The 144,179-nt window shown below is 35.9% G+C and overlaps 2 protein-coding genes across 11 annotated transcripts; one reads left to right on the forward strand and one right to left on the reverse strand.

Annotated features, from left to right (window-relative positions):
• Positions 1–36,947: 36,947 nt before the first annotated feature.
• DNAJC19 (DnaJ heat shock protein family (Hsp40) member C19) lies at positions 36,948–54,818 on the forward strand. 6 transcript variants are annotated; one of them, XM_061194454.1, is made up of 7 exons: positions 36,958–37,033; positions 37,804–37,855; positions 37,935–38,008; positions 39,019–39,098; positions 39,836–39,906; positions 41,195–41,272; positions 54,610–54,653. In XM_061194454.1, the coding sequence occupies exons 1-6, from the start codon at positions 37,031–37,033 to the stop codon at positions 41,263–41,265; spliced, it is 351 nt and encodes a 116-aa protein (XP_061050437.1). In that variant the 5' UTR covers positions 36,958–37,030; the 3' UTR covers positions 41,266–41,272; positions 54,610–54,653. The 6 variants fall into 6 exon arrangements, with proteins under 6 accessions (XP_061050440.1, XP_061050437.1, XP_061050438.1 ...); XM_061194455.1 differs by lacking the exon at positions 54,610–54,653 and adding an exon at positions 42,420–42,818; XM_061194456.1 differs by lacking the exon at positions 41,195–41,272 and having other exon boundaries at positions 54,610–54,818.
• Positions 49,681–105,792, reverse strand: FXR1 (FMR1 autosomal homolog 1). Of its 5 annotated transcripts, XM_061194453.1 has the most exons (18): positions 105,482–105,767; positions 88,983–89,035; positions 87,456–87,549; positions 77,448–77,519; positions 76,883–77,031; positions 76,560–76,653; positions 75,990–76,106; positions 74,507–74,677; positions 72,714–72,792; positions 68,951–69,060; positions 64,318–64,404; positions 63,070–63,127; positions 62,920–62,982; positions 57,029–57,232; positions 55,404–55,604; positions 54,625–54,705; positions 50,884–50,975; positions 49,681–50,142 (listed from the first exon to the last, which is right to left on the reverse strand). In XM_061194453.1, the coding sequence occupies exons 1-18, from the start codon at positions 105,530–105,532 to the stop codon at positions 49,972–49,974; spliced, it is 1,947 nt and encodes a 648-aa protein (XP_061050436.1). In that variant the 5' UTR covers positions 105,533–105,767; the 3' UTR covers positions 49,681–49,971. The 5 variants fall into 5 exon arrangements, with proteins under 5 accessions (XP_061050436.1, XP_061050433.1, XP_061050431.1 ...); XM_061194450.1 differs by lacking the exon at positions 54,625–54,705 and having other exon boundaries at positions 62,920–63,127; positions 105,482–105,571; positions 105,724–105,792; XM_061194448.1 differs by lacking the exon at positions 54,625–54,705 and having other exon boundaries at positions 62,920–63,127; positions 105,482–105,571; positions 105,681–105,768.
• Positions 105,793–144,179: the final 38,387 nt, after the last annotated feature.

Here is a 144,179-nt window from a genome sequence, read left to right on the forward strand (position 1 = left end):
TGTGGTATCCTTCCCCCAAACCCATAACCCCAGTCTAATAATGAGAAAATATCGGACAAATCCAAAGTGAAGGACTATCTACAAAATACCAGACCAGTAATCTTCAAAACTGTCAAGGTCATGAAAACAAGGAAAGACTGAGAAACCACTACAGATCAGAGGAAACTAAGGAACTATATTGTCTAAATGAATTGTGGTATCCTGTATTGGATCCTAGAAAAACTTGTGAAAGGCAAATAAAGTCTCTAATTTAGTTAACAGCAATGTTCCAACGTTAGTGTCTTAGTTCTGACAATTATATTAATGTAAGATGCTAACATTAGGGGAAACTGGGTGAGGAGTATACAGGAACTCTCTCTCTACTATCTTTGCAATTTTTCTGTATATCTAAATTATTCCAAAGTTAAAAGTTTATTTTAACAAAGACTGACAATAACAAAGAACTATAATACATTTAAGAAAACAGGAATGCAAGAGTACATACTGATAGTAAACATAAATGAATGAATGAATGAATGAATAAGAAAGAAGGAAAAGCTCATTCTAACTGCAGAATGTCAGTTGATAAATGTAAAAGGAATGATAGAGTTAGAAAATTCCATTTTACAACTATCACAGATATAATTCAAGCAATAATCAGAAAAAGATGTTATAACTATTGGGTGTTACTTTAAGGAGAAAAGGATACTCACACAGTGTCAGAGAATCTTCCCACATATTACTAATTTCCAAGGGAAAATGGTTAATGTCACCAATAATGGGACAATTGACATCACATACCCTCTAATATGATGCACTGAGAAGGACACAACATCACTTATATAATTTTCCTATCAAAAATTCCTAGCCTGGATTTACTCATAAGGAAACAGGCAAACCCAACTGAGAGACATTCTGTAAAACAACTGGCAGATATTTTCCAAAAGTATCTATGGCATGAAAGAAAAAAAAAAGATCAAGGAACTACTACAAGTTAAAGGAGACTACAGAAGCATAACTACTAAGTGCAATGCATAATCGTGGATTGAATACTGGTTTGGAAAGAAAAAATATTATATTACCATTGGTTCACGCTAATAAACTATTCAATCTACATACATTTGTAACTGAATGAGTTCTGCCATACATGATGCAGAAAACAGAGCCAGACAATCATGTTCAAGAATTCTAGGAATTAACACTGAAGAAATAATTAAAGATAGTCCAAAGAGTTAACAGTGTGAGGATATTCATTGTAACTATTTATAATAGCCAAAATTTCGAAAGTAACCTAAGTGCCTATATTTAGGGTTCTTTAGGTTGCAAGTGACCAAGAACTCAATTTATAAGGGTTTAAACAAAAAGAAAATGTGTTGGCTCTTGTAACTAAAAAAAAAAAAAAAAAAAAAAGCCAAAAAAACAAAACCAAGAGAGGCAGGCTTTAAGGCTGTATTCAGGTTCCAACAATGTCACCGGAATGAATCTTTTGAGTCTGCTTATTCTGAGGATCAGCTTCATCTTCTAACTGGTCCACTTAATGGTCATCATTTGAACACCACCAAATCCAGAGCATGAAAATCTTCTTTTTCCCAGAAGTTCTGTCAAATGTGTTCTTGCATCATGCTAGCTCTAACTTGGTTACATATCCACCCTGATCCTGATCATACAGGTTTGCTAAAGCACTCTCACCCAAAACATACGGCTAAAATTTGGGTAGTAGGAATTTACAAAAGAAATGTGGGATACAATAACCACTAACAGGGAGAATTGACACTACGCAAAAGACAGGGATTTACTATGATGTCTAGTGATAAGCCAATGCTTAAATATATTACAATACATCCATTAAAATTATGTTGAAGGAGAATATTTTTCCATGGAAACATTGCCACAATGTATTAAGACAGACAACAAGCACTAACTAAAAGAATAGAAAACATTTACAACAAAATATTAATAGTGGTTATCTCTGAGTAGTGGGAGTTCATAAATCATCTGAACTCATAAGCAAAATTTTGTGTGTAAAAGCCATTTAGTATGGATAGGCTTCATAGGATTCATCTGGTTCTCAAAGAGTTATATAGTTCCCCAAAAAAGGATAAGAATAAATGATTAGGGCACCCTTGCAATTTTGAAGATGAGAAAACTGGGGTTCAGAGAGATTAAATGCCCTCCTCAAGGTCACAACAGTCTGCTAAATGACGGACCAAGGTAAGAGTCCCAGTCTTCAAATCCCTGAACAGATGCTCTTTCCATTTTGCCATGATGCCTTAACTTAGCTCACTGGGCAATATGGCCCAGGTTGCAACTCCTTGCAAATTAAAATTCTACTGAAAGTTGTGAACTAGATAAACTATTCTATTTTTAAATGTATTGCAAAAGTTAGGAAGTTCATAATGCAAAAGAAAGAAAATAAAGAGAGTAAGCTTTCTCAAATTTGGATCCATGGATCTCTTAGAATGTGCCATGGACTTATTCCCAAGGGTCAACAAGTTCCTTATAGGAATATTTTTATTTCTATTTTCATTTTATAATAATCTAAAATTAATATTCTAAATCATCTGATGATTCCTAGTAGAATATAAGCTCTGTAAGGGCAGAGCCTTTTTCATTTTTAATCACTGCTGTATCCACAGTGCCTAGAACAGGGCCTGGCACATAGAAGTATCTGGTATATGAATTACTAATGAACAAATAAATAACTAATTTCTGCCACGTAACTTCAGTGCTCATGTCTGTGTTACATTTACACTGGCACTAAATTGTACTGCTTTAATTATTAAAAGCTAAAAAGGAAAGGGAAAGATAGATTAAGTAAGTAAATGATATGGCTGCACTTAGTCGAGGCCAGATAACATCCCAGTTTACTGTGCAAATAAATAAAGGAAACTGGTTAAACAGTTGAGTCATGACATGGCACTATTAATTAAGTGTGCCAAAGTCAAAGAAACCCATCGCATAAGACAGGATCAAGTAATAGATGATTAGGTTTCAGTAAAACAACATCTTCCAGCTTATTAAGTTAAATTAAATTTTTAGGTCTTTTATGTTTAATTTATTGATGTCCTTCTATTTTGTAGAAACTACAAGCATAAGACATGTATGCTTAATTTTATGTTCTTAAATATTTACATAATTCACAATAAATAATTTAACCACATCAGGAGTCTAAAATGTCTTTTGCTCTAAAAGTTGTCTTTGTATTATTCAAGCTTTTTAAAAAACATTTATTTATTTTGACTGCACCGGGTCTTAGTTGTGGCACACGGGATCTTCTCTGGGACATGCAGGATCTTAGCTGCAGCATGCAGACACTTAGTTGCAGCATGCATGCGGGATCTAGTTCCCCAGCCAGGGATTGAAGCCAGGCCCCCAGCATTGGGCGCATGGAGTCTTACTCACTGGACCACCAGGGAAGTCCCTGTATTGTTCAAGTTTTAAAACCAATAAAGTAGTGTTAGCGTGAATCAAGAATTAGGAATTCAGGGCTTTCCTGGTGGCGCAGTGGTTGAGAATCCGCCTGCCAATGCAGGGGACACGGGTTCGAGCCCTGGTCTGGGAAGATCCCACATGCTGCGGAGCAACTAGGCCCGTGCGCCACAACTACTGAAGCCCGTGAGCCTAGAGCCCGTGCTCCGCAACAGGAGAAGCCACCGTAATGAGAGGCCTGCACACCGCAACAAAGAGCCCCTGCTCGCTGCAACTAGAGAAAGCCTGTGTGCAGTAACGAAGACTCAATGCAGCCAAAAATAAAATAAATAAATAAATAAATTTATAAGAAGAATTAGGAATTCAAATCAGTTTTATAACACTTACTGTATAACCCAGAGTTTCAATACCACTGTGGTTCCATTTTTATTCATAAAAGTGGGATTAACTTGAAAAGTATTCAGCGGAGTAGTTTTATTAATCATAGTTAAGAATCTGAAATAACCTGGAAAAACATCAAATCCAACCTGTCATTTTACAAATGAGGAAACTCAGAGGCATTAGGGTGACTTGCCCAAGGTCATCTAATAAGCCATGGTAGGAGTGGGCTGAGAACATAGATCTAATCATTGCATCCACTGAAAAATGCCAAGCATTGTAAAAATACCTCTTAATGATAATGATACTTTAACTCAACAGCCTATTGTTCTTAAATTGATTCCTGGGCACTGTTCTTGTTACATTCTTTAAGTACAAAGAAAAGCAGCCTACTGTTCTGGATTTACACAATCAGATTTGAGGGCTGACATTATTGTAATTGCTTGGTCCTTGAGTCAACTGGCAATGCATCAACGATTAAAATCAAAAGCATGTAAGGAAGCAGGAAGATCTTGGCAATGCATAAATGCACTTAGGAAGAAAAGTCAAATTTGAACCTATCAACCTTGGCAGTTTTCCTTTAAGAGAACACAGAAAAGCCACGGTGGCCATGGAAATTAAAACCGTGTTCTAAATGAATGAGAGATGCTGCAAAAATGAGGAGCTGAGGAAAGAATAATAAGCAGCTGAAGCCTCTATATACCAATCAGGGTTTTTAAGATACATTTGGGATTCCATGTAATAGATGAAGCATTGGAGTGAATAATAAGACCAAACTATAAGAATAGTTCTCTTCTCCTTATCTTAGACCAATCAGTGTGATAGTGCACAATTTATATTTAAATGTAAATTTCAAAACTAATTATGATTTCCAAATAGCAGATGGTAATTCAGTTAGAAACACAGTCAAAAGAAAGATTCATTTAGTTTGCTTAAAATGTTTTAGCAAACAGGTTGAAAAACAAAGTTCATACTGGTCATGGGTTTCGAAAAGTACACTGGAAGCTGTGGGCTTCCCATGGATATTCTAATCAATTCAATTTAATTAAGGTCCCAATTGAACCAGAATCTTCTGGTTTCTTGCTGAAGTTACTCTGAAGACTTACAGAATACCCATGTCAACCCATTCCCATAGGAGTTCCTCTCCAGAAACAGTTCAGCCAGTAGACGATACAATGGCTTTCTTTGCCAAGCATCTTAGGCCTGTCTTTATAGGTACCGTACACTATATCGTATACCCTAGATGTGCTGGAATGGTCTCAATCTCAGTTTTTCTATCTCATTATCAGAATCATGAGTCCCAATATTTTGGCTAGGGAAACATGATCTCTACGACATGGAACAAAAGTGAACCAACAAGGCCCCCTTAGGGGGCTCCCAAATATTTGAAGCAGGCCTAGAATTTGGCATTAAAGATGAGTTCCTGGTTAACATCATGTAGAAGCCAGTTTCATAGAAAGAGGACCAATGGGCAGTGAGATAGCATGTTACTACTAATTTAGCAACCAGCAACTGGTGAGTCATGAGTACACTCCCATTCTGAAGACATTGCACTTAGCTAGCTTTACCATAACTGTATGTATCTGCTACCAATGTCTGCAATATTTGTGTTCAAAGAACATTCTCTAACTGAGGCACTATGTGCATCCAGCAACACCATCTAAAATGAAATTATGATATTTATAGAACAATTTCATTTCTCCCTGTAAAATAACTCTGGCATTCTGGATTTCTCATTGCTAACAGCACCTATATTTAGGGAGAGAGAAAATATATCTATAAACTTTTACTTTTGTTATCACTTCTTTGCCTTTAAAGGGAACTAACAATTAGTTGGAAATATTCAGCTGATTGCTTCCATATGACAAATTTTGTTTTCACTACCAGAAAAGCAAAACCAAGGAGAGCTCTGGTATACAACTGTCACTCAGCCAGCTAGGGATGGCCTTGACACTCATAATTCAGGTATTTTCTTTGGGAAGCTGATTTTGAATTTTTCTTTCTTTTTTATTTTTAAACTTTACATCCCTGCCTAGGAGGAATAAGCACAGCTCTCCTAGATCTCAGTTATGTCATGAGACTAAAAAGATGCTGTTCTGGGCTGAATTGTGTCCCCCCCAGATTCATATGTTATAGTCCTAACCCCCAAATTAACTGCATTTGGAGACAGGGCCTTTAAAGAGGTAAGTAAGGATAAATGAGATCATAAGGGTGGGGTCCTAATCCAATATGACTGGTGTCCTTATAAGAAGAGGAAGAAACACCAGGGGTCTGCTATGCACGAACAGAGAAAAGGCCATGTGAGGATACAGCAAGAAGGTGTCCATTTGCAATCCAAGGAGCGAGGCCTCAGGAGAAGTCAAACATGCCAACATCCTGCTCTTGGACTTCCAGACTTCAGAACTGTGAGAAATAAATTTCTGTTGTTTAAGCCACCCATTCTGTGGTATTTTGTTATGGCAGATCTAGAAGATTTATATAGATGCCAAATACTCAATACCAACTAGATGATGCCTGAAACCTCTCTTTAAGTACTCCTCTTAAATTTTTTTAAAAAGCAAAGAACTGAGGCCCAAGTACATGACATTTGGGACATTAAAAACTAGATAGAAGCACACAGTCTTACTGGCTTGACGTGTTAAGTAAAGGCTCCAGGTTAACCACAACATCTAGAAAGAAGGACATCCCAGAAAGAAGAGAACCAGAAATGAGTGTCCAAAATTCTGTGTATAAACTCTGCCCAAATCTCTGGCCAACTCTTGAACAATGTTTGCACAGGACAAATTCCAATCAGTCTAGATAAGGCTAGAAGAACTGAACTTAAATTTTAGCTATTGCTTTCTACAGAAAAGACTAAATTTTCAGTCAGAGCTGAGCCAAACTGATAAAACAAAAGACATAAATATATTCAAAAAATAAATAACAGGAGTGATATTACCAAAAATGGCAGAGTAGAGAACTCCAAAATGCCACCCCACCATTAAAGCAATGATTAAGCTTTAAAAAATGTCAGAATCAACTTTTTCAAAACTCTGGAATCTAATCAAAACCTTGCAACATCCAAGAGAACACTTATGAGGAAAGAAACTACTGAATTCTGTTAAGAGAGGGTTGTGGCATTTTTAACCTAAAATCTCCCACCTGCTAGCTCAGGTGGCAACCATGAAGATGGTGGCCCAGACTCTTGACAGTGCCAGAGGGAACAATATGGACATTGTTCTCAAAGGATTGTGGTTGTGTGTTTTGACCTATCTGGTGGCTCCTGGAGAGATCAGCTCAGGAGTTTATCTACTCCCTCTCTACCCCTGTACATTTTGGAGCTCTCTCAGTGCTAAAGAGTGGTGGGAATATAAAATTGTGCATCTCCTTTGGAAAACAGTTTAGGAGTTGCTCGAAAAATTAAATAAAGAATTAACATGTAACAAAACAATTGTACTCCTAGGTACATATCCCCCCAAAACTGAAAACAGTTATTCAAACAAATACTTATATATGAATGTCTCTAGCACCACTATTCATAGTACCCAAAGGTAGAAACAATCCAAACATCCACCAACTAATGAAGGGATAAACAAAATGTGGTATATCAATATAGTGGAATATTATTCAGACACAAAAAGCAATGAAGTACTCATACATGCTACAACATGGATTAACCTTAAAAACATAATGCTAAGTGAAAGAAGGCAGACACAAAAGGCCACATATTGTACTATTCATATATTTATATAAAACATCCATGGAGAAAGAATGCAGATTAGTGATTTCCAGGGGATGAAGGCAGGGAGGAATGGGAAGTGAGTGATCAACTAGTGCTGGTTTTCTTTTGGGGCAGTGAAAATGTTCTGGAACAAGATAGTGGTGATAGGGACTTCCCTGGCGGTACAGTGGTTGAGACTCCCTGCTTCCACTGCAGGGGGTGCGGGTTCGATCCCTGGTCAGGGGAACTAGGATCCTGCATGCCACGCGGTGGGGCCAAAAAAAAAAAAAAAATAGTGGTGATAATTACACAGTATTGTGAATGTACTATATGCCAATGAATTGTATACTTTAAAATGGTTAAAATGGTGAATTTTATGTTTTATGAATTTTACCACAATTTGTTTATTAGAACTAATAAATGAATTAAGTAATGTTGCAGGATATAAAATCAATACACAAAAATCTGTTGTGTTTCTATACACTAATAACAAACTATCAGAAAGAGAACTTTTCAAAAATCCCACTTACAATTGCATCAAAAAGAATAAATATCTAGAAATAAATTTAACCAAGGAACTGAAAGATCTATACACTGAAAACTAGTAGACCTTAAGGAAAGAAATTGAGGAAGACACAAATAAAACTTAAAATATCCCATGTTCATGGATCAGAAGAATTAATATTGTTAAAATTTCCACACTACTCAAAGCAACCCACAGATTCAATACAACACCTATCAAAATTCCAATGGCATTTTTAACAGAAATAGAACAAACAATCTTAAAATTTGTATGAAATCACAAAAGATCATGAATGGCCCAAAGCAATCTTGAGAAGAACAAAGTTGGAAGCATCACATTCACTGATATGATTTCAAGCTATATTACAAAGCTATAATAATTAAAACAGTATACTATTGGCATAAAAACAGACATAGATCAATGGAACAGAATAGAGAGCCCAGAAATAAACCCACACATGTATGGTCAATTAATTTACAACAAAGGAGCCAAGAATATACAATGAGGAAAGAACAGTCTATTCAATAAGTGGTGTTAGGAAACCTGGACAACCACTTGCAAAAGAATGAAATTGTAGCACTATCTTACACCATACACAAAAACTAATTCGAAATGTATTAAGAATTTGAACTTAAGGCCTGAAACCATAAAAATCCCTAGAAGAAAACATAGGCAGTAAACTCCTTTACACAGTTCTTGGCAATGATTTTTTTAATCTGACACCGAAAGTAAAGGGAACAAAAACAAAAATAAACAAGTGGGACCACATAACACTAAAAAGCTTCTGCACAGGGCTTCCCTGGTGGCGCAATGGTTGAGAGTCTGCCTGCCAATGCAGGGGACACAGGTTCGAGCCCTGGTCTGGGAAGATCCCACATGCCTTAGAGCAGCTGGGCCCATGAGCCACAGTTACTGAGCCTGCGTGTCTGGAGCCTGTGGTCCGCAACAAGAGAGGCCGCGGTGGTGAGAGGCCCGAGCACCGCGATGAAGAGTGGCCCCCGCTTGCCACAACTAGAGAAAGCCCTCGCACAGAAACGAAGACCCAACACAGCCAAAAATAAATAAATAAAATCAATTAAAAAAAAAAAAAAAAAGCTTCTGCACAGTAAAGGAAACAATCAACAAAATGAAAAAACAACCTACCAAATGGAAGAAGATATTATATCTGCAAACGGTATATCCAATAAGGGTTTAATATCCAAAATATACAAAGAACTCATACAACTCAATAGAAAATAATAATAATCTGATTTTAAAATGGGTACTTCTACACATTTTTTAATTATTTAATAATTTCTGAACTGATTATTTTGCCAAAGAAGACATACAGATGGCCAACAGGCTCATGAAAAGATGCTCACCATCGCTAATTATTAGAGAAATGCAAATCAAAACTACAATGAGGTATCACCTCACACCGGTCAGAATGGTCATCATCAAAAAGTCTAAAATAGGGAATTCCCTGGAGGTCCAGTGGTCAGGACTCAGTGCTTTCACTGCCGGGGCCCAGGTTCAATCTCTGGTTGGGGAACTAATATCCCAAAGCCGTGCAGTGTGGCAAAATAAAAAGAAGTCTACAAATAATAAATGTTGGAGAGGGTATGGAGAAAAGGGAACCCTCTTACACTGTTGGTGGGAATGTAAATTGGTACAGCCACTATGGAAAACAGCATGAAGGTTCCTCAAAAAACTAAAAATAGAGTTGCTGTATGATCCAGCAGTCCCACTCATGGGCATGTATCCAGACAAAACTATAATTTGAAAAGACACATGCACTCCTATGTTCATAGCAGCACTATTTACAATAGCCAAGACATGGAAACAACATAAATGTCCATCGACAGATGAATGGATGAAAAAGATGTGATATGTGTGTGTGTATGTGTATATGTATGTATATATATATATATATATATATATATATATATATATATATATATATACACACACACAATGAAATATTACTCAGCCATAAAAAGGGATGAAATAATGCCACCTGCAGCAACATGGATGGACCTAGAGATTACCATACTAAGCGAAGTAAGTCAGAAAGAGAAAGACAAATACCACATGATATCACTTATATGTGGAATCTAAAATATGACACAAATGAACATATCTATGAAACGGAAACAGACTCACAGATATAGAGAACAGACTGTGGTTGCCAAGGGGGAGGCAGTGGGGGAGGGAAGGATTGGGGGTTTGGGATTAGCAGATGGAAACTATTATATACAGGATTGATAAACAACATGGTCCTACTGTATAGCACAGGGAACTATATCCAGTATCTTGTGATAAACCATAATGGAAAAGACTATGAAAAAGAATGTGTGTGTGTGTATATATATATATATATATATATATATATATATATATATATATAAATGAATCACTTTGCTGTACACCAGAAACTAACACAACATTATAAATCAACTAGGCTTCAATAAAAAAAATTTTTTAATAAAATAAAACCCTGGCCCAGAGCAACACACATTCCTTATACCCGCATACCACTAGAGAGATGTAACTCACAGCCAGTTTACACAAGTGAAGTCAAAAAATATAGTCCCAGGCTTCCCTGGTGATGTGGTGGTTAAGAATCCACCTGTCAATGCAGGGAACATGGGTTCAAGCCCTGGTCCAGTAAGATCCCACATGCCACGGAGCAACTAAGCCCGTTTGCCACAACTACTGAGCCTGCGCTATAGAGCCCGCAAGCCACAACTAGTGAGCCCACGTGCCACATCTACTGAAGCCCATGCTCCTAGAGCCTGTGCTCTGTAACAAGAGAAGCCACCGCAATGAGAAGCCCGCGCACCACAAGGAAGAGTAGCCCCCGCTCACCACAACTAGAGAAAGCCTGTGCACAGCAACGAAGACCCAACACAGCCAAAAATAAATTAATTTAATTTAATTTAAAAAATATATATATATATAGTCCCTGGTGGAACAACTGCCTCCCAACAACAACTCCACATTATAGAAGGGAAAATATTCCTTTCTGGTAGACTCTGCCATTCCCCACTTATGCCTAAACTCCCAAGGAAGAATGGAACTTATCATCCATTCCAGGAACTGTATTATATTCTTCCCATACGTTATCTCACTTAATCTTTCCAAAAGCTCTGTGAATTATTATCCTGACTTATCAGAAAAAGAAGTTGAGACTCCAAGGTAGCAAATGAGTAGCCCAATATGATGTAGTTGGTAAATGATAGAACATGAATTTAAATCTAGTAGTCTGATTCCAAAGCATATTCTCTGTCCACTGAACCAAGGGAGGATTCATATTACCAAGGATTTGCCTATTTCTTCAAAAGAATCTGAGTTTTAGCTGCACTGATGCTTTATATTATTGTATTGGACTAATCTTTAAAATATATTTAACAGTTTTTTCCTCTTGATTAGTGGGTGAGAGTCTAGGGAAGATATGTGAATTACTTATGGACAAAATAAGTTAAATGAGTTAATCTTTTGCTCTCTCCCTCCCTTTGTCCCTGTCTCTCTCTTTCTTTTCTATGTGTCAGCTTTAGTCACTTCTACTAAAGAATGGCTTCCTCATATGATTCCATTTATATAAAATGTCTAGAATGGGCTAAATCATAGAGATAGAAAGAGTGGTATACAGGGGCTGGAGGAAATGGAAGGGACTGCTAATGAGTACAAGATTTCATTTTGGGGTGATAGAAATATTCTAGAATTAGTGGTAATGGGTGTATAACTCTGAATATACTAAAAATCACTGAATTGTGGACTTTAAAATTGTGAAATTTATGGTATGTGAATTATATCTCAATAAAGCTGTTATTAGAAAACAAGCAAAAAAAAGAATGAAATCTTGCAATTTGTGACAACATGGATGGAGCTCAAGTGCATCATGCTAAATGAAATAGACAGAGAAAGGCAAATACTGTATGATCCCTCTTACACATGGAATCCATAAATTAATTAATTAATTCAAGCTCATAGATACCGAGAACAGATTGGTGGTTACCAGAGGCGGGAGTTTGGGGGTGAGAGAAACGAGTGAAGGAGTCAAAAGGTAAAAAATATTTTTAAAACATAATGGAATCCAGAGTCTTGACAACATATTTTTCACAATGTCCAAGATATAATCCAAAGTTAGTTAACATATGAAGAAAGAGAAATCTGTTTTCTCAAGAGAAAAGACAGTAAATGAAGTGACCTCAGGATGACCCAGATGTTGGAATTAGTTGACAATGATTTTAAAGGAGTTATAAAACTATACTTAAGGATATAAAGGAAAATATGTTTGTAATAAATGCAAATATATATCACAGTACAGAAATAAAAACTACACAAAAGAAACAAATGGAAAACATTGAGCTGAAAACTAAAATATCTGGATAGATATTACATGTTCACAAATAGGAAAATTCAATATGAATAAGGTGTTAACTCTTCCAAATTTGATCTATAACTCCAATGCTATCACAATCAAACTACCAGAAAATTATTTTGTGGATATTGACAAACTGATTTGAAAGTTCACATGGAAACACAAAAGACCAAGAATACCCTTACACAGTACTGAAATAGAAAAGCAAAGTCAGAGAACTGACACTACCTGACTTCAAGACTTACTATGAAGTTACAGTAATTAAGACTGCATTGTATTGGTGAGAGAATAGACAAGTAGATTAAAGAAACAGATTAAAGAGCCCATTAATAGATCCACCCTTATACAGTCAATTGATCTTTAACAAAGGAGCAAAGGCCATTAAATGGAGAAAGGATAGTCTTTTCAACAAATGGTGTTAGAATAATTATACATCCATATGCAAACAAAAAATTAGACACATATCTTACACCTTTCAAAAATTAATTCAAAATGGATCATAGACAAAAATGTAAAACACAAAGCTATATATAAAATACAATATAGGAGAATATATTATAGGTAAAGTTTAGGTGACCATGGGTTTGACTGAGTTTTTAGATATGAAACCAAAAGGACAATTCATGAAAGAAAAAAATGATGTCATTAAAGTTTAAAACTTCTGCTCTGTGAAAGACACTGTTAAGAGAGTGAAAAGACAAGCCCCAGACTCAGAGAAAATATTAGCAAAACACATATCTAAGACTTTTATCCAATGTATACAAAGAACTCTTAAAACTCAACAATAAGAAAACAAACATCTGATTAAAAATGGGCAAACTATCTGACCACTTTACCAAAGAAGATATACAGATGTCAACTAAGCATATGAAAAGATGGTTTACATAATAAGTCATCAGGGAAATGCAAATTAAAACAACAATGAGATACCACTACACACCTATTAGAATGGCCAAAATCCAGAATACTGACAAGACCAAATACTGGCTAGGATGTGGAGCAACAGGAACTCACTAATTGCTGATGGAAATGTAAGAGACACTTTGGAAGACAATTTGGAAGCCAGTTTGGCAGTTTCTTACAGAACTAAACATACTCTTATCAAATGATCCAACAAGCATGCTTCTTGGTATTTATCCAGATGAATAAAAAACTTCTGTCCACACAAAAACCTGCACACAGATGTTCATAGCAACTTTTTTATAGCTGCCAAAACTTGGAAGCAACCAAGATGTCCTTCAGTGAGTGAATGGATTAGTAAACATTCAAACAATGGAATATTATTCAGTCCTTAAAAGAAACGGACTATCAAGACATGAAAAGACATTGAGGAACCTTAAATGCATATTACTAAGTGAAAGAATTCAATATGAAAAGGTTACACACTGTGCCATTCCAATATTTGACATTCTGGAGAAGGAAAACTATGGAGACAGTAAAAAGGGCAGTGGTTGCCAGAGGTCGGTGGGGTTGGCAGAATGGGATTAATACATGGAGCGCAGAGAATTTTTTAGAGCAGTAAAAAATACTCTGTATGATACCATAATGATGGACACATATCACTAAACATTTGACCAAACCCATACAATGTATAACACCAAGAGTGAGCCATTATATAAATTATGGACTTTGGGTGATTATGATGTGTCATTTGTAGGTTCAGCAATTGTAACAAATGTACCACTCTGGTAGGGGATGTTAATAATAGGGGAGGCTATGCATGTGTGGGGACACAGGGTATATGGAAAATCTCTTGGCTATTGTAAATAATGCTATAATAAACATGGGCATTCAGATACCTATTCAAGATCTTGATTTCATTTCCTTTGGATGTATACCCAGAAGTGGAATTACTGGATCACATGATAGTTCAATTTTTAATTTTTTGAGGAACTTTCACACTGTTTTTCATAATGCTTATTCCAATTTACATTCCCACCAACATGGTACAGGGGTTCCCTTTTCTCCACATTCTCACCAACATTTGTTATCTCTTTTCTTTTTAATAATAGACAACCTAACAGGTGTGAAGTGATATCTCATTGTGATTTTGATTTTCATTTCCCTGATGATTAGTGATGTTAAGCACTTTTTCATATACCTGTTGGACATCTGTATGTCTTCTTCGGAAAAATGTCTTTTCAGATCCTTTGCACTTTTAAAAAAAGTTTTATTTAATTAATTAATTTTTTTGGCCACACTACATGACATGTGGGATATTAGTTCCCTGACTAGGAATCAAACCTGCACCCCCTGCATTGGAAGCTCAGAGTCTTAACCACTGGACCACCAGGGAAGTCCCCCTTTGCACACTTTAAATAGGATTATTTGTTCCTTGTTTTTGTTTTTGCTACTGAGTTGTATGAGTTCTTTATATATTTTAGATATTAATCCCTTATCAGATATACAGATTAAAAATATCTTCTCCCACAGGTTGCCTTTTCATTTCTTGACTGTTTCCTTTGCTGTGTAGAAGCTTTTTATGGTCTCAGGTCTTATATTGAAGTTTTTAATCCATGTCAAGTTAATTTTGTAAGTGGTGTAAGATAGGGGTCCAATTTCATTCCAATTTTCCCAACACCATTTATTGAAGAGACTCCCCTCATTGTGTGTTCTTGGCACCTTTGTCAAAGATTAGTTGGCAGTATACATGCAGCTTTATTTCTGGGCTCTCTATTTTTTTCCAGTGATACATGTGCCTGTTTTTAATGTCAGTGCCATACTGTTTTGATTACTATAGCCTTGTAATACAGCTTGAAATCAGCTTGTTCTTCTTCCTCAAGATTGCCTTAGCTATCTGGGGTCTTTTGTGGTTCCATATGAATTTTTGGATTGTTTTTTCTGTTTCTGTGAAAAATAACATTGGAATTTTGATAAAGATTGTGCTGAATTGGTAGATTGCTTTGGATAATATGGACATTTTAACAATATTAATTCTTCTGATCCATGAACACAAGGTATCTTTTCATTTATTTGTGTCTTCGTCAATTTCTTTTATCAATATCTTACAGTTTTCAGTGTACAGATCTTTCACCTCTTTGGTTAAATTTTCTTTTCTTAAAGTGTCCTTGTCTGGCTTTGGTATGTTAACCTCATCATGAGTTTGGGAGTGTTCCCACCTCTTCAATTTTCTATAAGAGTTTCAGAAGAATTGGCATTAATTCTTCTTTAAATGTTCAGAAGAATTCATTAGTGAAGCCATCTGGTCCTGGGCATTTCTTTGCTGGGAGATTTGTGATTACTGATTCAATCTCCTTCCTAATTATACATCTATTCAGATATTTTATTTCTTCATGATTCAGTCTTGGTACACTGTATGTTTCTAGGAATTATCCATTTTTTCTAGGTTATCCAATTTGTTGGCATATAATTGTTTATAGTAATCTCCTATGATCTTTTGAATTTCTGTGCTATCAGTTGTAATATCTCATCTTTCATTTCTGATTTTGTCTTCTCTCTTTTTTTCATAGCCTAGCTAAAGTTTTGTCAATTTTGTTTAGTTTTTCAAAAAATAGTTCTAAATTTTATCGATTTTTCTATTGTTTTTCTAGTCTCTATTTCATTTCTCTCTGCTCTGATCTTTACTATTTCCTTCCTTCTACTAACTTTGGGCTTGTTTGTTCTTCTTTTTCTAGTTCCTTGAGGTGTAAAGCAAGATTTTTTTACTTGAGGTCTTTCATTTTTCCTAATGTAAGTGTTTATTACCAAGAATTTCCCTCTTAGAACTGCTTTTGCTGCATCCCATAAGTTTTGGTATATTTCCATTTTCATTTGTCTCAAGATTTTTTTTTTTTTTATGGCTGTGTTGGGTCTTCATTGCTGCACGCGGGCTTTCTCTAGTTGCGGCGAGTGGGGCTACTTTTCATTTCAGTGTGCGGGCTTCTCATTGTGGCAGCTTCTCTTGTTGCGGAGCCTGGGCTCTAGGTGCAGGCTTCAGTAGTTGTGGCGCACGAGCTTAGTTGCTCCGCAGCATGTGGGATCTTCCCGGACCAGGGCTTGAACCCATGTCCCCTGCATTGGCAGGCGGATTCTTAACCACTGCGCCACCAGGGAAGTCCCGCTCAAGATACTTTTAAATTTCCTTTTTGATTTCTTCTTTGACTCATTAATTGTTCAGGAGGGTGTTGTTTAATTTTCACATATTTGTGAATTTTCCAGCTTTCCTCCTGTTATTGATTTCTAGTTGCATATCCTTATGGTTTGGAATGATACTTGATATGATTTCAATCTTCTTAAATTTCTTGAGACTTGTGACCAAAAATATACCAATCCTGGAGAATGTTATGTGTGCATTTGAGAAAAATGTATATTCTCACATTTTTCTACTGTTGGATGGATGTTCTGTATATGTCTGTTATGTCTATTGGGTCTAAAGTATAGTTCAAGTCCAATCTTCCCCTATTGATTTTCTATCTGGATGATCTATCCATTGTTGAAAGTGGGTTACTGAAGTCCCTTAGTATTATTGCATTGTTACCTATTTCTGCCTTCAGATCTGGTAATATTTGCTTAATATATTTAGGTGCTCTGATGTTGGGTGTATATATATTTACAATTGTTTTATCCTCTTGATTAATTGACTCTTTTATCATTATATAATGACCTATTTGTCTCTTGTTACAGATTTTTACTAAATGTCTATTTTGTCTGTTATGCACATAGCTACCCTTGGTCTCTTTTGGGTTCCATTTTCATGGACTATCTTTTTCCATCCCTTCACTTTCAACCTATGTATACGTCTTTAAAGCTGAAGTGAGGCTCTTGCAGGCAGCATATATACACACCTTGATTTTTGTCCATTCAGCCACTCTGTCTTTTCAATGGAGAATTTAATCCATGTACACTTAAAGTAATTATTGATAGGTATGGACTTACTATTAGCATTTTTTAAATTGTTTTCTGGCTTTTTTGTAGTTCCTTTGTTCCTGTCTTCCTCTTTTGCTGTCTTCTTCTGTGATTTGATGATTTACCATATTGATAGTCTTTGATTCCTTTCTCTTTATGTTTTGTGTATCTACTATATGCTTTTGCTTTGTGGTTACCATGAGGCTTACAAAAAAAAACTTATAACAGCCTATTTTAAGCTGATAACAACTTAACTTTAGTCACATACAAAAACTCTACCCTTTTACTCCCCCCCTTTATGATTTTGATATCACATTTTACATTTTTTTAAATTATGTATCCATTAAAAAATTATTTTAGCTATATTTTTCATTTTTTGATCTTTGTACTAGAGTTAAGTGATTTACACACCATCAATATAATATTAAAGTATTGTGAATTTGACAGTACACTTACCTTTACCAATGTGTTTTATACTTTAATATATTTTCATGTTACTAATTAGTGTCCTTTCATTTCAACTTGAAGAACTCCCTAAAGGAGTATTTCTTCTAAGTCAAAACAGTCTGCTGATTCAGGAGTGTGAGGTGGGGCCCAGGAACCTGTATGTTTTCTCCCCAGGTGCTGATGATCAACCAGTTATAGGAAATACAATGGTGTACAATGGTGAAACTCTCAGAGCCTTCTGAGCAATATAGAACTGTATTTCTTCTACATCTTAGGCTTGGACAGTTTGCACATCTGATTATGAGCCATAGTGAATCTACAACCATTTTTAAGAGATCCAGAGTAATTCCAAATTATTCACTAAAGAAGAACCCGTAAGTCACCAGCCTGTGCATACCATCAGAAATGACTTTGTTATTACTCAAGTTATTATTATATGATCCCCACTGGCCTACTACCTGGAAGTTAAAAGTGTTTCTCTTGGTCCTGTCACCCCCAGAATAGTTTCTGGGAGTTCCCTAGTGAGTTGCCACAAGCATGCTCCCGAATAATTTCCTCTGTATCTTCTGCTATGCCCTCTCATCTCATCACTATAGTACACGGCCTCTTCCAGGACTGCTCCTTTGGAGACTGCTGCTCTGCTGAGGATAATTTCACTAGAAAGCCTGTTGATGTCCCCGCCCTAACCTTGGAGAGGAAAAGATGCTTCCCCTAAATTCCACAGTAGAGTAACACTTTTAAAAGACTTTATGGAAGACCTGAAGATAGGAAGTTCAACACAGAATGTGGCTTATACTAGAATAGCTCTTAGAGGTCTTAAGGTACCATCTGACTTTGAATCCATGCTTGGCTCCTGCAAGAACAGCTTGTGAAGCAAAAGCCATTCAACTCACATCAGTGGAATCTCCATGTAATCCTGTACCTCTGACTTTGTGTTTAATACCCCTTTACTCCTAATAAAAGGAGAAAAGGAAAATAGGAAAAAAATTGTCCTTTCTCCCCTTCAAGTGGAAAAAGTCTATTTCCTTCAGGAATATCCCATTTACTCCACCATATCATTTCCATAGGTCACGTACTTTTTTAGCTAGTACCCACGTATCCTACTTCCATCCCAATACTCTTTCCACTGCTGTGTTGAGTGTGTATCATTCAAACACTAGCCCAGAGAATTGTGATTTTTTTTCAAACACAATACACACAAACACACAGATTGGCCTAACTGACCAATTAGGAAGCTACCCTAATAATCCACCCAAGAGTTGATGAGAGTCTAAACTAAGGCAGTACCAGCAAAGAAGAAGAAAAGGGAAGAGAATTCAAACCTACAGTTAGCAAAATGTAGCGACCAATTCAATGTGAGAACTGAGGGCAAAGATAACAAGACAGAGAAGACCAGGAGCTGAGTAGCACTGAGACTCTGTTTAGACCAGAGAGACTAGGTATCAAAAAATTAACACCATAAAGTCAAAATAGGGATGAGGTAAAAGTACCATGTGTTCAAATGAGAATATGAAGTTCAAAACTCATGGTAGGTAGATAGGAGGGGGCACAGTTCTCATTAAACCACCTACTCATACATGTGTTCTTCTGGCAGAGCTGACAATAGAAGCTCTTAGAAAAAAGAAGATGAACCTAGGATGCTTCTTTATTAACACATTAAATAAGAAGAGTTATTTCAAAATACTCTAATTTGAAGTACAGTAAATATAAATGATATCTTAAGATTTATTATAAATTGAATGTGCTATAAAAATATCTGATTTCTATTGATTACAAAGTTACAGGTACTACTAATATCATGATGTTTTGTTGCCTACATTCATAATTGAAGGAAATGATAAATTTCAATTAGAAGTTAGTGAAAATTAAAATGGAAGTTTTAATTCCCTTTTCTCCACATCCTCACCAACACTTTTTATTTCTTGTCCTTTAGATAATACCATTCTGACAGGTGTGAGGTGGTACCTCATTGTAGTTTTGATTTTCATTTCCATAATGATAAGTGATGTTGAACATCTTTTCATGTGCTTATTGGCCATCCGTATGTCTTCTTTGGAAGAATGTCTATTCAGCTCCTCTGCTCATTTTTAAATTGCATTGTTTGGTTTCCTGGGTTGAGTTGTATGAGTTCTTTATATATTTTGGATATTAACCCCTTATCAGATGTATTATTTGCAAATTTCTTCTTCCATTTGGTAGGTTGTCTTTTCGTATTGTTTCGATGGTTTCCTTTACTGTGCAGAAGCTTTTTAATTTGATGTAGTCCCATTTGTTTATCTTTGCTTTTGTTTCCCTTGCCTGAGGAGACATATCTATAAAATATTGCTAAGAACAATGTCAAAGAGCATGTTGCCTATGTTTTCTTCTAGGAGTCTTATGGTTTCAGGTCTTACATGTATGTCTTTAATCCATTTCAGTTGATTTTTGCGTTTGGTATCATATAGTGGTGATCCATTTCTTTTCTTTTCTTTTTTTCTTTTTTTGCTTGTGGCTCTCCAGTTTTCCCAATATCATTTATTGAAGAGACTATCCTTTCTCCACTGTATGTTCTTTACTGCTCTGTTGTTTATTAACTGTCCATATATGGGTGGGTTAATTTCTGGGCTCTCAATTCTATTTCATTGATCCATGTATCTGTTTTTCTGCCAATACCATGCTGTTTTTATTACTATGGCTCTGCAGAATTCTTTGAAATCAGGAAGTGTTATACCTCCAGCTTTGTTTTTTTTCTTAGATCTTGCTAGTTTTTTTTTTTTTATTGCTATAAAGAAGAGAGAGACTTTGGATTTCAGTCATCATTGATTAAGTAATTCAGATCATCCTACCAACAAAGGATGGATAACATATATAAAACATTGACCTGAATGGGTTGGAGAGCTAACAAGTTTAAAGAATAACTTGTCTAAGATACTGGAGAAGTCAGAAATCCAGAAAGGTTAGCTGAACATTGGCCTCTTCTGCCCTAATGGCATTTGTCAATTTTGGGTGAAGTGACTGAGATACTAAAGAACACTTTTTTGACAGGCTTATGTAGCAAAAATAACAAAATTGAGTCCAGACCTCCTAATGATAAGGGCTCTAGTAAGCCCTCCATCTTTGCATTGGCACTCCCAAAGGGCTGTACCTTATGAGTTGGGAGATCCAGAATGAAATCTCAGCTTCAAGTCATCTGAACAGTCCAGAAAATATCAGTCTCTAAGTTGGATTAATGTGATGCCAAAGGTTAGTGCTTGCAGACACTTGAAGGAAGAGAAAAAAATCCACTCTGGAAGAAGGTAATGTCTTGCAAGTTCCCAAATAATTTCTACAAATAGTTTTTCAAATAAAATATCCACAGAAAATCAACTAGAAGACATAAGAGAAGGCAAGACAACATAAAGCAGAATAAGTATAAACAACAGGAGAAACAGAGCCATAAAAGCTCCAGATATTAAACTGATCAGATATGAACTTAAAATAGCTATGTTCCTTTTTTTCATTGAAAAGATTGAAATTTTCATCAGCTAGAAACTATATACAGTGACTGGAAAATTTATAAAGAGCCAAACAGAAATTCTAGAATTGAAAAAGATAAGAGCCAAAATTAAGAACTCAATCAATGTGTTTAATAACATTAAACTCAGCTTAAAAAGACAATCTGTAAAATGAAAGGAAGAAAAAAATATTTTAAGAATAAAGTACAAAAATAGAAAAGGATGGACAAAACAGAATTCAAAATGTGGTTGTTTTAAAATATATCCAAAAATTATCTAACACTTGTCCTCTCAAAAGGTAGAACCTAATTACTCTCCCATTGCGTGAGCTGGACTTACTAACTCACTTCAAGCAAACAGAATATGGCAGAAGTAACAGTGTATGACTAACAAGACTAGGTCACAGAAGGCAATGCAGTCTCTTCCTTGCATTCTCTCTCATTTCACTTAATCTGGGGAAAGCCAGATGTCATATCATGAGACACTCAAGCAGCCTTTTTGAGCAATCCATGTGCTGAGGAAATAAGGCCTCCTTTCAACAGCCATGTGAGTGAACCGTCTTGAAAGAGTTCACTTCAGCCCCTTCAAACCTTTAGATGACTACAGCTCTGGGCAACATCTCGACTGCAACCTCATGAGAGAGCTTAAGGCAGAATGACGGTTGCTCCTTAATTCCTGATCTAGAGAAACTGTGAGATAACTAATGTTTGTTTTATGCCATAAATTTTGGGGTAATTTGTTACTCAGTCACAGTCAACTAATTCACAGAGTAAAATAAAGCAGATACAGTAAGAAGTTTTCACATGCATCTAATTGAGGTTTCAGAAAGAGAGAAAAAAGAAAATGGGGTAAAAATAATACTGAGAATTTGTCAAAATGAAAAAAATCCATAGGTTTATGAAGAAAAACAGTCCCCAAGAAGTGTAAATTTTTAAAAATCCACATGTAGGTACCTTATATTAAAATTACTGAAAAATAAAGATAAAGATAAAAAAACTTAAAAGCACCCAAAGAAAAATAATAAAGGTGAAAAATTAGACTGAGATCTTACTTCTCACCAGAATACAATGGGAGCCAGAGACAATGAAATGATCTATCTAATGTGGTGAAAGAAATTAGCTATTAATCTACAATTGTATATATAGTGAATATATCCTTTAAAAAACAAAATAAAATAAAGATATTTCCAAGCAAACAAAAACTGCAGGTCACTAACAGACCCACAATTAAGGAAATACTAAAAGTATTTCTTCAGGTGGAGGGAATATGATCACAGACAGAGGCATGGAAATGAAGAAAAGAAAAAAGAAGAATAAATAGCAATAGAAAGGTAAATATTTGAGTAAATCTCAATGAATATTGACTGTATAAAATAAAAATAAATTTTCTGGTATTTAAAATACATGTATAATTGAAATGCATAACAACAAAAACACAAAAGGCAGAAAAGGGAAAAGTCTTTTAGGAAATAGCAAAAGTATTAATTTATATTAGATTTTAATAAGTCAAAGATTCATGCTGTACTATCAGAGTTGACACTAGAAGAATTGTAAAAGAGTGTGTAACCAACAAGTAATGGAGGAGCAGAAATGGAATTTTAAAAACAAAACACTTGACTAATATAAAAGAAGACAAGAAAAGAGGACGATAATATAGAATAGGAGGGTCAAGTAGAAAACAAATGATATACCATTAATTATATTAAATATAAATAGGCTAAATAGACAAATTAAAAGACCAAAATTATCAGATTGGAATTTTTTAAATCTTCAATTATATGCTGCTTACAAGACTACATTAAAGAAATAGGGATGACAGAAATAGGCGAGGGAGATTAAGAGGTATAAACTTCCAGTTAATGAGTTACGAGTATGAAATGTACAGTGTGGGGAATTTAGTCAATAATAATGTAATATCTTTGTATGGTGACATGGTAAGTAGACCTATTGTGGTGATCATTTTGTAATGTACAGACATATCAAATCACTATGTTGTGCACCAGGAACTGACATAGTGTTGCATATCAATTATACTTCAAAAACAAACAAACAAACAAATTCATAGAAAAAGAGATCAGATTTGAGATTCCTGAGGTGGAGTTGGGGAGATGGGGAATTGGATGAAGGCAGTCAAAAGGTACAAACTTCCAGTTATAAGATAAATAAGTACTAGGGATATGTTATACAACATGATAAATATAATGAACACTGCTGTACGTTATATATGAAAGCTGTTAAGAGAGTAAATCCTAAGAGTTCTCATCACAATGAAAAAAAAAATTTTGCCTTTCTTTTATTTTTTATCTATATGAGATGATGGATGCTCACTAAGCTTATTGTGGTAATCATTTCATGAGGTACATAAATCAAATCATTACACTGTATACCTTAAACTTATACAGTGCTGTATGTCAATTATATCTCAATAAAACTGGAAGAAAGAAAAAATAGGGTTGCAAGTGAAATTATATGAAAAGATACAGCATGCAAAGGGTAACCAAAAGAAAATTGGTATAGCCACACTAAAATTAGAAAATAAAACTTTAAAGCAAGAAATATTACTGGAGATAAAAAATATATTTCATAAGGATAAAAGGTCAATCCAACAGGAAGATATAATAATTCTGAATTTCTATGCATGCTAACATAGCCTCCAAACACATAAAGCAAAAATCAAAAAAACTAAAAGCTGAAATGGAAAAATACCTAACTACAGTAGAATATTTTAATCTACCTCTTTCAGAATGTGCTAGAACAAACAGACAAATAATAAATAAGATATAGAAGATTTGAACATTATTAGCGAACAAATTAATGATATATATTGAACAATGGCAGAATATATATCTCTTTCAAATACACATGAAATATTTATTAAAAGTGACCATATCCTGGTCCATAAAGCAGGAAAGTCTCAGGAAATTTCAAACAAATCAACAATATAGAATATTTTCTGACCCACTGCAATTAAGCAAGAAGTCAAATTTTAAAGTAACTTAAAGAACCCATAAGTTTGAAAATGAATAAATCCACTTCTATACAACCAATGGATCAAAGAAGACAAAATCTCAATAGAAACTAGGAAAATTTGGAATTGAATGATAATAAAAATACTACATATCAAAATTTGTGGGATATAGCTAAAGCACTGTTTAGAGGGGAATTTATAGTCTTAAATGCATGCATTAGAAAAGAGGAAAGGCTGAAAAGTAATTATTTAAGCAAACATCACAAGAAGTTAGAATATGAAGAGCAAAATAAACTCAAATAAAAGAAAGGAAATACCAAAAATATGAGCAGAAATTAATAAAATCAAAACCAAAAATATAACAGTGATGATAAAGCCAAATTTGGGTTCTCTACAAAACTATTTAATTTGATAAATGTCTAACAAGACCGATCAAGAAATAAGAAAGACGGCATAGCTATCCCAAGAAGACATCATTATGGATAATTCAGATACTATAAGAGAATATTTTAAATAACTTTATGCCATAAAATTTGGAAATTTAGATTAAAGGGGAAAATTCCTAAAAACTACATAACTTACCAAGGAGAAACAGAAAATGTCAACATTTCTATAACTATAAAAGGAATTAAATCTATAATTAAAACCTTCCCAAAAAGAAAACCTCAATTCAGAAGTATTTACTGGTGACTTCTACCAAACATTTTAGGAAGAAATTATATCAATTTTTCACATTCTTCTAGAGAATTTTAAAATATAATAAATAAAGAACCCTGCATATATTAGTTTCCTATGGCTGCTGTAACAGATTACCACAAACTGGCCTGAAACAACAGAAATTTATTCTCTCACAGTTCTGGAGGCCAGAATTTTAACAAAAGTTTCACTGGATCAAGGTGTCAGCAGGGTCACACTCCCTCTGGAGCTTCTAGGAGAGAATTCCTTCTTTGCCTATTCCAGCTTCTGGAGGCTGTTGATATTCCTTGGCTTGTCCAATCTCTGTCTCCATCTTACACTGCCTTCTCCTCCTCTGTGTGTAATCTCCCTCTGCCTCTCTCTTGTGGGGATAATCTCTTCACAAGATCCTTAACTTTATCATATCTGCAAAGACTCTTTTTCCAAATAAGGTATTACTAGATTCCAGGGATTAGGTCATGAATGTCATTTGGGGGGTCATTTTTCTAGCCTACCACCCATCCCAATTCATTTTATGAGGCCAGCTGAACTTTGACATCAATACCTGAAATGACATTACAAGAAAGGCAAATTATAGGCCAATATCTTGAGTAAACGTATGTGCAAACCTTAAATAAAATATTAGCAAACCCAATCCAGGAATACATAAAAAGAATAAATATACCATGATCCAGCTGAGGAATGCAAAACTGTCTTAACTTTAAGAAATCAATTTAATTCTCCGCATGAACACTGACCGAAAAAAAGGGAGAAAAAATAGGGAGAAACACAGCTCTTTACATCCTCAACCAGAAAGAGGAGTTGTTGTATGTCACTTTAATCTACAATGAACAAACTGAATGAAAGGAGCCATAATGCCTTCACCACTTCCACCAGCATCTCTCTCAAATAGGAGACCATTGGGTCTGTGGATGCTTGCAGGTATCCCCCCTACCAGCTACCTATAATTACCAAGAGAGCCATAACAACTTTCCTGGAAGCCCAGAACTGATTTGATGATTGAAGAATACCTTCTTGAGGTAGGGAGCAGGAGAAAGGCAGATTATATCTAGGTAATGTCTAGCACTTTGTTTTATCATGAAGATGGGGCATGTGAAAATTTTCTCACTGGTCTCTGACTTTGATAACTTAAAATTGCCAGCTCATTGAAATCAAATAAAGTCAATGTATGATCTAGTCCAGAGATGGGTAGCAGACCCAGTTTTAGCAGTCCCTAAAATATTATAGTGCAGTAGTTTTCAACCCAAAGCATATCCCAGCCACCAGGGGACTTTGACAAACTACACAAGCCTTAGCTCCACCCTTGGAGATTTACAGGTATAGGGAGCCACTATTGTGATGGAAAGGTATCACATTCTTCAGGTGTATTGTTTGTGTATTATAGTGGGGAAAACAGAGTAGAACCACTGGAATAATGATAACAAACATAAAAATAGAAATGTATGAAACATAAATACACTCCTTTCCCTTTCCCCTGATATTTTTGGACTTTATCACACAAACCAAATTAATGTACATGTATTCATTTTCTATTGTTGTATAATAAATTACCACAAATGTATTGGCTTACAATAACATTTATTATCTCACTAGGTCAGAAGTCTAGGCATATTGTATCTAAATTCTCTGCTCAGGGCCTTACAAGGCTGAAATCAAGGCGCCAGCTAGGGCTGCCATTTCATCTGAGGGTTGGAGGTGTCTTCCAAGCTCACTGAAATTGTTGGCAGAATTCAGTTCTTGCAGTCATAGCTGTTACTGCTAACAGCTCGTAGAGGTTGATCTCAGCTCCTAGAGGCCACCTTCAGGTCCTGCCCATAAGGCCTTTTAAAACATGATAGCTTACTTCCTCAAAGCAAGCAGGAGAATCTCACTCCAGTCTGCTACAATGGTCTTACATAAAGTGAAATTACAGAAGTGAACTATCACATCACCTTTGCCACTTTGATGTAATCAATCAAGGGGGCCATGTTCCCACCATATTCACAGGTCTAGCCCACACCCAAGGGTACAGGATCATACAGGGGGTGTACACCAGTGGCTGGGAATCCTGGCGGCTATCTTAGCTTCTGACCTACCACAGTGTGCACTGCAGAAAGGGAAAGAATATAAAAGAATGGGAAAACCTTGGATGGGCAGAGAGTAACTGGAGAGGAGAATCAGATTGATTGAGGAGTGGTGGCAAGAGGAGAAAGAGCTGGGCAAACAGCCTTGGGGGAGAATCGGGAGAGTTAAGAGTTTTGTCTGGCAATGGACTTTACATGAGGCAGACAGAAAGATACAATAAGGAAGGAGGACTTTAAGGAAATTCTTCTGACTACTGAGAACTTACTCCTTTTTTGATATTTTCTTTAGAGACTGCCATAAAATATCTTAATTTCTTTCAGCTAATTGTATGTGTAGTTGTTTATCTTTCTTATTTTTATTTTTTGCTTCACTGTCATTCATTTCAGTGTAAATCTGTGCTCAGAATGAAACTCAATGTGATCCAACAATATTTTGATTACATTGTAAAGATGAGGCTTAGGATTCAAACAGACCTTAAATCAAATCTCCACACCTTCATTTACTAAGTCCGTTATTTTTTTAAACCTCCACCAATTATTAAGCACAATATGCCTATTCTAAATGATGTTGCTTAATTTAGCTTGTGATCAAGATATTGCCTCCAGTTGACTGATTTATCTCCTGTTATCTGGTTAAGCGACAGCTGTGATCACCAGTTTATCCAGATTGACAACAAAATAAATAAATGCAATGAATTGCTTCATTAAATTCCTTAAGTGGTGGTACATATTAAAAAGAATATCGGGCTTCCCTGGTGGCGCAGTGGTTGAGAGTCTGCCTGCTAATGCAGGGGACACGGGTTCGAGCCCTGGTCTGGGAAGATCCCACATGCTGCGGAGCAACTAGGCCCGTGAGCCAACTACTGAGCCTGCGCGTCTGGAGCCTGTGCTCCGCAACGAGAGGCCGCGACAGTGAGAGGCCCGCGCACCGCGATGAAAAGTGGCCCCCGCTCGCCACAACTAGAGAAAGCCCTCGCACAGAAACGAAGACCCAACACAGCCAAAACTAAATAAATTAATTAATTTTTTAAAAAAAGAAAACTTAAAAAAAATAAAGACTATCTATAACTATCTAAGGTGTGCAATAAATGTCAGCTTCTACTATTATAGTTTTATTATTTCCTGCACCCTGGCAAACCAACTGGCAAAATGTATTATTATTATGTAAATGACATGAAAAACTAGGAAAGTGAAATTGAGACATATCGGGAGGAGAGCTAATATTAAGCTCATGCTTCTCAGCCTAGACTGTAAAGCACCACAGCAGCTGAAGTTTCTGTCTATCCATTGATGTTTTCTCAGAGATTTGCATGTAATAAGTGTTGAATGAATACAACATTTAATAAATGAAAACAATATTCTGTGTCTAATTACCAGTTCCATTTATGGTGCTCATAGCCTTATTAAGGGGTCCAGGATCAGGATAGAGGTGGAAGACCTACCTATCAGAAAATTAAGGGCTTGGAAGAGTTGGGAAATAAATTATGTTCTTGCTGGAAGATATTATAAGTAATTTATGCATTCATTTAAAAATATCCTTTGAGCACTTTCTGTGTTCAGATACCATAATAGATGTTGTAGGGGTTAAATAAAGTATACAAGATTTAATTTCTACTCTCAAAGATCTTCAGTCCAATAGAGAAAATACTTGTATACTAATAATTTATATACAAGGCTAGATGTGATAAGTGGCACGTATAACACAAACAAAATTGTATAGGACTTCAGAGAAAGAAGAGATCACCTTAGACCATGGATTGGCTAACTATGGTCCATGAGCCAAATTCACTGTGGCCTGTTTTTGAATGGACCATGAGCTAAGGATAGTCTTTACATTTTGAGAAAACAAAGAAGAATATAGAGGCTGCATGTGGCAAAGCCTAAAATTTTACTGTTACTTTACATAAAAAGTTTGTGGACACCTGTTCCAGACAAATGAACAAAGAAGGCTTCATAGAAGGCAAATTTGATCTAGGCCTTCAACTGATGGACAGAGCTGGGGTTGGGGAAGGGCACTTGGAATGAAGGGAATTACTTTTACTCAAGCCCAGGGGCAGTGGACTTCAGGACACATCTGAGAATAATGGTGACAAATCCCATTTGGCATGACTAGGAGTTTTATGAAGGGAGAAGTGGAAGAGTCTGGAAGGGTTGTCTGTGGTAGGTGGGCTAAGGAAATGGACTATGCAGTAACTGAGGACATCACAGTTGCCAGAAAGAATTTCATGCAGTTTTTGCAATGGCCTCTCTTCAAGGATTCTAATGATGAGAATGAAGATGATTTTTCATAGTGAAGGACTATAGTAATGTAATTTTATGACAATTAGCCAGAGATGAATCCCATGCTTCACTCCAGCCACCAAAACACTCATGACAGCAATGCATATTCTCTTAACTTCAGCCTAGGTCAGACTGAAACTCCCAACCAGCTGCTTAAAGACACCTTGCTTTATTATTTCCCATCTCCTCCACCAGCTAGCTCCCTGGAAATGTGATTGAAAATGGGATTTCAGACAGACTCTCTAGTGTAGCTTTGTTTCACATGACACTATGTTATTAATGCATGACACTATATTATTAATAATATTCACCAACAAGTCTCAGACCCACTATTTCACCCTCATTTAGTGGCAATCTCCACCAATCAAATAATTGCACTTGTCTGTCTAGCCCAGCCACAAGACACACTTACACAGACTGTTCTGTTGGTCAGTTCCATTTGCTGACAGCTCAGCAGGGAAGGATCGATTTATTCAATGCATAAAGCTGCTGCATACAAGTGGAACTCGGGCTAGGGAAGGGGGGAAAAGACTGAGAAAGGCAACGGAAAAAGACATGCAATGCGGAATGAAATGGCGGGTTGGTTGGGAAATCTCCATTTGGGAAAAAACACATCTAGTCCACCCCAATTTCCAACTTTCCGCTGAAATCCTGAACGCCTCAGTTTTCCTCCCTCACAGGCTGAGAAGATAGCAGAGCCTTTATCCAGAAATACATGCCTTCTGGGTGCTGTCACTCTGGTCAGACACATTGCAATTCTCTGACTGGCCCTCCACTCACATGCTCTGGACTTTTATAAGGACAACAGTTCTTGTAATTAGAAAGGAAAGTAGGAAGTCAGACTAAAACAGACGCAGCAAGGAAAAAATAAAACAAGTTGAAGAAAAAGGAAAGAAAATCACAGGAGAAATAGTTATAAATTATTTTACAATAGCCACAAGGCAGGGTGGGATCACCTGACTTGGATGCAGATAAGGCCGACAGGAGGAAAGGGTGGCTGAACCTCAGCCTTCCCTTCTGACTTTCCAACATCCCCTCCACTTCTCCACTGCCCTAGGCCCTCATATTCCTACCCAGGCCTGTCCTCCATCCCACTTGCTCTAAATATCTCTTTTCTTCCTTCCATTCTGCACCAGAATTAGAGCATTCCTTTTACTAGCTATAATAGCGAAAGGATCTCTTAAAACACTTCATGAAGGAGTCTGTTGATCATAGCTCAGTATGATAATTTACTAAGAATATTCACTTCCAAACAGGGAACAATAGGATGAATTCCCATTGGTAGATTGTCAGGTCATGGTAGGATCACTGAAGGTAAGGAGGAAAAGAAGAAGATAAAGAGGGGTGGAATGAAGGAGAAGGGAAGGGAACTAAATATGTACTGAGTGACATTTAGTTTTACATATAGCATTGTGAGCAGCTGCCTACAACAGGTTCTATGGGCTAAATGGCTGCTAGTCAGGAACTTAGATTCCATTGACCCAGATGTGAGCAAATTCCTTAAGGGTGGTAAGGAAATATAGAGAAAGGCAATTCTATGACCCTCTCATGACCCAAACATTATATACATCTGGAAAGTGGACAATAAGGGTGAGCAATTACTGGACCCTGTCAGGGCTTTAGAAAAGTCAGCCAACCATTTTGAGGCTCAGTTTCCTCACTTATAAAACAAAGCTGTTGAGGGGGAAAGGGTCTCTACATTTCCTTCTCATTCTTAAATTATATAATTCAATGAATCTTGTCTAATTTTTCCCTCTGTAAGTTCATTCCTATAGCAGATAAACATGCTTTTATTTCTTCCATCTTAAAAAAAAAAAAAAGCAAAAAAACTCTCCTTATACTGCTTCTCTGTCTGATTTCTCTAATTTCTTATTTCTCTAATTCCCTTTTCAGCAAAATTCCTTGAAAGAGATGTCTTATAATCCATATCTCCACTCTTTCTCTTCCCATCCTCTCTTGAATCCACTCCAATCAGACTTTTGTCCCCATTGTGTTGCAGAAACTTTTCTCATAAATATCACCAAAGATCTCTAGTAGCCAATTCTCAGTTGTTCTTTTATTTGACTATTAGCAGTATTTTATACAATTCCTCCATTGAACACTTTCTTCATTTGGCTTCTAGGACACCACATTCACCTAGTTTCTGGTCATGCTTTTTCAGTCTAATTTTCTGGCTTTTCATCATTTCCCCAAATTCCAAATATGAACGATACAAAAACACAGCCCTTATTCCTCTTCTTCTCTCTCCACTCATACAATGGATGATTTCATCTGTTCCATGGCCTTAGAAGACTATCTATGGGCTGATGACTCTCAGACCTCTCTCCTGACACCAGACTTGAATATCCAAATGCCTATTTGAAACTCCTTAGATATGTAGTTGCTATTTCAAACTTAACACAACAAAAGCTCCCACCGCCAGCTTGCTCTTCCTGAAGTGTCTCCAGTCCCATTAAGTGGCAACTCCAGCCTTCCAGCTAATCAAGCCTACTGCTTGGGAGTCACTCTTGAATCCTTTCTCTCTCTCACACATACTATATCTCATCCATCAACAAATTCTATCAGTTCTTCCTTCAAAATATAAGCAGGAGTCCAGCCACTTCTTTCCACTTCCACCGCTACCATCATCTCCTACTTGATTGCAGTAGCCTCTTATAACAGTCACCATCCACGTTGGAAACAGATGGCATCCCCCAATAGAGTAACTGAAGAAATTTTAATTAAGGACCCTTTATGAAGGTGTGGACAGGATTAAGGGAAATTAGCAAATGATGGTCAAGTGCCCAGTGTCTAGCATGGCTTTGGATGCCAATGGAGTCATTACTATCCTTAGACATACATGAAAAAAAAAAAGGAGTGAGAGTAATTACCTGAAGACACACAACAGGAACTGCATTCTGCAGTGGAAAAACTCAGCCAGCCTTTGGCAACCATGAGAAAGGAAAATGGAGAAATGAAGACCATGAATTCACTGTCCTCCTGCCTTCCGATCTTCTGATCACAGACATAACTGAACCCCAAGCCAGAAGACAAGGGAGCCCATTGATGCAGTCCATTAAGGTCAGCCTCCTAGCCTCCTGTGCTCCTCTGGGACACAGAGCAGAATGGAAAACAGTAGAGAAGGGATCTGGAGGGGAAAACAAATGTATTTGGCAAAATATCCTCATCTGCAAAACAGAAATAAATATTACTGGCATGGAGTGAAGTGAAATAATCAACATAAAGCATTTAGCACAATGCCTGGCACATAGTTTTTAGGGGGAAAAACCCAACTTTTATATGCCTGGCATCATATTTCCAAAGGTGGATTTTTATGGAGTGATGTTTTCCAAACTTCAGATCATGACCAATTAGTGGGCTGTGAACGTAATGGGTTTCCCGGCATTTTTTTTAAGAAATAGAAAAGACCAGCACGCATCTCATGAAGCAAGTACAAGTATTGTCTCAAAAACATTAATTTCCTTTAAATTTACATTAAATTCAATGCATGTGTGTGTGTGTGTGTGTGTGTGTGTGTGTGTGTGTGTACGTGCGCGCACGCATTCAACTGTGTATTTGTTTCCTAGGGTCAGAAGGTAAAATATATTGGGTTGGCCAAAAAGTTCCCTCAGTTTTTAAGTAAAAATAAAAGACACATTTTTCATTTTCAACAAGAACTTTATTGAACAACGTATTCACCCTTTTGTTCCACTACCTTCTGCCATTTTTCAGGCAACTTCATAATTTCATCTTCCCAAAACTTTTTATCTTTTTGAGCAAAGGACTGTTCCAGGTGCCTTTTACAGTCTTCCAGGGAACTGAAATTTTTTCCATTAGGAGAATTTTGTAAAGACCGAAATAAATGGAAATCCGAAGCTGCAATGTCTGGTGAATACGGTGGATGAATAAGAACTTCCCAGCCAAGCTGTAACAGTTTTTGCCTGGTCATCAAAGAAACATGCAGTTTTGAGTTATCCTGATGGAAGATTATGCGTTTTCTGTTGACTAATTCTGGACGCTTTTCATCGAATGTTGCTTTCCGTTGGTCTAATTGGAACAGTACTTGTTGGAATTAATCATTTGGTTTTCCGGAAGGAGCTCATAATAGAGGACTCCCTTCCAATCCCACCATATACACAACATCACCTTCTTTGGTTGAAGACTGGCCTTTGGTGTGGTTGGTGGTGGTTCATTTCTCTTGCCCACAATCTCTTCTGTTCCACGTTATTGTACAGTATCCACTTTTCACCGCCCATCACAATTTGTTTTAAAAACGGAACATTTTCGTTACATTTAAGTAGAGAATCGCATGCGGAAATACAGTCAAGAAGGTCCCCCCCCCCGCCCCCGGCTTAACTTATGTGGAACCCATACATCAAAGCAATTAACATAACCAAGCTGGTGTAAATGATTTTCAATGCTTGATTTGGATATTTTGAGTGTTGGCTATCTCCCGCATGGTATAACATTCATTGCTCTCAATTAATGTTTCGATTTGATCGCTATCAACTTCAACTGGTCTACCCGAACGTGGAGCATCGTCCAGCGAGAAATCTCCTGCACAAAACGTCGCAAACCACTTTTGACATGTTCGATCAGTCACAGCACCTTCTCCATACACTGCACAAATCCTTTTTTGTGTTTCAGTTGTGTTTTTACCTTTCTTGAAATAATAAAGCATAATATGCCAAAAATGTTGCTTTTTTCTTCCATCTTCAATATTAAAATGGCTACACAAAAATTCACCAATTTTGATAAGTTTTTTTTTACAATGCATGCTGACATGACAGCTGTCACAATACAGTCTAAAAAAATTGTTTCAAATGAAGCTAAAGACAACTAAGCGGGGCCTCCCTGGTGGAGCAGTGGTTAAGAATCTGTCTGCCAAAGCAGGGCACACGGGTTCGAGCCCTGGTCCAGGAAGATCCCACATGCCGCGGAGCAACTAAGCCTGTGCGCTACAACTATTGAGCCTGTGCTCTAGAGCCCGCGAGCCACAACTGCTGAGCCTGCGTGCCACAACTACTGAAGCCCGCGCACCTAGAGCCCATGCTCCACAACAAGAGAAGCCACCGCAAGGAGAAGCCCACACACCGCAACGAGGAGTAGCCCCCACTCGCCACAACTAGAGAAAGCCCAAGCGCAGCAACGAAGACCCAATGCAGCCAAAAATAAATAAATAAATAATTTTTTTAAAAAAAGAAGACAACTAAGCACTACTAGAGCCATCTTACGGAAAAAAAACAAACGAACCTTTTGGCCAACCCAATATTTCTTACTAAGAATTATGGTCAGAAAGTGTTTGAAAGCCACAATTCAAGAGTACTTCTAGCTACTCCCTCTCATCTCTCACTTATTCCTCCCCAAGAAGTGATTTGCCTGGTTGACAAATGTGGGAGGAGAAATTGAGCATATGTGCTTGAGTCTTTTCTCATTCTCTTGTCCCTGCTAGTCCCCTCTTCTGTCTTCTCTTATTCTCTATGGTAGACGAAATAATAGCCCCCAAAGATACCAAGTCCTAAAACCTGGAACCCATGAATATTACCTTATATGACAAAGTCTTTGCAGCTATGATTAAGTTAAGGATCTTGAAATGGGGATATTATCCTGGATTATAGGGGTCTAAATGGAATTATATGTACCTTTTAAGAGGGAGGCAGTGGAGATTCTACACACAAAGGAGAAAGGCAACACGAAAACAGAGTAGAAAGGGATTTCAAGACACTGGCCCTCCTTGAAGATTGAAGTTATGCTGTCACAAGTCAAGGTCTGCTAGCAGACACCATAAGCTAGAAGAAACAAGGAGTGATTACTTATCCATTCATCAGTCAGTAGACATTTTTTTTAAAGATTTTAATTTTTTACTTATTTTTGGCTGCATTGGGTCTTCGTTGCTGCGCGCGGGCTTTTTCTAGTTGTGGCGAGCAGGGGCTACTCTTCGTTGCGGTGCACGGGCTTCTTCTTGCAGTGGCTTCTCTTGTTGTGGAGCACAGGCTCTAGGTGTGCGGACTTCAGTAGTTGTGACGCATGGGCTTAGTTGCTCTGCGGCATGTGGGATCTTCCCGGACCAGGGATCAAACCCGTGTCCCCTGCATTGGCAGGTGGATTCTTATCCACTGTGCCACCAGGGAAGTCCCAGTCAATAGATATTTTTAAAAATTGCTTTTAATGGTTCTTTCCATGCCCTTAGTGGGTAGGGAAGGGATTACCAGGCTTGCAACCATGAGTGAAGTGTCATGAGAATTGGGAAGGACTTTGCACACCAATTTGCACTCTGACTTCCCTCATAATAATAACAGCTACACTGAGTGATAATTATGTATAGAACACACAATGTACATCTCTATCCTTAAAAAAATTTAGCAAGGTAGCCATCATTACCCTTGTTTTACAAATGAGAAAACTCAGAGTCAGGAATAGTTATTCCTTTTGGACAAGTTTGTCCAAATTCACACAACTAGTCAGTGACAGAGACAGGTTGTGCATCTAGTTTGATTTGCTTCCCAAAACAGAGCCATCTCCACTTCAAATGTCTCCCTGTGTTGTCCACCACTGGTTTCCTGAGGCTAGGTTTGTGTTCCTCAAGCAAGCTGCATATCATAGTTTGTATACATCAAAACTATACATAACAGGAAATTTTGAACGTAGCAGTCTAGTTTTTTCTGGCCATTTTGGTCCCAAGGTCTTATGTCCCACTTGATTATTTCTTTTGTAGTTGTTGGGTTAAAAACTAGATAAAAGGGGGCAAAAGAGGAAGATGTACACTTAACACTAGGGTCTTAGTGTTGGATCGTTTGTTGACAATACATTTCATTACAAAAATCTCATGGCTATCTTGGAGATCCAAATGCAGAATCTTTTTATAGATGAGGAAAAGAAAGCCAACAAATTCACATATTTGTCTAATAACCAACGACCTCATCAAAGCAGAATTTCATTGCAATGTAAACAGACTCCTAATACTTTGTAAGTTCGAAGTGGGAATTAACTCCAAATTTATTTTGATCATCCAAACATCACATTGTAAAATTTCCATTACTGTCTCCATTATTTTTCTCTTCTCCTTTTATGTAGGGATATATGAAACATACTCTGTAAGGGCAAAACCAAACACTACTTTTTACTTTGAGAAGGGGAGAAATTTTAAATAGCATTTTTCAGTTGTGGTGATTTTGAGATCCCATGATCAGAATATTAACTGTCCTTTAAGTAGTAATTCCATTCCACAAAACCAAACGCCAAACTTTCACACAAGTTCCTGTCAAGTCACATATTTAAACAAAGTATTCTAAATAAATGAATGCTACAGAACCCCCGAAACAATGTGGTTTGCTCCTTTGATTTTCTGGAACATCTTTTTGCTATACTGTGCCGCTACATACTTATTTGCCTTCATGGTGGACTTGTTACGGCATGTTTAAGAATATTCATTACTCTTGGCAGTTATAAACAAAATAAATGCGAAATGGAGATGCTCAGATGCAGGCAAAAAAAAAAAAAAAACGTTCAGAGTGTAGCTACACCGTATTTGCTCACGCCCTTCTATACCAATACCCTTCCCCGAAAGAATTTCCAAATACTCTAGGCCCAGGCGCAAAGGACAAAACAAGGAAAAGCCCCACCTTTGAGCCCAGCAAGGAGGTGATCCGCCCACCCACCAACCAATCCGAAGTCGTGTTCTCCACCTGCCCACGGCTTGAGCGACCATTTCCTTCCCGTCCGCTGTCCCCTTTTACGACAGTTTTCCGGCCTAGTTTACGGCCGCCACTGCCGTATTTCCTGGGGCGCCAGTGTCTGGGCGGTTTGTACGCGCTGGTGGTGGCCGCGTCGCTTTGTGGTAGAGGCGTAGAGTTGGTGGGGTGGGATGAACCGCGCTCCCGGTGGAAGCAGAGGAGCCGAGCGGGAACCATGGTGAGTTCCGCCTTCGGGCCTCTTGGGCGATCTCAGGCCCAGGCCTTAACCTCTGCTCAAGGTCTGGGAGGAGAGGAGCCGCAGATGTCTCCCTAATGCGACTCAGAGCTGGGGGTGTAGCGCCCCGGAGAGTCACCCTCTAGGACACAGAGCTGTTGCCTCACCCCTCTCGGGCCTTTGTGCCTGCCGTCCGTGGGGCTCGGAGGTTAGTGGAAACGCATTTGATTATACCTGCTGTTCCCCTAACACATCCTCGCAGTCCTTTCTCTACATTGCTCTTTCCCCTTTTCTCTTGCTGACACACCTCTTCTCGATTCCTGAACGTATTTGGCCGAAGGTGCTATGAGAAGCTAGTCTCTTAGTTAAGCCTACGTTTAACGGTGAATCAGAATTTACAGGAAATCTCTGTAAACAGTTCTCCCTTCTCTGGCAGAAACTTTATTTCCGTTGCTCTTGATTGAATTTTAATGTGACTTCACTTGCCCGGAGGTGAAAGAGAAGTTTTCAAGGGGAGGGGAATTACCCTTTTCACTGTTGTATAAGTAAATAAGCAAATCGACTTGGCTTTTTTTTTCCTGAGTGAAAAATCCCATACCTTTTCAATGCATTGGATATAAAATTTGCAGGATCATTGGGCAGAATATTTTCATCCTAAAAGTTATTTCTCCCGTTGAAATAAAACTTGTAATAAGTTGGAATGGGAGAATGGGCATGATAGGGAAGGGTGAGAATGAGAGAAATGAATATTTTACTCTGCTTCCCCTTACCAGGCCAGTACAGTGGTAGCAGTTGGACTCACCATTGCTGCTGCAGGATTTGCAGGTTTGTTTATGGTTTGGGGGTGGAACCGAAGTAGAGGAGGTTGCGGACTTTTTAATTATTTTATTGCTTTTGTTTTTAGGCCGTTACGCTTTGCAAGCCATGAAGCATATGGAGCCTCAAGTAAAGCAAGTTTTTCAAAGTCTACCAAAATCTGTAAGACTTCTTATTCAAGATTTTTGCCAATTCTTTGCTGTCTGTGTATGAAGCCTAGAGCCAGACATCCATGAAGTTCTAAGTGATTGCTTTGGACCCCTTCTCTTGCTTCCCACAAAGAAGGTTTAGAAGTTCTGAGCTTTGTAATGGTGCTACCCTAAAGAATCAAATGTTACATGTGACAGATTTGGGGAAGAGGTGTTAACAGTTTTAGTATCATGAAAGTTAATATCACTTTATTGTTCATACACCATTACCTTCAGCATCATCTGCTCTGCATCACAAACACAGAGGGATCTAGGGGTCTGAAGTGATCCATTTTTACTGTGTGGTTCTGGCACTCCCTAACAGATATTACTTGGGTAACACTTCAGTTAATTGGGCTCTAGAGTATGACTGAATGTGATGATCATACCTTCTGTGGTCTAAATTCAGAATGAATATGATTTTGACAGCCTGTAGAGTATTGCTTTTTATTGTTATGATTGAATGTGACAGAGTAGGGTAATGGTAGGTTTTACCAATATAATTTCTGACATACCAAGGTCAGTGTATCTAATAGCCTGATTTTCTCAATATATATCTTAAAGTCTTGTTTTAGTAGTTGCCTTGAACCTCAAAATGTCCTTGAACCACTTGTCTCAAAAGATCTCTGAATCCTCTAAAGCACTTGTTCTAAAACATGTAGTCATATTCTGAGATCAAATTTTTATCTAGAACATGGCTAGCTTGGAATAATCTTCCCTTCACTCCCAGAAGAACTGGCTTTGAGGCACTGTTATTTTGTCTTGTATCTTCAAGACAGTTTAGATTGTCTGGGGGGGAAAAATATGGATGTTTAATGATCATTAAAATATTTGTTGCTATTTATAAAGTTAAAATACCATAGGAACTGCACTTAGTTTTCTGAAGTGTCTTAGTTTTTCTGCTGGTTCTGTGAACATTTATAGACATTTTTTAGCAGCTTTCAGTTTGATAATCTTTTCTTACAAATGTATTTCCACTTTCAGGCCTTCAGTGGTGGCTATTACAGAGGTGGGTTTGAACCCAAAATGACAAAACGGGAAGCAGCATTAATACTAGGTGTAAGGTAAAATAATTTCTCACATTTTTCATATTTTTCTTCCAAATTTAGAGCTATAAGCAAGTGTAAGAAAGACCTTCTCTCTTTTATTAGGAGAGAGTTATTCTATTATGTACACTTTTTTTAAATTTTTATTTTTTTTTTTGGCTGCACTGTGCGGCATGCGGGATCTTAGGTCCCTGACCAGGGATCTAATCCATGCCCCCTGCAGTAGAAGCATGGAGTTTTAACCACTGGACTGCCAGGGAAGTTCCACCTATTACATTTTTAAGATCTAAAGATTCCCTACAAAAGTCCAATGAGAAGGTCTAATGACGCATGAGTACTTTTTAACTCATTGAAGGTAGATTTTTCAACAGATAATCACAGTGCTCAATATTGTTCTCTGTAACGGAGTAACAAATTTTTTTGTGATGAAATTCTGCCTTCATTTCCAAATACTTAAACATATTTAAACATACTTTTCAATAAAAGGATTGTTGTAATGAATAGTTAAAAGTTCAACTAAATTTTTAAGAATGCCTTATTTTTCTAAGGAGCTCTGTTTAGTTCTGTGATTCAGAATATTAACTTCCTAGTGTGTTAGAGAAGAGGTTCCCAAATAGCTTTTCATACTGTTGTGTTGACTTACTCGTTTCACAATTTTTTTTCAGTTTCATAATTTTTAATTGACCTTTATATAGTTTTTTAATGTGACTCAGAACTACTCTGAAGTATACAATACCTTTTCCTTTTTAAATTAGCCCTACTGCCAATAAGGGAAAAATAAGAGATGCTCATCGAAGAATTATGCTTTTAAATCACCCAGACAAGGGTAAGTATCATTAAACTATTGTTAACACATTTTGTTGGAGTAACTAATTGTTATTAATAGGATAATTTTGTATCTAATTCTTGGCTATTATAAGGGAAATGCCTAGATCTGTTTGTGAGCAGTGTCTCCCAGGCTGGATCCATTTGTTTAGGTATCTTAAAAGAGTAAGTTCTGAGTGAAAAATTTATAGACTAATCAGCAGATCTAGTAACTACTATAATTTGGAAGTAGTGATAAGCATTAACCGTGTTTTGAGATCTGCAGTTGTGATGTGACTTACAATAGTGAGTCTCAAATACTGCTACTACTACTACTGTTTGGGGTGGGGGGTGTCTACATTCTTACCTAAGGAAAATGTTGAATTTCAGTTAATGAAACTAATAAAACTTCTAATTTTTTTCCTATCCATTTAGACCTTTTAACTAGTGGTTACCTAGTTAGAAACCTATAGGATGTATTTATTAGTTTCTGATACACTTCTAAGCAGCCTAGGCTGTGTTGAAAGATCAAGTGGAATACCAAAATGTAGACCACAAAATCCATGTTCCAGTGTTTAAGTCCTTTTACTTTACAGGAGAAGCCTGTCATTAAGAAAGAGGGTTTTGAGCTTAAACAGGGTTGTAATTGGTTGGTATCTGACTGCATAACCTTTTACAAAACTTAGCTTATACTAACTGGAAGGCTCTTGATTCTGTAGGTCTAGGGTGGAGCCCATAAATTTGCATCCTAACTAAGCTTTTTACTGATTGCTGGTGCTTGCTGGTCTGAGGGCCACACTTTTTTGAGAATCACTCAAATCACTGCTGCAGTTTAGTAGGAAAGCAGATGTAGGTGACATCCTGAAGGGACTGTTGATAACAGGAAAAGGATATAAAGCAAAGTGGGGTCTTCCCAACTAAGCTCAGCACCTCTGAAAATTTCATGGTTTTAAAATAACACAGTACGATAAATTGGTGTTTATGACTTGTGATCATCATGAAAAGTTAACTTACACTATTTCAAAGTCACATAAGTATGAGAATTTTTTTAAATCTTATTTCTATCAATTTAAGCTTTTTCAAAAGGTGCCATTTTTTGTGGAAATCTCCCTCCCATTGGTCAAATATATTAACCATGTTTTTGGTCATCCAGTTCCAGTGCCACAGTTATTTAAAAAAGTCAAAAGTTCATTTCTGCTCATTTCACCTCTTAGATAAGCATAGGAATTCTTGAAGCAAGAGAATAGCTTTTCACGAAGCAGAAATTGGAGAGTCCATATTATAACTATTCCTTTTTTTTCTTCCTGTAGGAGGATCTCCTTATATAGCAGCCAAAATCAATGAAGCTAAAGATTTACTAGAAGGTCAAGCTAAAAAATGAAGTAAATGTATGATGAATTTTAAGTTCTTACTCATTTATGTATATGAGTACCAGCTTTTTATAATAAAATGCCTCAAAGCTACACATTTTAAAAATTAGCATAAGCTAAATGAAAGCCTTGGTATAAATTTGAGGATTTAAAATCGGATTATAGAATATTTGTAGGTTAATACTCAATAATTATGGATAAATGCATGCCATTTGAAGTGTTCATTACTCATTTGTCAAATAATTTGGTACCTATTTCAAGACAAGGTGAACAAGATAGTCTCTCCCTGAAGGAATCCCCAATCTGATGGGAGACTGATAAACTGATAATTAAAATACAATGTGAAAATAATTAAAATACAGTGTAATAAATATGATGGAATTAGCACAGGTTGTTATAGTAGGGGCTCATCTCATTAAGACAGGCGGCTGTTCAAGGTACAGAGGACTCCCCGAACCACTTAGAACCTTGAACTTAAAAGTGAATTTAGCCACAACTTAACCTAAGAAATTGATCTAGGTATGTATTTATCACTTATATCAGTGATAAATCTGAATTGTTTCAGATTTCATACATTAAAAACTGTAACAGTATGATAAAGATTTGAGAATACAAGTCTTGTTTTTAATCAAGAAAGTACATACATTTTATTTAGCTAACCCCTTAAAAGAGACTGACCATTTATAAACTACTTTAATTGGTTATTTTTTTACATAATCAAGTTTCACATTTGTTAAAACACAATTAGTGAAACTGAAAAGCTCTCCGTTATCAAAATATAACTAAGGACTCGAGAATTCATACACTGATATATTTAAATGACAAATGGGTAAATGGCTATTGGTCTAACAAAAAATATGTAAGGATCATAACCAGAGGACCTATCTAAAACACCTGAGGTTAAAATAGCTATTTTGTGGTCAGCCAGAATACTTAATTTTCAGTTCTGAGATGATAAATACTACTACCTACAATCTGAACTTTCTTAAATCGTCCTAAAGTTATTAATGGGGAACACAAAGATTTTCAAGGTCAAAATAATGGAGGTGGTCATATTTAGCACTGGAATGTGTTTAGGGACATGTCAAAATGGAGGTATATCTGCTTTTATTTTCCATCCCATTTCCTCATTCAAAATCTGATCAAGTTCATTTGTCATATTTAGAGTATGACGAAGCACTTGGCTGTTTCCAGGGACAAGGGGGTATGAAGGTACAGTTGATTCTTGTTATTCAAAGTAGTTGTGTTCTATAAAGTCACTGAGAATACTAAATTAGTGAATCCTGAACCACTCTTCCTAGGGGTTTCCTGTGAGCCTCTGGTCACAACATTTTTGTCAACCAGTGAATATATAATCTTGTTTACAAGTGTTTCTGTTTAAAGACATCTTATTTAATATATGTTGATTCATTAACATTAAATTCACAGCCAATAACATTGTAACTCATGCCAATCCATCACAGCCTTCTTGCATTTAGGAACCCTAGGCAGCAGCACTTCACTATGCTTTGGGGCCATCTTAAACAGTGAAATCACCAATAAAAAGGACAAGAATGCAAAAAACTTGGCATTAAATGGACCATGAAAAGGATGCTTATTTACAGTAGGAAAACTGAAACAAGGCAGAGCATTACTTTGTAGGTACCGGGTGACTCATTTTCACACTTTGCATGTCCACAACCGACCAGGAAATCACCGTGACTGTTGACTTTGGAGGTACGAACTTGAAAATAAGGAATCCGCTAATAATGAGGATCAACTGTATTCTGGCTTACTAGCCTTTTATTTCAGTCCTTTGGACTAGTCAAAAAAAATGTTTATGAACAAGAGCTTTAATTAAGGAGAAGAGATATTATCAACTAAAAAGCAAATTTTTCAAATAGAAAATATGCCCAAAGGCATTCAGGCATTAACTTTAAAAAGGAAAACTTCATGTTGAAGGTATACTTTTGAGTGTTTAATGCAAAAAACAGCATACCTGTTTCTAAGATAAGTATTGAGACAATGGAAACCACTTTAAAATAATACTAAGGAGAACAGCAGACCACATTTTTCTTTCATAGTAATGTTTTATTTTCTCTAGGCTTACCTTTTTCAAGTAGAAGAATCCATATTTCATTGAAAGCTGTTAGGCAAACCTACCATTTTTCTTGGGTAAAAAAGTCATCTTTTTTATGAGGGCTCTAGATCATGGTAATTGATGCAAGTATGATGATCTATAAGAGAGCCTTCATCTTTTAATGGTATTTTCTTACAAAATGTTTGTGTATTATTAACATTTATTGACTATTTACAATGTGCTAGCGTTGTGCTAAGCATTTCCCCCTTACCCAGTAGTAGTTACTATTACATTTTACAAGTAATGAAATTGAAGTTCAGTGAGGTCAAGATACTTGCCTAAAGCAACATGCTGGCTGAGAAAACTGATCTTTCTCAAACCCAAAGTTCTACGCTGTTAACCTCTACACTGTGGTACCTTTCACAAATCTGATAACCCAGGGATGTTTTCCTTGATGGTACTGAGATGTGTGTCTGGTACTTGTCATTACACTTCTGCCTTGGGCCCTTTTTATCCACTGGTCCTTTCAGATATAGACTTCTTTAAAAGGGAGGAAGATAATGGTTGAATATAGGACTAGGGAATAGGAGGTACAGGTTTCAAGTGAAACTTCTGGTATAATAGCCAGGCAACTTTGAGCAAGGTATCTATGCACTTAGGGCTCTGCTTCCTCATCTGTTAAGAGGGGGGGAAAAAATAACAGCCAACTTAAATTGTGAAGATTTCTCCACATTTTATGGATAGGAAATTGAAAAACTAGAGCAAATGCTTTCTGAAGTTGCACAGCTACTGAAACTATAAGCCCTGAATATTTCTCCACATTTTATGGATAGGAAATTGAAAACCTAGAGCAAATGCTTTCTGAAGTTGCACAGCTACTGAAACTATAAGCCCTGAATATTTCTCCACATTTTATGGATAGGAAATTGAAAACCTAGAGCAAATGCTTTCTGAAGTTGCACAGCTACTGAAACTATAAGCCCTGAATATCTTCTCCAATTTACTAGGTTCATTTATAATTTGGTTCTCTATGTATTAGTCCTTAATACATGCCTATTCACAGCCTTAATGTTTAGAACTGGCATACCAGAGCTTTAGTTTCCTTACTTAGCCTCTTCCCTTTTGCCTTCATTGGGCCTCTAAGTTGACAATAGAGGAGTCCTATGCTACTTACTAAACTTTATAAACCTGCTTTGCTGGTGATGAAAGTAGGCTGTAATGGGTGGTCCTGAAGTAGAATCTTTTTCCACCCTTATTTTTAAGCAAATTCTCTTGCCTTCAGCTGTTTTACAAATGATGGGAATATCTATAGAAGCATTTAACAAGTCATACAGACCCAAACCATTCAAGAAATAATTGAGAACATGTATGAAAATAGATGGAACACAAGCCCATTTTCTGATTCTAGAAGCTTGGTTATATAGTTTTCTCTGCTATCCTTAATTTCCTGTGCTCTAAATCACAACAAACAGAAGCAAGAAGGGTAAAAGGCAGCTAGATGTAAAATGAGAAGTGGAAGAAACTGGATAACTAGTATCTTAACACAGGGTAAAAACCTAAACATGTTGGACTATGCCACACTAAAAAGCTATGTAGTATTCGGCACACTGAAAATTTATGTTCTACCTTAAAGAAAACTTTGTATCAGAAGTAATTTAAATTAACCCAGGCAGAATGCTTCATTTAAGAGTTAACCAAGCTTAAGTTTAAACACTTCAGGCTAAAATACTGAGTTCTACTGTTTCAGTGAGAATTTATAAGGCATCTTTCTGTTAACAACCTATAAAAGTTGTTTTGCATTTCAGAAGTGATGGGGTCATATTTTGTTCAACATAAATGATCCCCCAAACATGTTAATTACAATGAAAATTTAGAAACTGGCTCCAAAACTTAAAAGGACAGAATATGGTAGAAAGAAATCTATAAATCTGAGGTAAAGTAAAAAGCACTTACTTAGAATGCTAGAATAGGTTTTTGGTTAAAGAACCCTGGACTGAGAGTAACCTTGAGTACCAGGAAACTTAAATGACTTAAGCTCTGCTTTTTGTTGCTGGCACTGTCGTTCAGTGTTGTGTATCTGCTTAGAGCCAACTGTTGCTTTAGCAATAGGATATAGAAAGAGCTTCTATCCAGTGTTAACCTATTATTCCTGACCCAATGACAAGGTTGTAGTCCAGTGTTAGGGTATAATCTGGAACAAGTTAACACTTGCTGTGACCTTAGTGCTGTTTCAGTTAATGGAATTTCAAGTGAAGTATTTACGTGACATTTTTCTTCACAACCTGAAAACAGCAAGGTGAAAAATGAAGTTCAAAGAGGTTGAGGTATGAGCTCCAGAGAACAATTAAGCACAGATTAGTTCATCTAGAAAAACTATGGGAAATTTTCTGTAATGAAAACAGTCTCTAACCTAGAAAATGAGTAGCTACATTTGAAAATCCATCAAGTAAAAAGGGTACGAAACATTCAGAAAATATCCCTGTGGTTTCACCCTAATTTGAGAAACTGCTAACTAGTATACTTAATAGTGGGGCTTTGAAATTGAGAATGTTAGTGAAAAATAATTCTGCCCTTTTTTTATCTTTAGATTGCATACAATATAGCTGGAAATGTCTGGGACAGATATAAATAGAAAACACACACCATTTTAATTCAGCATACTCCTTGAGAGTACACAAGACTATGGTTAAGTATCACACAGTGTCTAACATATGATTACACTCAAGTTATATTGAAAGGCCTTTATGGGATCACCTAATCTGGGACTCTCTAGTTAGATGAAACGGAATATAGAAAAAGTTTGTACAACTAAGATAGTAACTCCCAATTCTGTGCTTCAGTACCCTGAAATAGTAATATAGAAGATGGATGAATCTGACTCTAAAGTGACCCACTGATAAACCATTTTAAAAAACAAAATTAATATTTTCCTTATAGAGTATGCACCTCCCTCATCCAATAATTAGGGGTTTTCTGGATGATTAGACCCTTGCTTGGATTTCTGGAGTAAATGATTATACCTTAAAATGTATTATTAGGTTGAACCATAAGAAATTGTCTCTTCTGTGGGTCAAAACTGGTCAGCTCCCAGCAATTTCCTATGGTTCAACGTAACTGACGTTTTCAACCAGCAGTTGAGTGCAATTTCAAATTACCACCACTTGCCAAAAGTTTTACTATAGCAGATTGCAATTATTGCTTTATTGCAAGTTCCCTGAAATAAAACCCAAATGCTGTCGTAGGTTAATCATGGGTTATAAGTGATTATCCATTCAAGCATCCTAGTAAAAAACTAAAATTTTAAAATAAGCAATCAGCAAATTCACTATATCAGATATCCTTATAAAGGGTACAGGGGATCCAAATTGTAAATAGCAAAGATAGGGAGACTGAGATTTTACAATGCACACCCTACTTGTTGCCTTTTGGAATTTTGCTAAACCCACAGATCCAGTTCAAATCCAAGTTCCTTGAAGCCTTAGAAAATCTATGAAAGTAATTTTCCTTTATTCATTTCCAATAACCGCCAATCATCTGCTTACGGCACAAGCTCACTGTAGGCACAGCCTATGAGAATATTAACTAGTTGGTTTCAATCTGAAAAAAGTCAATCTGTTTGCAGAGGACACAAATGGTAGGTGCTATTTCCCAATCTACCAGCAATATTCACTTAACATACCAACTCTGCAGAGACCCTTCTGAGGTTAAACACGACTCATAGCAAACAGTAGCTACAAAAATACTTCCAAAGGTGATGGATCCCAGCCACAAAAGAACGGCTGACATGAATGGAGATCCAGAACAAATAGTAAAACACCAGCTTAGTGTTTTCCTGTTCTTTGGTTATTTTGCTTGTCTGTATATACCTGGACTTGCTTTTTAAAGAACATTTACTTAAGCTACTACCTCCCTCAGCCTTGTCCTAAGCAACGTCTCAGTTTTCATGAACTCACTGGTTTGATATGCTGTTACCTCCACATTAAAATAGAGTTACTTAAAATTAAGACTTTTATGTATCCCTATTATAATTTTAACAGTGGTGACTGACCTGTCAACAGAAACCCATACCATTTTGCGAAAGTTTTAGGCCCGTGGAAGGCTTAGAAGAGTGATGCCAAACCCAAGAATCCTAGGCTTCCCAAGGCTTCAGGAAAAGACCATTTTTACCCCCATGTAATCTCAGCTCTTAATTCATGATTTAGTTCAGATATCATACACGATTTCATATATGTATGCTGAAACAATATTTAAGCTGCACAAAACCTTTTGGGGGGGTGGGTCTGGGGGGCTGACAAGCGTTCCCATAGCAACATTCCATGTAACTAGTAGCCAAAAAAGATGCACCCCTCAAACTAAGTTTGGAAGGCTACCTCTATCAAGAATATTTACCTTTGGGGAGTGGGCTTTTCACTTCTGAATCTGAGCATGTGCTATTAAAAAAAAAAAAAAAGATAAAAGGCCTATCATGATTCTGCAGTACATATTTTTAAAGGACACTGGGATTAGTCATTTGTAAATAATGAAATCTTAATACTTATTTCTTAGAATCTGGTTATTAGTTCTAAAAAAACTCCCTGGGCTACACCCACTTAAGATGATTTTGTGTTTCTTCCGTTCCCATTGAAACAGTCTTTACAGGAGGATTTTAGTGAATATTCTACCCGGAAGAACATGAAAAATCATATTTTCTTTATGCCATATTTACTGATTTGGGGATTAATGAAAATTCTTCTCATACCTTATAGTTAATTTGTAACTCTACTATTGAAGAGAAGAATAAAAAGCCCAACAATTTTACGTGTTTCTGACTTCGGTGGATTAAAAAAAAAAATTTGTGGGTAATTTTATTAGGATATGAAATTACTTGATACTATTATTCAATGTTCAAGGACTGCACTATTCACACTACACCTTAAAATTTTCAGTTATCAGCGTTTTAGGAAAAAGCATGTAATATCACATCTTTAACCTCAACAGTAATAAATTTCAGGGCTAGGGTTTTATATACACTGACCTGGCAAATATTTTTAACTATAACCTGAATTGTCCTTCAGCCATAAATTAAAATCACTTAGCTTTTTTATGCACATAACAAATTAACACAAATTATGCACATAAAAAATACTTTTCAGATGCCAAGTGAAAGAGCTGTCTTTCTTCTTGCTCAGTAGTTTTTATATAATATTGTAGAGCAACTCCCATAAACCCACAATTACTTGATATCACCTTGCAACACACTTCGCGTAAGTTTGTATCTTCCTAAAATTAAGACATCTGGCTAAAATATTTACAAAAAATCCATTCATTAGTATGAGAACCTTTAAAATTATTTCCTTGAGAACCAAAAATCAAGTTAGTGACATTCCTTATTTAAAAACTGCTCATTGTACTTCTTTATAAAAATAACTTTAATAAAGAATCAAAGGCAAAAGTAAAATTCTGGATTTTACCCCAATGCCTTCCAAAAGTTGCCTATGATTAGGATTTTGTTACAAAGACTTTCCTAGTATCAAATCTCTGATCAATACCCTAAACCATTCTATTCTAACACACTAAATTTTTTTAAGTACTAAGATTTCAGAGGATTCATTACAAAATGATAAATTGACCAGCTAATATTTTACTACTACTTATGAGCAAGTATAAATGCATCTTAAAAAGCAATCAGAATACTACTCTAGGCCTTTAAGTAGGTCCAACTACTTTTCAACAGTTGGTATAAAAAGTAGAAAGTTAAAAATCAGCAAATGGAAGATCAAAGTTTATTTACTACCTGCATACAAAAACATATTGCACATCAAACAACCAAAATCCAAAAAAAAAAAAAAAAAAAAAAGGAAAAGAAAAAAGAAAGAAAAAAGGGGGAAAAAAGAAAAGGAAAAGATACTCTACTGAAGACTAACATGTAGTTTATACAGAATAAACCTTCTGGAAATTGATCTTTTCAGTAGTTCAGGTTATGTCTGAATGGACATGACTAATTCAGCTTAGTGTTTTAACTAAAGCTATGTTTGATTTTTTAAATACTGTACACTTTAATAAATAAACCAAACAAAGCCTCAATGTAGAACAGTCACTGCCAATATCACCCAGTATCCCTGCAGATGAGAATTTAACAAATGTATTCCAGTGGCCTGCAGATTTTCCTCTACATACAGCATTTTAAAAACACATTAAAACAGACCAGTTTCCAGACTAAACTAATGAAGAAATTACAATTCAGTGCAAAATATCTTAGACTGCATTTCACTCTAGTTTTCCTCAGGTGAAGAAGTGGTTGCATATTATTAAAAATGTAACAAAAGCAGCTAATGCTTTCATAAAGAATATTCCCTTAGGTATCCCACCCCCCACCCACCTCCCCCCATCTCTGCCATATTTTGAAAACAAAATAACATTTCCTATAGCCAGCAACTTTTTTTAATGTTACATATACTATTCTCAAGGCACATCTGATGATATATTTTATAACACAGTAGGTGTCAAAGTATGTTTAACATATGATTTCTTCAGGATCCCTCCCCTTTCTGAATTCCAAATGGAGGAACTGAAAGTGCGATGTAAAGACTGGCGATCCATATTCTATCTTTGGCAAGCTTGTACAAGCACTATTGTAAAATGTAATGTAAAAGAACTGTAAACTAGGAACTTCTTCAGTTTATGAAACACCATTCAGGACTGCTGCTTCTTGAGTATTTTCTTCTTTTAAGGTATTAATCTTTTCTTCTCCTGGAGTACGCTGTAGCTTAGAAATTTCATCGCCAGAAGCACTAGTTGGGCCATTTATTGCCTTTTCTGAAGGACCATGCTCTTCAATCACATCTTTTGCCTGCCAAAGGGAGACAACTTTTTCAACTTCTTTATAAATGAAATCTATAGCTGAGGAGGAAAATAGCTACATAAACATTAATTAGCTAATAAATAATTTTAGTTTCACATACCACAATGGATCAAAGAATTAAAACATTCTTAAAATTCAAAACAAATACCAATGTACTCCACCTCTCTGGGCTTTTCAACTCTTTATCTCTAGTATCTAGCGGTGCATAAACCACAGGAAGAATCTGTACCTGTTTACTGAAAACTTGCACCTAATTTCATTTTAACCCCTGGAAAGCTCACCATATAAAAGATATAAACATTAATACCCTAAGTAACGCAAATAACCACCTACTTACTCACCTTTTTTTTGGAACTCACATTTACATATCAAATCCCTTAAAATATTTAAAAGAATTGAAACTTAAAGGTCTTTATCCACCACTGAGAAGAGGTATATTCAGCCTATTGCTCCCCAAATTAAGGCAACAGTCTCTATGCCCAGTATCTTTGGGCAGACTGAATTTTACGAATGCTATTTAGAGTTCTAAATGAAAGTATCTCAGGCTCAAGCATGCATATTTTCAGTTACCTGGGGCCAAAAACAAAATCAAGAGTAGTATTTAAAATATTACTGGTCTAACTGGGGAAACAAGTGATCATACAAGTAAGTTAAGAAGTGAAAATAAAACTAAACCATACCAAAAACAAAAACAAAAACACCAAAACCTACAGGTTAAATTCTCCTTACCATTTCTTTCTTGTTTTTAGCCAAAGTTTCCCTTGGGAGGTTTCTTTGTCTGCTCTGAGACTCAGCTCTAGAAATATAATCTGCAACTGTGACTGTTGAAGATGAGAAAAAAATTACAGGTGTTGAAAAAGTACTTCTAAAGTTTATTTATGGATAAAGAGTAATTTCACTTTTAAAATAAATTAATGGTGGGTTACCCAATTTCAAAATTTTCTTAAGCTGGGTACCACCTCCAACCAAAAACTAACCCTGAAAAATGTGCCTGTAGTTTAGTGCTGACTACGGAAGATTTCAAGCTGGAGAGCGAGGAAGCCTAGATTAAAGTCCTCTTCAACAAGAGTCCAGCCATTTGCTTCTGGTTAGTCTACAGTTGTGGGGTAAGTCTGACATAGAAATCCACAACCAAGAATAGGGAATGCAGCATTCTAAGCCCAGACAGTGTTTGCACTTATCAGTGGGGGAAAAAATGGGGCAAACTGGGTCAAATCGTGGTGTAGCATGCTTCAATTTGAAATTTTCATCAAAGATGTAAAAGATTTACTCAGAAATTAGTTGTTCTGGTTTTGTTTTTTTTTTAACATTTTTTTTTAAAGCACAGTAAGATATCCAAGTGTATTTTATGGTTCCTTTTTCACATTTCACACTAGAAACCATTCTGAGTAATCTAAAAAAAGTGCAAGCAAACTAAAGATGACAGAACACCAACCTAAAAACGTGGCCATTGATCATGGTGGGAAAAGGTCCACCATTAATTCAGTAACCACTCCCTTTCCCCATCTTGCCAATCTTTTTCAAGGGACTGACTGAAAAGGTGTTTGTGTTTGCAATGGCAGTAGGGATACGGGGAAAAGACTAACCCAAAGGGGAAAAGACTAACCCAAACTAACACCCTACTGCCAACCCAATTGCAACAAACTACCTCTGGTCTGCTAGTACACTGGACTGGCCTCACTTTATACTGCAGAACTTTCTCTTCAAGGACTTGCAACTTAGAATTCACAGATTTGAAGAAATATCAAAATAATCAGCCTCTTCCTTTCAAAGTATTTACTTTCCCTCAGAAACTGGTGAAGAAAAATCTCTGATTATGTGGAATACGGTGTACTTTAAATTATGGGAGCAAGTAAATTACGAAAAGAATTAAAACTCGGGTAAATTTAAAATTTAAAGTCACTACGTACGGGAAGAACTAGTCCATCAGGTTCAAATTATATGAAAATAAATCATTTTAATTAATAAAAAACTGGACTGTATTTACAATTCATTTTTCTTAATCATGAATTAACATGCTGACACCTTTCTTTATAAGATCCAAGAACTTTCTAGAACTATTAAAATGAATCTTTTTAAATCTCAAGGAAACAACTTAATTCAGAACTAATACACATCTTTAGAAACACCGCTAAATAAAGATGTTTCATGTCTAAAACTGTCTCTTTTCCTCCAAATTATAAGAAACTCAGTGTGCTCATTTTCGAGCTTTATAAATGGTCATTTAAATTCACTGTAAGTGAATTTATAAATACATTTAATAATAGTTTCCAAAATTGGGGAGAGGGATACTATCAAATCCACTTCATCATTATATCTACATACACAGAAGCAAAAGCATCCTAGGAAGTATTCTAGTTTGGAGAGCACCTTAATGAATTCATTGTTTCCATGGTTGAGCCCTCAGCGACACCTGGAAGAACTCAGCTACTTGGAAACCCTGATGCATAGACACATACTGCTAAATTTGAACACGTGACAATTCTTAGAACTCTTCATCCACTATGTACAGACAGAGAATAGTATACTTTGATACAGTTTATCAATTAATTAATAGGCACTTAGCTGGAAAGGTAAAAATTTATCAGTGCCCCTCCCCTACCAAAGGGAGGTAAAACTAAAAATAGCCTCAGTTAATTCAAAGAAAAACCTGTTTATAGCGAGTCTTTATAATACAAGACACTTAAAAGTTCAAAACAGATTAATAAGTATTTACAATATCTAGAAAAAAATTGAGGCAATTTGTGCAGCATAATTTGGACTCTAGAATTTAAGGGCTCCAAAGTTAATCCATTGGACACCAGTATACTGTCATACTTTTCTTAGTAAAGAATACTCACTGCTTAATTTATACCAAGGGCAACAAGAAATTCTGAGCAAATAAGAACAAATTAAATAATTGTTTATTTCAGAGAATGTTGACATTAACTTTGGATAGAAGCTGCCTTCGTAGAACTCCTTCCAGGGGCAAAGGAGAAAATGATGTGCTTTTTCCACCTATCCTATCTTGTGGGGGTGGGTGTGTGGGTGGGTGGGTGTGTGTGTGTGTTGGTTTGGGGGGTAGAGGGCACGCTGAGAAAGGCAATGAGTTCTAAAGAGGAAATCAGTACTTCCAAAGAACAGAGTAAAACAGGAATAAATGCAGTAAAGAACACAAATCATTGCTAAATTATTTAAAACTCTAAATTACTCAAGTTTCGATTAATACCATGCAGAAATCTCTTCCTCTTCTTTATCAAAGGCTTTTACGTTATTCCCTTTATGTCCTTTGACTTAGTAATGAACCACCCATCCACCTAGTTAATAAATTATGTTGTAATTTATTCTATCTCAAGCCCATACTACTAATAGCTTAAATTTCCTTATTTATAAAGTACAGCCAAAAACTGTATGCACTGCTATGCCAGCTTCAAAAAACAAAATAAATACAATCTCTTCATCTAAAAGATATTTCTAATGCTAAAGAGAGAGAAAAGAAGAGAAAACTAACATTTCCTGGAACCTTCTATTTTGACAATATTTAATTCCTTTTAAATTTACAACTATCTTTAAAACATGAACTTTCTTTTTCCCAAGAATGGAAATAATACCCTTAACCAGTTTTCCCAAATGTCTCTACAACCACTAAACTTAAAATTCTAAATAAAGATACTGGAATTTACATTCTTTATTTGGGGAAAACACAAGAATTTGCTTTGGAAAGAATGCAAAATTGATTAGTTTAAAAGGGGTTTATTTCTGGTGCACACAGTTTCTTCATTGTAAATATACATGTGATTCTCCATACAAAGGAAATGGAATTATGTTCAAGATAGTATAGACACAGCAAACAAGTTTCTTTGAAGTTACTAAAAATTATATCTACTTAAATTAACATTCTAAAACTAAGTAAGTACTATTAATTTGAATAGTTAGTAGGTGTAAGGGAAAAGGCATCACACTACAATAAACAAAAACATAACATGCATTCCTCTTACTAGGAAAAAGACACTTTCAAGTACTTTTTCATTTATACTTTTTTTTTAAACTGTGGGTATGAGAAACCCCACAAAAATGAGGTGCTGAACCCAGATATAGTAAGCAGGCACCATGCAAAAGCTGCCCAGTTTTGCCAATCAACCTCAATCACAATCTACAACATAGTTCCTGGGATGGCAGGCCCCAACTCAAGAATGCAGAATCTGCCAAGTGGACAAAATAGCGGTCTTCTCAACAGTATTTCCATGTAAAAAAATTGAGACACAACATTAGTTCAATTAGACGGGTTTACTACACATTTACGGTGTGAAGGAAGAATGCATTTTCTTAAGAGTAGTAGTCGTATTAGTTGAGTAAACAATTTATGCAATGCACATCTTGAATGTATATGCACAGGTGTACACGTAAGTATAATATATTTAGAAAGCAGACACATGACATTTTTTTTTCATGCTTGTAACCTGGTGTTGTCAACAGGTCCACGCAAGTTACCTGGCTGTCTATCTTCTGCCTGACCCCTGAAACGACGCCTGCGGCTACGATTGCGTCGCTGGGGTTTTTTTTCACTATCATCTGTAATTGCAAAGTTCACCATGAACTATTCTGACAAAAACAAAGCAAAAAAAATAAAAAAGCAAAAAACTTCTTTCCTTCAAAGATTTAAAGAAGGGGAAAGAACCTTTTAATTAAACAGGAAAGATAAAACAATACACATTACTCACAGGAAAAATACTTTTGTAGTTTGAAACATTCCTACTACATTAAAAATGGAATTATCATCCAGAAATTAAGAGGGTTTTAACTCTTGATTAAACTCTAAGACTTAATTTAAATTATCATCATTCAGGAATAAAGTTTTCCTTTTTTTACCAAAGTTAATGACATTTTAGCCCTCTGGAAATCAATGCCTACTCAGTATACACACCTTCATTAGTGTCATTTATAGTAACATTTAAAGAGGCAAACTGAAAGCCCAATTTTGGTTGAGAACAGTAAGAGTATTAAGTGCCTTGCAGTTTGAATATTTGTATTGTTTTAATGGCATCAAAGGGTACTTTAATAAACCCTCCCAGTTTCAAATTATTTGGCTATACAAATCTGAGAACTAGACATTTAAGACAGACACAAAGCCATCTACCTCGTCTGAAGTAAACACTAGGAAAAATTCAATTTGTGAATTGCATATGTTTGGGATTTTTTTTTTTAAAAAAGCTTCATACATTAACAATATTATACAATAATATATATCTTTTCCCTAAGTGCTTACATACCTAGCCCATTTTCATTAACTGAAGCTGTATCAGATTCAGTCATCCCATCCATCAGAACAGCATCTTCATCAGTCCTTCGTCTACGAGACCGCCTACGACGGTTAGTACTGTGATGAGATTCGCTGGCATCAGTGTCTGCAGTCTGATCTGATTCTGTATTATCAAGTAAGCTGTATGGATTGCTGTCTGGATCTTTGAGCACTATATGCATGTCAGAGGCAAGAAATATTTGTTTAAGAGAGCTGCAGTTATTAGGAATATTCTGACCTATATTTATCAATTAATGATAAGAAACTTCAATTTTCCCCCGATAAAAATATACCCTCTCTGTCTTCAGATAAAATGTTTTCTGTATCACTATTTTACCTGAAAAACAACAAATATAAAAACCTTTAAATGGCAATGAAAAATTAAAACAGAAGATGGGCAGACAACTTGGCTTTCTACCATTTCTCTTTGACTTGTTTTGAAAACGTATTAGGAACTAGTATATTATTACATGCTACTTTTTACATTCACATTCCTAGCTAATCCTGCCCAGAGGCTAGAGAAATAAAAATGAAAACAAATATTCAGCTAATATGAATCAATTCCACGAAACAGCTTTTTGTCTCCATAACTGAGTTCAATGTGGTTGCTGCTTCTTTGTGCCAATGTTAATGAACTATTTCCAAATAATACTCAACACCTGCACTCCATGACATAATAGAAATCTCTTACTATGAACTGAAGCAAGCAAAACAAGTCTACACAAAAAAGCATACTAAAAAATTAGAAATTCTAACTGGTTATAGGAAAATGTGGAAATGAATGTTGACTAGTACTCCCATCTCCAGAAAGAAAGAGGGAAGGTGGAGTAAGGTGGGATGAGGGTGGGAAAGGAAAAGATTTAAGATATAATTTATAAGAAAAAAAAAATACCCATCTTACCTATGTGCATTTATTGCTTCCACCAATCAAATTATAGAAGAAATTCACCTAATCACGATTTTTCCTTTCTAAGTTTCCTTTGGTAACAGCTAGCAAGCTAGCATCTTTGCAAAAGACACTAAGTTTATCCATTAATCATAAACACTAGGTAAAGTACATTTACTTTGTAATTCAGCATACTATAATTTTACAAACCTTGATAATAGTGAACAATGTACTACAATATAAGAAACGATTTCCCTGCAAGTCTGTAAACTGAACTTAGGACTTGAAGAATATCACTAGAACTAGAGAGTACTTTAAAGTCCCGTAAAAAGTATGATTTGATCCAGCCTTTTTTTAAAATTTATTAAGAGTGGTTTTATTAAAAGTTGCCATACAATAATATGTTATGGTTGTATCCCTGATATAATCTAGTCCATGGATCCCTGACAATTCTCAATTCTGCCCCCAGCCCATTATACTAAGCAAGAACACTCTGAATATTCTAGCTAAACTTTCACTGAGAAACACTCTATAGTGCTTTTCCTTATGTTGCTATGTGTATGTGTGTGTATATATATATATTCTACTATTTTCCTCATACAGTTAAAAGAGAAACTTCCAAAAATGAGTGGCCCTGGTAAATGAATTAACGTATATGAAATTATACTGTTTACCAAGAAAGGATTCTGACATAGTATATAAAAGACTACCAGAACTGATGGAAGATTTGCCACCACGTGGTCCACCACGACCTCGACCCCCTGAAACACTTCTGCCTCTTCCTCCTGGGCGTCTCCTGCTGTCACGCTGATGCCGGCTCTCTCGGTCATCTTCTCCCGCCAATGACCAATCACTCAGCTCGTCTTTACGCTCAGATTCAGTTTCAGATGGGTTAGACAGCTCAGAGTTTGTACCTTGGGAAAGAAGAAAACGTAAGCCAACTATATTTCTATTAAAGAAAAAAGTGAAATTTTTCAACATTTCCTGCTTATCGTTTAAATAACCCTACTGATTGGCTACTCCAAAGAAAGAGAAATAAAAATGTTAATGAATTTGAAATTTATTAACTAAGAAATAATTAAATGTTAATATTGTATACTAGTAATAAAGTATTTACCTAGTCAGATAGATTAAAAATTGAACTGTTTGGATGCGCAGAAACATAGCCAATAGAATTTTGCAGAAAACATACAAAACATTACACATATACAATATGAAAATGCACTTAATATAGGGAAATATTTTTTAAATTTTGCCCATTTTTAGGTTTTTAACAAATTGTTAGTACTGGGTTGGCCAAACAGTTCATTTGGTTTTAAGTAAAAATAAAAGACATATTTTTCATTTTCACCAAGAATTTTATTGCACAATGTATTCACTCACCAAGCGAACTGTTTGGCCAACCCAATATAATAAGAAATAACCACTATCCAATATTTAAAAGCAAATTTAATCACATTTAGAAGAATGAGTATTTTAACTGCATACTGTATTCTACCATTATTTCACTGATTCTAGGCGGCACCTTTTTTTCACATTTAACATCTCTGAAATAAGAATATTTCTTATAATTGATGGTCTCATGAACTGGGAGTGTATTTTTAGTAGCTCTACATAAAATTATGTTTTTCACACAATAATGTCTTAAGTTAGAAGAATACAGCGTTTGAAATCACTGAACAAATTTTAGGTTACTCTGAGAAAAGACAGCTTCAACCTGACAATCAATGGAGTTGAAGCCATTATCAGTGAGACAAAAACTTCAGCATGACTTTAAAAGTTTACAGACTTTTTCTAACATCCCAATGACCAAATTCAATAGTGACCTTTTAAAAATGTAAACACTGCGAAGATTCTATGAAAGCCTACAATATCATTATTATTATAACACAATTAATGTGTCAGATTTATATGACCCAATCACTATCATACACATTCCCACTTCTATTCTTTGTTAGTTCTGGGATGGCATTTTTTCATCCTTTCCTCTTAGCATAGAGGTATCCTATGCTTTTCAAAAGTTCATTTTACACCTTTTTTTTTTTTTTTTTCCTGGCTGCATTAGGTCTTTGTTGCTGTGCGCGGTCTTTCTCTGGTTGCAGCGAGCGGGGACTACTCTTCATTGCGGTGCGCGGACTTCTCATTACAGTGGCTTCTCTTGTTGCGGAGCACAGGCTCTAGGCACGCGGGCTTCAGTAGTTGTGGCACGCGAGCTTCATAGCTCCACGGCACGTGGGATCTCTCCGGGCCAGGGTTCAAACCCATGTCCCCTGCATTGGCAGGCGGATTCTTAACCACTGCGCCACCAGGGAAGCCCATTTTACATCATTTTGCTTTTACAAAAGACCTACACAAATACCTGTTTTCGCTAGCCAAAAGAAATCAAAGAGGATTTCTGCTTTAGTAAAAAAAAAAAGGCACGAAGAGAAAATAGCCTTCAGCATTTGCTTTGCAGCAAGCACCCCAAACAGTGACAGCAGCACCCCCCAGCTCCTTCCTCAGGAACTAAACTCAGCATCAAGCCAACATAGTTTTGAACTGTGTCAGTGAGCATCTGTGCTTTATCTCACGTTATTTTGTGCATCTATTAGCAAGATGTGTCCTAAGGTAATTGCTTCTTCACTTTATGCCATTTCAGCTTACAAAAGGTTTCACAGGAAAACTCTACTTTCTGATAGTGTGGGAAACCTATACATGCAAATCTATCTCCTTAAGAGCCCAGTTCAATGTCTGTAGCTTCCAACCAATTTGACTAAAAACAGACCTCTCCCCTTATTTCCTTAAAATTAATGTGTATCTATCATGAAGTATTGTCATGTATTGTTTTCTATTTTCTCCAATGTGGATTTACTTCCCACTTGGTCTACAATATAATAAAGGGGAGAGCTCTGTCTTATACCTCTAAATGCCCCCAGAAGCCTAGCAACATGCATATCAATTTTCTCTTGAGATGTGAATTTGCTGCATGATTTTGAAGTTCTTATGCTGAACTCCCAAATAAGAAAGATAAACTAAAAATACACTATATTAACTCCATAGTCATTTAATGATAAAAGCAAAACACAAGAGCTCTTCAGATGCACAAAATGCTAAGTACTAAAGTACAGGGATTAAAACGTAAAGTTTAAAAACAAGCCTACCAACTTCCTTTCTCCTTTAAAGATAAGTCATCTGTCCATCTTTTTTTCTCCATATGCCATTAAATATAGATGTAGCTAGTCATTATATAAGAATGGGTAAGTTAGACATACATTTTAAGAAAAATATAGCAAGCTTCTAGTACTGACATTCGAATCTTTGTTAAGAAATGAGTCTCATAGTAGAGAATGAATCAAAACACTTATTTTTCCAAATGACAAAAAAGAACTTTGTTAACTGATGTCATGGTCTGGTGGAATAAGGGTAGTTTACCATTTCATGAGTAGCTAAAAAACAAAACAAAACAATCAAAAAAAACCTTGGAATGTATCAGAACTTTGGGATTTATTTACAAAGCTATATACCCCGCCTGAAAACATTACCAAGATTTGAAGTTAGATGAGTATCTCATTTTTTAACAGAAGTTCCTTTTGAATTATCTTTAGAAATGCAGTGTAGTATTTAACTCAGTATCATAAGCAAAACAATTTTCTTAAGTTTAACCTAAGTCTAATACTCAAGATAAGATACTCAAAGAGGGTGTCTAAATCATAGATAGATTTCAGTAGATAAAGACAGCTATTAAGGTCAAGAACAAAAAAAGCTAATGAACTGGCTAGTGTTCCACTTCCTTCATATTAAACATCTCTGAGATGGCATAAGGAACTCTGCAGATGTAATTAAGGTTAAGGATATTGAGGTGGGAGGATTATCCTAGATTATCCAGGTAAGGCCAAATTAATCACATGGATCTTTAAAAAGTAGAGAACCATTCTCAACTACAGAGAACCAGAGATGGCAGCATAAGGACTCTCTGTAATTACTGGCTTTATAAGACGGAGGAAGCGGGCAATAAGCCAAGGAACAGAGATTGTCTCTAGAAGCTGGAAGTGTCAAAGGAACAAATTTTTCCCTATAGCCTTCAAAAGGAAATACAGACATGCCAACACTTAGATGTCAGCCCAGTGACACTCATGTCAGATTTCTGACCTACAGAACTGTAAGATAATAGTATTGTAAAAGCCTCTGAAATTATGATTTGTTGCATAATCAACAGAAAACAAATACTGTTAAAATCATTGCAATCATTCCAATCTCAATTTTGTAAAATATAAGTTCATGAATCCAAAAAGTCAGGGTGGGGGGAGGCTTTATAAATGATCCATGAAACCGATTCAATCTGTAATGGCTCCAACAAATAAAAAGACCTGTTTTTAACAGAATTTTAACTCAGATTTTCCCCTAAAACTTCTAAAATCACCTTATGAAGATGGTTCACATCCTTTTAAATGAACACGTATGCTGAACTTAATATTAACAGCTAAAGCCCCACATTTTATCAAATCTAACATTAGGTCATATTTTGTGTGCCATTTAAAGAAAATGCTGCCAATTAAAGTTGTAAGACATCATCCATTACAATGGATGTATATAACTTCAGAGATGTTAAATTCTTATACAGCTTATATATATATATATATATATATATATATATATATATATATTCACCACCTAAGAAACCTTCTGCTATTAAGTGGACAAGAACATCTACAACCAAATTCAAATAATTTTTATTTCTCTGGAGCCCACTTTAAGTTCAACAGCTATTTCAAGAAATACAATGTTACTAGTTTGCAAAGATTCAGAGGTAAGAGTGCCATCTACTGAACAATTTGCATAGCTTTCTTCAATCCAAATGATATTCCTCTACCATTCTCATTTAAATTTATTTCTACTGTCAACAAAAGCATTTTGCTGAAGAGTGACCTCTCATTAATAAGTGGACTTCCCAGAGGCTTATAAAATTGTTCAATGAATTCATCAACCAAAAAACCAAATCTGATTATTTGTACTAGTAATCTGTACCTCTAAAATCATTCAGTATGTACTTAATTTCTATTTAACTACTGATTGTCTTTTGTATTAAATGTGCTTTCAGGATTGTAATAGTTCTCAATTCTCAGTCTTTCACATACTGAACACAGTAACTGCAATTTTTCTTTTCAGGCTTCAATACAGGGTTAACTTTAAAATAATGAAAAAAGGGGAAGGGAAACTTGACCATCCAACTCTACAACAAATGAAAGACAGTACAAATCTAATATAACTCTGGCATCATTAGATGATCCTTTGGTCAAACATGAAATGTGGAAGTGGAATCTGCACACTGTAAAGCTTTCATGTATTTGTTTTCCCTAAATGCCTTCTACTCTGGAAAAGGCTTATGAAATTTTTTCCCAAAGCAGTTAGGATGAGCATAGGGGAGTAGAGAAGAGAGAAGAGAAGAGAGAAGGGGAGATAGAAGGGAAGAAAAAAATCAGGTCACTGCTAAGATCCAAGTCCAAATGCAGGAAAATGGAACAACTCCAAAGCTGAAGACGAACTGAGAAATTCAGGATTAGAGAATTATTGACAATCACCATCCACTGGTCCCTTCCTACATAGGTTAAGCCCCATTCTCTCAGTGAAACACATTTTAGAAAAATGTTCATTTATAAAATGTTAACTAGGTTCTAACTTTTAAAGCCCTCATATTATTGAAATGCTGTATTTCACAAAATAATTCCAGATGTGAGATATTAATATTCAAAACTGCCAAATGAACCAATATAGTATATTTTAAAAACCAGTACAGATTTGCTATATGTAATCGTGGCATAGTGATTAGTGTATTTTTTCATTTTTACTTTTCCTAGAGGGTAGGCAAAAGATAAATCCTAGTAGTATCACCACCATCACTAGGTTTTTATTGGAAAATGTATACAATTGTACAAGGAAAATACCTGAGAAAACAAGTTGCATATATATTTATTCTAAATATTTAGAACAAACATGATCATGAGCTATAAACTTAAAACATGTTTCATTTCATTACACACAAACCTTTTACTTGAACACTACAAACCTTTTACTATCATTAATATAAAGCATGCTGTCACTATTAAAACATGTACCTCAGAACTATCTCCTGCCCTCAAAGCCAAGATAAAGTGATGCGCTAAACAATAATAAGCAGGACTTCCCTGGTGGCACAGTGGTTAAGAATCCGCCTGCCAATGCAGGGACACGGGTACAAGCCCTGGTCCGGGAAGATCCCACATGCCACGGAGCAACTAACCCCGCGCACCAAAACTACTGAGCCTGCACTCTAGAGCCCGCGAGCCACAAGTACTGAGCCCATGCGCCACAACTACTGAAGCCCACACGCCTAGAGCCCACGCTCCGCAACGAGAAGCCACCGCAACGAGAAGCCCGCGCACCACAACAAAGAGCAGCCCCCGCTCGCTGCAACTAGAAAAAAGCCCACGCACAGCAATGAAGACCCAATGCAGCCATAAATAAATTAATTAATTAAATTTAATTTAATAAAAAATAAATCCTAAAAAAACCCCAAAAACAATAATAAGCAAAATGTATTGGAGCATCGAAACCACTACCAAAAAAAAAAAAATTTTTTTTTTACCATAACCGGAGGTGTAATTAGGGCCCCGACGACCTCTGCCTCTTCCACTATAAGACCTAGAACCTTGTACAGAAGAGACGGTACTTTCATCAGTGGCATATCCTTTCTCTTTTTCAGGCCCTCTGGTGGAAGAAGGTCTGAAACCCATACCAATCTGTCGTAGCTGTTCATCAATCTGCAGGCGTTCCATTCTTAGCTGTTCTACTTCCTATAACCAAAACAAAAAAGGATAAATCTTACATGTATTTTTTTGTCTTCTTAAAGCCCAGAGCTTGAGCTATACTCCAGTCCTACGAATGAAAGAAGCTGTGATCTTGGGCAGTTATTCAGCAAAGTATAACTGTATTCCTAGTGAACACAATTTACAAGGTCATTTGCTAATTCAATTCACCAAGCATTTACTAAATGCCTTAGCATCATGTGCCAACCATGCTAAGTGCTACAGGTATTCAAAATAAAAAGACAATGACTCTTCTCCTTCAAGGGAATGTTTACACACAAGCATTAGAATAACCTAGGGGATATTCAACAGACAAGTGCTGAAATAACCTATTTAAACAGCTAATAATTACACAAAATTACCAGATCTAGCCTTCAAGGAGTAAAAACTCTGCTAAATGAGGTAAAGGTACCATTTATGACAGGTACTATTAATAACCTACTTTCCTATCAAAATAATGACACTTGAGTTGTGACCTAGATGAACTGGCAGACTTGGTCATTCAGAGAATGAGGTCATTACAGGATGTGAAGGTAAGGTGTCTAGAGAAAGCTCTTGGCTAAAAGGCAGTAGAGTACTGGAAAGGTGAGTTTTAAAAAAAGGAATGACATTATCAGGGGTGCTTTCAAAATATTAACACAGCAGCCAATGATATGAGTGACTAAAAGGAAAACATAACTAGAGACAGAGCAGTTGAGATACTATAAACAAGAAAAAAACAGCAGGCATAAGAAGAGTAGAAAATGACAATCCAACTTATAGGGAATTTCTTTTCTAAAACCTTTTCGCTTTATTCATCAACCCAGGCAGACTATATTAAAAACAATGGTTAAGAATTATCAACTGATATCTATGGGGGTAGTACATGTGATTCAGAGAATATCAGTTACCAAGAAAGCCCACCTTCATTCCTGGTTCTGTGTCCTATCTGCATCAAACACAAGAGTGACCATGTCTTAAACAGTACGGAAAGAAATGTGAAAGTACAGAGGGACACAGAAAAAATGTACATGAGGCCAATCAGTTTACTACAGCAAAGGACTTTTAATATTCTCACGCAGAAAGAAAGGGCAAATATGAAGCTGAATTAACAAAAATATTTAAAGACTTAAAATTTACTACAAATATAAAATTAAAGTTTAATGTGTGGAGCAACATGATATGAACACTATACAAACCTTTAGATAAGCAATATGATACTCTAAAAGAACTTGCACATTTCCAATGCTTTCTTTAGTGCCAACAAATACAAATGGAACCATCCCCTGTAAGAAAACACAACATCCTCAGTATTTAATATTTATGTTTTCTAATTTCTAATTCAATCTAATCTTTTAAGTATATAAACCAACTTTTAAAGAAATTTTCCATCAAACTGGCATGAATTTTCAGACTAGATATATCACTTCAGTAGTGCTTTCCTTAAAAACATAATAAAACCCATTAGCCAGGTGCTCAGATAGCAAAACTTTCAACATGTGTGTAATGGAAGGAGTACTTCGTGACCATTAATAGAATTATATCTACAGACTCTCAATATTCACGCGATGTAAAGAAATTACTGATATGGGCAAGTAGTCACCAGTTATTAAAGCAAATGAAAGGATTAACCCAGACCTGGTTTACTTAGCTGAATTTCAAAAGAGGAAGGTTTAAAAAAGTGAGGAGGAGGAGAATATGATGATGATTTTTTTTTCCTTTAAAGAAGTAAACTTACAGCTTCCTACTGGCTAAGGGCAATGAACAGATTCTAAGTAAACTCAACCAATCACAGTGTCTTTCCTCATTTTCTTGATTTTACAGAATAGTTCCTAACAGTTATCTAAACAAACTGGCTTAACTTTGGATTCTAAATATGGAATTAAGTGTGGCTAACTTTTTATTCTATGTAAGAAACTACTATGTGACTTATTTTCAAAATAATTTTTTAAAAATTTAATTGAATTTTAGTATGGGAGATCAAAAAGAAGAAATGCACCAGGGCAGTTGCTAAGGCTACAGTACAGAGCACAGCTATCATGGAGCTTAAAGCTGTAGTGACTATAAGGAAGTAATTACAACTAGGAAGGCATGAACCAAGGGACTCTAACTTAAGCTTATTAGGAAGTGAGAAAGTCTTGACAGTGTCCTCAAAAATTCACATGCAGAAAACAGAGGATACAAAGTGAATAAAAGACAGGGGAGGGGAAGAAAAGAGATCTAAAAAGTTTTAATCACATACTGTATTTCTGGGACTATATTATTTACATTCATTATTTAATGTTCATTAAAAATTCACTTTACGAAATATCCCAATTCTACAGCTGAGAAAACAATTTGCTCACCAGCCAATTTCATATCCAGTTACTTAATTCCAAATAACATCCACTTGTTAACTGCCAGAATCTATGCTAAGGAATAGGATAAAGTACCTGTTCTAAAGGTAATCATAATCTCAGAAAAGATAATAAACCTTCCAGTAATAATCTCATTGTACAGCATTAGTGATATGAATTTAAAAAGCACAGGAATATTAGGTAGAATGTGAATTATGCCATCCCAGATGTGGAAATTTAGGGGAATTCATAAGAATATTATTGTCATTTAAAGTCAATATTAAAAATAAATAGACTTTTACAAAGTAGATAAAAAAGGTAAAGTCTTTCCAAACAGCTGATCTGCAAGGATTAAGAGAAACAGAATGCCTTGACCCCCAACTAGAGATAGTAACCAATAGTTACCTCCAAAGAAAAGCAGTAAAAAGGCATCCTTAACTGCATGTATTTTACAGACTATTTTAATAGGTATTATAAACCATTAAAAAAAACAAAACTGGAGTAAAGAGTAAATGATTATTACTGAATATATGAGTTTACATCTAAGTTATTTCAGTGAAATTTCTAGATTTAAAAATATTTTTTAAACTGATTATTTATAGTTAATAGGTGACATTGAGACAAACTAGCACTCAGAAAAAAATAAAGCTGATCCTGCTCCTGATAACATTACACCAAAAAAAAAAAAAAAAAACTGGAGGGAAAAAACTAGAAATGCACTTCTGAACAATTTATGACCTGCCAAACATGACACAAAATTGCAGAAGTCAGAAGGCAAAAATATTTGCCACATACATAAAAAGACTAACTTACTCAAAATGTAAAAGCTTACACACTTCAGTAATAAAAAATGACAAAAAATATGCAAAGGACAATGTTTATAGAAAATGTCTTTCAAGCAAATGGAAAGATAACATGTACATCTTCTGGAATGGCACTAATTAAACTGTGATAAAACTCAGTATTGGCAAATATGTGGAAAACAGACATTTTCTATACTGGTGGAGGAATGTGTGGGAAAACTAACAAGATCTAAAAATTTAAATGCCATATACCCTTTGATCTAACAAATGCACTTCCAGGAATTCACCCTTCAGTCACAAGGGATCTTTGCTGCAACATTATTTTTAAGAGCAGAAGACACAAAAAGGCAACCTGACAAGTCTAAAATCTATGAGACATGATGGAAAGAGAAAGACATGGACAGGACATAAATATAATTTATTTTTTACACCATACCTTTCTGTGCTATTCTAACCTTTACATAAACCGTGCTTCTTTTACAATTAAAAACTCAAATCTAATCTTAAAAAACCTTAATTAACTGACTTCAAATATTTACCAGGTGCCTACTCTATACAGTTCATTATGCTAGGGAAGAAGGGAGAATATGAGAATTTGATTTCTTGACTTCAAGGAGCTCCGTAACCTGGCTTGGAGACATAAGATAAACCAGAAAACAAAATTTAAGACTTAAAGAAAATCATTAAATACACAATTATATAGACAATAAAAGCTACGGTATACAGGTGGAAAGGTCGTATCGGGCTAGAGATGAGTCACCAAAGACTTCAGAGTAAACAAGTTATAAACTGAGTCTCCAGGGGATTTAGACAGCTTTTTTTTCCTTTCTTTTTGGCCATGACACACAGCTTGCGAGATCTTAGTTCCCCAGGCCCACAGGGGATCGAACCCAGGCCCACAGCAGTGAAAGTGCAGAGTCCTAAACACTGGACCGCCAGGGAATGCCCCTAGACAGCTTAAATTGTGAAATGGTGGCCCCAAATAAGCCAATATCAACCTTCAGATTTGTTTTCACATGCAATGTTTTGAAAATTGAAAAATTTTGTGTACTGTTTAGGTTTCCAGCTTTTCTTTAAAATATGGGAAGAAACAGCAACACATAATACATGCATTCCTACACAGCAACCAGATTAAACGTGAGAAGCACGTTTCTTTTATAGAAAGGCACAGTGTGCCCTCCCTTTCCTATCTTGTACATCCCAACCTGCTTCGTAATTTACATAATGTGCTTGGTATCTTTTAGCATTTAAATTTCTTAACTCCGGCACAGAAATGGAGGTAACAATGACCAAAACTACAAACAAAGGAAAGTACAATAACTTCTTAATTTATGAAGGAGGGCCTAGAAGAATTAGCTTGCAACAAGATGGTAAATACTGGAAAGCAACTCAAGCTAAGGGAAGACTTAAATATTAGTATCAAGCTAAGAAATTTATAATTGAGTCATTAATGACCTTGCCCAGTAAACACCTTGATCTTCAGATCAATTTTAGGCAGTGGTTGTATGCCAAATGGATCACCATTATTTTATATATTAAGTATAAATGGGGACAGTGCCAATTATAACAGTATGACACCCTCGATTTTAATCCTCATCTTAAATTCAAGAAAAAATGGGATTCCCCCCCTCCCCATTTGGGGCATGGTGCTTGCTTAAGAATAAGTTAAAATTACTTGAGGTTCACAGCAGTTTTTGAAGCAGTGTAGGATGAAATCAATCCACAAGTACTCATTTCTATAATAGTAAGTCATTTCTTTTCTCTCATTTGTTTTTAAGTGTGTATTTACCTCCACATTCTAACTAATTAAAAGGAATAAAGGAAATGGTATCTTTCATAGGCACCTTTACAACATCGAATACCAGCTGTGAGGCTATTTATCTGAGCCAAAATCTACAATTTTCTCTGTGTCTCTCTCTTTTTTTTTTTTTTTTAAAAAACTTACTCTGTCCCATAGGCAAACAAACTCTCTAGTTATCTATCATGCAAAATTGAGGAAGCTGTGAATGTACTGCTTTCTGGGAGATAATCTGGGGGAAAATCCTTGCCTTATGTTCAGACATGCAACTTATACAGAGTTGACCACTGGAGCCACAAAGGTGAGAGATGCTTACAGTGGTGGATGAGAAGGGAAAAAAACAGCACTATGGACAAGACATCAACATGTAAGAAAAAGACTGAAAAAGAAATTTCAGAAAGTTGGCATCAGAATTACTAGCAACATAAAGCTTAAAGATTTCAATTAAGAAATGGTTAGGGCTTACAAATTCTAAAAAAAAAGGTCAAGAAGTGTTACTTATCAAGAATTCCTTCACAGCCGACTGTTTTGTTTAGAATATCAAATTCTTTACACTCTAAGTACAAAAAAAAGAACTGTTAGGATTATCAGTCTTTTTTTTTTTTTCCCCCCCAAAAACTGGCTTTTTTACTGACGTACTGAGAAACCAACCAAGAGCCCAAGGCCAACAACTGAAAGATGACTTGTTTTCTAAGTGTGTTAAGCAACATTATAAGGAACAGAACTTTTTAAAAAAGAAAAATCTGCTGCAGAGCATAAGCAGTTCATCGGATATAACTTTCCTAAAACAATTTTCAAAATATAAAAAATAGTACTGTAAGTCAACCAGAAAACGAATGGGGGGTGGGGGGGAGGGAGACACACGACACAGACAAATTATGTTTTAAATACTTACATCTTCTCTAGGTAGTTTATTTTCATTGTCTCCTTCAATTCTCACCCGAACCACACCAGATTTGTCTACTATTTCTTGAATAACTTTGCCATTCTTCCCAATTACTTTTCCTTTAATAAGAGAAAACACATATAATGGTAAGTTAAAAACCAACACTGCTTATCATTTCAACACCAGCCCAATTAATTTGACTTACTATCAAATTATAAAAACCAAGCAAAACTTCATCTTCTTACTCTCAATTAACTCACCCTAAAGACCACTGAGGAACTTTATCCTTGGTATGAAACCTCCTTCTCTTCGGTACGCCTAAGGCAACTACTATTAACTGAGATTGACAGTGCCACTCACATGTAAGCCATTTTCAATGTCTAAATATTTTTTAATATGTTCTATATCATTTTTCTATTTTTAAAATATCAAGTCCAACCCATTTATTTCAAAACCTTGGATATATAAATGAAGGCAAAAAGAAAACTTTTATTTTGGCATTAAACACATCAATTTGTTTACATTTATGACATATTACATATATTATTATTCAAACAACTAACAAAGTCATCAATCTGGCTTTTATTTTCAAGTTCCTATTTGTTCAAAAGACACCTGTGACTTCAAGATTCTTTTAAAATGAATATTCTCTTCACCAAAATAAAATGCTGACATTTAACAAGTATTACATTTTACACCTGTAAGTTTTTAAAGTACTGCAGAACTGTACAACTACATACAACATGTATATGGTTTGCTGTCTTCCTAGATATGAAATACTGTAAAATGACATAAAATTCAAATTATTTACCTTCTCCACACTTAACTTGTAAGTCTGTCACATAGCAGTTATTGAGTATCCAATAATTAGAGGAGAAACTAAAAGGAGGACACGAAGATGCTCTTCCCCTTAGGAACTCACTTGTTATAAAGCTAACATACACCCATAAAGTAACAAAGCAATACTGGGTAGTGTTACCTGGTAACAGAAGTAAATGTTCAAGTAACTATCAGTAGATGGAATAGATGTATCCTAAGTTAACAGCAACATCTTATTTGTTAAGTCCAAATCCTCAATTAATTAAAATTTCATACTATATCAGCAATCTATTTCCACAATAAATTAATTTTGGTTGAAAGAGGTTAAAATGTAAGTTTTTCCTATTGCATGCTTGAGAGAACAGTTCCCAATAAAGAATAAATAAGGGGGGAAGGAGATAAATAAGGAAACAATGGCAACAATAAGCCGGTCAATACAGCAGACACTATTATAGGATTTTCAAACCTCCTTGCCCAATAACCCTAAATTTAAAAGCAGCAGCAATTGAACAGGTAAAAAGAAAAAACAAAGGAGTAGGACAGGGAAGTCACATGATGTATGTCTTCTCTGAGCAGCCCTAGCAGCAGCATATAAAAGCAACCTTCATGTTAACACAGTGAAGCTCAAGCAGCAACTCCATCCGTGACCCTGCTAAAAATAAGCAAATATCTTTTCGAAAAAACAGATTGATATATCATACCCCCTCCCCCAAATCTTTACCCCTTCCTTCTTGTGAACTATACCAGTGGTGAGTGAATATCCATCACCCTTCTGGGGTCTGTGGCAAGGACCTACCTGCAAGTTTTATTTAGTCCCACCAGAGACCGTCAGTATTTTAACTGATCATTTCCACAGTTTAAATTCCAAAGCATATTGACAAACTGAAGCAGACCTGTAGCATAATTTGAGCACTGAGCATAAATGCTGAAGGGACAGAGTAGAGAAGTGATTAAGGAAGGCTTCCAAGAGGTGAAAAGTTTCAATTAATTTTCAAATCAATGTTCATGTAATACTTTTGATTTGGGAAGGATGGGAATGGTCAACAAGTCTAGAACCCTTGGAACCTGAATATGTGCGGGAATCCTCTCTGAAACTTACCTACCAAGTAGTCCTCATTCCCATTTACGTCTCAGTCCTCTTTTTTTTCTTTCACTTGGACTAAGAATGTACTATTTTTCAAAACACTGCTTCACCCAGAAAACATTTTGGAGGAAGATGTAGTACTACTATTATACACACCAACCAACTGAAGTCTTTACTTCTGAGTATTTCACCAATGCATAATAGTTGCTAATATTTATTTTCTAAACAGTAAACAAATAACCCAAATCACCAAAGCCAACCAAGCCAGGGTGGAGGAAAAAAAGAGACATGACAGGTACTCACATCACTGCACAGATAAACGAATAAAGAGAAAAATCTGAGAGCTACAAATACATCCAATTTCCTTATTTCTGAAATATCAGGAATTTTTACTTAAAATTAACACTACCACAAATTCTACAAGACCGAGGCTATCTTCTGTAGAATTGTTGGGCTGGAAAGAACCCTGACTCCCTTGGACACACTCACCTCCAAATCATTTTTACAAGTGAAGAAATCTTAAGTTAAATTATGTTCTGTAAAAGCAGCAACCAAAATGTTAGTACTGAGAGCTGTCAATAATAGAGCATTATATAAACAACAAAGGGGATCATTTTCAAAAGCAGCTTTCTTGTCAAAGGCAATTTCATTAGGCAACAATAAACACTTGGTAACTTTTTGTATCTTAACATTTATTAAAATTATGTACAATTCCTGAGACTTACGTTTAATTTTAACCTCTCAACTCATAATCTCCAGCAATTCAGTGTACAGTGAACAGTGGTTTCTAAGAACAGATTAAGTGGAGCTTACTTAACTGGTAGTATATCATACCCATCCAAACGTTTGGGCAGAAGTGAAAAGATTTTTATACAGTTGAACACCACTAAACTGTCCAAATTCTTGTGTTGTACACTATTATGCCAAGTGCACTACTTGTTACTGGCCAAAACAAACATCTTTTTTAATAGTGGAAGTGTTTTTTTTTTTTAATTTTCACCTACTAATGTTTTACAGAATTTGACAAGTAAAACATGTATAGAATCTTCCTATAGGCGTAACTATATATAAATGGAGCCCAAGGGGCTCTAACTATTTCATTAAGGTCAAAAAACTAATGAGATTCAATAGATGACAAAAAAAATCATAAAAAACCATTCCCCTAGTAAATTTTGCTACATCATGTTGATGCTTTATTTATGCCAAACTTTTAGGATAATCACTAAGTATTTAACATGTGACCAAAGCTTCTCCCATATGTCTCAAACAGCATTTTAAAGGACAGACAGCACAGATGTAGAGGATATTAATAACAAAGCTGTTAAACAACTAATCCCAAGCTATAATGCTCATTTAACTGCACCTTCAAATTCAAAAATTGTCACTTAACTTATAACCCATGGGCGCAGCAGTTTTCACTGAGTGTCAAAAACTTAATAGTGAAACCTCCCCTCATATCATCATCACCATCCTTCTCTCCTGCCTATGACTTCTTAAACTTTATTCTATGCCTTTGCAACAACTATTACTTACTCGAGGCCTACTGTGTAGAAGTTTATTACCCTATTGTTAGTCCACTCTTACTTTTTCTTCTACAGTAAACAAAAGAAAAAAATTACCACAAATACCTTCTCAAAAAGTACTACGACAATTTTGATGGATATATGAATGATAAAGACATCAAGCAAATGAAAATATTAAGAAAGAGGCCAAAGGATGAAAAGGCTTAAGAAAAACTATAATGACAAACCGTTATAAAAAAAATACTCTACATAACTTTAAGATATCAGAAAATGCTAATTTTCAATTAAGTCACTGTATGTAATTAAATAACATTTAACTTATTTAACATTTAGTAGAAGTACTTACCAACAAGATTCCTAGGAACCTGAATAAAATCCTCCACAAATTCCAAAAAACCTCTAGCCTTTTTTACAGCATCAGCACTCTGGTGGGGAGAGAGGGGAAACAAACATGAAATTCAACCTTGAAGAAACCCACAATCCACAAAAAAAATAAAATAAGAAAAACTGAATTATTACGCTCTAGTACAAGATTCTGCTCAGACCACCAGAGTGACATTTCAAGTCAAGTAATGCATGAAGTACTTTTCCAAAAAAAGTCACAGTAATCATTAAACAGCTAGGAAAGAGTCTTTTACAACCAAAATATGTTAGACATCTCTAAGGTCCCTTTTAAGCTCCTGAGAAAATTAACAAGAGAGTTTAACTTACTTACATTAGCCAAATTTTAACCCAATCCTAAATACATCTGGCCCACACTCCTATGCTGAATTCTCCAGGTGAGTGTTAAAAAAAGAATTGTTCATGTTGTCTGTACTATCTGCATTGTTTTTTCATTCTCAACATAAGAAATGATTTAAAAGGCTGTTTCTGCAGATGCATTTAAAAAAAAATTACCTACTGATAACATCATTAAAATTCCTAATCGCTAATGGTTATGATTTTAAAAGACTAGAAGATGGGGGGGGGGGTGTCTTCTCCAAAAGGAATTTATAGTTCTAGTAACAGTTAACTTCCACTTCTAATGTTTGTCCTTTAATAACCATAGGTCAAGTATATTGTGTGCTCACTGTATTATACACAGCAAAAATTTTAAAACCGTATTTAATCCTCATAAACTGTAAGGTAAGCACTATTATTATTCTCATTTTACAATTCAGAAGATTATGCAGGGAAGCTGAGTAACTTTCTCCAAGCCCTCTCAAAGTGGAAGAGACAGAATTCCAATTCAGGCAGTATGGCTCCAAAGCCTTTCATCTTAATTACTTTGTTATACGGCCCACTTCTAACGGTTTCGGAAGTGAAAATCAGGCCTCTAATAAGATTTACTATATGACTCAAATGAAAAGTCAAGACTTGAAATTATCACCCCCAAAAAACTCATTTACTCTAATGTGAAGGATGGTCTCAATGAAGAAAAGTCTGATTTATTTTTCAGATTATTTTCCTGTCCACACAGATGTCACAATTAACCAGTGACAAAATATTATTCAAATTCAAGTTCTACAAAAGCTATTCTAGGGCTTCCCTGGTGGCACAGTGGTTGAGAATCTGCCTGCCAATGCAGGGGACACGGGTTTGAGCCCTGGTCTGGGAGGATCCCACATGCCGCAGAGCAGCTGGGCCCGTGAGCCACAACTACTGAGCCTGCACATCTGGAGCCTGTGCTCTGCAACAAGAGAGGCCGCGGTAGTGAGAGGCCCGCGCACCGCGATGAAGAGTGGCCCTCACCTGCCGCAACTAGAGAAAGCCCTTGCACAGAAACGAAGACCCAACACAGCCAAAAATAAAATAAATAAATAAATAAATTTACAAAAAAAAAGAATAATCTTCATTTGAAAAAAAAAAAGCTATTCTATTATATGCTATTTGTAACTGCCAGTGCCCAACAGTAAGCACTCAAAAAATTTTTGAATAAATTATCTGTAATGCACATAAAACAGAGTAAAATTCAGAAGCAGTTGATTAAGGAACTTTTGAGAAGAGTACACATTAAACACAACCTTTAATCCACCTATATACATGTAACGATTGCCAGGCTGATTAATTTAAAGCGTTTCACCCTTCGGAAACTGAAATTCCAGACAATAGTTAACATGTTATAGGAAAGTTACCCAAGGTGGGGGACAAACAGCTTACCTCACCGTAGATTCTAAATGTTCCAGTATCTTCATCTAGCTCAATAGCTGTAACTCCAGGAACCTTTCTAGCTTGCTGTATGTTACTACCATGTGTTCCTATTGCCAGGCCCATCAAATCTTCTCTCACAACAAATTCCTCATGAAAAGCTGCTGCAAGTTGTTTTGTGCACTAGTAAAAGAGGCAAATTAGAATTTATTATAAAAGATCAAAAAAAATTTTTGTACACCCATGTTCATAGTATTATCCACAACAGTCAAGAGGAGAAAGCAACCCACATGTCCACTGAATGGAAAAACAAAATGTGATATGTGAGTACCACCAGAATTATTCAGCCTTAAAAAGGAAATTCTGATACATGCTATGACATGAACAAACATTGAGGACATTATGCTTAGTGAAATAAGCCACTCACAAAAAGACAAATACTACATGATTCCACTTACGAAAGGTATCTAGAGTACTCAAATTTATAGAAACAAAGTAGAATGGTGGTGACCTGGGGCTGGGAGGAAGGGGAAATGGGAAGTTGTTTAATGGACACAGAGTTTCACTTTTGCAAGATGAAAAGGTTCTGAAGGTTGATCAACAATGTGAATACACTTCTCAACACTATCAACTGCACACTTAAAAATGGTTAGGATGGTAAATCTTATGTTTATTTCACTATAATTTTTTTTAAAAAAGAAAAAGAACTAAGAAAAAAAGGAATAAAGGAAATTCATTTGGGGTCATATAATGGAAGGGGAAAAAAGGTTGACCCGTCTATTTAATCATGGTCACAGAAAACAGTAATTCTAAAACAATTTTCCAGAATTACTGATACAGGAAGCTCTCCAATTCAGATGATTCATGTTTCAAAACTCATTCACATATCCCTTGTTTGGAACTTTTAAATTAATAAGGGCATTCGTGTACTTATCCTAAAGATAAACGTACCCTAATTTCTCTAAGACAGTGTGTGTGTGCACAAGTGTGTGTGGGAGGGGGTGGGGGGAACACATCTCCTAATAGTGTGGCAGCGAAGAAGAGGAGAAAACAGGAATACCTTAGGATGGAGAGAAGCAATGATAGGCTCTTTTTTAAAACTACAAGCCATGTATCCTCCTCTCTTCTTACCCAGGAGTCGTTATAGTGAACCAGTTACTAAGGAAATGCATTGTGACTGATACAGGACAGCAAAAACCAGCAATAAAGTTCTACTGGAAATCCCTAGTGAGTTTTTAAGCTCTTTGGCACCTGTCATCCAAGTCCTAACAATAAATAACTCAACAGGCATTTAGCAGACAAAAGGCTATGTTTGATAAAAGTAACAGAAAAAAGTAATTCTTCTAAGGACACAATGACTCCAGTTATTAGCCACAAAACAGGTCCCAAGTTGCCTTACCTAACAGTCAAGTAGTTTCAGCCGTGGAACCTGAACAACATACTCATGAAACTAAATGGGACACGCAAAAAACCTTTTACAAGTAAACCCGCTTACTTCTAAATGCTTAGTGGCCTCTTCATTTCTGGACATAAGCATCAACTTCGTACGAATACTTCGCAAATGCATGTCACTCAAAATATTTACTCTCTTCACAGTTGCTTCACTGGCAGACTATAAACACACAAGTTAATCACTCAAAAACTTAAATCCTTTTTCAAGGTAATACAAACACAATCTTCCACATAAGGCCTTCCTTGATTTTCGTCTACTATACTTCTCTCCTCACCTAACATGCACCGGCCCCCACCACAAGTTAATCTTACTTTGCTTTCTTAATTTCCATATTACTTAGATCTACTCTTCAAATTATGTTTGGGGGGCACGGGTAGAATCCAGGATCCCATACATTAAGGATTTTATGATGTAAAGAATATTATATTGATTTTTCCTCCTTACTCCAGGAGAAATTTACAAATTAACAATTTTATAACTGCAAAAAAATTTCTCCCACACTGTATTTTAATAAAGTCACTATAAAACAAGTTAGCTTTTATCTTTTGAAATATTTAATTATAAAATCTGTACAATATTCATTATCTACCTTAAAATATGGAGTTACCTTACCAGTATCATTAGCTGTGTGGTTTCTGGATGGTAAAAAATTCTGCATGCTCCTACTGCTTTCTTAAAATCTTTATGTGCATTTTCATTAGCACACCTAGGGAGAAAGTAATTCATGGGTAAGACCTAAATAATAGGTTAAATTTAGAGGGCAATTATAATGAAAACTCAGTATTTCATTTTGACACCACCCATTAAAACTTTTGTTTGTTAAAAAGATTTTCTGTCAAAGTTTTTGACTGGGCGTCTGGGGAAAAAAGTTTTTTGTAGCACTGAAAAATCCTCTTGATTCACAAATCAATTCAACAGTAAACAAAATTACTCACGCCTCTCTCAAATCCTCAGGAACATCCACTGTGCATTTAAAGAAGGTATTTTTTTTGACAGTTTTATTTTGATTGACAGGCCGAAGTCGTTCAAATGTGACTATTTCATTGTAAGTGGCATCACAAGCAGCATATTCAATGACATAAAACTAAAAGACATCAAAATATTTTAAAAATCCCATCTGAACAAAAATAATGAGCTTTAAATGAAGTTCTAATTACCTTGCTCAGTTTAACCAGTAGACCCTCCCCCTTGTGGCACAAATACTAAGCACAGCTTAGTTACATCAATCTGATTTGCCTAAACCAGATTATACATTCTTACAAGCATGAACTATGGTGGTCCTCACATGCCTGCGTTATTTATACCCCTGGAGAGCAGCTTTGGTGTTTGCAAATCCAGAACACAAATATAAATTACTGGTCTCATGACTTTTTGAAAGGCATGATTAACTATTTCTGAAGTAGGCTTTTAACAACTAAGAGTTGGAGTAACATTTACAGAACCAAGAGTGGAGTTGTTTCCTTGGAAATCAGTCACAAAGCAAGTTTCAACGTCACTTACTTCTCCTTTCATCATTCGAACTTTAGCCAACCACCATCCACATGGTTCTTGATCATTTGCTCTTGAATACACCTGGCAAGAAAAAAAATGCCCTTATTCCTTCATCCAAAAAGATTTCAACACTATAGACAATGACTTATTATAAGCACAAACTTCCATTAAATTCAAGAATCAAAAATTTTATTGTTAAGAGTAATACAAAGAACAGCCCCTGCTCACCGCAACTAGAGAAAGCCTGTGCACAGCAACAAAGACCCAACACAGCCAAAAATAAATTAATTAAAAAAAAAATATTGTGAACAAAATGAAATTGGTGTACTAAACATGATTTAATAAAAGTTATATACACTTAAATTTTACTACTGAAAAATAAAACTGAACCCTCTTTGGGCAATTTGGCTCCTTGGAAATCGAATTCCAAATTCAAGAGGGTTTACTAAACATAAATTTTTTTTTTTTTTAAAGAGATTTATTATTTTCATTTTTATTTTTTTGGCTGCATTGGGTCTTCGTTGCTGCACAAGCTTTCTGCAGTGGTGGCGAGCAGGAGCTACTCTTCATTGCGGTACGCAGGCTTCTCACTGCAGTGGCTTCTCTTGCTGCGGAGCATGGGCTCTAGGCGTGCAGGCTTGGTAGTTGTGACTCGCGGGCTCTAGAGCGCAGGCTCAGTAGTTGTGGCACACGGGCTTAGTTGCTCCGTAGCATGTGGGATCTTCCTGGACCAGGGCTCGAACCCGTGTCCCCTGCATTGGCAGGCGGATTCTTAACCACTGTGCCACCAGGGAAGTCCCAGTAAGTATTATTTTAAAGAAATGCTTCTTACGAGACAGTTTTACATAGTGTAAAACATAGGTCTTTCAGTTTCTGTCAACACTGTTCATCTTCGAGCATGGCATTCTGATGATTCAAGTATCAGAAGTAAGGATAAGCTAGAACCTTAATAAGATGTATTTTAAATCTGTTATCAGTATTTATAAAATGTTGAAATTAAGAACTGTTTTTAGAAAGTTTTTAAAATTTCTTCCTATTTTAAAATTCCTTCAAGGTATGACATTTAAATCCCTTGCTGAGGAACTTAAATGTACTAAAAGTCCTTGAACAAAAAAAATTATACACACATTTAGTCCATCTAGCAGAGAACATACCTTACAAAACCTCCTATGCAAAAAAAACCCTGTATCTTATGTATTCTATAATTATCAGGTATTTTAAAATATAATACCTTAGAAAAGTTTCCATTGAGAATTAGACTTATTTCTTATGACACAGCAGTTTGTTTGATATATTTTCAATACATGAGAAGCGGGGGGAGGCTGGGAAGAGATGACTAAGAAACACAAAAATCTTGATTAAACTAAGGTTGCCCCTACACAGGTGGGCAGAGAAATCTACCAATCAATACATGTTAACAGCCATTTGTGAAATAATGCAAACAACTACTGATAGGCAAACAGTTTTGGAAAGCCTGAAGCGTCTATCAAGATGATGATGAGAGTAATCTTCGAAGTGGTGGAATACTGGAACTAAAAATAAATAAGGCAAAACTTCATGATCAACTTTACTGCATACCATGATTAGAGAAAAGCTATGAGGGAAAAAAAAGCCTATATACCAATGAAGCACCAGTGAACTCAATTTTAGCTTCTGCATTTCTTATATGAGTAAATCTAACTATTTCTTGACTCTATCCTTTCTTACAGATCTTCCAAAAAATAAGAAATTTTTACTTGTAGAATAGAATAAAACTCATTCTGTCTTGCAACTGTTATTAAGCATCCAATGAACCCTTACATAAATCTAAGACAGAATCCAGGAACCTTATTTTTCCTACATCCTAAAATACTCTGCCATCTTCTTTGACTAGAAAGAAACAGATGACGAAGAAATGCACATTAGTCAATCCAATTGGTTAAATATGAGTGATGTAATTATAGGGCAAAGATGACAATATTCTATTCGATAAAATTAGAAGCCGTCAAAAGTTCCAAAATACAATCGACCCTTGAACAACAAAGGGGTTAGGGGAGTCAACCCTCCATGCAGTTGAAAGCTGAGTGTTACACAGACGGCTTTCTGTATATGCAGTTTCACATCTGCGAACTCAACCAACCACTGATCATGCAGTACTGTAGTATTTTCTATTGAAAATAATCTGAGTGGGAATTCCCTGGCGGTCCAGTGGTCAAGACTCTACACTGTCACTGCCGAGGGCCCAGGTTCAATCTCTGGTCAGGGAACTAAGACTTCCACAAGCCGCACGGGGGGGCATCCGAGTATACATGGACCCATGCAGTTCAAACCCAAGTTGTTCAAGGGTCAACTGTATTCTTAAACCATTGCATTCTGATAATTCAAGTGTGTAAGATGAAACAGAAGAAATGATAAACTAGAACTTATCAGAGATGGACTTTAAATCTGATATCAGTATTTACAAGATGGCTATGTTCTGGATTTATGCATGATAGCTGATGAGCAATAGGTTAATATTCAGAAAACTTCGCTCATTTTAGGTACATGTATTGTCAAAAACCAGGAAAACATGAAATAAAAACTTGGATTTCTTTGTTTAAATGCTTATTAAAATATCTAATAATGTTTATCTTCACCATCCTTTTATTCTTACTTCTGTAAATTTATATGTAAAATGACTTAAAAATATAAAAAAACAATAAAAATGGCCCATTAGACTCAAATGGTAAATGTTGACTATTTTCCCTAGTATACTGAGAATTAAAAAAACAAAAAGAAAACCCTGAGAACAAGGAAAGTGCCCTTTCCAAGCACTATCTTAGAAAGGCAGTTCAGCTAAACAGACTGGTATATCTCTTGTTGATCTACAGTGGATGGGTGCCTCAAGCTTGAATGCTGAAAAATGGGTCTTAAAATAAACTACCTGTTCTATTTCACCAAAGAATAACCGTCTAGGAATCTGGCTTTCTATGTAAGTTTACCTACAAAAAAGAATAAAACATTGTGGACTGTCTTGCAGCTTTAGTTCTCATTGAACACTAAAATGCTGGATTCCATTTTATACTTACATCCATCTCTGTAAACTTCATTAATAACGGATCCCTGAAAGACAAAGCCTCTCTCATAAAGCCAAATTAATCTAAGTTCCTGGCTCAAATCAAAATGCTATGAATTTGCCTCCACTTTTGTGTTGTGGGTCAAATAACATCCTTTACAAAATGAACAGTGTACTCAACACAATAAAAAGTCATTTTAATAACCCAGTGTTAAAACCACGCCCTAGCGTACTATGTCCGAGATGTAGATTACTGAATTTATTTATGACTATGTCATTGGAGTAAAAGCACCTCACAGAAATTCCCTTCAGATTTCAATTCACTTAAATCCCCAAACTATTCCAAGAAAGCAATTCACACTCTAAGGCAATGGCCCTCATTTCTCTAACATTCTAAGTTTCTTCAAATCCAAGAAAGAGCTTAAAAGAAGACTAAGGAGTGCCCATGAGAGACCTAAAAACACAACAGTACCCAGATTGAAGAAGGCTACAGTTTCATGGAAGAATCAAATTCCAAAAGCCTATTTCAGTATTCTTTCTACCAAATGAATCCAAGTCAAACCTTACTGGCCTCCAAATTCTAGCACACAACCAAATTATGACTTAAATGGAATTCCAGTCTGGATCCTAATGTTATCAGCTTTTCATTCAAGTTAATAATGTTCAACGATGCCTTTCAAAGTTATAACCAAATAGAAATAATGTGAACACCAGCAGACAATTTCTACGTTTTTACCTAATTCTAAATAATGTTAAGCATTAAACTGAATGCTTAATCATAATGACCTGTTTTACAACTACATGAAAGACATTTATTGAGTACTATTCTTATCTATTTCATCTCATTACAATCTATGAAGAAATAGAAAATGTACATTAGGAAAGCAAGCTTAACATCTAGAAAACACTAATGTGATTTATCTACTTACACAACAGTATTATCTCATTAGTATCTGTGGCTGATACTTTAACAAATGGGTTTCATAAGTGTTGGAAACTGGCCAATCCCCCAAAAGAAAAAGATACAAGTAATAAAGAATATGTTCACCTATTCTTTAATGTATGAGCATTCCCAAGCACTAAGACTAACAATGCTGACTTCATATTATGAGAAAGACTGACTAACTACAAACAGCTAAAATTTTCAGACTGGTTGCAAGAATCAAACTGAAACATTTTTAAAGGTAAGATGTAAATTATACATGTATATTATATTTGTCTTGTAAGTAAAATACTAAATTAAAAAAATTGTAAGGTAAGGGGGCTTCCCTGGCAGTCCAGTGGTTTAAGACCCTGCGCTTCCACTGCAGTGGGGCTCGGGTTTGATCCCTGGTCAGGGAACTAAGATCCCGCATGCCATGTGGCATAGCCAAATTAAAAAAAAAAAAAAAAAAAAAATTGTAAGGTAAGGGAGTGTTCTACATCAAATTATTCTTAATCCCTTTATCAAATTTCTCTCAAGGGACCTATCCCAGAATTATAACTAAATTATAAAGATGCAGAACCATAATGTCTGACTATCTGCCATAAAAGATGGAAGAAAAGGCATATGTCACAAGAACAAAAACTTGCCAATCTGTATTTCAACCAGAAAACTTCACAATTCAAAAAAAAAAGTTTTTATATATCAAATATGTTAAACCCAAGAGGAAAAACTTAAAAAGTCTTATAAAATTATCTATTAGCTTGAGATGTCAGGCTTCCTATGTAACACGTTTGTGTGTGTTATTAACTTGCTGAATAAGGTAGGCATCTTATAATAAAAAATAAGGCAACTCACATGTGAAATCACTGGGGAAAAACTCTTTCTACTGCCCTTCCAATATCCCAGAACATTATACTATATATCCAGCTTAAGAGAATCTAAAGAACTCTTCATTTTCCCATCATCTCCAACTTTACAAGCTGAGCATTATTTTCTTAGCAATCTTTTTTTTTTTGGCCATGCCACGCGGCTTGTGGGATCTTATTTCCCTGACCAGAGATCGAACCCAGGCCCTCAGCAGTGAAAGCACAGAGTCTTAACCACTGGACCACCAGGGAATTACCAATTTTCTTAGCAATCTTTTGTTAACAAAATCAACTATTAAGCAGACACTTGTCAAAAAAAATTAATTATATTAAATACTTCAAAGATTTAAAAATATATGCCACTTTTTAACATATCAAACACAAAGCCACCAATTAGTTTTAAAAATAAACCTTTGAATCTTAGACTTTTCAAAACCAACTTTCTATTATAAGCCATATAGTGTCTTCTTGAGGCCACTACCAGACACTAATTTATGTTTTATAATTTCATCTAAGTCTCATAAATTGGCTGGAAAGGGCAAGCCTGAAGTAGCCAAACATGTTTGTAAAGTAATAAAATTTTAGAGTAAGCCATGTGAAATCGCCAATATTTAACCATACCTGACCTACAAGAATGGAAACTTCATATGGCTGAATTTTTTAATTATTATTTTTTAATAGAAGCATAGTTGATTTACAATATTGGGTTAGTTTCAGGTGTACAGCAAAGTGATTCAGTTTTGTATATATATATGTATATATCTATGTCTGTGTATATATATATATACGTGTATATATATTCTTTTTCAGATTCTTTTCCATTATAGGCTATTACAAAACATTGAATATAGTTCTCTGTGCTATACAGTAAGTCCTTGTTGTTTATTTTATATACAGTAGTGTGTATCTGTTAATCCCAAATTCCTAATTTATCCCCCACCCCTTCCCCTTTGGTAACCCAACTTTGTTTTGTATGTCTGTGAGTCTGTTTAGTAAATAAGTTCACTTATGTCATGTGTTAGATTCCACATATAAGTGAGATCATACGGGGACTTCCTGGCAGTCCAGTGGTTAAGACTCCGCACTTCCAATTCAGAGGGCATGGGTTCAATCCCTGGTCGGGGAACTAAGATCCCACATGCCGCGTGGCGCAGCCAAAATATTTAAAAAATTAAAATTAAAAAAAAATAAGTCATCATAAAATATTTGTCTTTGGCTTACTTCACTCAGTATGATAATCTCTAGCTCCATCCATGTTGCTGCAAATAGCATTCTTTCATTCTTTTTTATGGCTGAGTAATATCCCATTGTGTGTGTATATATACGTACGTGTGTGTGTGTGTGTGTGTGTGTGTGTACACACCATATCTTCTTTATCCACTCATCTGCCAATGGACATTTAGGTTGCTTCCACGTCTTGGCTATTGTAAATAGTGCTGCTGTGAACATTGGGGTGCCTATATCTTTTCAAATCAGTTTTCTCCAGATATATGCCCAGGAGTGGGATTGTTGGATCATATGGTAATTCTATTTTTAGTTTTTAAAGGAGTCTCTATACTGTTTTCCATAGTGGCTGCACCAATTTACATTCCCACCAACAGTGTAGGAGGGTGCCTTTTCTCCACATCCTCTCTAGCATTTATTATTTGTAGACCTTTTAATGATGGCCATTCTGACTGGTGTGATATCTCATTGTAGTCTTGATTTGCATTTCTCTAATAATTAGCCATGTTGAACATCTGTATGTTGGCCACCTGTATGTCTTCTGGAAAAATGTCTATTTAGGTCTTCTGTTGTATGGCTGAACTTTAGATAAATGCCTGGACAGCTTAATGAAAAGCTCCCTTCTGGATCACTTCTGTTCTAAATCAATTACTAATGGCCAAATCATAGTCACCTTTCCATTCTTCAAAGAGGAAGGGTTCCTAGAGCTGCAAAAGAACAAGAGTTGGGAATGTGGCACAAAATTGACAACACCCTGTAATACAGTATGACATATTAGAAAGAACTAACATTCAGGACAAAAACTTACACTGGTTATTCAACTTCCTAACCTTCAGGCTACATGAACCTTGGAAAGGCTAATTAAATTATTCATAGAGTTTAGAAGAGGCCCTCAAGAGACTATTATGTCAAACTGATAGAATGTGTTTAAAAAGCCAGTTAGTTATATATATATTATATGGGTTAGTGTCAGCTGTTATCACTGCTATTATAGTATTTACGACTAGCACAAAGAGAACAGTAGCCAATGACTTAATTAAAAAAAAAAAAAAATCAATATACTATGCAATAAATTACCCTAAAAAGAATCAAGTTGTATTAAAAACCTAAATACTCTTTAAAAAAAAGGGGGGGGGGGTGCATCTCTGTAGAAGTACTAAAATGGGTTATCTTGGAGGCCACACTGGGAAAACTGGTAGATCTGAATCTGGGAAAATTGGCAGATCTGAATAAGTAAAAATATAAATTCTTAATGGCAAAAGCACTAAAGTACAGCTTTTTAAAGAATGCCTGGGAGAAAACACAATATGTAACAGAAACTTACCCATAAAATGTACACATTTCCAACATCGAAAACTACATGGGCAAAAAATAAAATAGATAATAAACAGAACAAGGGGCTAACAGCCAATAAACTAATTTAAAAGACACTCCATATCACTAGTAATCAAGGTTCAGAAGATAGAGAAGACAAAAGCTTCCTTCTATCATGTTTATGAAAACTTACAGATGAGATTAATAATAATCCAGCCAGTCAATCTATGAGGAAACAAACACCTTAATGTATTAGCAAAATTATGAAGTGGTCATTCAAAAAGCATTTTTGGAGAACAAAATGGTATATTTTGGTATTATCAAAATTTTCAATATACATGCCTTTGATTCAGCAATTGAACCACCAAAATTTATACTAACAGAAAATGATTTACATAAGGACATTAACTCTTGCTTTTTATTGGAGGGAGTAAAAGCAAAAAACAACTGTCAATAATTTCAACGACTTCTAATTATGATACACCTATACTAAGGAATATCATGGGGTGGTGAGAAAAAATGAGGTTAAATCTGTATGTGCAGACTTGAAAATGTCTACAGAATCTTAATTAACTGACTACAAAAATCACAAATAGTATGTATTCCCAATTTTTGTAACTTAAAAAAGCACACATATTCTTTATAAATTCAAAGAAAAAAAAATCTAAAGAGACATCTCTTAAATAAGATTTAAGCTGGGGTGGGCAGATAAGCACACCTACATACTTACACTAAGAGGAAAGGTTCACTTTTTACTTTATGTAACTCTGTATCATTTCACTTTTTATATTAGGTTTTGTTACTTTGAATTTAGGGGGGGAGCTTACATAAAGCTATTTGGCACAAAATATAAAGTACTAAATAACAACCATAATTCCTAAGCATTCATTCTATGTCATAAGAATAAATTCCTAACGCTGGCAAAAAAACAAAACAAAAAAGAACAATAAATCCACAGGTGGCAAGATTAATTTTAAACTTCTTCCGTATATGAATTTTCAAAAATTTCAAAAGCACAAAAAAATTACAAAGTAACAGTAACATCTTAATTCCAGACCATGATTCTCATTAATTTTAAGGAACAAATTTCACCAAGACTGAACCGTAAAACAGAAAGTGAAATAAAACACTCTGTAATCATCAATTTCCAAATCATTCAATAAAGTTTTGTATACAACTGGGGAGGCAAGCCATAAAGATGGTCCAGGAACTGGACAGGATCTTCCCAGATTGAGACTGAGGAAAGCACACTGTAACAACACCCTCAGCACTCCACCAAGTTTTTCCTTTAAACTGAGCCTTTACATTAACAATAACTGTCTGAACAACAATTTTTAAAATATGAAAAGCACTACTCACAGAAATGACCGCCACACATGTGGCACCCTGACACAATTAAGTTATAACATGCTTTGATTTAGCAAAAGCAGAAGGATGCTTGCTCTAATTACCTAGAGCAAGAATTAAAATCTAGGCAGAATTTTAGAATGTGAGTTCAAGCTGTTAGGGGTTAAAGTCCTACAATTTGACTTTCTAGCCTAACATCTACAATTAACTCAAAAGAAAATTTACCATTAAAAAAATTATGAAGAATAGAAGTGGCAAGTAACTGAGTTCATCTGCAAAGCACTCAGAACAGTGTATGGCAGGAAGTACGTACTGTTAAGTGTTTATAAAAACATTTATTTAGATAGCTGTTACGTCATTAAAGATTGACCCTTGTTCCCAGTTCTCCTACCCCAGCCTACATAAATTAGGTACAAATGAGATTTGAAAATCTTTCAACACTATCAAGACAACTCCTTGTGAGAAATACATTTAGCATATTTGAGCTCCTTGGAGGTATCAATTTCTTAAAAATCAAAAATCAAATTTTCTATCTCCAACAAACTCATTATGCTTCTATTTGACAATTATTTCCAAGTTTCTTTTTACATAACAGCAGGCATGTTAATCAAAAATAAATATAAAAGACAGACATTCAAGATCTACTAAGTGACATTCAAGATCTACTAAGTGTGAAAAAAGCAAGATACAAAGAAGCAGTACAGTTTTTATTTTTTAAAAGAGAAAAAAGGAAGAGCCTGGGAATATGCAAACCATGAAATGTGGTTTTTATCTCTGGGCAGTGATTTTGTTTTCTTTCTTTTAAATTTTTCTGAATATTTCTAGAATATTCAAAAAGGCAGTATGCTAATTATATTTCATATTGTTACATAGGAACTATATTCATGATCACTACAATAAAGGACAGCTACTAATACTGTACAAAGATACTGAAGAAAAAGCACAAGACAAAATAGCAAAAAAAAAAGGAAAATAATGACCAACGTCATATAGTTCTCTCCGCCAGATTCTGTGCAAAACAACTCAAATGCACTATCATCTTTAATTCTCAAATTATTTTTACTTTAGTCATTAAAAACAAAAAAACTTGACCAAGGCTACAAACCTAAAAATGGTAGCATTGAGACATTAATCCCAGTTCTGGCTCCAAAACTCAAGCATTGCTACATTACACAGCCATTACCAATAGAAAGAATGGAGAAAAGGAATTAGATTTATTCTCTATCAGCTAAACAGATTTTCCAACAAGAATATTTATTTGAAACAAAAAAATACACACACAAGAAAATAAACTTATAAATACATACCTCTACTTCATCTCCTTCACTAATTTCTTTTTTTATATCAGGTGGTGGTGGTAATCTAACTTCATTAAATGGAACCTGGCGTTCCGGTTGCCAACTGACGGATTAGAAAAGGAATTAACAACTTTAAAATATATTATTCTAATAGCCCCTAATACAGAAGCTATGTAGTCTATGCTTAGTGCTGTATATTTTTCAAATCAATCATTTAGCTTTCCCCAAAGAAAAACAACCTCTGTATTAAATCTTTTTCCAAGTAGTCTGTTGAGGTAGAACAGATTTTGCATGGCTCTTGATGAAGTCTATAAATAGTTAACATCATTGACAATTATATATTGCTTCCAAATTACTCATCCTAAGGTAACAGTACATACATTATTCTGCAAATGAAATAGGGTAAGTTCAGAGTAACAAACTGCTATAGTGGGATCAACTTATTACAAACACTTTTACCACTAAATGACTTATTAAGGAACACAATTTCAGAGATTATAAAATATAAGCTGCATAATTTCTTAATGTACATGTTCACAGAAATATAGAAAACTACTCAATTATTCTGAATAGCTAAATTATGAAAAATTTTCTTACACAGAATTTCTTTTCTACAATGAACGCATACATTGTAATTAAAACCTAGAAAAAACTTACTTTTAATCTTTGTAGCAAATACGAATGTATTAAAACTACTACTTGAGCTGTTGCTTAATTTTTTGTGGGTTGTATTTTATAACTAAGTTGATAAAGCTAAAATGCTTTCCTACTTTAAGTTCTAATAGGTCATCCACATGCCTGGGAGGTACACCAGCGCGTAAAATACTCCTATGGCTCCCCTGTGCCAACGCTGGGCAAAAAAAGAGACAAGTAAAAGACATTTGAGTGCTTTCTTTCATCTTTACTGTCTAAATGGCAGCTGCTCAAAGACAGAAATCATCTCAACACTTGTTTCTACAAGAAACAGTTGTTGGGCCGATATCTATTCAGGCAGTTACAGAAGCAGCTTAAAAGTGAAAGTTGACCAGTTTCTTTTCTGACCTTCAATTATACAGTGCTCCTTTATAACCCTTCCTAACCAAGCCCAGAACACCGTCTTTAACGTTTTTAGCACAACTTACCTAACCTTTACAATATCTATACAACTTTTTATTATTCCTTATGAATAATCAAGCAATTAAAGACAGCCTAATACTTATCTACAACATGATTTCAAAATTCTGCATTTTTAAGAAGTAAGCATATTATAATCCCATTCGTGCTGTCTATTTTTGCAAAAACTACTTACTGATTCACATCCACATGTGATTTGACAAAGAAAGAGGTCATGGAAAAAGTGCCAAGTGAATTGTGAGCAGAAAACCAGGTGAAGTCATCAAAAACTAAAATTATTTGAACTCAAAAAGATAATCAAACCAAAGACCCCCACCCAAAAGCACACTCATTTTCCACTGGCAATAGAAACAGCCAAAAGCAAACAGTGTGGCACTACCAATCTTCAAAATTAGGATCTCTATCAATAAAAAAATAACTTACTTGTTCTCAAAAACAACTGTGAGGGAGTCTTCATGAACATCTTTGATAAATCCCTATAAAGAAATTAAAAGGAAATAAATATTCAATTAAATGTTAAATTAACTCTAAACCACTATATTAGAGCTACAAAAACAACATGGAGTACTGATAATGACCCAGAGCTTGGAATAGGCTAATCTGGGTTTGATTTCCATCTCCATCATTCATGAGCTGTTTGACCTTGGCAGTTACTTAACCTCTCTCTTTCATGATTACAAATAACATTAAATGACACTGTACTACTGTCAATCAGAAAAGCAACGTTCTCAACCTTAGCCAAATGCTTACACACTCTGAACCACTTGGTACTCAGCAAAAACTTTTCAGAAACGTCTTTATCATACTACACTCCATAATGTACACTATAAACTAATTAAACACACACACTTGCAGTACTTGGTTAAAACATGGCAAAAACGAATACATCTGTTTACCTCATCTACCTCCCAAAATATTTAAGCACTATGTGTCAGATATTATTTTAAGCAAATTAGCAAACCAAAGACTAAGAAACTGACGGTGGAAAAACCAAAAAGCAAACAGATCAGCACTACCACCCCAGAAAATCTTTGGAACTGAATACAGAAAGTCTTATAGAAGAGAAGATAACCGATGAGGCTGAAAATAAAATCATTTTATTTTCTTTAATAATGTAGGATTACCCATCACAGAATGTATATGTCGTGTATCTAGTCTCTCAGCACCCTCCTCCCACATTTGCTACTGAATTTTATGATTCTGTAATTTGGCCTTGATCTCTCTCCAGCTAGAAATGCCTGTGATCGACTTAATTGTGTGTTATGGGAAATTTCAATGCATATACCTTCATGTGAGGTCTAAAACTCAAGATACTTTCCTTTCAAGAGTGCTATAGTTGGAGCTTCCCTGGTGGCGCAGCGGTTAAGAATCCACCTGCCAATGCAGGGGACGTGGGTTCGATCCCTGTCTGGCAAGATCCCACATGACAGAGCAGCTAAGCCTGTGCACCACAACTACTGAGTCCGTGTGCCTAGAGTCTGTGCTCCACAACAAGAGAAGCCACCGCAATGAGAAGCCCATGCACCGCAAGGAAGAGCAGCCCCCGCTCGCTGCAACCAGAGAAAGCCCGCGTGCAGCAACGAAGACCCAACGCAGCCGAAAATAAATAAACTTATAAAAGAAATATAGTGGCTGCCAGAAAATTAAAAAAAGAGTGCTATAGTAGCTCTTGCCTTGCAATTCTGAAGACATTTTTTGTTCTTCTTTGTCCTCCCAAAGCTAAAAACTAAGAGCTGCCATCTAGTTCAAGCTGTGATTATCTGATCACGCTACAACAATGACTTCCTGGCCAGTTTCTCTATTTCTACTAGTTCATCCACACATCTACTTTCAGCAATCATTTTGGTCAGCACTTTCATAGCTATGTTCCCAGCAAATCCATCTCTGTTATACCCTTGCCATTTGTAAGGACTATTTTCATAAACTGAGAATTACCAAATTCATGAATATTAGAGTAAAACATCTTTCCATCAGAGATTAGTCATATTTATACTTTCACTGACATTTTCCAGTCCTTCACAAACAATTTTCAGTTTGAAATGTTTCATTAATCTTTATCATTTCTGTATAATTTATACAGCGGATAAGTGCAAATTAGAGCTCCAAATCAATGGGAAATTCTACTCCTCGTTATAATAAAAAGGTTTTTTTCTATCTAAAAATCAGTGCTTATACTGCTCCCCACCCCCACTTTACATCCACCACAAACATCAGCATCAGCTTTGTCTGGGTGCACACACTGTTCACACACTTTAAGAAAAAATACAGCTCTGGAACCTACTCTTATTGCTAATATCTTTCAGGCAGCAGATTAAATAAGCTAAAAACTTGATACCCAAATAAAGTGTATTTGGACTGTAGTGAACAATCAGAAAACATGTTCTAATCCCCAAACCCTAGATTCTAGGGATAAGGGGTTTCTAATGGCCAGATCTCTATAAAATTGATGCATTTGATACAGGACACAGTCAACATTTTTCAATTCACCAGAATAATGGTAGATCCCTATATACTCAAGAGATGGAAAATGGCAGGGTTAGGTCTTTGCCAAAATGTTTGAGAGTCAGGAGACACCAAATAACAATGGCAACATTTTCCTGCACATGGCATGGGGGGGGGGGGGCCGGGGGCGGCTTTATGACTAAGTCTCCATAACTTCTGTCTTTCTTGTTAGTCCAACCTTTGGGGATTTGGTCTCTTTTCCTATTCATACTCATCTGGCCCAGAACCCGTATTTCTTAGAATACTCTGACATTTCTTTTTCTTCTCCCCATACATATACAAACATGGAAGCCCAAGCCATCATAAAATGGTCCCTTAATTGTTCAGTCACAAAGCCTGGTATATATTTACACTTGAAACTCTTACCTATAATTTAAAATAATCATCGATAAGTAACAAGGCACTTTAACATATTTAAAGTGTAATCAAAATATCTTAGAATGCTATCCCTGACAAAACAACAAACAGAGCATCATATAATAAAAACCCAGGAATGCCAAAAATTATATGTAAATTAGGAGTAAGGGAGGAACAGAGGGAATAGCAGGAATCTCTGAGCCCTGGAAGCACTAATTGAAGAATTTTTTTTCAAAACCAATCTAGCCTAAAATAAAAATTTAAAAAGAAAACTCAAAGATTCAGTAAGGTGGCAAGTTAACCAAATTAGCTTTTCTAGCTAAAAATAAGCACTGGAAAATAAACAAAAAATATTCTACTAACAGCAAGGTCCTAGAAATGCCCTCAACAACAAAAAAATATACACGACCTATGTGCAGACATCTGTGAAACTTGACTAATGAATAGAAATAGACTATTTAGGGAAACGTAAAGCACTCTTGATATTTTAAAATTTTCAACATGCCCCTAAATGGGATCCTACTAAAACACAAAGGAATGTGTAATTCTGTTGAGGGAATAGGGAGTTAACCTTAATAAAATTGCATCAAAGCCTATCTTAAAAACAAACAAGAAGGCATTCAGTAAGGCAACTTTTAAATGGGGGTAGAGAATAATGAGAGAACACTATCCGTACCAAATACTGAAAGTTATTTTAAAGCTACAATAATCAAGACAAAAAAGACAAGGTGCTTGGCAATTTTGAGGTGGGCGCTTCAATGGCCTGTGGAAAGAACAAGGTGCATTCCAGATATCTATCTGCCTAACTTAAACACACATTTTTGAAGTTACAGAACACTACAGCTGAAAAAAACGTTTTTCAACTCGATGAGGGTAGTCATAGGGAGAAAAAATCCTATTGATAAGCAATAATACACACGGTATGAATGAATTTCAAGAATTGACAAAATGAGATTATAAATACAATCAAAAGTCAGAACAGATGGCTGTGGGAAAGCCAGTCCAAAGAGAAACACAATTTCTTTTACAGACCTTCCAGATCCCTCATTTTACAGAAAGAGAAGCTGAAACTATATACATCTATATAGCCCCAAAGTTTTACTCCCTAGGAGGTTGTAAATGCTGAATTTAAAACCTCATCTTCTGGGACTTTCCTGGTAGTCCAGTGGTTAAGAATCGGTCTTGCAATGCAGGGGACGATGGTTCAATCCCTGGTCTGGGAACTAAAATCCCACATGCCTCGGGGCAACTAAGCCCGCACCAGGCAACTACTGAGCCCACGCACCACAACTAGAGAGAAGCCCAGGGACCACAACAAAGACCCGACACAGCCAAAAAAATAAATAAATGTATGTTTTTAAAAATTAAATTAAATAAATAAAACCTCATCTTCTGTCTTGAACTCTCTTCAATTAAATCATTATCAATTAAATGACAAAATGCTTTTGCTAATTCCCAGTTTTAAACTCTAAAAGGTTACGTCTGGCAGCAACACTATTATGAAGAAATAAGGCACCATTCCTAAAAAGCCTATTTAAGGCAAAGTCCCAGAACAAAATATCAAAATCTAATTTACAACTGGAAAGGCAGCTACCTTGTTTAATATACTAACCAATTTATCAGAGGCTTTGCTTAAGTGATGATGGCCTAGCAATCTGCAGAGATCCATGAATCCCTTTGAGAACATTCCCACTAAACTCATTAGGAACGTATCATCCTAGTCTAAAAAAATTCCTTTGAAAAGTATCATTTCAAATTCACCTGCTACTTCAGATTTTTCAAAAATCCACTAATGACCTCCCATTATTGTAATTCATTACAACACTAAATTCACATATCTTACAAAGAGGGAAGTAGAAACTTAAAAAATTTTAATACTGGGACTTCCCTGGTGGCGCAGTGGTTAAGAATCCGCCTTGCCAATGCAGGGGACACGGGTTTGAGCCCTGGTCCGGGAAGATCCCACATGCTGCGGAGCAACTAAGCCCGTGCGCTGCAACTATTGAGCCTGCACGCCGCAATTACTGAAGTCCACGTGCCTAGAGCCTGTGCTCCGCAACAAGAGAAGCCACCGCAATGAGAAGCCCGCACACCTCAACGAAGAGTAGCCCCTGGTCGCCGCAACTAGAGAAAGCCCATGCGCAGCAACGAAGAACGAACGCAGCCAAAAATAAATAAATTTATATGAAAAAAAAAAACCTTAATACTCAGCAAACTATTACCAGAAGTCAGACAGTCTGAATCCTCAAAATGAGGTTTAAAGTGGAAGCCCATACCCAAAAAACCAACACTTACACCCTAAAGCTGTAACTCTTAAACCTCAAAATTCTTGTTAGAAGAGTTTACTGATTGCCAATAGACTGAGCAAAAGAGGCCAGCAAGACACAGAACAAGCTTCCTAAATGGAGGCTATGTTTTCAATGACTCTTATCTGAAGTGGTAAAGCAAGGATTCATCAGGAATCAAACCTCTAGTTCACATTTATTCTCCTAAGCAAGCAAAAAGTTCTCACAGTCACATTACTACCTCCTTCAAACCTGATCAAGTATTCTTATATAATTTAAGATCTACTCCAGTTTTTCTCTTTAAAGTCTTTCTCAGGATCACTGGTACGACATTTAAAAAATTTATATTTATTTGACACAACAGTCAAATAACTATATTTTAGTTGCCTTTTCCAATGTATTAAGACATTACAGTTGATGGCTCAATTATTGAAGCAAATTTGTGATAAAATGCTGTATTTCTAAAAATAAACTGATTGACATAGAGAACAGACTTGTGGTTGCCAAGGGGGAGGTGGGGTGGGGGAGGGATGGATTGGGAGTTTGACATTAGCAGATGCAAACTATTATATACAGAATGGATAAACAACAAGGTCCTACTGTACAGCACAGGGAACTATATCCAATATCCTGTGATAAACCATAATGGAAAAGAATATGAAAAATATATATACGCATAAGCGAATCACTTTGTTGTACAGCAGAAATGCACTGTAAATCAACTATACTTCAATAAAATAAATTTTTAAAAAATAAATAAAAATAAACTGTTTAAAATAAATTCTCAGTACATTAAGAGGCACTGGAATCAGTTTGTTAGATCCTGTAGGGCCTTTCCTCTGACTGGGTAAACTCTCCATTTTCCCAAACTCCACAGTTAAAACTTGCTGCTGTGGATAAATGTAATTACAAAAATATAACCCATGAGAAAAGAAAAGTTAATAGCATAATTTATGCAAAATTCGCCTCAGGTTTTTGTTTTTCAAGAACTGACAAAATGGCTGATGACTTGTTATTCTTTGATCAATTATCAGTTTGTTTAGTGATTCATTCTCTGGCCCCAGTCTACTTTCCCAGCCCAACAATTCTAACAATTGTGCATTCCTGCAATCAGGATGCTTCTTACAATTGATGGCATCTTAGAATAGCCAATAGCTGAATGGCTGTCAGGATATAAACGTCACTGTTAAGCATGCTCAAACTTGGTTTGCTTGCAATTTTCTGTGGCACTTGATTGCAACCCCTCAATAGTTCATTCAGCAAACCAATGAAGTACCATTTTAGGAAGGATTTAGGTTTCTTACCAGAAGGTTGTTCTGTTGACACCTTCTGATAAAATCAAGAAAGCACCAGCATCAAAACTTGCAGAGTGGGTGAAAATTCTTGTAAGAAAATCCTGGAGATAATAGAGAGCTCTTTTAAAGTATGCTTACAACATCAATGCTCTCCATGGCACTGAGGAAGATATTGTGAGAAGAAACACAATCATCTGAACCTGAAAATGTTTTAGCCAATTTATTTTGCTTCTATTTTCCTTATGTATGCAAATGTTTAAAGATAATCTGTCAGGTGATATAGAAAAGAATTTTAAAAGATAAAACTACCACTCATAGATCAATTGGCAACATTTCTTCTTTTTTAGTGCCTCTTACAACTGATGCCATTTTTAATACAACGAAATTGTATGGCTCTTCCACTGATTTCCCAAATCTACATATGGAAAAATAACCTGTTCCCTGGACTCTAAAACCCAACTTCCAATTATATACACATCTCCACCCATGGCTTACTTTTATACCTAAAATCAATCAACATGTCAACGGTCAGAATCATCTGCTGTCCTGCTTTTGCACTCTACACAAGTATGATCCATTTTACAGGATAAAAAAAAAAGAAAAGTGAATACAGCAAACTATTTCTTAATCAGGGTTCTACGAGAATACAGCCCAATCACCAAGTCATTCATTGTGTGTAATGAACTTCTCTCCCATGTATCTAGAATAGTACTAGCTATGCACAATCCTTGGAAGAATTGAGAAAACGGTGTTCCTCTGCTTTATAATTCAGATGAGAAACTATTAGGTTGAGAAAACTGACTTAGGGACTCCTAGACCTAAGCAATTTTACACATGAGTCTCAGTCTGCGAACTGAAGGAGTTGAAGCTTCTTAAACTAAGGTAATTCCTAGGCACTCAAAGGTGTGCCAAGAGTACTTAAAGCTACTCCTTCTCCCCCCAAAAATACTACGGTTAATCTTCCTGGAACTTTTATGTCAAGTAATTTAAAGAATTTAATAAACAAACTTTATGTTTCTGGACTGTGTATACAGTTAACAGATACAGAAAGAACTCCTTATTAGGGAAAGGGAAAAAAACACTGAGCAATACAATATACTGGTTTTACTGTTAAGACTGGTCTCAGATCCACTACTTACTATGTAGTAGGTAAAAGAAGAGAGGGCCCAGAGCAGTAAGGTAAGGAAAATAAGACTCTTTTAACTGGCTTTACTTGCCCAAAAGCAAGTCACAATATCCTCCTTCAGGAACTCTTTATGGTTCTCCCAGAGCACCCTAGAAACTTTTTGGAGCAATTCGCAGAAGGTTCTATCAACCCTGAATGGGACCCAGCTCTCCTAGATGGTGGAGTTCCTCCCATCCCAATCCTAGAAGTGAGGAAGATCTGGCTGATGAGAACAGTACCTAATTTCCCCATGTGCAAAAAAAAAAAAACCTTTAAAACATAGGATTATTGTTTAATACATGGTGCTACCACAACTGCCTATGATATTCAAAATAATACTTGATGTAGTAAATATGAAATAAACAAATAAAACACTTTAAGAAAACCTAAGGAACTGTATGTATAATCTGGACACAGGCTGTCTTAACCAGGCTGGAAACCCTGAACCCTTAACAGAGAAAAAATACTTCAGTATGTAAAAAACAGAACTTCTCTATGGCCAGGGATACCAGAGAGTTAACAAATTATAGATGGGGAGGGGGTATTCATATAATGAGTCCTAAGAAATCTCAAAAAGCAAAAAAGGACATCCCAGAAGGAAAATGGGGAAAAACAAGTGATTTATGGAAAAGCAAATCCAAATGGCCAGCAAACATTAAAATTCACATGTGGGGATTTGCAAATCAAAGTTGCAATCTTTACATCCAAGAGATTCACAAAAATCAAAGATTATAATGCCTATTTCTGGCAAGGATGTAAAAAAAAAAAAAAAAGCTGACATTCATCAATTGAGGAAATACAAAGTGTTAAGCCTTTCGGAATGTAATCTGTTAACATTTATTAGAGTTAACAGGTAAAAGTTCCCTTCCACCAAGCTATCTCGCTCTTTGAAACCTATCCAATGGAAACACACATGGAGCAGCAAAAAACTGAAAACAAAGTGTCTATTAACTGGGGAATGGCTGGATTTCACAGTAATTCTTATGATGAAATATGTAACCATTAAAAAATAAATTACACTCCAACAAAAAATGGCCAAGATGTAGATTATCTTATTTTTACAGAGCAGTATTGAAAAACACCTACGTTTGTATCTGAACGTGTATCTATGTACATTCTATGAATATGAAGAAAAATCTGGCACAATGTATACTTGGCTATAAACAGGCTACCTGAATGGATTGTGAATGAGAGATCACGTGGAGAAGGGAAACCAAGGGAAAAAGAAAAAAAAGAAAAAAATTTACAATAAAGCAAATCTGTATATGCTTATACATATGTATAAAATTATACACTTGCATATACATGTATAAATATTTTTAAAGAGTTGAGATTATCTTTAATAATCTGTCAATCAGCACTATTTCCATACAACACATATATATACACATTACCACTCCCCATATCTTTTTAATTTTTCCATCTCTAGGGATCTCAAATCCACATTCTAAGTAATAAACTCGTTTGTTTGATGTTTACATACAACACCTAAGAGATCTGGGTTGTTATTTGATTCCCGTAACGAGCACATTCAAGACTGCTGCAATCAAAAATTTTCTTAACTTCAAACAATACACACTTTTTTTTTAAAGGACCTACATCTATATCTGGAAATTATTTCAAATCAATGGACACATGTTCTACAAATAAAATCCACAAATTTACTAATTATGTATTACAGAAATTATTGCATCATTATGGAATAAGTCCTTTTAAGGAAAAAAGTTACTCAAGGCAAGCCTTCAGCATCCATTAGTACTGAACATTTAACTGTTCTGAATAAAAAATGACAATGAAAATGCGAGGATTTCGTAAGAATACATAAATATCTACTAATGCTTACATACTAGTAATGTTCTTGGTTTATTAATTTCGCAAGTTTATAATATCCAACAGTTCCTGAAATAGAAAGACTCAGAGGTTTCAAATGGCCACACAAAACTATAATGACTTTCCTGTTGCCAAGAGTTGAGTTTAAGTTCTCTATAATTCTATATATGCATAAAGTTCTGGGACATATCTGAGCTTGACCAGGATCAATGTATAACCCCTCAAAAAAAAAAAAATTTAAGTTCAGTTTGAATCAAAATCAGAAATAATTTAGTTTTATATATATGCATTTATACAAATATTAACAAGTCAAAAGAGTGTCCAGAAACCAAGAATGACTGATCCATTTGTTCATTCAACAAATATGTACTGAAGGTCTACTAATGAACTAACTACACATATCAAGTCACTGGAAAACTTCAGACTTGAAAATAACCTGGAAAACTATTAAAGCAAAAAGCTATGAAACAAGAAAAGTTCTACTTTTTTTTTTGGCCACGCTGTGCAGCATCAGGATCTTAGTTCCCCGACCACGGACTGAACCCCTGCCCCCTAAATTGGGAGCGCAGAGTCTTAACCACTGGACTGCCAAGAAGTCCCAAGGAAGTCCCAAGAATTTTTACTATTATTAATTAGCCAGAATAAGAAAGGCACGGAGATAGGAACCCAAAAGATGAGATTCCTGATTCTTAAGAAATACTGACAGGGAAATGCCATGTTGCTTTGCCAACAACTATAAATCTCATAGTTATTACTGGGGAGACCTCTACTCATGCTCCCAAAAAAGCTAAGCAAAATATGCTGAGGCTAGAGTATGGAAGACAAGTTATAACAACTAACATTTAACTTAGATTTAACTTTGGTTCAATTTTGCCATGGCTATCAGCCTCTTAAATGTAAGGAAAAATAAATTGAAGAGATTGTTGTACGTGTAAATATATATTACACGTACAGATTAACAAAAGTAATGCTTTGCATTGCTTAATTTTGTTTTGCTCAAGCTATTCTTTATTTGGTCCTAGAAAATTTAGATTTGGTCCTAGAAAATTTAGATTTGGTCCTAGAAAATTTTACACCAGCATCACAACAGAATTTACTACTATTAGCTAAACATCTGCCAAAGAATTTTCTCAAGCCTTTTGATAACTACTGTGCCACATCTTAAAATTTGAACAGGACATTTCATACATATACATATATAAAAAAGCATTTCAAACATTTCCCAAAATACCTTACACATAACAAACACTATAAAGCTAACAATTAAGGATGGTATAAATCACAACTATCCAGCACAAATTATAATTTGAGCCATATATCTAGTTTTAAAATTTCTAAGTATATTAAAATAAGTAAAAAGCAGGTGAAGTTAATTTTAATAATTTTAACCCTATATTTCCAAAATATTATTTCAACACATAACCAAAATTTTAAAACTCTGCAGTCTTACATTCCTTTTTTCATACTAAGTCTTTAAAATCTAGTATGACTTTTACAATTAAAGCACATCTCAATTCAGACTAGTACATTTCAGCTCCATGGCAAGTGGCTACCATTGGAAAGGGCAGATTTCTGTAATGTGAAGCAAAGCTCAAATCATTTCTCCAGGAATCCTCCCAATTCAGTCCTCTTGACTCCCATTGTATTCATCAGAATAATTTACAATTAATAATTTGATAAGCCATATATTCGTACTTGGAAAAAAAAATCACATAATGGTTAGAGATCAGGCTCTCTGGGAGTCCAAAACATCATTATGAATCTTGAATCAGCCTATTAATTTTACGGATAGATTCGCTTAGCCTCAGTTTCCTCAACTGGGGTAACATTATCTCTTTCACTGTGACTGAGAGGACTAAATAAGATAAATTCATGTAAAGTACCTACACAGTCTGATAGCCTGAGTGCTCAACAGATAATAGCTGTTATTGTTGTTAGAGCTAGATAGGACCTTAGTGAACTAACAACCTAGCAGATTCCACCACGTGATAAATTGTCAAAAGAAATCCAAGTGCCTCATACTGCGGATGAAAAACCTAAGCCCTCACAAACTAGCTAGTACGAGAATTAGGGGTCAATCACAGAATGCATACTGCTCTTCAACTACAAAAAAGCAAGTTTGCTACATCCTTAACACTGTGGTAGAGAATTCAGTTCTTGAGTTGTTATTATCCAGTCAAGTGTCTGCCTTGTCTTCCGAGCTAAAACACAAGCTTACTGCCGTGAGATTTCCTTTGGCGAACCTCTCATGCTATGCTGAACTAGGCAACTGGAAGTGAGAAGCCCTGGTGTTAAATCTCATTTCAGCTACAGTGTAATTGGGACGTTATTTAATCATTATTGGCAGTTTCCTAATATGTAAAATGAGGATACAAACACATACCTCATGCAGTCCCTGAGAGAAATCAGGAAATACATGTACAAGCCTCAAAGAATACACAGTAAATAACAGATAATAGTAATAAACAGATAATAGTAAACTATTATTTTACTCACAGAATACACACAAATATCTGATGATATAAAAAATATAAACGTGTATAGAAAGAAAAATATGGAAAAAAGTATGTTTTCTGTAAGTAAAGCCAAGGCCTTGACAACAAATTCTCTAGATAGGTAAGATTACGGTTTTTGGGGTTTTTTTAAATAAACTTATTTATTTTTGGTTGTGTTGGGTCTTCGTTGCTGCACGCGGGCTTTCTCTAGTTGCGGCGCGCAAGCTTCTCATTGCAGTGGCTTCTCTTGTTGCAGAGCACAGGCTCTAGGTGCGTGGGCTTCAACAGTTGTGGCACATGCGCTCAGTAGTTATGGCTCGCGGGCTCTAGAGCGCAGGCTCAGTAGTTGTGGCGCGGCATGTGGGATCTTCCCGGACCAGGGCTCAAACTCGTGTCCCCTGCATCGGCAGGTGGATTCTTAACCACTGCGCCACCAGGGAAGTCCCGAGATTACAGTTTTCTTTCTTTGCTTTTGTGTTTTCAGATTTTTCATTAATTACACATTGTTCTTGTAATACAAAAACAAAACTCCACAGGAAAAGTATTTAAGTATTTAAATTTAATTTTTAAAAATTAAGTGGCCTTTTCACTTAGTTAAATCCTAGCTCTTCTACATATTTAAAAAACTGCATTTTAAAACATGTACAACAATAGCTTCAAAATATCTGGAACTGTATGTTCTTAATTTAATAGTGTCCCCAGTAAGAGAGCAACCATCTTTTCCTCAATTACTAATCTCCACAAAGAAATCAACAATATTCTACACTAACTTTGAAGTCAGTACATTTTCAAAACACAACTCCTTTACTGTAACTCTACAGACCATCATCATTAGCGATAATAAACCTATTGCATGATTTAATTACTCTCAAATTTCATTTAAATATTAAACTAAAGCAAAAAGGAAATTTTGCAAATATCATAGCACTTTAAAATGTTCTGTAGTTGATCAATCACACAGTCAAAACCAGAAATCACGGAGCTCTAAAAGTAATTCTATCTTCTACAGAGAAGGCCTGAAAATTCATTCAGCCATCTTAGAGATCACACATTTCCTTGGAACACCATGGAAACTTTCCTCTCCAAGAGCCAGAAATTGAGTGACTTACTTTCAACTTCTATTTAAAATTATATTCTGCTCACGGCTATGCAAGCTGCAATGCTATTACAAAGCTTAAGATCATATACATCAGTTAAAAAGCATTTTAATGACCCCAAATGGGCACAAGGCTTTTTTGGGGTTAACGAAAATGTTCTAAAATAAGATTGTGATAATGGTTACACAACTCTGTAAATACACTATCAGAAAATGTAAATTCCATCTGAAAGCTTTAAAAAGGAAACAAAAAGAAAAAAGGCATCTTAAATGACCAGTAGTATAAACCCTATGCTGCCGCACTCCAGATAAAAAAGGCTACAAAAGCGAATTTTTATATAAAATTACATCCCCCATCAAGTGCTTAATTACCATATTTCCCATTCTTCCCAACCCCTATAGAGTTATCTGGCTTCAAACAAGAGTATATCAAGTTTTTATGTCTTTAACTACCACAGATCCACTGTTAAGTAAAAAGCGCAGGATGCAGAACAAAGTATTTAGTATGCAATCATTTGTGTAAATATTTGGGGGGAAAAAAGAAACTACCCTATTTTGGGGTTGAATCTTCTTCACCGGTTCCAATTATTTTGTGCAATGAAGTTTCAGTTCCACTAAAAATCTTTAATCAATGTCTACAGCGCACTGCCTCAAGCATGATGATACTGGCTACTAATCCCATGACTTTGAAATTCTTCAATGGCAACTCGCATTTACAGCCAAGTGTGTTGGGGGAAGGCAGGGCAGAGAAAAGGGGAGAAAATGAGGAGGAAAATCAGAATCACCTGTATATTGAAAACCACCACTGAAAGAAAAAAATACACCAAAATGTTACCTGTTGTTATCTCAAGGCAACTTCTGTTTTTTCTGATAGTTTCTAAAATCCCTCATTGACCATGTATTATTTTTTTAATTAAAAAAAATTACTTAAAATAAAATTACTTCCACACTAAACAAAAGCCAAACTGAAAACTCTACACAGTTTTCTGTATGATTCTGTTTAGGACATTCTGGAAAAGGCAAAACTATGGGGACAGAAACCACCCCAGGTTCTGGGGGTGTGGAGAGAGGATGACTGCAAAGGGGCAGGATAGAAATCAAGGGGATGGTGGAACTATTCTATCCCTTCATGCTAGTGGTAGTGGTTACACAACTGTTAGCATTTATCAAAGCTCACATAATTGTATGCCAAAAAAGATGCACTTTACCATATGCAAATTAATCTCAAAAAATTCATGTAATTAAAATTAATAAAACTGCTTCTGCGGTGAGCCAGTTTTTTTCCAAGCGGACAGTTTCATGGGATAAAAAATACTGCAGACTACTGAACTACTTCAAAAGCCTCATTTTATACAAAAGACTATAGTCCAGGGATATTTGGTCAAGGGTGCATTGCTAGACAATGTTAAGTAAGCTGAAGTATGTACAGACCTAGAATTCCCATGTGTTTAACTTCAAATGCAGGGCTCCTTCCACTTCATCATGCACTCTTCCAGAGTTCGAAGACCGTAGTTTCCACAAAGTGCATGTACAAATGGATTATGGCAGGAAATAAAATTCCAAACGTTCAAGTGCTATCTCAGTAGAGACAACGTGACTAGAGTCCTTCCCAACCTCTGCCAAAAAACCACCTAACTTTACTTTGTTAGGCAAAAATGGGTAATGGAATCGAAGTCTAAGAATCAAGCAGATTTTGTATAGTATAGATAGGTATCAACAACAAATACTTTGGAGTTCCAAAATGGGGGCATCTGATTCGTGAATTGACAAAAGCAAAATAAAACAACAAAAAAACTTTGGGAAACCAAAGTAAGATGGTAAACAATCTTTACTAAAACATTCAAACTGACGATCTTATTATTCAACCTTATAAATTAAAAATAAAGTATATGTATAGCAGGTGAACAACATAAAATATACTTGGATAAAAAGAAATGGTGTTGTATCTACCATCAACATGCTAAAAATAATTTGTTAAGGCAAAATAATCTTTTCTGTATTTCGATATGCCAGGAAAAAATGCATACCTCCATTACACAAGAATTGAATAGCCAAATAGTAAAAATGATACAAATATGATGAACCTTATCTACCCTTGACAGGAAAAAGTATAAGCCCATTCTTTGTGCATTGTGCCACAACTGTATCTGCAGTCGTTCAGAGAAGGCAACCATTAGGTTTAAGAACAGAAGGGGACTTCCGTGGAAGTGCAGTGGTTAAGACTTCGCCTTCCATGCAGGGAGTATGGGCTGGATCCCTGGTAGGGGAACTAAGATCCCACATGCCTCTCAGCCAAAAAAAACAAAACATAAAACAGAAGCAACAGTTGTAACAAATTCAATAAAGACTTTTAAAAAATGGTCCACACCAAAAAACACCTTAAACAAATAAAGAACAGAAGTTCATTAAGTATCTACTCAAATTTTACTCAGGTCTTTCGTCTGACACCTAGTTGTAAACATAGACTGATAATGTAACCAGTCACACATTAAAGGATTCCTTTCCACCAAGCAGTCCCTGTTTCTACTTTATGCTAACCACCTAAGAAGATTCAAACTTGTAAATACTTAGAGATCCTTCAGACGCCAACTGTGATTCCCCACCATGCTATTACCACGTGATAGCTAAACCAATTCCACATAGATAATTAGTAAACTAGGAAAGGAAAAGCAACGCTGAAAATAGGAATATACGACCACCTAGTAAAATAAAATTCTGTGCGGGATAAAAGGCACGCTGAAACGAAACCCAGTGAGAATACATTCTGCGTACTCACAATACTACTCCTGTATTAGGAGAAGGCCCTTCATAAAAATAGCCAGGACTCTCAAACATTTGAGATGCTGGCTTAGCGAGATTGACTGACAGACAACAGCTGGGGAGATTTTGTATTGATCTCGTAACCTCGTGGCATACTTTGGGAGAAAGGGAGAATCGGGAGAAAGGACCGTTATAATGTCAAAACTAAACTGTAAGGATTTCATTTTCATTTATGTCACCCCTACACTGGAAGCCCCTACTAAATTCCTCTACTCTCGAATTCCTCTTCCGTTTTCCAGACCCGATCCTAGTAATGCACCTCCTTCCACCCGATGGAAACAAAAAACCTCGGGGGGGGGGGAGGGTCAACACCTTCCCAAAACACTGGGTAACTGATAAAGAAACTAGTCACCTCCCCACCTGTGTCTCCTTAATCCATTTCACATTTTAAATCTTAAAGCCTAGAACTCTCGCCTTTTCTTCCGTAATAGAGGAGCTAAGGCGCCGCCCAATTTCCCAGGCCGCAAAAAATATTTCTACCCGCCACATTTCAAGATTTTCTAGTTTTCTCTTCGATCCTAACCCTCAATCCGGCACCCGCTCCCCCTTCAGACACTTAAATTTATTAGCCCGAAACCCTAGTACAAAGGTGAATTCCTAAGATTCCGCGACGCGCCCCCCCAAGGGGGTGGGGAGGGGTCGGAGCAGCGGGCCGAGGCGCTCCCGCTCGGCCCAGTCCGAGGGGCGGGGGAGCGGCTGTGACCACACAATCCCACCACCTCCTTTCACGACTGCCCCCAACCTCCCGGAGCTCGGGCCTGCTCCCAGGGAGCTCCCTGCCGCCATTCGGCTTCTCCTCACCGGCCCGCCAAGGGCCACACTAGCATCCAAGAAGAAGATTCATAAATAGGAATACTGAAAAGATATCCGACGTGTTGTTTCAAAACATAACGGAGCCCGGGCCCCCGAGACCGTTAAACCGCGGGTGGAGGGGGGAGAAGCGATGAACCTAGCGGCCTCAGGCTTTGGCCTAGCCGCCCTTTTCGACCCCAAACCTCACTCTCCAGGACCACCAACCCTCCCTCAAACCTGCCCCATCCCCCAGAAGACCCGACAAAGCGGTAAAAGGGTCGGTACCTTGTAGAAAGCCCCGTTGGAGCCGCGAACCTCCACCGTCAGCTCCGCCATGTTGGAACCGCAAAGGCCGCTGGGAAGAGATTCTAGAAACTTTCCAACCAGAGAGGAGGAGGGGGAGGGGCGTGAAGGAGGCAGGGGGAGGGACGGGGAAAACAGGGCGGGGACTGGGATCCCCCGCCCCACACCCCTGGGGTCTCACCGAGCAGTCCTGATTCTCCCAGCGGGATCCCCCCGCTCCTTACATCACTATCCCCCGGCTCCGCCCGCCGCCGCAACGTTCTGTTCGCCTCCCGACACAATCGCCCGACCTTGTTGACCCGCCCCTACGTCCCCGCCCCCCAGTGCGCGCAGCTTACCCGCCCCAGCCTGTCCGGGCCTCCAGCCGGCGGGGACTGAACTGGCCGGGCGGGCGCCGCCTGCCCCACGCCTCTGCGTTCTGCCGGTTTCGGGCATCGTGCCCTGAAACTTCCTTGAGGTGCTGGTAGCCCTGAAGTAGCTTCCCCACCCAGAGAAGCCCCCACTCTGGGGGCTTCAGACGCCCACTGGCACAAACTTTGGGGGAAAGAGGGAGCCTATAAATGGACATACAATGGGCTCTAAATTCTCTCGCCTCGGTCTTAAAAAAAAATCGGTGGCCTCCTCCTGACTCCACACAGTTCGGCCCAGCTCTCTCCCCACCTGTTACCACTTTAGCTGTTTAAAAAGTCAAACTAAGTACGTCCAGTTCAACTTAGCTGTGTTCACAAGCCGCAGAAAAATGTAGGGGGTAATATCATTGTTCGAAGGTAATCAGGGAAACGAGAGAGAGGGAGAGCAAGTTTTCCCCTGCTGCAGTGCACGCGAACTTCCACAAACAGGATCAAAGCAGACCAATTTGGCTTTTCTACCAGAACCTACAGCGATACCGTAAGCGTTATGATGGAGATGCTTTGAATATTTGTTTTAACAATAAAAGTTTTTCCCAAAGCAAGACCTTTGGAAATAATACTGGAAGTATTCTTTTCTGTGTGTTGTATTACCGTTTTGACAGAAAAACTCTGGAAAAGGATGCTTTGCTGGCACTCTACCGCCTCAAGGAAATGCCCACTGGCCTAGCCCTAGCCTTTCTGGGGAAAGGGGGCGGGGGCGGGGTGCTTTAAAAATGTACATAACGTTCCAGCAGCACTTCTACATCTCCAAAGGTTGGGAAAGGAAATGGGGGCTTCAAAAGTGCACCATATTGCTATGTACAGAATGTTCTTTTGAAAATGTTCATCATTGTGAGGAAAACGCAAACACACTAACCCATCAATGAGTAATAGCCACCATTTACTAAGGGCTTCACGTGTCCAACACTTTATATACCATCTTATTATGATCCTTCAGAACTATAATGCCCTAGTTTGCTTTTTTTCCAACAGCTTTATTGAGATATAATTCACGTACCATACAATTCATCCATTTAAGGCGTACAGTTCAATGGTTTTTAGTATATTCACAGAGTTGTGCAATCATCTCCACAACCAATTTGAGAACATTTTCACCACTCTCCAAAATACCCTTTTACCTGTTGATAGTCACTCCCCATTTCACCCCAACTCCCAAAGCCCTAGGCAACCGCTAATCTGCTTTTTCCTATAGATTTGCCTAGTCTAGACATTAAATACAAATGGAATCATATAATGTGTGGTCTTTTATGACTGGCTTCTTTCAGTTAACATAGTGTTTTCAAGAGTCAGCCATGTTGTAGCACATACCACTACTCATTCCTTTTTATTGTCAAAAATACCGTTGTGTGATATACCACATCATTTTACTTATTCATTCATCTGTGGATGGAGAGTTGGTTCGTTTCCACTTTTTTAGCTGTTAGGAATAATGCCGATACGAAGATTCCAGCACAAGTTATCGTATAGACAGATCTTTTAACTGCTCTTGGATATACACTTGGAATTGCTGACTCATGGCAACTCCATGTTTAAGCTTTTGAGGAATTGCCAGACTCTTTTCCAAAGCAGCCACACCATTTGCATTCCCACCAGCAATGAATGAGTGTCCTACTTTGCTTTACAGATCTTCCTTCCTTCCTTTCTTCTTCCTTCCTTGGCCTTCGCATTTGTTTCTCAATGTGAGTGACTTTGGGTAGGGCTGTGAAAGTTCCGTTTGGACCAAGGCCAAATTATCTGAACTTTGAAGAATAAAGATTGGTCCTCTTCAGGCCTTGCATGCTAAAAACATTTTGAGTTTGGACAACCCCCTTTCCCCCGACCAAACCCCTTCCCACCAACACTTTACTACTCCTGCTAGGTAGACCTTATGATTTCCATTAAGCAATTGAGATTTGCAGCAACTGTTACCGACCAGGGTTCTTGGCCTCCTTAATCAACAGAAATTGATAAGAGGCCAGCAAAGAAACCCAGGCAAGGCTTTATTGGGGCCCCTGCTGCAGCAAGGGGGATTGAGAACAAACAACACGTTCCCTTGTTTGCTCATTCCCTGAGGGGAGGGGGAGGCAAGCTTGTTCTTTATATGGGGTGAGGGGAGGGGTGTGTCCAGGGCTCAGGCCAGAAGGCTGCCTTAGGTGGTTTGCCCACCCCTTAGGTGGTGCAGGGGGCATGCTCAGTACCCTGCTTTTGCTCCAAGCTCTTCAAAAGCTTTAGTTGGGATTTTGGTCTCTGTATCTTTTGTCCAGGATTTGCCCTATACTGTGCATGCATGCAGTTATTTTTAGTCCCACAGAGTTTCTTTGTATTTTTTTGCTCGAGGAGCAGTGTGTCCAGGTGCAAGCACTGCAGCAAAGGGGCCCAGTTCCCAGCAAAGGGTCCCAGGTCCCAGCCTGTCTCACAACCAGTCATTTACCTAAGACCTCATAAGTTTTAAGTTAGCAGAACTAGATTTAAGTCCCCCACATTTCCATTTTCAAAGCCTACCTCCCGACCTTGTTTGCTGCCCCCATGTTATATTCGTAATGGAATATTACACAAATTTTAAAATTTTGTTATAGATCTATATTCATCATCTTGAAAAGACATTCATTATTAAAAGGAAAAGAATGTCAATTATATCTCAATAAAACTGGGAAATAAGTAAAATTTTTAAAGAAAGGAAAAGTCACAAAACAGCAAACATAATCACCTTTAAAATAATGTGTGTGCAGGACTTCCCTGGCGGTCCAGTGGTTAGGACTCTGTGCTTCCACTGCGGGAGGGCACGGGTTCAATACATATATATATGGCTTGGAAGTTCATATTAATAGTTGTATATTTCTAGAAGGTGGACTTATGGTTGACATAAATTTTATAATTTTTATATTTTTTTGCACTGTCTGAATTTTTTGGAATGAGCATATCACTTGATTCTCAGGAAAAAAAAGTATTTTCATTTTTTAAAAACTATACCATGGATATTCCACAGCTGTTAAAGTTTTAGAGGAATATTATTTATATGAGTAAATGTCTGTAATGTAACTATAAAAGGAAGACTGTCAAATACTGTATATGGAATCAAGTTTGTACAGAAAATATATACATATATTGCATGAAAATATAAAGATGTTTACCAAATGTTAACAGTGGTTATCTTCAGGCATTTGCATTATGAATGATTATTTTTCTGCATGTTTTCTATGTTTTACAAATTTTCTACATTGAAAAGTATTTCTAATTTTTAAAAATTATAAATTAAATAGGAAAATGTTCCTTAAAAATATAATTAAATACACACATAATGAAACTTTGTATACACAACTACTGGAACACTAAGAACTTAAGATTTTGATCAATTTTGTGGCACTATATTTAGTTTGAGTTGTCTTCATGAAATGTGATATGGAAACATGCTATCATCATTTTACATCTTCTCGAAGTAGTTCACTTGAAAGTAATTTTAACTTGACTAAACAGAGACTATAGGAGTTTTTCTTCCTCAAGAAACAGAGATTTAGAGAGTCTAAAATAACTTTTAATATTTTAACCAACAGTTTCCAAAACAAATTGTGCCCTGTTTTAAAAATAGCTGATAAAAGACTCAGGAGTCATAATTTAAACGATTTCAACTTTTGTTCTATAGGTATCTTTTTTTTTTAAGTTTTCTTTTTTTTTTTAAATAAATTTATTTATTTATTTATATTTATTTTTGGCTATGTTGGGTCTTCGTTTCTGTGCGAGGGCTTTCTCCAGTTGCGGCGAGCGGGCCTCTCACCGTGGCGGCCTCTCCCGTTGCGGCTCCAGGCTCCAGACGCGCAGGCTCAGGAGTTGTGGCTCACGGGCTTAGTCGCTCCGCAGCATGTGGAATCTTCCCAGACCAGGGCTTGAACCCGTGTCCCCTGCATTGGCAGGCAGATTCTTAACCACTGCGCCACCAGGGAAGCACTATAGGTATCTTTGATTTTTTAAATCACAATATATTATCAGACTTTGAGTATAAGAATTAATATAAAAGAAAATTACATTAAACCAAACTGTTGAGTTTAGTTGACTTGATATTGTAAAGAGTTCCCTATGAGATAGGCAACCCAGGATGACGGAAGAAAGAAACCATACCGGGGACTTCTCTGGTTGCACAGTGGTGAAGACTCTGTGCTCCCAATGCAGGGGGCCCGGGTTCAATCCCTGGTCAGGGAACTAGATCCCACATGCATGCTGCAACTAAAAGTTCCCATGCCACAACTAAAGAGCCAGTGAGCCACAACTAAGGAACCCACCTGCCACAACAAAGACCCAGTACAACCAAATAAATAAATAAATAAATATTTTTAAAAAGAAAGAGAGAGAAAGGAAGGGACCAATCTGGTTTTATTTTGCTCAGAAACTGAACCTCGTTCCACCCTAGACCCTAACCTAATGTCAAGTTGAACTTAAAGCAAAAAAGACTAGATTACATACCCACTTGAAGAATAATTAATAAGAGATAAGAGCATGGATTGCCCATTTGAAGTCCAAATGAAGTCTGTCATTTTCTAGTTTGGACTCTGCGTGAGCAAGAAAGAAATTTTTATTAATGTTATGCCACAAAGATTTTAGCGTTGTTTAATATAGCAGTTAGCATTAATTAATCCGACAAATGCATTTCCCTACTTTACTACTTACATCAAAATAAATTCCAGTTGAAACAAAGATTTAAGTGCAAAATAGTCATGAAAATAGTACAAGTAAATATAGATAAATTTTAAACTATTGTTTAATTGTTTCTGCCATTACAAAATGCCCAGAAACCAATGGGGAAAGACTGTAAATTTGAGTACATAAACACTTAAAACTTCTCAAAGGAAAAAAAAGTTACCGTAAACAGAGTCAAAGTTAGCCAGAAGTAAAAATAACTAAGTTCTTTACTAAAGATTTTTTTTTTTTCTTTTTTGGCCACGCCGCTTGCAGGATCTTAGTTCCCCCACCAGGGATTGAACCCAGGCCCTCGGTGGTAAAAGCGTGGAGTCCTCACCACTGGACTGCCAGCGAATTCCCAAGATCTCTTATAAGTCATAAGGAAACATAATCCCACAGAAAAATGGACAAAGAACATGAACAGTTGACATAAAACTAAATATAAATAAAAACATAGTAAAAATGCTCACAACTAAAACTCCCAACAGAGAAATACATATTGAAACATCATTTGGGAGTTCCCTGGTGGTCCAGTGGTTAGGACTCTGCTTTCACTGCTGAGGGCCCAGGTTCAATCCCTGGTTCGGGAACTAAGATCCCACAAGCCTGCAGCATGGCCAAGGGAAAAAAAAATCATTTAGATACCACTTTTTCCCTCTTTGAATGATAAAGGTTTAAAAGTTTCATGAAACAAGTGTTAGAAAAAAATTGGAAAATGCCATGTTGATACACAAATATGTAAATTGGTTAAACCTCTTCAGAGACATACTTTTAATGGTATTACTATTTAAATTAATCATAACATTTAAGCCAGCAATTCAATTTATAGGAATTTATTCTACAGATATACTCAATAAGGTTGCAGGATTGTTCATAAAGGAATTTTCATAGATGGAAGGAACTCACAAAAACAATTAAGAAAAAAATAAATGAAAGAGGAAAAGAAATAAAAGCCAGCAAAACCTTAGTTAACCCTTAATAGAGCAGTAATTAAAACAACTTAATCCATAAAATTGATTAATATGCACCCATTAAAAGGAATGGGATAGAGCCAGAGTTCCCAAATTGAGCAACAAAAGGCACCAGGACATGGCAGTGAATTCACAGGAGTGCCTGAAGATATTTTACATTTTTTAGGTAAACACAGTAATGCTTGACACCTGTTGGACATTGTGCACACTGCTATTTCAAGGTAGTTTAGTTTCAACATTAAGTCATGCTACATTCCATTTGGTGATTTCGCATCTTTGCAAGCATGGGCTTTCAGCAATTAATCGAACAATAAAGCAAAAATCAATATGGAACAGAAAATGAGGGTGGTAATGTTCTCTGTGATTCCAAGAGAGGTGTGTAGTGACCAATGGATAGGCACATCCCATTAGCACGAAATTGGATTATTTAAGAATGAGATTAAAGTATTCTTTCTACTAGTTTATACTTATTTATTTTTCACATATATGTTGAATTGTTATGACATAAATGCTTCTTAAGTTTTTAGATCTAACTACTTAATAAACAGAATCATTAGGTATTTATTTGGGCAGTGTAGTGACTACTGAGATACTGAGAATGCTATGAACCAAGAATGTTTGGGAACCTTTGAAGTAGGTAGTACATCTATATGTGCAAAGATGGGAAGCTCTTCCACATATATGATTAAGAGAAATAAGCTGCAGAACTGTTTATTTGTGAGAGGGGGGAGAATTGGTTTCTCTTATATATATATTTTTTCAAGTGCCTGTATTACCTTTGATAATTTTTTAAAAACTTAATTTAATAATTTAATAATTTGTATTATTTTTCTCTTGCTTCATAAAAAACAAATTACCACAGATTTAGAGGCTTAAAACAGCATAACTTCTCCTTTCAGAATATGTATTATACCACACCCTCCCTCCTGTGGGTGGATCTCCTCCAATCAGTTGAGGCCTTAAAAGACTTGAGGTTTCCCCAAAAGGAAGGAGTTCTGTCTCCAGACTGCCCTCAGACTCAAGACTGCCACATCAACTACTGCCAGGACTTCCAGCCTGAGTGGTTTGAATGTCTTTGGTTATTCATTAAGGAGACTTGACACCAGAGTATATGCTAATGAGTTGACTTAGGGTGGGGCTCCTAGATAGCCTCAGGATGGGGCTGGTTGCCAGAAAGACCAAGGGATCTGAACAGAGGGTTGGAATTTTCAGCCCCACCCCTGACCTCTGGGACGGAGAAAGGAGGAACAGGGAGGCTGGAAATTAAAACTGTAAAAATTCTTGAACAAAGACATTTGATGGTTATCCTGGTTGGTGAACACATCCACCTGCTGGTGAGGCAGGAGATAGATGGGCTCCAGGTTAGGCATTTACACCTGGCCTCCTGTTTACATTTCATAGGGCAGGAAAAAGGGGGCTTCAGGCCAGACACTTAACAACTAGTCTCCTGTTTACATTTCCTGAGACAGGAGTTAGATGGGCTCCAGGTTAAGACATTTAAAATCAGCCTCCTGTTTACTCTGCGAAATGGAAGCTACGACAGGGACAGGGTAAATAGCCAAACTTCATCTATTGTGGATGCCTTAAGGTAACAGTCATGGCAAGAACAAAGAGGGGAAAAACCTTTTGAGTAAAGGATCAAGGGATCTCCGCTTCTCCCCTCCTTGGGGCAAGGGAAACACTACACATGCACAGAAAGGCTCCTTGGGGCTCAAAAGTCAGGGGACAACACCAGGCCATGAGTCTTGATTCCCCCAGACTCCTTTGCATCGAGATCCATCTTGGCTGAGAGGTGTGTGTGCACCTAAGGGGAGGGTCCTGAGACAAATTAGCCAGGGGGGACAAAGCAAGATGATTGGCGAGAAGGAAGACAAAGACCTGGAAAACTGCCCCCTTATAAAGGATTGAAACTTTCCAAAGGTGAGATTCTCTCTCTGAGTTCTCCTGTACCTCTTTCTGCATGCACTCTGCTTTTCCAATAAACTTTTTACTTTTCTCTTTACCTTCTGCCTCCTCGCCTGAATTCTTTCCTGACAAGGCAGGCAAAACTGGGGGTTTAGGCCCTAGCCGCTGACCTCTGTGGTCTAGCAGTGAGGACTCCCAGACTGGGAGCTAAGATCTTGGTTCCAGCTACTGCTCACGGCTGCTTGCTGCCAGCTGCCACTTACTGTTGCGTGTGTCTGAAATCACTGGGAGTGTGGAGCATCCTAGTTCCCTAAGGAAAGAAGATCCTGCAATTGGGACCTTTCCAGACCTTACGCTTTGTACCTCTTCACATGACTATTCATCTGTACCCTTTTTAATATCCTTTATAATAAACTAGGAAACATAAGTAAATGTTTCTGTGAGCTGCTCTAGTGAATTAGTCAAACTTGAGGAGGGGGTTGTGGGACTCTCCAATTTATAGGTTGGTCACAAGCACAGGTGACAACCTGGACTTCAAGATTGGCATCTGAAGAGAGGGCGGACTTGTGGGACTGAGCCTTTAGCCTATGGGATCCGATGCTATCTCCAGGCAGTGTCAGAACTGAGTTAAATTCGTAGGACACCCTGTCACTGTCCACTGAGAACTAGAGAATTGTTCGTGTTGGAAAAAACACATCTGAGAGAGTAACCTGCTTTACTCAAAATCTACTAACATTTAAACGTTAATCACATCTTTAAAATACGTTCACAGCCACATCTAGACTGGTGTTTGACTAAACGACTGGGCACCATAGCTTAGCCAAGTTGACACATAAAATTAACCCTCATAGTCTCAGACTCTCTTTTAAAGGGCTCACCTGATTAGGTTAGGCCCACCCAGGATAATATCTCGATTAATTTGAAGTCAATTTATTCAAAACCTTAATTGCATCTGCAAAACTATACCTTTGCCATATTCTATTGGTTAGCAGCAAGTTACAGGTTCAAGCTACACAAAAACATGGATAACCAGGGAGCAAGAATCATGAAGGCCATCTTGGAATTCTGCCTACTACAATGCAAAGAGAGCAGAACCTAGCGGTGACTCTGAGAATCTGTGAAGCACAGCTTTAACCAGTCAACCTCTCTCCAGACTATTTCTCTCATTTATTCATTCATTCATCATTCCATTTATCCATGTTAAAAGAAAACCAGGCATGTAGTAAACAGTATTGACTGCTGTCTTTTTTTTTTATGGTTTAAACAATTATTGATAGTATATACCCAGTGCTAGATGTAATAAAAAGGAATACAAAGAAAAATAAGACTGATCTCTGTTTAGAGTCTGGGGTTGAGGTGGGGGACAGCCCCATAAACAAGCAATGAGAATTCAACAGACTATCTAGTATTACTCTGTACCATGTAAGATGGACGAAGGAGGAATGCCAATTCTGTGCTGAGAATCCAGTATGTTCCCATAGGGCAGAGACAATTTAGTGGCATCTTTTTTTTTTTTTTTTTTGGCCACACCTCACGGCATGAGGAACTTCCCCCACCAGGGATAGAACCCGTGCCCCCTGCATTGGAAGCACGGAGTCCCAACCACTGGACCACCAGGGAAGTCCAATTTAGTGACATCTTGAAGAAACTATAGTTTGTCATATAGTCAAGGAAGGACTCATTCCAAACCCTAAAACCAAGAATAATGACCAAAGTATGAAGAAGGAAAATTCAGCCCAGTTGAAGCTTTTCACTCTGTTCACATAGAATTAAGAATATTTCTATTTCACTAAGTTATACTACTTAATTGCAAAATTTGCACTTTAATATTTTTTTCATATTATTTTTCACCAACCCATAAGCTCTTTGAAGGAAGTTTCTTTTTTTAATATCCAATTACATTTGGTACTTAATAAATATTAATGAATGGATGGATGGGTTTTGGATCCAACTGGGAAGAATAATGTAAGCCACACTAAGAGGTTTGGAATTATTGTATTTCTGAAAGGCAGCTGTAATGTAATATTAAGAGCAATGACTCCAGATTCAAACTGCTGGCTTTGCCACTTACTAGCTATAAACTTGGGAAAATTATTTAAATTCTCTGTGCCCTGGTTTTCTCATTTATAAAACTGGGATGAAAATAGTGGCCACTCCAAAAAGGCTGATGTGAGGATTAAATGAGATAATATATATAAAGTACTTAGAAGAAGGCCTAGCATATACCAGGTACTCAACAAATGATGGTGATGGTGTCAGATAATGAACAAACCATTGCACATTTAGAAGTAGGGAGATCACTTGACCACATTTGGGTTTTAGAAAGGGAATTTTTATCAGTAGAGAGGAAGAAAGATTTAAAAACCACAATAGAGAAGGCAGAAACCATTTAAAAGTCTATTGTAAGCATAGAGGAGAGATAAGTAAAACATGAACTAAAGTGATGAGAGTGGAGAAAAAGAGATAAAATTGAGATGTTTAAAATGTTGAAGAAATGGGAACTAGTAGCTAGATATATGATGAGAAATGAGGAGAGACTCAAGGATAAATTTAAGTTTTTACTTGGACGATTGGGTACATAACGATGCCATTAATTTAGAACATAATGGAAGATTTGTGGAGGGAGATAAGGAGTTCTGTTGGAGAAATAATTGCATTTGAGGTGTCTTCAAAACATTCAGTGAAGATTTTAGTAGAAGTATAGAGTAGAGATTAAGTTTGGGGAGACTCCGGTGAATATTTAGCATTTAAGGTCAGGAAAGCAGATGAGATTTCCTAGGGAAAGTTTATGAGGAGAAATTAGAGTAACAGTCAGTGCAATTTATCAATGGGACTATTTGGGAAAAGAGGCTACTTAGCCTAATTCACAGAGCACAGGAGAATATATTATCTTATTAATATAGACTAATAATAATAATATTAATAAAAGATAGAAAGCAAAATGTCTGACTAATGTAAACTAGACATAAACTCCCCTAGAGCAATGATTTACTTCTGCTTCTGCACGTTAGCATGCCCAGTACTCAAAATATTGTGGGCTCTAGTGATGAATGAATGCAGGAGATAAGAATAATAAAAATAAATACCTAATCTATGAAACATCATGGAAAATGCTTAACATATGTGAATAAAAACTACAGCAGAATATAAAAGTTGATCTGCACAATTATGACAACTATGTAAAACGTACATGCACAAATAGATAAGAATAAAGACGAGCTTAAACAAATGAAAAAAGTTTAATTTGTTAGGGTGATTGGAATGTTGCTTTTTTTTCCTGCATTTATTTGGAGTTAAATTCATGATGTAATTTAATACGAAAGAAAACTGTGAAAGCATATTGGACCAGAAGGCAAGAGAATTCTCTATGGCAGGCCCAATTCTATCGTGGTTACCCTATTATAGTCAATTCACCTCTCTGAGGGAGCACCACTGTGCTGAAACCTGAAAAAGTTGATTCCAGATTTAACTAGGTAGGAGGGGGACAGTAGTAAAGGGGACAGTATACTAGCCAGAGAAAAAAAGATTGTGTGAAGGCTTCTAAAGGGGAGAATGACTGCAGCACGGAGTACAGGGGAGATGTGGCAAAAGATGAACTTGGCTAGATATCCCTGGCAAACAACCAAGGGACTTAAATTTTATACTAAGGACAATGGGAACCCATTAAAGGTAGAATAAACAAAGATGTGGCTCTCTGTAAGACCAGAAGCTCAGTCTGGAGAGCACATAGTTTTATCAAAATATATTACTATAAGATGTTTCACACTCACTTTATATTTTCTGTAGCCCAGCCTAAGAATAATATTTTTCCAATTTTTTTTTTTTGATTCATAATTTGTCCCAGATTTAGCCAATGGGAACCTCTTCAGACTGGCTTGGGAGTTCTTTTAATGTGGCTCATCAATATTTGAGCAATCTGTATTTTCTTGCACAAATTTTTCTGGGTTCATCTTATACTTTCCATTCCCCCAGATGGTTGTGGAACCAGCTATTTCTCCAAGGAAACCTGGTTCCTTTTACTAGGGAATTGTATTTAAAAACCAAGGTCTGGGTGATAAAAATATATTTGATTCTTTCATTTATTTTTTTTTTAATTTTTAATTTTTAACCAAACTGCAGGGCTTGTGGGATCTTAGTTCCCCAACCAAGGGTCAAACCCAGGTCCCAGGCAGTAGAAGCGCGGAGTCCTAACCACTGGACCGCCAGGGAATTCCATGATTCTTTTAAAATATAAAAATTTTGTCAAAGACATTTTTATAAACTAAACTTGTTTTTAATACTTCAGAATTTTATTCTTAGGTATAAAAGATGAGCTAGGATGCAATGGACTCCAAAAAGTTCCTTTTTGGACTTTGGTAGTCCTGAAAAGTAGGAGTTAACCTATTGTAAACATGGACTTGACCCTAGGCTTTTGTTATAATTTATTATTGTAGCAAAGAATTTGAGAAACACATACAATTATTTATATCATCTTCAATCTATTTTTCCATAACTGTTCTTTTACTTAAAAGGAGAGAAACACTACGAAACTTCAAATAGCATGCTTCCCTCCCATCAACATTTAGGCCAATATTTCTCAAACATTTAAATAAATACTTCTTAGTACAAAGTACCTTGGTCTATTCCTTATTACTCTGTTTTATAGTTTTTAAAATGTTAATAATGATCCACTGAATTGATTCCATGATCCAACAATGAATCATGATGAGTAGTTTAAAAAAGCACAAAATGCCCATAATGATTTCAAATAATTATCTCATACTTAACTTAAAATATTGATTCTAACAGTAATACTATTCTAGAGTTTATTGATAATAACTGAGCACTCATTACATGCCAGTGTACTCAGCATCTTTACATATATTGCTTCATTTAATCCTCTCATTAGTCCTTAGAGGTGACCATTATTATTCTTCATTTCACAGAAGAGAAAACTAGAGCTCAGAGATGTTAACTAACTCACCAAAGACCATATAACAAATAAAGGATCAAGTTAGAATTTAAAGTCAGTCTTTCTGATTCTAAAGTTTATGCCCTTAACTGCTATATTACATCTTAATACCATTAGCAACCTAATTAAGGTGGAATGGGCATAAGAGTTAGATGATAAGAGTTGCCTAGAGAAGATGGTGAAGGAAGTCAGCTTAAAAGCGAAAAAATGATTTGATAACTTGAGGTTAAAATAGGAATCTAAACTTGAGAACGATATATTGTATATTGACCTTCTAAACATCCTTCCACTTCTCTCAGTCACCGCTGGTGCTACCAGACCTCAGACTTTCAGTCCTGGATTCTCTGTAGAGCACACAGGATACACTCTCTTTCTTTTTAAAAATTATATATCTCCTCTTGAGCTTTTCTTTTTGCCAAAATTATACTTAATTTAAAGAATCAATTAGTTCTCAAGGAATTTTAGAAACTGTTGTGCCCCACTCACATCTATAATTATTTCCCCTTTCCCAGAGACAACCACTTTTTTTTTTTTAATATATCTAAATCTAAGTTTATTACATAGAAGATAGGAATGAATAATGAGGTGAGAAATGGTTAACAAATAATAATAAGCAGAAGTGTTTGGGTAAGAAAACAAGTATAGACTTACTATATTCAATAATCTTCAGGTAAAAACTAGTGAAAATATTTCTCCCATGAGTCTGAATAATTGTTCAAAAAGCACTACAAAACATTAATGTATCTCTGATATATATTCCTTTTACATGTAACATTGGTCTGTTGGAAGGAAATTTGGAATTTTTTTAACATCCTTTTCCTTGAAATCATCTGAAATATGCAGCTGAGACACAGGAGTATGGCACCAAGTTCTCTCTCATTACTGAGCAGATGTGCCTTGTAACTGGTATTTCCCAGAATGTTTTCTACATAACTTCCATTTTTGAATTCTGAGAGAGATATCTGGAGCATGAAACTTTGCTGTGGGTTTGTTACCCACATGAAATAGGGCTCAACCTCCTTCAGTATTTCTTTTTGCTATCTCTACAGTATTGTTTGACACCATCAGGAAATGGAAGAGGAAATGGCATTAGACAAAAATGATCGTAACTCTTGCCACCCTGCCCTACAATTATCTGAACTCAGAACACCCCCACACAGACCAAAATACCCAATTTCTAGAACCATGCTTTTCTCTTAATAGAAATATATTTAAGATAAGGAAAGCCAGGAAATCCTCCTGCTACTTATAATGCATTGATTAAATTAAATATTGACATCAATATTTAGAATTGTTCCTTTGTACGGTGCCTTAGAGGCTTTTTGCACATGGGAGCAAATTGTCATAGTAATATCTGGGATGGGTGAGAGGATGCCTGTCTTTTATAAGGGAGAAAAGACTGATTTTAAAATAGAATTGGAAAAATTGAATTGTTGTGAAATCTCAACCTCAGTCATATTTTAGACAGCTCAATTTTAGGAAAGAGTAGGTGAAAGTTGAATAAATGGAATTGATTTCCTTAAAATTATCTGTGCTTGTATTCCTCTTGGAAAGTAGAATCCCAGGGTAGGTTTATTCCAGTTTGGAGATTACTAGGTTAAGAGAATAAAATTATGTGGGGAATGTGGTGTAAGCTGCAGGGGGTTTTATTAACATTCCTGGTGTCTTGGGCCAGCCTTTCCTCTTCCCCATTGAGTAAGATACTACATAGTGAGAAGCTGCGTGAGAAAGCTCAGCCCTTTTGCCAGTCTTGGGGCCCTTGGGGCCAGGCTGCCATCAGGAATCATGACTTCTAGTCTGTTCCTTTATGCTGCAAAATTTACAGGGACAAGTCTTTGGAGTAGGTGGAGGGGAGAGTTTCTGTCATCCCATTCTGCCAAGTCAGCAACCCAGTGGTAAGTCTGCCTTGTCCTAGGGTTCAGTGTTGGGAGGCCCACTGGCGCCATCTCGCCTCCAGCGAGACAACCACTTTTAATTTTTTAGCTTATTATTTTGCTATCTTTTATATTTCTAAATCATATGTGGGCATTATCTATTGGCTTCTTGCTATGGAAGAGGAGACCTTAGGTCTCTTCTTTCTCCTGCCTCCCCTACAACATGTACACTTTCTATTGTTTTCCTCCAATTTAGTCTTATAGAAATTTAGGTTATATCAATTATATATATATATATTCATATATTCAGAGCTGAGCCATAAGATAAATGAGGATTACTTTTCAGGGATGACTTCATATTTTCCTAGAGTTTAAATTTTTTTTTAACTTAATGTTCTAACTACTTATCAACAATTCAATTCCAAAGTCTCTCCTAGAGATGTTTTTACCTTCTCTAAATTGGACTGGTTATACTCGTCACCAGATATACAAATATCATCTTGAGATCTCCCTTCACCAACATCCTGGGGATTCATTTCACCTCTCTTCCGTATTAGTGGCCCTTGTTTACTTCAGTTGCTTCCTCAGAAAGAATGTGGGGAAGAAAATTTTTGCATTTTTCTGTGTCTTAAAGTATTTTTATTCTACTTCATAGCCAATGATAGTTTGGCTGGCTATGAAATTCTAAATTGGAAATCATATTCCTACAGACATTTGAAGTGCATTGCTCAAGTGTCTTTTTGTTTCCAATGTTGCTACTGAAAAGTCTGAAGAAACCCTAATCCCCTATCTTTTTGTATGATCATTCTTTTATTTATGGAAGTTTGTAATATCTTATTTTTGTCTCAAGTATTCTGGAATTTCATGATAATGTGCCTTGGTGTGAGTGTATTTATATATATATATGTGTTGGACACAAGATACCTCATGTCTTTTCTTTTTCTTTCTTTCTTTTTAGGTCATGTTCCTGAATTATTTCATTTACACTTTCTCTTTCTCCTTTTTCTCTGCTTTTGCTTTTTAGAATGCCTACTATTTGGATGCAGTATCTCCTAAACTGATATTCTAATTTTTTAATCTTTTCTCTCGTAGGGTTCATTTCTTCATATTTTTGCTCTATTTTCCGGAAGATTTCCCTAACTTCTCTATCGAGTTTTTCATTTTTGCTATCACATTTTTAAATTCCAGAGGCTCTTTCTAATTTTCTAAAACAAATAAATATATATTTGTCTTAGTCCATTTGAGCTGCTATAACAAAATACCACAGGCTGTGTGGCTTATAAGCAACAGAAATTTATTTCTCACTGTTCTGGAGGCTAGGATGTCCAAAATCATGGTGCTGGTAAATTCGGTGTCTGGTGAGAGCCCACCTCCTCATAGATAACTGTTTTTCACTATAACCTCACGTGGTGGGAGGGGCATGGAATCTCTCTGGGGCCTCTGTTATAAGGGCACTAGTCCCATTCATAAAGGCTTAATTCTCAGAACCTAATCACTTCCCATTGCATGTATGCAATGATGCAATATAGTGTATATATATTTTTATATACTTCAGAGAAATATACATATATATATATTTAAACATATAAATATTCCTGTTATGTTTTGGCTATATTGATGATATTATTAAGTAATGATCTTTTGTAAGTTTGTCTGCCTTGCATTGTCTGTATCTTCCAAGTTGACCTACATTACTGTCCTGACAGATGTTTTGCCTATTCACTTATGGCCTTGGTCACTGACTTCTTAAAAAAGGGCTCATTTCCACTCTCAGGGAAGCTGAAGCAAGATTATAACATACAAACGCAGTTCAGTTTCTATTTTCCTTGGAAGGTACATGTAACAGTGGCAATATAGCCCTTTTTGTATATATCTAGGTTCAGGCTTGTTACTCAGGTTTTCAAAACTAAACAAGAAGCGTGAAATTGCTCAGGGATGGGTGATACAAACTATAAAGAAAAGTTAGAGAATATTTAGCCGAGAGGTCAGGATAGCAGTTACCTCTTGGGATGGGTGAAAGAAAGATTTTCAATCTGGGAGGGACACGAAAAGAGCTTCTAAAATACTAGCAGTGTTTTATATTTTAGGCTAATGGCTTTATCAACATTCATTCTATTGTTATTTTTATTCTCTCGACTGATTTTACATGCTTTTATGAATGTATGATACACCTAAAATTTTTAAAGATGATTTGCAAACTTAAAACATGATAGGCATTTTCAGTTTTGCTATAAAATTCCTTGTATTTTGAACTTAACCACTTTTGCTAATTTTGACTATAACTTTTCTAATGAGGCATTTTGAAAGATAACTGCAGATGATATATATGCTTTGCATTACTTTAAAAAGATTTTGGATAAGTAAAACTACTTTCAAACACATGTGAAATTTCATAATATTTTCTCCAATTTCCAATATGAAGGAAATTTCAAAGCCCAAAAGATGGCAATACATATCTTTTAAATATTTTACTGTCCAGTCTCTCAAGAGTTAATAAGACAGGAGAGGGAATTGGTTTTATAAAACATATTTTTAAATAGACCATATTATTTCATAATGATATGAAATGTGCATCAGAGAAAATTATTCTAAAATTCTATAAAGCACGGCAGTACCAGAGTTCTGGTCAATTATGATAAGAGGAATTGGCTGGAGCCCATATAATCTGCACGTGAATTTGATTAAAATTGTTTTGCTTTAAATCTATCCCTGGTGATGTTAGGAGGAAGATACTCCTAAATAAACATTAAATCAGGTAGATGCAGTGGGCAAAAATGGGAAAGAAGATATCTGCTTTAGTTGAGGATAGGTAGAAAAATTTTTGGTTTTCTTAGGTTTGATGAATCCTTTAACCTGGTTTAATTGTTTCGTTTTTTTTTTTCTTCTGTGAGTTCTTCATTGTGTTCCCTGTGAATAAGTTAATGATTTTTAAAAAGGAGTTGCAGTAATACTAATGACACACTGCTATTAAGAAGTCTTAAGAACAGGGAATGAGGCTTCCCTGGTGGCGCAGTGGTTAAGAATCCACCTGCCAATGCAGGGGACACAGCTTCGAGCCCTGGTCTGGGAAGATCCCACATGCCGCGGAGCAACTAGGCCCGTGTGCCACGACTACTGAGCCTGCGAGCCACAATTACTGAGCCCATGCGCCACAGCTACTGAAGCCTGCGTGTCTAGAGCCCATGCTCTGCAACAGGAGAGGCCACCGCAATGAGAAGCCCGTGCACCACAAGGAAGAGTGGCCCTTGCTCGTCACAACTAGAGAAAGCCCATGCACAGCAACGAAGACCCAAAGCAGCCAAAAATAAAATAAATAAATTTTAAAAAAAAAGAACAGCAGATGTAGGGGGTGTATTGGATTCAGTCCACTGAATAAAGCTAGTTTTTATCCATAAATAAGGTTTTTTTTTTCCTCTGCCGGGCATTATTAGATATATTGGTTAACATAATCAATGTAACCAAATATACATTTGTATGGAGTCTAAGATAGGATTTTTGAAAATGTTAGTGTAATATTAAGAATAACTGATTCTTATAAAAACAATTTTTCATTCATTTATCAATTAAACATTTCTGGAATATATACAACATGACAAGAATTTACTAAGTGCTAAGTATGTAAGGAGCAAGAAAAGACATGGTCAGTTTCTTTGAATTTCATATTCTTTTGATGGGTATATGTTGAGTAAAATTTTTAAAATTATGTGGATTCCCCATCCCTTCCCCAAGGAGTAAAGAGTGGGAGAAAAGTGAAGAAAAAGGATATAATTCTTGGATCTTCAGTTTCCTTAGAATTCTCCAATTTACTAATCACATTGTGTATAAGCTTAAATATGAAGATAGTAACCATAATACTCTTATTCATAGGTCATAATTTGCTAAGAGTGGCTCAGCATCTATTATGAGAAAGACCAAATAATATATAACTTCACTTAGGAAATGGTTTGAGAACTTAACAAAATTATTAATGCACCCAGTCGATATTTTATTACAATTTTGTTTTCTGAAAGTCACTAATAGATTTATTATATTTCTTTTTCTGATCTTGCTTTGCAGATTCTTTTTCTACCATGGCATGAAAATAGAAACATTTTTTTCTTCTCTACTAAGAATTATCTTCTTGGGGAAAAAGATGTCCTTGGTAAGATGACATTTTGGAGAATAATATGTAATTAATTCACAGCAACTCAACAAGTTTGATAACTCTGAATTTCATCTTCTTGATGATCCCTCATTCAAAGACATCAGTTTTCCAGGCAAATATGCTGTGAAGGCATTTTAATGATATTGTTTTGTTATTATTAATATTATTATTATTGCATTTTCCATTCAAAAATTTATTAATGGGTTAGAGGAAGAGTAAAGTGACCAGAACCTTAGGGGATTGCATTACTAATGAAATTATTTTTAAAGTAATAATTTTCAATACTGAAAATAAAATTTTATGAAATGGAGAAAAAGCTCCAACTTTGACTTTTTATTCACTCTACAAGTATTTACTAGAGTTTTGCTATGTTGTATACACACATGTGTTATCATTGTGCAAAAGATGGATAGTGTCCTTGTTCCCTAAGAGCTTTCAGTTTATCAGGCAATAAAGGTGACTGAAGAAGCAATTACAATAAAATAAGACAAGTTCCATATGGGGAAAGTGTTCTGTTAGAGCCCAGAGTAGAGTATCATAACATAGTCATGGGGGGAGGCAAGGCACTATTTCCTGGAGGAAGTGAGGTTTAAGCTGAGATCTTCAGAAATTACACTTACGCATCTATAGTAGGAATATAAGAAATTATAATGATAATACCTAAAGACACATTCATAAACCTTCATAAGCTTGACATTTAACAAGTAATTTTATAAAATAGTTTACAAACAGATGCTCATTAGGTGGGCAACTTTATCTCCATCTTAAAGAAGAGGAAACATGTTCAAGATGTTAAGGTATAATTGGGATTCTAATCCCTTGAATCAATGTATATGAAGCTTAGGCATATTTCATAAAATGTGTAAGCATATAAAAGTTGACATGAAAAGTTTAAGTTTTCCTTGTATGTCAATTAAAATCAAGAAAACCAAGAATGTAAAATGTTCAGTTACTCAGGAAATCTCAAAGCACACTGAATAAGACAGTGAAAAAGTACAGATGCATTTCACCATCACCAATCAAATATATTATTATTCTGAGACAAAAGGCAAGGGATTTTTGGCATTGTCAAGGAATCATGTATTTCAAAATATTTTGATTTCAACATTATTTTAAGAATATTTATAAACCCACTTGTAAATCAATTTTAAAAATAATAGGTTGGAGCTACACAATCTTGGCCAAGTTGTCTAAAATCTCTGCTGGAACCTACCACACAGGATGATTGTGAGAAAATGAAATGTGACAATATGCCTTGTAAATTCCTTCAGGCTGTCTAAGTTTACTTTCATCCAACTTTCTCTTGCTCCCTGAGGGCTGGGACCAGTGCCCAGTAAATAATGAATTAATCAAGGAATAGCTGTTATATGACTTGTTTCTAATCATACAACAATTGGACACTGTTGGCTAGGGAAGGGGGTTGCTCTGCGTCACCACTCTTCTCTCCATAATCAGCTCTACTTTTATCTTGTCTGCATTTTAGACTTCACTGTAAGCCTGCCACAGAGGAAACTGTTAGTTTTATAAAATTATGGAAAACTATTGCAGTAAACCATAATTACTTGATGCTAATGTACTCAGCCATTTTGGCCCAAATTTACATATTTAAAGTCAATGAGGGGGACTTCCCTTGTGGCGCAGTGGTTAAGACTCTGCGCTCCCAATGCAGGAGACCTGGGTTCGACCCCTGGTCGGGGAAATAGATCCCACATGCATGCCGCAACTAAGGAGCCCACCTGTCGCAACAAAGACCCAGTGCAATCAAATAAATAAATAAATATTTTTTAAAAATAAAAATAAAGTCAATGAGGGCTGGGGGTGCTGGTGAGGCATACAAGCAGTGTTTCTTGGGGTTATTCCAATTTTGTGTTATGATATAGGAGCCATGATTTATTCGAAAAGCTTTTTGTAACCAGACCTAACTTGAACTGATGTTCTATTTGACGTCCATAGTGGTTTTCGTAAACTCCATTCCTCTGGCAATCGATTTTGTCCAACCTTATGGGCTTCCTTGAATTCAGTGGTTAATTTCTGTCCTAAATTTGTATATGTTGATCTTCCTTCTAGAACATGGACATCTAGTAGGTGCTCAAAAGATAATTATTGATTAGTTGATAAATGCGAATGTTACAGTCCTATGCCTCTCCATGTTCTGGGATTTGGCAAAGTAAGCCACGTAAAAATCTTAGGCCTAATATAGTAGATATAGAAGAAAGATCACGAGCTTTGAATTCAGAGGGATTAAAATCCCAGTAAAACCTTACATCTCTAAACATGTTTCCTCTTCTTTAAAGTAGGAATAATGATGCCCACTTCAGTAGAATGTCGCGAGACAAAAACACTTAATACTCAATACTTATAATTCAATCCTGTCTCATCAAAACACATATCCTTTGTACATCATGAACTCTTTGGGAGCAGACACTGTATATTAATCACATGTCTAATTCAAACACCTAGCAAAATGCCTGGTCTGGCATATAGTATATAGCAAATTCTTTCATTTAATTGAATGGTGCTAACAAATGGTAATGGATCTCACAAATAGCAAGACAAATTGGAGGCCTATTGTAATAGAATATTTCATTTACACACTTATTTTCAGCTATCGTTGCCTTCATTTTTCTTTAGTTGCATAGATGTCAAGATGGTCAATATATATTGGATACTTAGTGAATAGTATGTTTTGAGGCTTTCAATACTGTTGGTTCAATTGAATTGTGGAGCTGTTATACAAAAGGTAAAGAAGAATGTGTACCTTCCTTCAAGAAATTACAATCTAACTGAAAATGTATAAATGTCTTTATAAAAAGGACTAAGAGCATTTTAAAAACAACAAACAAGTAAATGTGATATATCAGAAGGCTTCCAAACTTTTTATATCTTGATCCAGAATAAGAAATACATTTTGCATGGTGACCAAGCATATATACATATAAATAACTAAAACAAAAGCTTCATAAAACAATGAATACTTTTACAGTTGCGTTCTGTTTTTTTTTATTTTACGTATTTCATTGTACTTTGTTTAATTTAAAAAATTCTGGAATCTGCTGACTAAACTTAAACTTAGTTTATGACCCATAATAGGTCATGGCTTACAATTTGGAAAACACTGAGCTTCTTAGATTACTACTAAATAATTTTTCATTTATCTATGATACATGCCTTCTATGCTTTCAGTTTTTTGATCCACAAAATTTCTGGATAATATATAAAATGACTACACAAAGGGAATCATTTTGTATGAGGCAGAAATTGTTTGACAGGAATAAAGTTGATAAAGCTACAGGTTCCTAGAGAGAATAATCCAGGGCCCTAAGTGCAAACTAGGCAAAGTTAATTAGAGAACTGTGGGAATAAAAATGGTGAAAGAAGCATTGGAACAGGGAAAATAAAATGGCATTAAATGAAATAAGAGCAGAGTTAGAGACAGAGAGAGAGAAAGTGACTGATTCAAGACATTTGAGACATGGGATCAGCTAAGAGAAGCCAGGGGGAATACAACTTGACCTAAGCTTGTGGTCACTTGGAATGACCCAAAAATACTTGGTAAAATATTTTACAATGAGGGAAATATAATAGTCAACCTAAACATTAAGCATATTAGATGTGAGACCCCACACTACAAAGTTGGTTTCTGGGATTATGTTGTTTGCCTGCAAATTAGTCATTTAGATGTATTTTCTGCCCTAATGGTTCTTTATGTGGTCTCAAAGTCATTTTGAGTTTCTTTTCTTTTCTTTTTTTAAATATTTATTTATTTATTTTTGGGTGCGTTGGGTCTTAGCTGCGGCACGCGGGATCTTTTTGTTGCAATGCAGGGGCTCTTTGTTGCGGCGTGCAGGCTCAGTCGTTGCGGCACATGGGCTTAGTTGCTCTGCGGCATGTGGGATCTTGTCTCCCTGACCAGGAACTGAACCCACGTCCCCTGCATTGGAAGGCAGATTCTTAACCACTGGACGACCAGGGAAGTCCCTGAGTTGCTTTCTTAATTGTAATTTATATTAAACCATCTTTACTTTTACCATCTTCCTGTAATCAGCCAATTTGTGTCACAACAAAAACATTAATTTTTGAGATTATAAAAGTTAACATTTGTTCAGTGCTCACTATATGTCAGACATTGCTGCAATCACTTTGCACATGTTCATTCTTCTAAACCTTGGAACGACCTTTTGAGATAGATGGTATCATTACTCCCTATTTTACAAATAGGTAACATAAGCAGAAATAATTTGCCCAATCTCATACAACTAGCCCGTAGCAGAGTCTGGCTTCAGTGCCCTTATTCTTAAGCTTTGTGTGATACAGGCTGCCTGAGGCTAGTATGGTCTGGGGGCCATAGCTACTCTCAACACTGTGTTTTGTAGTACCAGGGCCTAGCCATCTGACCTAAGAGGCCCCAGGCTGCCCATTTCTGATTCAGTAGTAGCATACATAACATATACACACTGCAAAAACTTAGAAATAATGATACGCATGAAAGAAATGATAAATTAATCAGGAACACATTAAAATATTTAATGTCATTGCAATTTGTACAAAGAAATTACATGAATACTGATGGGATTAATCAGGGAAAGCTATTTCTGATATTAGCAAAAACGAAAGCTTTTGGAAAACAAGGAAATACCTCTTAGCTCAAGTAGCTGCACTGTTTCTTCTCATCACAATTTGGACCTTGTGCTGGATGCCTTCTGTTTGCCTCTCTAGGCTCTCTCTCCACTCTTCTTCAGCCAGCTCTATGCCTTAGGAGGCTGACCTGCACTGACTGCATCACAGGCTTTTTTCCCTTTCAGCTTTGGGTGGAGGCTGCCAAGAGAGTCCTAGTAGGAGATGGTAAGAAGGTAGAGAGCTATGGGAACTGGTTCCACCATCCTGCATCTATTTGCATCCATTGACTGAAGATCAGAGTACCTGTCAGACGGCCCTCTTCACAGAGCTTTCTGAGCCCCTAGGTTCAGGAAGCCACAAACCCAGCCTCACCCCCGCAGCCTTCCACGCCTTGCAGGCCTAGCACTGGCAAGGGAACCCAACTCTTACTGCACTATCTCATGTAGTTTCCCTATATCCTGATGATACTTCTAAAATAGTCTCTTTTGAAAAAAACTCCTCAAATTATCCAATTTGAGTATGCCATCTATTTCCTGCAAGTACCTAAATGATAAAACCTTTTAGGACTGCTGTTTTAGGATTCCTCCCTTACCGTAAGGAATTTGAAAATAAATAAGGCAAAATATCTAGGATATCCTTGATGTATTTTTCCCAATGCAATGAAGGAATATTTGTTGTTTACTTGCCTTTCTCCATTCGTATTGGAAAAGGAAAGAAAGAAGGGAAATAGGGGAAAAGTAAAAGAAGCATGAAAATAGGAAATTAACAGTAATCAAGGAGACGAAAGGAAATTAAGACCAATCGGATGGGCAGCAGAGTACAGTCATTAAGAACTGAGTTCTGAAGTCACCAATCCTGGCTGAACCACACAGCCACTTACTAATTGTGCGACATTGAGAAAGTTACTTTCCCTCATCTCTAAATGGCTAAATAACATTTCCTATGTCATAATACTGCTGTGAGGATTAAGGAAAAACATTTGTATCAATTCTTGGAAAATTTAGGTCTTCAGTAATTGTTACTTATTTCTCTTTTCCTTTCCCTTAGCCTTTATTGAAGGCTATTAAACAACAGGCAACTATTTTGTGTGTCTTTTCATTGACATGGAATTAATTTAGTATTGAAAGAGAATCAACACGTACTCTTTCTGATTCCTAACACCTCAGCAAAATTAATCATTCCAACTTGTCCAATTAATTTGAGTTTCATAAATTCAGAGTTTTAGGAATGAGTTCAGGGTTTTCAATATCAATTTAGTGCATATTCCATAAAATAGAGCTTCTGCTTTGAGGAGGTAAAAACAAAAATATAACTTAACAATAAAAGATCATAGAGAATTTTTTTTAAAAAGTCTACCGATTCTTGGATGACTATTTGACTTCACCAAGAAACTTTTAGAAGAATCATGTATAAAAGAATCAAGAGTATTTTGATTCATTTTATAATACATAATTTACCTCATTCCCAGGAAAATGTGATTTGAAAAATGTGGAAAGCTTAACTGGTAAGTATTAACATTTGAAAAAGAACAATATTAAATATACTAAGCATATTATTAAGAAATCATTCTCCATTGGTGTTATTTTGGTTGTTTCTTATTCACTAGTTAAATAAATGAAGAAAAAGCATATACATACAATATACAAAGAACATATGTGATATCTAGTATATGTAATATATTATATATGAATATAATATATACATGTATATATTTCAGAATCTAAGATTAACAGAATGAAAGTTGAATGACTATATGATACAGAATTTACCTTCATAAGTACAGTAGCTCTTTATAGCATAATTTATTGTATTCAATAGGAATATAGCTATGATTGTTTTGGGTGAGTACTTGGAAACTAGTGTTCTTTTCAGTATGACTGAAAAAGTACAATGTATACATAGCATTTTGAAAACTTTGTTGCAGCATCCAAAATCAAATTCAGAAAAAATGTATCATGTAGCAAAGAAAATCTTCAAATATAAACTTACAAACATCTAAAAATTAAACCTGATTGAAACCACACCATGAATAGTGTAGTGTTCATGTATATGCCTGGAAACATTTGAAACATTTACATGTATTCATTAGTAAAAAAGTCAGAAATATGAGTCACCCTTGTAAGAAGCGAATCAATTTTTAATTAAAGGGAGATTTTGAAGCAATCACTTGGCCACCTGGTTTATTCAGTTGCAGTGCAGTAAATGCCCCTGCTCTGGAATATTTACAATACTTTGTTCAACATTAGCTGAACCGTTTGGCCTAAGATTCAAAGCCCCAATTCAGATTGTATTTTGTTATACTCTCATTTCCTTCATAGGTTTCTTCCTCCTTCTGTCATCTGACACTCAAGTTATAAAAATAAAAAGTCTCTCAAATGTGCTACAGAAACCATGTTCTAGTACAAATATAAACACTAACCCCTATTCTTGCTTTAAGTTTTGTGATTCATGCTTTAGATATTTTCTTGAAATCATAAAACATGGCTGATATTGGAGATAAATATAGTTTACATATTGCAATATCATCTATCTCCAAAGTCTGTTTTTATTTTTTTGTTTTGTTCCTTTTTCCACCTTCACATGGGTCTTTTGTTCTCATAGTCATTAAAAACAAACAAATCCAGCTCAATGTAACTTATGCTGCTTGAGAAAGCAGTTCCCTCTATTTTTTTCTGCTGCAGTTATTTGAATTAAATTTAAATGAAAGATGCCTCAGCTGTTTTTTGAACTACAGTGTAACAGAAGATGAATATAAACTTCATGGAGACAGGAATTTTTATTTTGTTCACTGATACATTCCAAATACAGTGCTATAGAAGTTCAATAAATATTTGTTGACTATCATATATTTTGGTTGTAACAAATGTAAACAATACAAAAGTGTTTAAATTAAAAAATAAAAGTCTTTCCTTCCACAATCCGGATTCCCAAAGGTAACTACTATTAAGTGGTGTGTGCTCTGGCAGACTTTTTTCTATGTATATCTACTTGTTTTTAGTTCTTAGTAATGGTACCTATTTTTATATGTTAATTGGCTATTTATATTTCTTATTCTGTTTATATACGTTGTTCTTTTTTTTCCTTCTTAGGAAAAATGATAAAAATAACAAGCTTCTACACTACTGCTCTATGGCATCAGCTACAATGCATTCCTATTTTCAGTCACTGAATTGGTATTTTAAGATCATTTGGTAGGTTAAGTCACATCTTGAAATTTCCAGAAAGCTAATTCTGATTTGTTACTAAAATGCTATGTGAGCTTGGGAAAGTTATTCAACATCTCTATGCCTTTTACTTTTTGTCTATAAAATGGCAGCGGCCAAAGGGTTCGTGGTGAAATTAGGCAAACCTTGGTCATGGAAAATGAATAATGAATGAAACTTCCACTTCTCACAGTCCAATCCCATGCCACCACTGACCAGGAACCAAATAAATTGGATATGCTGCAAAATTAAGAGCCAATGGTAGTCACTTATTTTTGTCCTATGTGATTAATAAAACCATGTTAAATTCACACTTCAAAAATTTGAATAATATTGGAACACTGTCATCATACAATCAAAATTTGAGAAAGCATTTATGATTTATAAATCACAAATGATATGAAATACTTGTGACAATTACCTAAGATTATTGAGAGTAGAATCAGAATTAGAATGAAAATCTCTTCTGGTTTTTTTTAAATCAACTTTGCAGATACAAATGCAAACTTGATTCTAACTCATTACATTTCAAAACAATCTTTGGTCAGAGTTCGAAGAGAGTGCTCTGGATGTTAGCACAAAAGTGCTGAGAGAGTATAATTAAGATTTTTAAAAAGACTCAACTGAGAGACTTAAGCCAGATTTATAGCCTTTTAAGAAAGCTATTTACAAAGTCTCTGAACTTCTTCTTTCTCTAGTATGGTTAAATTTAATTCAACCTGACTGGAAGTTTTGTTTAACAAAATTTCCTTACATGTACAAGGAATGTTACCTACATCTGCACTAGACTGATATCTAACCTGGCCTTTGTGCTAATTGGAATAACTTGTTCATTCCTTTATGGGCTCTTGTACTGCCAAATCACAGAAGCCTTTTACAACTTGCTGCCTGGGAAGACCTAGGACACAACAGTAAACAAGTTGAAGAACTGCTGAAAACAATATTGGGATTAAAATGAAAATGTATCCTTTACTACTGTTTAGGACCCCAAGGAATTTTTCATTGTGCATTTTGCCTTAAGGGCTTTATGAAGTTGGGAAAACTAGTTATTGAATTTTAATACATGAAATCCACACCTAAAAAGAGCAGATCATGACCCCACAGAAGTCTAAAAATACCCTCTGATGCCTTCAGACCTTGATTCTGTTACAATATTCTTCTTAGGTTTCCAAACTAAGAATTACTGCTAATGCAGACTGTAATATGTGAGGTGTCATCGTTCGGTTTGTTGACCCATGAACCACAGCAATATCTGATACCTTATGTAAAACGTATCAAATTTCTGCTTCCTTTCTGCTGAATGAGAAAATCTATTTATAGACTACATGGTAACATGAAAAGCATGGCCGAGGTTTCTTTCAGACAATAAAAATATAATGCAAGTCTTCCCTTATAATGAAAAACAAACAGCTTGACAAGTGTTAATTCTGTAACTGCTTAAAAGAGGACCACTTTTCAAAAGCTGATCTTTTAGTCTTCTAACTGATTGTGAACATTAGAAACACCTCTTAGTAGCTGTCCATATGTCATAATTATTACACAAATGAACCTCAGTGGGTAATGGAAGTACCAAGACTTGAAAGGTGTATTCGAACATATTTAATAAATTGTTGGTGATATCTACAAGTGTGAGAAGAAGGAAGGGAGGGAAGGAAAGAAGGAGAAAAAGGAAATTTGGTCTAATAGGCCATGCCTAAAGTCAGCTTGCATTCCCAATTAGATTAGTCAGCTCATGAACTTGTCTGTTGCAGTTCCATTTTGAGACATGAGACATTTTTTAGGTATACTATTTTAGGTAATGTCCATGCAGGCAGTAATCTATTTGTTCCAATGATATATTATTATAACCTGTTTTAGATAATTCTCTACATGTAGTTGAAGCAAGAACTTTAAGCAAGCATCTGGGAGTGATTTAAAGGATATTTTATTGTTCCAGGTATATATTGTCTCAATTTTTTTAAATGCTACAGAAAAATATGAATAAAGAAATGTCTGTGGTTCATTGCAACATTGTAATAACTGAAAATTAGAAGGAACCTAAATATCAGTTACTAGATATGGTTAAATAAATTATATGCACTCCATTATTGAATATTATGTTGTTGTTAAAATGAGCTCTGTATACTGACTTGGAAAATTTTTCAAAATAAATTATTAAGTAAAAATGCAAACCACAGAACAGTATATTTATGATGACTACATTTATATAAAATATTTAAAGTTATATGTGTGTATGTATGCAAATACTTATAAAAAGGAAAGGAACTTGGAGATTGAATCTTTCGTAATAGAATATATTCATGTGTTACTTATGAAATTAAACAAACATCTGAAAATAGCAGTTATATTTGGGTTCAAATTGGTTCATTGTGTGTTTAGCATGCAGCTGGGTACAAAATTAGTGCTCTTTGTTCTAGTTCTTTTGGTTTCTTGTCAGTTTTTAAGGCAAATATACTACAGTTACTGCTTAAAACACATGGGCATTGCATCTAATTTTCAAAATACAGTGAAAATAAAATCTGTCAATCTCAGAAAAAACTCACTTAGGGAGGTTTAAGAAGAAATATCTGGGAACCCTGCCCTTAGTTTATTTGGGGATAAGATTCCAAAGACTTTTCAAAATAATTCGTTATTATAATTTTTATTCATAATCATAATCAATTTATTAGATTTCTCAATATTCTCTGAGGCCTTGAAGGCCATAAGTTTCGAGCTTCCAAAACAGGACCACTGAAATTTCCTAAAGAGAAATCAAACACACAATCAGCAACTCCCTTCCCATAAAATACACAATACAAGGAAGAGAAAAATAAAAGTTAATGTATCACTATTATCAGTAAAAGTGCCTTTGGTTGCAGATAATCTAAAACTATGACTCAATTAACTTAAACAATAAGGAAAATTTATAACTTCACAAAGCAAGAAATTTATCCGAGAAGATTGCCTGGGAAGGTGATTGGTCTTCAACAGAGAATCTGATAAATGGGCTGTCGTTTCTAGTAGCAGCTAAGGGTGGATCAGTAGCTGTTACGTACAGAAAGAAAGACCCATGTCATGGGCGTTGCAGTTGGAAGGGTCTATCAGGTTAGTCTCCAAAGGATCCATAAAGCCATCTTGAAGAATAACTCAGCTCTAGGGAGTTCCCTGGTGGCCTAGTGGTTGGGATTCAGTGCTGTCACTGCCGTGGTCTGGGTTCGATCCCTGGTCAGAGAACTGAGATCCTGCAAGCCTCACATTAAAAAAAAAGAGAGAGAGAGAAGACTCAGCTTTAAATATCTGCCGAACCAGAGAATGCAGACTTTTTTTTTTTTTGACCGGGGATCTTAGTTCCCTGACCAGGGATTGAACCCGCACTCTCAGTAGTGAAAGCGGGGAGTCAGAACCACTGGACCGCCAGGGAAGTCCTGACATCTTAAAATAGTACCAATCCTGGAAGAAATTTTCTGCCTCCCTTTCCTCTCCCCGCCCCAGTACTCCCACTTAGAGGGGTCAGCAATAGCAGCCGAGAATGTGGGAGGAGGTGAACAAACAAGAAAAAGAAGCCTACCACGTTCCCTTTTGCCAAGGCCACCTGCGTCCTGCCTGCAATTTTGCCCTTCCTGGGTAAAAGGATGAGTGGAGAAAATCCTATCATTAATGAAGATCGAAGTGCTGATTAATATAATCCTGGGTACTGGAATTTCAAGTTCCAATGACTCTATAGACTGTACAATGTGATTTAAAGTGGTGATTCAACGTTGCATTACTTTAGCAAGAAGAAGAAAGTTAATTTCCCCGGATCAAAATATGTTTGAAATGTTCATATACATATGTATGTAAATGTGGTAAAGGCACACACAATATTTGTATAAAGAATCTCTCTGTAATACCTGTAAAATATAGAATCAATCTATGAGAAAAAAAAAAAAAAGAAAGTTAAGGAAGAGCCTGGGTCATCTTCCAAGGATTAAGGAAGAAATTTCTTTATTGAATATACTTTCTAAGGGAGAGTTGGGAATAATTACTCTTTAGATTCATTGATTAGCTTCCATTTCTTTTGTATCTTTAAATGCTCACTATTTGTTACTATGCACAAGCACTTAAATGTACTTGTCACTTCTGTTCTAATAAAGTTCCTCATCTCCACATTCCACTTTAGCTATACTGACCTCTACTTCCTTTCAAGTTCAAACTGTCAGAAAAAAAAATTTGTGTTTTATATAGTTGACATCTGTTATTTGTATCTGCCTAGCATTGGGGGGTGTTTGTATGCGAATTGCTCTTCACCCACTCTATGTCAGAGGTGTCAGTCCCAGGGCCTCTGAATTCCTGACCTCAACAGTGGGCACTTGATTCTGAGCCCCAAAATCATAGTGGTCCATCTGTATGAAAACAGTGATTTATCTAAGAATAGACTATTGTTTCATTCATTGTATGATCTTGGCCACCTAGTAAAAAATCAACTAACTACATATAATGGTTTATTTCTGTACTCTCAATTATGTTCCATTAATCTATATGTCTATCCTTGTTCCAGTACCACACTATTTTTATTACTGTAGCTTTGTAGTAAATTTCAAAATCAGAAAGAGTGAGTCCTTCAACTTTGTTTTTTTTTCCAAGATTGTTTTGGTTATACTGGGTCACTTGAATTTCCACATTAATTTTAAGATCAGCTTGTCAATTTCTATAAAAACTCCAGTTGGTATTTTGATATGGATCGTGTTGAATCTATAGATCAATTTGGGGAATAGTGCCATCTTAATTATATTAAGTTTTCTAATCCATGAACACGGGATGTGTCTCCATTTATTTATATCTTCTTTAATCTCTTTCAATAATGTTTTGCAATTTTCACCATACAAATCTTTGACTTTTTGGGGTGTTAAATTTATTATTCATATTTATTATTATTTTAATTTTTAATTTTTTTTTTTGGCTGCACCATGGCATGTGGAATCTTAGTTCCCCAACCAGGGATTGAACCCGTGCCCCCTGCAACGGAAGCATAGAGTCCTAACCACTGGACTGCCAGGGAATTCCCAGTATTTTATGATTTTTGATGCTACTATAAATGGAATTGTTTTATTAATTTTGCTTTGGATTGTTCATTGCTAGTGCATGTAATTGAGTTTTGCATATTGATCTTGAACCTTGCAATTTCTTAAAATTTTTACATACAAGAGTATATCATTTTCAAATAGAGAGAGTTTTGCTCTTCCTTTCTAATCTGGACATCTTTTATTCCTTTTTCTTGCCTAATTGCTATGCTTAGAACTCCAGTACATATGATGTTGAATAGAAGTGTGAGTGCAGATATATTGCTTATTCCTGATCTTAGGAAGAAGCATCCAGTCTTTCACCATCAGGTTGATATTAGCTGCAGGTGTTTTTGTAGATGTCCTTTATCTGGTTGAGGAAGTTCCCTTCTGTTTCTAGTTTGTTGAGTATTTTTGACACAAAAGGGTGTTTGATTTTGTCAAATGCTTTTTCTGCATCATTGAGGTACATCCTTTCTTCATCATATGTGCATTTTAAACTTCGATAGATAATGCTAAACTGCTCTTCTCAAGCTATAGCAATTTATATTCCCAAAAGAAATTATGAAACTTCCCATTTCTTCATTGTCAGCAATGATTATTATTGTGGTCTTCTATTTTTTGTCAATCTAGTGGGTGAAAAATGCTTTGCATTCATGCTTTGCATTTACTTTGCATGTTTCTGATAACTAGTAAAGTTGAACATGCTTTAATATATTTTTTAACATCTTTATTGGAGTATAACTGCTTTACAATTGTGTGTTAGTTTCTGCTTTATAACAAAGTGAATCAGCTATACATATACACATATCTCCATATCTCCTCCCTCTTGCGTCTCCCACCCACCCTCCCTAATATTTTTAAATTTATGGGTGTTTGTAATTCTTTCTTGTGAATTGTCACAGTATCAATATCCTTTGATCATTTTTATATAGCCTCATTTATTTTTCTTGTTAATTTGTGGAAGCCCCTTATATGTTATAGATACTCATTTCATGTCATTTATGAATATTATAGATATTTTATCCAAGTTCATAAAAAGATAATTCTGGTGAATACAAGAATCATTAATTTTGCCTTAATCACTGCATTAACATTACTTTTTACATAAGATCTTATATTAAAAGTATGTAAAACAGTGACTCCTTTTTTTTAGGCCTTAAAAAAGACAAATGTTTTCCATTATATCTTTGACACATTAAAAATTATATTCTCAGATTCTACTGATGCCTTTTTGCTAAAGAACTTATCATAAAGGAACTAAAAATTTCTGGGTGTTAAAAACTATCATTTTAACTATGCCCTGTAATTTTCCATGCTTGCTTCTGTTCTCTTTCAATTATATACTAACCTGCTTTTGCCTAACTGAGCAGAGTTGGAATTTCCAAAGGAAATTGGTAGTTTGTGTCTTTCAAGGAGTTTAATATTTCATCTAAATTGTTGAATTTAATGGCATAAAGTTATTCATAATACTTCATTATTATACTTTTAGTATCTTCTTTTAGTGGAATCTGAAGTTAATTCACCTCTCTCATTCTTGATCTTTCATTTGTGTCTTTCTCATTTTTCCTGATCAGTCTTACTATAGGTTTGTCAATTTTATTGATTTTTCTCACATAACCAGCTTTTTTTTATTGCTTGTTCTCTAATGTTTTTCTGTTTCCTATTTTATTGATTTCTGCTATGGTCTTATTTCCTTTATTCTGCTTACTTTGGATTTCATTTGATCTTGTTTTCCTAGTTCCTAATGATTGAAGCTAAGATCATTTATTTGAAACCTCTCTTCTACAGTAGGTGTTTAATGCTATAAATTCCCCTCTAAATACTGCTTAAGGTGTATTTCATAAATTTCACAATACTGTACTCATATTATGTCAGTTGCAAAGACTTTATAGTTTCCCTATTGATTTCCTTGACCCATTAGTGACTTAGAAGTGTGTTTTTTAGTTTCCAAATTTTACAATGTTTTCCAGATATCTTTCAGTTATTATCTGAATATTCAGGTAACATACTTTAAATGATTTTAATTAATTCAACATTTTAAGTTTTGTCTTATGACCCAAGATATATGGTCTAGCTTTGTTAATGTTCCAGATTCATTAAAGAGAATGTGTATTCTGCTGTTGTTGTGTGGTTTGCTCTATAAATGTCAAATAGGTCAAGTTGGTTAATAGTGTTGTTCAACTCTTCTATACCCTTACTGATTTCTCGTCTACGTGTCAATTTTTGAGAGAGGGAAATTGAAATCTCTGACTCTAATGGTAAGTTTTTTCACCTTGAAGTTCATCAATTTTTGCTTCATGTATTTTAAAGCTCTGGTACTAGGTACATAAATATTTAGAATTACTATGTCTTCTTGATGAATTGATCCTTTTATCATTACAAAATGACCCTCTTTATCCCTGGAAACATTCTTTGCTCTGAAATTTGCTTTGTCTGATATTAATACTTTATTTTATTTTCATTAGTATTAACATGGTGTATCTTTCCTGTTCTTTAATATTGAACCTATTTAACTTTCTTTTTAAGTAGGTTTAGAATATTGGTGAGTCTTGTTATTTTATCCAATCTGACAATCTCTGTCTTTTAGTTGGAGTGTTTAAACCATCTACATTAAATGTGAGTATTGAAATGTTTGTGTTTAAATCTGTCATCTTGCTATTTGTTTTCTATTAGTGCCGACTGTTCTTTGTTTACTTTTTTCTGCCTTATTTTAGATTAATTGAACATTTTTATAATGCCATTTTATTTCTTTTGTTGGTTTATTAGCTGTAACTCTTTGATGGTTATGTAGTGTTTGCTTTAGAGTTTACAGGTTTACAGTATACATCTTTAAGTCATCATAATCTGTCTTCAAGTGATATTAAATCACTTTTTATATAGTATAACAACTTTATAATAGTATACTTCCATTTGTTTCCTCCCAGTGTTTGTACTATGATTGTAATACATTTTCCTTCTGCATAGTTTATAAGCCCCGAAACATATTATTATTTTGCTTTAAACAGTCAATTATCTTTCAAAGAGATTTAAATAATAAGAGAAAATATCTTTATAATTACCTACATAGTCACCATTTCTGGTGTCCTTCCTTCCTTTGTGTAGTTCTAGATTTCGGTCTGTTATCATTTTCCTTTTGATTGAAGGACTTCGTTTCACATTTTTTTAGTGCAGTTCTGCTTGCTGGTGATGAATTCTTTCAGCTTTTGTATATCCGAAATAGTTTTTATTTTACCTTCATTTTTGGCAGATATTTTTGCTGAGTATAGAAATCTAGGTAAACAGTTTATTCCTTTCAGTATTTTAAAAGCGTTACTGTCTTCCAGTTTGCATTGTTTCCAGTGAGAAATCTTTAGTCTTTGTTCCCCTGTACATAATGTGTCTTTTTTGCTCTGGCTGCTTTTAAGGTTTTCTCTTTACCAATAATTTTAAGCGATTTGTTTATGATGTGCCTCACTCTAGTTTTCTTCGTGTGTCTTGTTCTTGTGGTTTACTGAGAATCTTGGATTCATAGGTTTACAGTATTTATCAAATTTGGGAAATTTTTAGCCATATTTCTTCAAATTTTTTTCTGTCCTCCCATCTAGCCTTTCCTTTGGGAACCTCAGTTACACTTTTATTAGGCCGCTTGAAATTCTTCTGCAGCTTATAGATGTTCTTCTACTTTTTTTAGTCTCCCCCCTTCCCCTTGGCATTTTTCATTTGGATAGTTTCTATTTCCACATTATTTCATTCACTAACTTTTTTTTCTGCAATGTATTCCTCTAGTTAATTCCATCCAGTGTATTTTTCATCTCAGATATTGTAGTTTTCATCTTTAGAAATTCAAGTTGTGTCTTTCAAAAAATATCTTTCATATCTCTACATGTTCAACCTTTCCTCTAATTTGTTGAACATATGGAATGTTGAACATTACAATGTGTGTAATACATATTTTAATGTCCTTATCTACTAATTCTATCATCTGTGTCATTTCTAGATCAGTTTCTATTAATTGTTTTTTCTCTCCAGCCTTGTATGAGGTCTGAGGATTATACCTCTAATCTTTTGAATGTTTTTCCCTGGTCTCCAGTAGTTTCCTTAATGTATGTACTGATCAGTACTCAGCTAAATACTCTAGGGGGAATCTGTGCAGACCTCTGAAATTCTCTCTCAATGCAGATTTCTCCTCTCTGGGACTCTACTTTGTGAATTCTAGCTCTTTGGGTCCCTCAAAAGCCCAGTTTTAATTCTTCAAGTCAGGAAGGACCATTTGGGTATTTCTCCCTGTGTCACAGCCTGGAAACTTTCTCCAGGCAGTAAGCTGCAAAACTGTAAAACTCATTTTATTGTTTTCTGACTCAGAGGGCACTATCCTTTCCTGCCTAATGCTCAATGTCTTTAAAACTATCATTTGATATATTTTGTCAGGCTTTTAGTTATTTCAAGAGGGTATATCTGGTCCTAGTTACTCCACCATGGCCAGAAGCAGACATCCTTCACACTGTTTAACTGTCCATTTGCCCAACCAAGTTAAAGCCTCAGCTTTCCTCTCCTTTGTAATTCAGACTACTCAAAATAGTCTCAGTTCTAGGAATTCCTGTTCTAGTTCTAGGAATCTTCCTTCCCATCACATTAAACCTTCATTGTGCTTTATATTAGTTAACCCATTAACGGACCAGCACTAATGAACTAATGTAGCTCCTATTCTAAGCAATTTAATTTTTAAAAAATAACTCCTTTTCTGCTTATAATAATAAAAATGCTCGGTCTAAGGAGAATGTGTCAAGAATTACTTGAAGGGACTTCCCTGGCAGTCCAGTAGTAAGACTCCGCTTCCACTGCAGGGGGCATGGGTTTGATCCCTGGTCAGGGAACTACGATCCCGCGTGCCATACGGCACAAAAAAAAAAAAAAAAAAAAAAAAAAATCACCTGTGATTGCTCTTCAGAGAGAAATGCTGTGAATATTTTGTTGTCATTTATCCCAGGATTTTTTCAATATATTTTTTAATGGAATCATATAAATATGCAATTCTGCATCCTGTTTTTTCCACTCAACATTTTAGTAAGCGTTTTGCTCTATTATCAAAGCTTCTCTGAGAAGCAATTTACATGATGTAGAGTGTTCCATTAAACTATAATCAGATGTTTAGATAGTTTACAATGTTCAATATTATATATAACACTATACAAATATTTTTCTGTATCTTTGATTATTTCTAGAGTAAGGTCTCAAAATGGAATTACTAAACCAAAAGATATAAGCCTCTTTAAGACTCTTACTATTTTTTCCTCCAGAAATATTACACCATTTATACTCCCACCAGTGGTGTGTGAAATTATCTGTCTCATCATCTTCTGATTTTCATTGCATATCAAAATAGCAGGGGCTTCCTAGAGAGAGGAAAAAACTTATTCACAAGGAATTATTTAAATGATAGAACTTTCATGTGCTGTAGTTGATAGTACCTCCCAAATCCTCTAAGTACAGCTGTGCAGTTTGTACACTGTACCGAAGCACCTGGCTGGGGTGGCCAGGGGAGGCTAAAATCCATTTCATGCTCTGCTTTCCAAATTGAGTCCCCACAGGGCTTTTTCTAATTCAAAAGACCTGTAAAGTCTGTTGGTGGCCCTGATAACTACCATTTATCCCTGTAATTACTATGTGTCTGACACCGTGCTAAGGGTTTTTAATTTATTATCACATTTAGTCCTCATAACAACTCTGTATTGAAAGTATTGTCATTTTCATTTTAGAAATGAAAAAACTGAGGATTAGAGAATTTATATATGTGATCTAAGTTGCGGAATTTATATGTATTGTAGTCTGAATTCAAATTAGATTTGTCTGGTTCCAAACCTACTATGTTATATTGTCAGTGATTGATTTTTAGTTAAGTGGACCATCAAACGTTCCTCAAAGGCTTCTGATAGGTCTTTTAGGCAGGTAAATTGATCACAGTTTACCAGTAACTAACAAAAATAATACAACAATAACATGATTGTTTGAAAACCTTTGTACTCTGGGGATGAAAATTCTCTACTTTGATTACCCAATACGCATACAGATAAAGTGTTGGGGTAATAATAGGTGATATACATTTATGAGAGTAGATAATCTAGGAAAAGCTTATTCCTATTACAGATTTCTATCTACTGTTGTGTTTTATGGTGAGACCACTTATAGAATAGTGCTTGTTCACATCTCTCACAGAATATTATGGCCACAGCAATTTTAGTAGAGGGCTGTGAGAGAAAGCTTTATGAACAATATAATGACTCGGTAGGAAAATGGTTCATTTAATGTCCTGCTAACCTTTTTTTCAGTGATAGCCACATTGGATTATTACTGTAATCATTAGTGAAACCAGTGACATCCAGAGTTACTCATTATAAGGAGGGAATTTGGCAGAGTCTAATATGCCTATCTTGTAATCGCCTTTAAATCTTGTTCTGGCTCTCACTCAATGCAAGACATTACCCAGGGGGAAGCAAGGCCCAGAGTAGAATATCATACTCTTTCATATGTCATTTATCTTTTATCAGTTCCATTCTACCCAATGGAGTGTGACTCAAGAGGTCATGTTGCTGCTACCTAAATACTATATTCATTGATATTTGACACTTGGCAAAGAGGTAGGTTTTCCATAGATACTCTTCTCGAATGAGCTCTGGTTGTAAATATCTCCTTGGCAATAATAATGCCCACCTGTTGGGGGCTCCAACTGATTCTGAAGTAATCATCTTGTGAAAGGTAGAAATCATCGAAATTTTACCTGCTTGTAGAAAGGTAAATGTAAAGAAGATACTAGTTATGGTTATGGAATAAAAAAGGCACAGTTATTCTGTTTGCTTTAATTAGTTTAAGAAAAGATTCTTGCAAATGAGTTGATTTCTGTGCTTGGACTTCTCGTGAATGTTATGTTTTAGATAAATATGTTAATCAAAAATCCAGT

Source organism: Eubalaena glacialis, chromosome 6 (assembly GCF_028564815.1).
Source record: "Eubalaena glacialis isolate mEubGla1 chromosome 6, mEubGla1.1.hap2.+ XY, whole genome shotgun sequence".
NCBI classification, from domain to species: Eukaryota; Metazoa; Chordata; class Mammalia; order Artiodactyla; family Balaenidae; genus Eubalaena; species Eubalaena glacialis.

What these genes read in the sequence shown, in the direction of transcription:
- DNAJC19 (XM_061194454.1), top strand. An exon ending in TTCAAAGTCTACCAAAATCT is followed by an intron (nt 38,009 to 39,018) that starts GTAAGACTTCTT and finishes TTCCACTTTCAG; the next exon opens with GCCTTCAGTGGTGGCTATTA. An exon ending in TTTAAATCACCCAGACAAGG is followed by an intron (nt 39,907 to 41,194) that starts GTAAGTATCATT and finishes TTCTTCCTGTAG; the next exon opens with GAGGATCTCCTTATATAGCA.
- FXR1 (XM_061194450.1), bottom strand. Translation starts at nt 105,532, where the DNA reads ATGGCGGAGCTGACGGTGGAGGTTCGCGGCTCCAACGGGGCTTTCTAC. An exon ending in AGGCCACTAAGCATTTAGAA is followed by an intron (nt 74,678 to 75,989) that starts GTAAGCGGGTTT and finishes CTCTTTTACTAG; the next exon opens with TGCACAAAACAACTTGCAGC. An exon ending in ATCATATTGCTTATCTAAAG is followed by an intron (nt 63,128 to 64,317) that starts GTTTGTATAGTG and finishes TTTTGGTTATAG; the next exon opens with GAAGTAGAACAGCTAAGAAT.